The sequence below is a fragment of the Macaca thibetana genome, chromosome 9, assembly GCF_024542745.1.
Source record: "Macaca thibetana thibetana isolate TM-01 chromosome 9, ASM2454274v1, whole genome shotgun sequence".
NCBI lineage: Eukaryota > Metazoa > Chordata > Mammalia > Primates > Cercopithecidae > Macaca > Macaca thibetana.
The window spans coordinates 72,059,903-72,204,081 of record NC_065586.1 but is presented as its reverse complement, the minus strand read 5'-3'; the positions used below and the strand labels follow the sequence as shown (position 1 = coordinate 72,204,081).

The following is a 144,179-nucleotide window of genomic DNA, read 5'->3' as shown; positions in this document are numbered from 1 at the left end:
AAAAATAAATGAAGGGTATAAAGGAACTCTGTACTATTTTTGCAAATATTCCATGCAAATCTAACTATTATAAAATTTAAAGGTTTATTTTTTAAAAGTTGATAGGTAAATATAACATTTTATTTGGTTATTTAATTTTATTTCAAAACAGATTATACATTTAAAAATAGACTTCCGAAATGTCAGATAAAGGAATTATGTGACATTTTAAGAATACTTTTCAAGTACCACGATCAATTATCTTTCTGCTACCTTCCATGAAAATTGTCTGTTCTATGATTGTTGTCATCAATAAAAACCATTATCTCAGTGCTAAAAGGTCCACAGAGCTTATCTAGTCCAATCTTCCCACTTTACCAACTGAGGCCCACAAGAGGCAGGTGACTTTTCCAAAGTCGCAATCAATTTCATTTTTAGCAGCTTTCAGAATGTGAAATAAGAGATATTTTTATTATACCCAAAACACTAGAAAAAAATGAGTGTGTGTGTGTTTGCCAGAAAAGCTTCAAATATGAGTGTGTGCGTGTGTGTGTGTGTATATGTAAAGCTCCAAGGAGTCACCTAACCCAATTATGGGACTGGCCTTAAAGAACCCTTCTTGGAAGAATGACCACTTGTAATTTCTTAAAAAATGAGGGGAGAGTTCACCAAATGGAGGGAAAGGGGGAAAGGGTTCCATGCAAGAGAAGGGATGTCTTGTCCTCCGAGATTGCAGGGCGGAAGGAAGGGTGAGGGTTTAGATAAGGGAATGACTAAAGTGAGACAGGAAAACAATGTAAGTCAGGTCTGATGATCTCAGCCATCATAGTAATAGGATATGAGACCATGTGCTGATAGTGAAGAGTAGGCATTGGGTGGGGAACTGGAGGAGAGTGGTGAGGATTTTAGCTTGTCTTTGAAGATAAAGAGTAAATCTAAGCAAAGGTAAATAAAAAGCTAATGAATAATTCTAAGCTTGTATTAACACCATCATATAGGGATATGCAATTTTCTCTAGCAACCTTCAGATATCCAAGTACAGAGAAAGTGGACTGTGGCATTCATCTAGGATTCAGTTTTCTTGGGCAAGGTTAACAGAGTATGAAGTTCTAAAGGAACCAAGGATGTTGATATCAACCATTCTGAGATCAGCTGTAAAGTCTAGGAGGTGTAGGAAAAAAATAAAATGGAGGAAGTCAACTGACCAGAAGAAAATAGAGGCAGCAAGAAATTGGATGTCTCTAGAATGACCAGGGAAGGTAAAATCTCTTAAAAATAAATTTGGTAGAAAAGGATCTCAATTCATGTGCCAAGTATCTGAGTGAATAAAAGGAGATGACTGGAAGGTTAAGAGAGTCATAGGCTATTAAAGAAGATGGCATCAACTTCAAAAGAGGATGACACTTACAAAATGGTAGAAGCTGAACTGGGTGCCAAGAGAATACATCCTAGGATGGTGGAGGTACAGATGTTGACGTGCAGAATTGCAAAGCAGTAAAGGATAAAAGCATGACAAGGAACAATTCACAGTTGCAAAGATATGGAACCAATCTAGGTGTCCACTGACCAATGAGTGGATAAAGTAAATGTGGTATGTATACACCATGGAATACTATGCAGTTATAAAAAAGAACAAAATGATATCTTTTGCAGCAACTTGGATGGAGTTGGAGGCCATTATTCTAAGTGAAATAACTCAGAAATGGAATATCAAATACTGTATGTTCTCACTTACAAGTGGGAGCTAAGCTGTGGGTATGCAAAGGCATACTGAATGATATAATGGTCTATGGAGACTCAAAGAGGGGAGTGGAGGGGAGTCAAGGGATAAAGAAACTACATATTGGGTATAATGTACTCTACTCAGGTGACAGGTGCACTAAAATCTCAGATTTCACCAGGATACAATCTATCCAAGTAACCAAAAACCACTTATACCCCCAAAGCTATTGAAATAAAAATATTTTTAAAAAAACATTCCAAGGAAAGGAGATACCATGGGAATGCATTTTGTTTGGTGACCAAAAATTGCAAAATGGGAGGAAGGGTTGAAAAAACTCCTCTCTAATATGGCAGGGAGAGTAGCAGCACAAGGTGAGGGCATAGGCCTTAGCATCAGGCTGTCAGTACTATGTCCCTACAGGAAAGAACCTAAACCTTCTATGCATTCCTTTTCTCCTTTGTAACAGCACTACCTAACATACTAGTGTGACACCAAAGAAGGTAATGTGCCTGTACCATAGAGAATGAGTACCTATTAAATGAGAGCCAATGGTTTTCTTCCCCCAGCTTTCACTGTGGCTAAAGGCTCTAGATAGTCTTACAAGTCTGTGCAAGACCTGCACACAGTGGACAGAGGGCTAATGACATCCTGGTGCCAGGTGGACAGAGCATCAGCGAGGGTCAGGTGTGACTACAGTCTTTCATAATGTATCAAGTTTGAAATATTCAGATGTCTAATATTTATGCCTACTTTGAAGGACAAAAATGATGGAGGTTAACATCCCCAATCACGACTGCAGACACTAAAGACAATTCCCTTTTTGGCCCTGATTGCTCCCCAGATAGCTAATCTAATTCCTACAACTAAGGCGGAGACACACACATACCTGGCAGAAAATAAGGAGGGGGAAAGAATTTGAATTGAGTAAGGGACAGGAGCAAAGCGATGAGAAGAGACTGTATACAGTCAAAGTTATCAAGCAAACCCACTTGAATTCCATGCCCCTAGGCTCGGATTGTGTTTATAAAGAAAGGGTCATTCATGAGCTCTACGGAGTCTTTAGTTCTCATTATAGCGAACATGTTGGTTATATTTATAAAATACAATCATAACTACATCTGGAACTTCTACGCAGAAATTAAGGTTGACTTACATGCCAGATTGATTTATATTCCCCGATAAGATGTAAAGCAAAGATTTATTTTACTTTGCACTCTTACAGCATGGATTATTATTCATACTTTATTTCACAAATTGGTGGTAACCTAACTGCAGCCAAATCAAGAGTTCACATGCCAAGTTTTGGTCTGAACAAGTTTTGCATCCAATATACACTTGGCCAGAAAAATAAGGAGATAGAATAATAGAAGAGAAAAGAAAGTATTTTATGCACCCTGGAGGTCAAAAACAGATGTGAGTAGGGTCTTTGCGGAGTGTGGCTAGTTGACATCTGGTAATCCCTAATGGATTTCACTGTCCGTTTGTAAGTTTCCCCCAATGTTTAATATCAACAGCTATTCAGGAACGTAGTGACTCGCACAAAGAATAAAATTTACAGATATCAAAGACAAAGCCAGAAAATTACTCTGTTCTTGGCATCCATCCTTTCTGGGCAAAGACTACATATTTTCTTTCTGTTGATGCTATGTTTAATAAAGCTATGTGATTGGTTAGATTTCGATTGAGCTGAATGTGTTTTGTTTTGTTTCTTTTTATGACTCAGTGACAAAGGGAAATATAAAACCTTCTGCTTACTTAATCAGAGAACTCTGGTTTCTTCTATGTAATTTGAGCAGGAATTGAAAAAACCATCCCCAGAAGGACTAATTATGCCCATACTGGTGGGAGGAAGACAAGAAAGGGATGGTGAGGAAGGTAGATAATCTGGCCCATTTTCTTCTCTTAGTGCGTAGACTGTCTGATTTCTTGTTTCCTTTCTAGTCACTCTTTTTTGCAGTGGCAATTCCCACAAACTGCAGAATTTGTAAGAAAATTTACAAAGAGGGGCAGAAATGCCTGCATTTCTGACCATAAAGGTTTCAAATGCCGAGGGACACCCTGGAAATGTTTTGCAAAGTTGATGCAGAAGAGTTATTGCTTCTTACTGCTAACTGCAACAATTAAGATTAAACATAGTTCTCCACGCCATCCACACACCAATTAAATTAAAGGTAATCCAGACATTCCTTTGACAGAACAGGCTACCCACAGAATTGCTAACTTAGTAACAAATTTAGAGATTTGTTACTAATCAATGAGGCATCAATTTGTGGACCTACTCAAGTCCATTGGTAGTGGTTATAAAATGCTAATATAATACTAGACATTAGAAGATTTTTTAAAAGACACAGGGTCTCTGTCGCCCAGGCTGGAGTGCAGTGGGGCAATCTTTACTCACTGCAGCTTCAAACTCCTGGCCTCAAGTGATCCTCCCAGCTCAGCCTCCCAAACTGCTGGGATCATAGGCATGAGCCACCAGTACCAGTCTAAACCCTTAACATGCTCAGTGGGAAAGAAGTATATCCTTGGTGGATTTCAGATGCCTGTCAGGGAAGTGGGAAGGAAGACTAGCAGCATGTGTGCTACTGAGTTGCCATCTCTGATTTATCCAAAGGAGTGTGTCATCAAAAGATGTTTCCTAAGGTTTAAGAATTTTCCATTCAAGATGAACGTACATAGCAGCAAATGCATGTGTATATTATGCAGTATTAGTGAGAAACTCAATCACATGATGGTGCTTTGTATCTTTACCGGAACTTTTACATGTGCCATGTCATGAGATGCTAAATTGGCTCTTTGAAATAGAAAGAGGATATACTTTTATCCCCGTTTTACAAATGAGGAACTGAATTTTGGAGCAAATAAGTGATTCACCCGAGGTCATGCAGCTAGTATGTTAGAGAATTTAGGAAATATTTCATAGTCACTTGGATATTTTGTAATCACTCAAATTTCTGACTCAAATTAAGAGTCAGAAAACTGTGGGAACTATGGCTGAGATTTTCTGATTCCCACATTTTGCAACAATAAAATATAAACATGACTAACCAGAATACATTTACAATACACATGACTAAGTGACAACATGTGGGAGATAACTGGCCTTTGAAATGCATGTCTGTATTAATCAGAGTTCTCCAGAGAAACAGAATTAATAGGATTTTACAAACCTGCAGAGCCTATATCCCAGTTTGAAACTGAAGGCTGTAAGGCTGCTATAGTACCAGAAAGAGCCAGTATCTCAGAGTTCAAAGGCCATCAGGCAGAGGAAAAAAGAATACACACACACACACACACACACACACACACACACACACACACACAAAGTTGATGTTTCAGTTCAAAGGCTGTCAGGCAAGATAAATCTCTTACTTGGAGGAGGGTCACCCTTTTGCTCTACATAGATCTTTAACTGGTTTGGTAAAACCCACCCACATTACGGAGGGCCATCAGTTTTACTCAGTCTACCAATTCAATTATTAATCCCATTCGAAAACACCTTCACAAAAATATCCAGTTTGACCAAATATCTGGGTATCTCATGGTCCGGTCAAGCTGACACAAAATTAACCATCATAAGCCCACCCTTGTCAACTTGGCACTGTACATGTCTCTGTAAAACACATGTAATGTCCAAATAAGGATAATAACAAGATCATACTTCTACCACATTATACAGCTATCCTGCATACAAGCATAACTGCACTAACCCTTTCCCCAGAAGAGGATGCAAACTCCTTGTATGATGGACTCTTCTCCTTAATGTCTCATAACTTAAGTAAGTATGTGGGAAGAATGTTATGAAGTAAACTGTGTCTCCCCTCCGCCATCTATATATTCAAACCTTATCCCACAACGTGACTGTATTTGGAGACAGGGCTTTCCGTAGGGTAATTAGTTTGAAATGAGGTCATAAGGGTGAAGCCCTAATCCAATCAGACTGTTTTCATAGAAAGAGGAAGAGACACTAGAGGTCTCTCTCTCCCTGCTCACACAGAGGAAAGGCCACGCAGGTCCACAGCAAGAAGGCAGCCCTCCGCAAGCAAGAACGAGAGGCCTTACCAGAAAACTACCCTGCTGGCTCTTGATCTTGAGGCTTCCAGCCTCCAGAACTGTGAGAAAATAAATGTCTATGTTTTAAGCCACCCAGTCTGTGGTACCTTGTTATGGCAGCCCAAGTTGTGTAATATGACGACTAAAGCTCTACCTGGGGTATTTCTCACTGTCACAGAAGAGGGAATTTATTTAAAATGTATCAGTCCAATTATTGTGTGCATGTCCTAAACCTTTCTGTTTATTTTCCAGGCTGGACAGAGGCCTCCAATGGGGCTCTTTTTCAGAAGACATATGTTCTTGGGTATTTTGAGGGCTGGATTATAAATTCCTTTATGTCTTAGGGGAAGATTTCATCATGCTGTTTTAAAAGCTGCATGACGAGCCTGTCAATAGCAGGCAGATGTCTGGAACAAAGAATAAACAATCAACAAATTTTCACTGAGTGTCTACCATATGCTGAACCTCGGAGATACAATGTGGGTAAAGGCATAGGCTGTCCTTCCCTTTAAGTAGTACTCTAGTGAGGGACCTAGGTGGTAAGATAGGGATTGGGTATTGATTCATCTGAACATTTAACGTTGTTATAATAAAGAAATTGACTTTTAGAAGCTCATTTGGAGATTCTAGTAGAAAGCACAGCTACACATATAGCCTTAACCTGGAAGATAATGCTCTCTGACTAGCAAAGGTGTTCCCTTTTTCATTTGTCACCTTTGGCTATAAGCAGGAGTAGCAGATACCATGGCCTGGTTATACTACCATCTCAACATCAGGCTACCAGTTGGGTTATAGAAGACTTGGTTTAGGTCCAGGGGATTTGCAATCAACCAATGAAGAGCTAAACCAGAATTACAAAGACAATGTCTGTGTGTGTGTGTGTGTGTGTGTGTGTGTGTGTGTGTGTGTGTGTGTGTGTGTTTTAATTTATACTACACAACCAAATTTCAGAAGCCTAATTTGTTGCAAGGCCTCTATGTTTGTAACAAGGTGGTTTTCATTCTTTCAGTAACACTAATTTTTATTTTTACAAAGTTGAAGAGGATTCTTGAAATATTTTCAAGTGTAATATAATATTTTCATGTGTGTTAATATAACACCTTTATGCTGTAAGTCCAAAAGAAAAGTCAAACAAAAGGTGGTCTGTAGCAACACTAAGGTGTTTCCATTTTTCACTGCTCTGCATTCACAGACTTTGGAGATGACCTATGAAGCTATAAATAAAAGCAAAACAATTTTTCTCTAAAACAATTTCCAAACTTTTCAAAAGGTGCAATGTTAGATTCATTTAATAGATTGCTACAGGCTTTCCTTGGGGAAACTCAGTTTTTTCCCCCCTTTTCTGAATCAAAAGTTGATAATGCAGAAATATTGCACAAATATCATGACAATATCTTTTCTTTTCTTTTTATTGAACAATAGTTGTGATTTGAAGAGTAACTTTCTTCAGTAAATTGTGGAGACTTCACAGAAATGGTTAAAACTATTTAAAACTTAGCTGTACCTAATGGAACAGCTAAGCTTTATGCCTTTAAATTTTTGTATATATATTTTATATTTTCTTTGAAGTCTCTGGTACAGAATTTTTCAGCTCGTAATATTTTGTATTGAGCATGAAATTGACTATTGTTCTTACTGCTTCGTCTTTTCAAAGCCCCCAATGTAGGGGAAAAAAACGAATTTTTTTACAAGCCCCAAATCCAAGAACTATACCAATGCTGCCTTTGTTTCCCACAGAGCCATTAAAAAATATATATCAACATGGCTTCTACCATATTACTAAATTCTATCAAGTTGGTACCCTTCTAACAACAATAACAACAGATTCCCAAAGTCATAAGGAGTGAGGAATGGTGAATGGAAACAGTAGGGAGGGAGTTACCAGAGTTACCAGACAGTGTCACTTTTTTTTTAGACGGAGTCTCAGTCTGTCTCTCAGACTGGAGCGCAGTGGTGCAAATCTCGGCTCACTGCAACCTTCACCTCCCAGGTTCAAGTGATTCTACAGCCTCAGCCTACCGAGTAGAGTAGCTGGGATGACAGCTACGTGTCACCATGTCCGGCTACTTTTTGTGTTTTTAGTAGAGATGGGGTTTCACCATGTTGGCCAGGCTGGTCGCAAATTCCTGACCTCAGGCAATCTGCCACCTCAGCCTCCCAAACTGCTGGGATTACAGATGTGAGCCACCACGCTCGTCCCAGTGCTACTTTTTAAGACAGGTTCAACGAGCTTTAAAACTGAGTTGACAATTTAGTCACAGGTAAAAATATACTGCATGCAATTAGCTAAAAATTTCTTACAATAAATGAAATCTTGGTATGGCAGACCACGAAAGCCTACCAGGGCACACTGAGGTAGGAGTTGAGGTTTGGACATTCTAGCGTGGACGGCTCCCTTCCCCCACACTTCAAACTCCTCTACCTCCTGCCTCCCAAACACAGACTCCCAATCCCACCCTAAATGGACCTATTGAAACTTGCTCTGTTGCCCTCAAAAAGTAAGAGGCTATTTGTTCTTCCCTAAGCACCCTACTCCTGCACATTCTGAACTAATAGACTCAGCCATGCCCCAGGTTTCTGTAGGTTCCGTAAACCTCAAAGAGCCTGAATTCCACATGCAGCAGGAATTTAGACCAATGAGGGACAAAGGTAAAAGTTCCTTTTGGAGGAACACTGAAGAAGAGAAATCAGTCACTTACTAAAACTGATGAAAATTCTGGCTCTCAGGCGAGGGAAGAGGGGTCCTGTGCACTCTGTGAGGCTGTTTGTAACCCTCCAGAGTCACCTGTGTGCTTTGAGTAAATAGTAAAACTAGTTATCACTAGGAAACCGGGCCACTGCGTCATGGGACATCGGCCTTAAGGGTGGGATGTGGGCCGGGCACAGTGACTCATGCCTGTAATCCCAGCACTTTGGGAAGCCGAGGTGGACAGATTACCTGAGGTCAGGAGTTCGAGACCAGCCTGGCCAAGATGGTGCCACTGAATCGTTGGGATAATTTTTTTAAAGTCAGATTGCCAGTAATAGTGTAAATGAGTATGTGATTTTTCTAAATATTGCCAAATTCCTTTTCCTATAGGTTGTACTATTTATTTTGCATTTCTACCAGCAATATGTAAGAATGGCTGTTTCCCACCCCATCACTAGCGTCATCCACAGAGTATGCACTGACATTGGCATTTTGCCAACCTGATGATGAGAAATGCTATCTCAGTATAGTTTAATTTCACTTTTCCTTTTGTAATTAATTGAGCATTTTTATATTTATATTCCCCTATAGAAAATATAAAATTTAACTCTTAAAAATTCAGCTTACCTGATATCAACATTATCGAAATATATCAAACTACCTGTGTAAACCTAGAGTAAATGGCTATTTTTGTGTCCTAGCTACAGGGAGCAAACTATGGAATCCTTCCCCCACTCTTTGCAGCAATGACCCTTTAAGTCCTAGCTTGTCTCAACTTCATGATATCCATACCACACAAGGGAATGAATTTTTCCCCTACAGATTATATAGATTACATTTTTCCAAATGATATCTTCTTCAGTTCCCTCCTAATGTACTGTGTTTCTTAATTTAATAACACACATTTACTGAGTTTCTACTATGTACCTGCACAACATAGATCCCATAATAACCAATGAGAGTCAGTCTTTTTCTAGGCTGCTGGTACCATCAATGCATTGCAAAATTCCAGAAATTCCTGGTCACTCACAATTCCCAAGCCCCTAGTAAAACTATTTTAATTCTATGTTTTTCCTCTACCCAATACCAACATTTTGCATAATTGGGATGTGGAAAAACTCTCCACTCTGGAGTAGGCTTTGAGTTTAGAAAAGAAAGCAGGGTGGAAGAGAAGTTGTTCTTCAACAACAAGATTAACTAAAAAAACAAGGGTCCTGAGGAGTCCTGGGCTTTGGGGTCAACGTGATTTATCATTCAGGGCTCTGACTAAGACACAAGAGTTGAGCAGCAGGCAACTTTTGAACCTCTACAACTTACTGAATGTTAGTCTCTTCATTAAAGTATAGTCTAAATTTTATTCTCTTCATTCAAGTATAATTCTTTCATTTGCAATGAGTCCAAGAGAAAAGATAGGTTAAAATATTTAAGACTATTAAGTAGATACTAAATATTATAAAGTCTTGACCAAAAAAAGTGCTTATCTTGAATAAACAATAGCAAATGACTCAAATGACAGAGATGATTTGTGAAACTGCTGTTAGACTGTATTTCAGAGCTGACTAAGCTTGTTTTTTCTTATAGCCCCCACATCCATGCCATTAGCAAATTCTACTTTCAAAATATATCTTCAATTCTAAGCATTCTCATTACCCCACTGTTACCCCTCTAATTCAGGCCTCATCTAGTCTATAACCACAGCCTTCTAACTTGTCTCTACTTAATGAGTTTATCCCTACTTTGGCCTTCAGTTATACCTCAGTTACCCATACGGCAGCCAGTGATGATTTAAAATTGTGACACAGCTCCTGCCACTGATCCTTCAAACCCTCTATTGGCTCACAATCACACCCAGTTTAAATCCAAATCCCTTTCATGGCCTGAAAGCTTCCACTTGATCATGATCCAGCCTCTCACCTCCTCTCTGACCTGGCCTCCTCTCACTTTCTGTCTTGCTCATTCTGCATGGCCAGAAGTCTTCTCACACTTCCTCATAAAATCCAAGCATGATCCTGGATCAAGGCCTTAGCACTTCCTCTTCCTCTGCTTGGAACTCTTGGCTCATAACTCCCCGTGACTTCGTTCAAGGTTCTGCTCAAACACCTCATTAGTGAGGACTTCCGTGACTAAAATAGCACTTCGGTCACTATCTGCTTACCATGATTTATTTTTCTTCATAATATTATTTTCAATACCTGGCACAGTTTATACTTATTTGTTCATTGTCTGTCTCCTCCTACAAGAATGTAAACTCCAGCAGAGTAGAGACTTTGTTTTGTTCACAGATGGATCTGCAGGGCTTGGAATTGTGAACGAACAGTTATTACAGTGGTCTGTTCCCAGGAGAGGCATATGAAATAAAATTGTGAAGTGGGATATTGCTTTATTGACAGCTGTTTGGACTGTGAAAACTCCTTGTCACCACCAGGTTACAAAGTCTCTCGTAACAAAGATAGGGAGGTAGGCTGGAGAGAGGTGGGGACAAAAAAAAAGAAGAAGAAGAGTTGGGGTGTTCCTAATATGGCCCAAGGGAGAAAAAATGGTGGTTTGCATAAGGGTCTGGCAGCCCAAATGGAGAGAACCAGCAGGGCTTGGTAATGGTTTGAATGTGGGAAATGAACGAAAAAAAAAAGAAAAGCATAAAAATGGTCCTTGATAATTTTTTCACATGAGCAGTTGAGTGTATACTGGTGCCTTTTCATGAGATGGAGAAGGGTGAAGAAAGAATGAGATGTGTGTGTTTATTTGGAGAATGGGGATTGGTAATAGTACAAGTTGTGCCAATCCCCCACCTCCACAAATAAACAATGTGCATGCACATGCACACACCTATTTCCCACACTTCTCTGCTCTGCTTTATAGCTGGGGTGTGCTCTTTTCATCTGATTTCAAATGGCATAAGGCAATATGAGGTACCAGCAAGAGGCTGAATAAGAAACAAGTAGGAGAATTTATTCCTTTAGACCCCTCCCTGTCTCACTCCAGTTCTGCCAGTCACTGCATTCTAGGATTACTATTTCAATTGGATGGACCTTGTTCTATGACTCCAGGCTTTCTCTGGGTTCCTTTTGCTTGTCCCTACAGGATTAAAGAAGATAACAGCTTCCCAATATTGCAAATCCCTGGATGCCTTAACACCTTGTATTGGCTTCTGTAGTTCTGCCCACACCTTGGTAAACTCTACCTCATTGAACTTTCCTTTTTTCCATTGCCCAGGCTGGAGTACAGTGGCATGATCTCAACTCACTGCAATCTCCATCTCCCAGGTTCAAGCAATTCTCCTGCCGCAGCCTCCCCAGTACCTGAGATTACAGGCACGTGCCACCATGCCCGGTTAATTTTTGTATTTTTAGTACAGAAGGGTTTTTGCCATGTTGGCCAGGCTGGTCTCGAACTCCTAACTTCAAGTGATCTGCCTGCCTCAGCCTCTCAAAGTGCTGGGATTATAGGCATGAGCCACCACTCCTGGCTCTCATTAAACTTTCAGTTAAACCTTTTGAGTATGCCAGCTGTCCCATGCTGAGACCCTGATTGTAACAAGAGCCAAGTTCATGTTGCTCTGACTATTAGACATCCAAGTGAAGATATACATAGGCAAGCAGAAATGAGTTGGGAGAGACCCTAAGGCTGGGGAAGTCTGGGATACAGAAAAGGTAAGTGTCTTCAGCAAATAAAGTTGGAGTGGAGGCGTGTACCTGTAGTCCCAGCTACAAGGGAGGCTGAGGTGGGAAGATCACCTGAGCCCGGGAGTTCAAGGCTGCAGTGAGCTGTGATCATGCCACTGCACTCCAACCTGGGTGACAGACCAAGACCCTGTCTCTAAAACAAAAACAAAAACAAAAACAAAAAACAAAACAAAACAAAAAACAAACAAAAACAAAACCAAAAAAAAGACTTTTTACCATATAAGTGCAAAAGGAAATAGTTATCACCTTTTGCTCTCCAGGAAAGCAACTGTCTACTCTGGTGACCAGGCTACCTTGCTGAATGGTAAGATGGGAATCTTATTAGATTCAAGGAAGGCCTGGACTACTTCATCCTCGTATTCAGGAAGCCTGACATTCAGTACTAAAACCTGAAATAGTTACCCTCCTTCCTTTAAGAGTCTAGCAAGACTAATCTCCCCATGCCTCACATCGCTGTTTACCTTGGTTAATAACAGAGGCCCAAACGTCTCAGGCATCCATTTTCTTCGGGACTCTCATTTTCCTACTGTTGTGTATATCCCTATCATATGATTTGATACTTCCCTCCCTTTCAAACTTTTACTTTCAAGCAATTTTAGTTTCTAAATGATAAATTACTTACTCTATGACCATAACGAACTTCTCAAAAAATGGTTAACAGTTAGCCAAGAAGAGAACAAAATTAATTCACTTCAGCCATTTATTCACAATTACAACAGCCACAATGCACTTCATCACTGAACAAACTCCATGATAGACATTTGGCCACCGGGACAAGGAGCCAGATTAGAGTGATCATTTTTTTACTATTTTGGGTTTGCACTGACATACATGGCCATAAACAGTTAATTGGAGCTATAAATACTTCCAGCTAAGTTTAATTAGTTTTCTGTACAAAATCCCAGGTTATAATAACTGTGGTGATAACTCTGGACAAAATTTTAAAATTCCATAGGAAGTTTGTTTTAAAAATTGACCTAGAATATGCTCTGAGAGAAAAAAGAGAGAGAAAAAAAGAAATTGAATAAAGGAGCAAGAAATCAGAGTATGAAAAGATTAGTTACTCTGTAAAAAGCCAATATGATTGTAGAGGTATTAAAATCTCTGTAGGAGATTTACAGAGAAGTCTGCCCTGGATTAGAATTTGATATCAAATAACTTAACTGAAGTCATACAATTTCTGTGCCATTTGTAGTTGAGTTAATAGCATATGTTCCTGGAGGATTACAGCCAATGATTAAGGAAATTAGGTTTTGTTTGAATTTAATTTAGTTATATAAAACTGCTACTATAATTTACAGCTTTGATATTTAATATTTAATAACCCAGATCTTAGAAGAATACTAGATATAGCTGTGTCATTATGCTTTGAAATATTATTCCCATAAGTCATTTATATTTGCTGGCTGATAAGGATGTTCATCAACTAGATGGACTCAACATGAGTCCACTGATAAAGCCAATGCAGTTTTACAGTTTGCTGAGTCCCTTGTATGTTTCCACTCCATTTCCCACACCCGTAACTTACTGAATCATAAATTATCTGGCCAGTCAATTGTCATAATAAAGAAGCATTACAGCCTTTTCTTCAACAGCCAGCTGTGGGAATGACTCAACTCTGCTTTCCTCTCACATTTTATGTATCTGTGGCATTTAGTCATTAAAAATCATAGTAATTTCTCCGTAAATATTGCTCCATCAATATTTTTTCTTGTTTTCCTTTTGTTGCATTGCTTCTTTTTTCCCTATTCATCTCTTTGACTTTTTATTTCTCTTTTCCCATCATTTTTCTGAGGAAAAATGATAAATAGTAATGACTCCAATTTTTCTTTCCTAAGTATATATAGAGACAGATTTGAGTTTTCTTTTTCTCTGATTTATAAAAATGAATCCTAATTTATGATTCTATAGATTGGCATTTGTTTCCAAACATTCGTATTTTTTCTCTCATATAAGAATATTTAAACTATTTAAACTCCTTTTATCTTTTAGTGTTTCTGACTTTTTATCTCCTTTATTTATATGTCTTACTGCTTTTACAGCTAACAGGAATCCTTCCAGCCTGCTATTCTCTCTAATTTTATTCCTCTCACTTGCTTTTACTTCCTAGTTTAGGCTTCCTTCAAAGACAGGTCAAGTCAGCCCTTACATATCAATTAAAAAATGAGACAGAAAATTTAAGAACAAAAAAATGGTGAGTTCATAAGCTACAATTTATAATCCCAAAGATTTTAGAGTCTATACAGAGGGTTTAGGTGAGAATGCCCATTTTTAAAATTTATTTTTTATACTTACATATATATGTATATAGATGTCAAATATTAAACGTTGACCAGTACTTAAATATGCAAGTTGAATACTCAAAGAATGTTTGAAGAGAATGAAGAAATTCATTAATACATCTTAGAAACAAGTTTCCTTTGTGCTTTACTGCCCACTTTCCAACTTGGATTCCAACTTGGAGAACATTTTGTAATAATAACAATAATAAATGTTAATAAAATGTTAAATGTTAATAACAAAATGTTATTACTAATATTATTTTTTTAAAAGTATAGTGGTGTGCCTAGGTGGCAATCTTGACTTCACCATTTTATAGCTGTGTGACTGAATAATTTACTTAACCTCTCTGTGCCTCAGTTTTCAAATTTGTAAAATGGGGATAACAACAGTACTCTGTGGACAACGTTCTTATGTTAATTTATGTAAAATGCCTAGAATGATGCCTCATCCACAGTAAAATCTCAATAACTGTTCAATATTGTTATTATCTGTATTATTATTTTTGTTACTATGAAATAAAGCACCAATTAAAAGGAAATAGCAGACCAATGTAAACGCTAAGAAGCAAACAAGCACCACGGCAGTAACTGGAAAGTATTTACAAAGTCTATGATTTTTGGCATGTATGTTGCATAATTTTGGAGGTAAAAATTCTTTGGTATTGTTTGGAGTAGCCACAACACATTTTGAAGTGACCAATACAGTATCAACAATCACTAGTTCAAAAGTTACCCATGTGAGTAGTTGAAAGAAAAGTCTACATCAAACATATTTGAGAAGCAAAGTCCATTTGTTATCTGAATATAATGAGCTGCTTCAAATCATGTAAAGCTTGAAGCTCTGGTGGATATTAAAAATTCCATCTCAAAAACTACAGAAATAGTATGGTTGCACTAATCTAAAAAAAAAATCACGCCATAAAGCAGCATCCAGAACTGGATAAAGAGATTTCATATCTAAAAATAGAATCTCCTAATTTATTTGAAGAGAATTCCACTGAGTGCAGGCTGTATAGAAGACACCGATGTCCACCCTGTGAGGAAGTTAAGAACAGAAGACTGTGTAACAGAAGCAATGGTAATCCTTAATATTGAATACAAATGAAAGGAAGGAGAGAATTTGCTATGTTTCAATGAATCATAAAATAAACCAGAAGACACCAAGAAAGAGAAAAAATTCAAAATGTCCAAGAAAAGAAACAAGATCTATTTCCTGTACTATGTTTTCATTTATTCACAAACCAGATACCACATAATGTATACTGGAAAGGGGTAAAAATATACATAATGACTAATACCAAATAAAACATCTTCCACTAAAGGAAATACAAGCAGAATCTGCAGGATATAGACATACTGCAGCAGGGACAATAAGAAATGTGACTTTACGCCAGGCACAGTGACTCATACCTACAATCCTAGCACTTTAGGAGGCCAAATGGGGAGAGTCAGTTGAGCCCAGGAGTTTAAGACCAGCCAGAGCAGCATGGCAAGACCCCAATTCTACAAAAATTTTAAAATTAGCTGGGCATGGTGGCGCACACCTGTAGTCCCAGCCACTCAGGAGGCTAAGGTGGGAGGATCACTTGAGCCTAGAGCTTGGGGCTGCAGTGAGCACTCCAGGATGGGTGACAAAGTGAGATCCTGTCTCAAGAAACAAGGAAGGAAGGGAGGGAGGAAGGAAGGGAGAAAGGGAGGGAGGGAGGGAGGGAGGCTGAAGTGGCTAATGATGAGCATTCCTGGGAACAAGATTGTTTGTGATACAAAGCAATAGAAGCATAGTCAAATTCAGGTCTATTACAAAGTTATTTTCAATTACCTAAAACATTTTAAATACCCAGATAGTTATGACTTAGGAATACCAGTATTTGAGGATCAGAAAATTTGAGTGTGTGTCACATCTTTGCCAATTACTAGCTCCATGATCTTAAGCAATCATTAAACTTGCTGAACTCATTCTTTCCATATGGAAAATAGAGACAATAGTGTTTACATACTATACCTTATAAGGGTTTAATAATAGTTCAATTAAATGATACTTTGAAACATGAAGCACTGCTGGAATGTAAACCATTAATGGAATTCCGCTCTTCTTAATTTTTCCATTGGTGAAGATGTTACTATTTTTTCATATTATTTATGATATATAAACTAATTGTTAAGTCTAAATCTCTGTTCAATATATGAAAAAACATATAACTCTCACACTGGTCCCAGCTATAGCCTCTGGTACATCATATAATTAAATTTATCTACCAACCAATGCTATTTTTTAAATATTTAATGATAGCTACCATAATACCCTTTTTCCATCTGTATATTACAGAAGTTCAAAGGTTGGTTAATGTACTGGTGTAATGACATCAAGCTCTGATTGTGCCTGGTTCCTTTATTTACTCAAAATACAATGCAGTTGCTAAGGCTTGGAAATCCTCGTCCTTTTTCTCTAGATTCTCTCGAGTTTGTTAATATTTTTCTTAAAAGTTGCTGCCTGCACCTGTGACATACTCTTGCTTACCCAGGACATATGCATCACCACCCTATTTATCTCTTCTCTTTGCCAACAGAAGTCTATTGTTTTCAGATATTGGGAAGTATTTTGCTTAAGAAAGTCAGCCCTGTCCCTGGACCCAAGAGGTGAGTGTTGATTAGTTTAAACCAATCACAACAAGTCTATTACTCTGCCATTGTCATGGCCACATGGTGCAGCCTTGACCTCTGAGATACAGAGGGAAGTCTTCTGGCAGGGTTTGTAGAAATGATTTAACTCTTTATAAGACTCCAAACGTGGATTCACTCATTCCTGCCACTGGAATACTTACTTCCGAAATCGTAATGTTTGGAAGGGCTGCAGACAACTTGAGATGATGTTAGGAGGAAACTCAAGATTATTGCAGAACTGCCAATCCAGAGCCCCTTCATCATTAACCCACTGAATTAACAAAATGTTAACTTTTCCTTTTTCCAGACATTTGTATGTGAGATAATAGATTTTAGTTATTGTTTTACTCCCATTTCGATGTGTAGAAGAGTCTGTTGATGCACCGACACGTGCTCTTTGCCTCCCTGAGATGATCTGCTGCTGCAATAGTTTCTAGCACTCTGACAGTTTCCCACCTCAAGCACCTGCACCTCTTCTTCTCATCCTGAGGTTGCAATGCCAAAGTGGAGGAGGGGTTTAAGCCTCTTTCCCCTTATCCCCAATCAATAAAGAAGGAGATTTGGTGGAGTTGGAGGGTTCAGCTTTCCCACACCTGGCGGGACATTTCCGAAGTGAGTTTTCTCAGAGGATTCCAAAGGAGTCCCAGTTGCCTACAGTTGAAACTTCATATTAATATGCCATCTACTGGCTCTTTTACCTTCCTTTTCTTACTTTTATGTTTCCTACAAATGTGCTCTACTTGACTTTGGGATCACCTCCTAAATAAATTACATAAGCTAAAATCTTGTCTCAGGGTCTGCTTTTGAGGAGCCCAACTCAATATGAATTGAGAATTCTGTTACTTGCAGTTGAAAGCATTCTAATGCAAATCCGATAGAGCAGCACTGTTCAGGAGAACTTTCCGTGACAATGGAAATGTTCCATATCTGTAGTGGTCATCATGGGAGGTAGCCATGAGCCCCGTGTGGCTGCTAGAACACATGAAATGTGGCTAGTATGACTGAGGAACTGAATCTTTCCTTTCCTTTTAATTAATTTAAATTTAAATGACCACATGTAGCTAATGGCTACTATATTGGACAGCATGGCTCTAGATGCATTTCAGGGAGTATAGAATGAATGAAGCAATTACATCCTTGCCTTAGACATCAGAATTATATTCCACAACCATATATTTTGCACAATAAAGAATTAGGCTAGGCCAGACTCTGTGAAGAATACAAAGATGAAAAAAATAAACAGCTCCTGCCTTCCAAAACTCAGTATATTCAGGGAGGCATACATACAAGTATATACATACACAGGATACACATTGCAAGAGTGGCATAAACAAAGCACATTTGGAAATAAGAGGATGCACAATTGATTTCTACTGTGGGAATCCAAGAATTCTTCACTGAGGTAGCAATTGAGATTGGTCTTGAAAATGAATAGAATGTCTTTGGGGAGGGACAAATGGAAAATTACATTTATAACAAAGAAAAGAGACACATGGAAGCAATATAAACAAGAGATATGAGAAGGCAAGCAATATGGTAAATCTGGGCTACAGACCAAGACTCTAGGTGAGGTCCAGAATATGCAGAGCTTTGAATTCCATGTGAGCACACTTAGATTTTTTTTTCTATGAGAAGTAGTCATCAAAATATTTGAACTTGGGTGTTGATGATGGTATTGTCAGTGACATAACCGGTTACAGATGGAAACAATTAGAGACATGGAAATCAGGAGTTTACAGCATTACTCCATATAAGAAATAATATTGATGTTACTTTGGCTTATAGCATCAAGAATAAAAATGAGAAGGAGTTTCAAACCCATCCCATAGGTAGGCGTGGCAAGTCCTGACCACAAACTAAAAGTAGGCTATGAGAAAGAGTTGGAGATGGCCCTGAAGAGAACATATGAAACAAGCATGTTTGAGGGGGGAAAATAATGAGCCTATCGAGATGAAAGGGATGCTCAGGAGACATCTGCACATACAAATGTTGGGTTTGATGGTCAGCTATGTCAAAAGATGCAGAGTTTAAGGAGGAAGAAGAATGAGAGGAAGCTCTTGAAGTTCACTCATAGCTCAAGGAGGATGAAAGGGTTTGGAAAAACCAAAGGGAAACAAAGGAATAGATGATGTATCTTTCTAAGAACCACATTATACTTTCACTAACAATGAGTAAAGTATTGTTATTTGTTTCTGCTACAGTGTCTTGTTGATTTGAATGCATGATTCCCATCTACTGAGGCTCTGTTTATCTATTACTCATTGCACAGAAAATTTAATCAATTTTTCTGATTGTTTTCTTTTGTATTTTTAGCCTAAGGAAGTTATTTAAAATATACTGAATAGAAGGGAAAGCTAATCATTTTCCTGGAAAAGCAAGCAAGATTGTAAAAATGGTGACATGGATACTGTGGTGCACTGCCCATATCCCTATTCAAGATCAGGGCACTCATTTCCAGAGACAGAGTATTGGCTACTGACAGCTTGTAGCTGAGTCCTTCTCCAGAAACTGCCCTTGGCCTTGCCCACTACACCTTCTTGGAGGTAGCTTGTGTCCATTAACAGGTTGCTGTAGCTCTTTTGTTTAATTTCAGTCAATTCAGAAGAACAATCCTAGCCTCAGAGCTCCCTATGGAATCAACTGAAGCCTCCGTTGCAACTCCATCACAGTTTACTTCTCCCTTTGCATTCTTTCTTCTCTTACAGGTGTTATTCCCATGAGATTCCCAAATAAACTTCCTGCATGCAAATCTCCATCTCAGCATCTGTTTCCCTGAGGAGGAACCAACCTAAGATGAATTGCAAATTAAAATCTCAGTGGGTACTTTTTAACTTAACAAAACCACTTTAGACATCATTTAAAGCATCAGGATTCTCTTTACATTCGAAAAAGAAGATTAATGAGGATGACTTTTTTAACATTCTATTAATTTAATCAGCATGGCACTAGTACAATAATGAAGAGACAAATGAATAGATGAGAATAGATATCTTAGAAATAGATCCTACAATATACAAGAATGTATTATATTATCAAGGCCATTGACATCACAAAATATGATAAAGATTAATGGCATAACAAATCAAAGAAGAAGGGAAAGATTATTCAATAAATGGTTCTGGGACAACAGGATGAAAAAAATAAATTTAATCCTTATATTGTATACTGAAATCAGTCCCAAATGTATTGAAAATATGATCATAGTTCAATTTTACTAATAATCAAAGAAGCAAATTTGGGCATCAATGAGATACTACCTGTTGCTTGTCATATTGTTGGAAAAGAGTATCTTCACATTTGTTGATGGAATATAAATTGTTATAGTTTCTGAAGCACAATCTGACACTCACTATGCAAATTTGAAATGTGTATGTCTTTGATTACTTGAATATATATAATATTAATAATATATGTATATATAATAAATTTCACAAACCTTAAGAGTTTTTACAAATTTATATACTCATGTACATGTAAAAATAAGTGTCATCATTTCTGTAACCATCAGTCTGTGGGGCTCAGAAAATGACACCCTATAAGTATGGCACTTTGACATGCTGAGTACTTTGAACTGAAGAACACTGGAAGGGCTTCAAAAGCAAGTTCTCTCTGACCTTCTCTTGCCCTCCTGTCTCCAACTCCTTTCTCCCCAGAAGTGAGTCAAAGCAACCAGAATTTCCCTTCCCAAGGCAAGTCATAGAAACCAGAAGCCCTCTCCTCCACAGCAAGTCCTAAAACCTACAAAAGTTACTCTCTCCCTTCTCTTTTGAAGACCCTCATTCCAGAGGGGTCCAGCCCCATATCCAGGAGGAAAGGATGCTACACAGAGAAGCCAAGAAGAATTTACATGGATAGGCCTTACTGGGTTCCTCACCTGAGTCTGTCACCATTAATTAGATGATACCCCTTTGTCCAATCACATTTCTACATGGCTGTCCCCAATCTAAGGACAAAAACAGTTTCCCCTCGAGTCTTTGAGTCTTCATTTTTGAAGGCTTCCATGTCACAAAAAAACTTTGATTAAATAAATTGATGTTTTTCTCTTGTAAACTTGTCTTTTGTTATAGGAGTATCAGCCGTGACCCTTATGACAGGTGAGGAAAGGTATCACACGCTTTCTGTCCCTACAAGTCAAATGAAGATCTAAAACATTTTCAGCACTTCAGATGTTTTCCTGGTGCCCTATCATGGATAGTAACATTCCCTAACCCCTACAAATAAGTGAATAAGACAGAGACCATGTCCTAGCTTTCATGGAACTTATGGTCTACTGAGGAATACAAATTGTTTACTTAAGTAAACAATTACACAAACAATTGTTTATTAATAATTGATATTACTATTACAGTGGAAAACTCAAAGTATGAAAAGAGAAATGTAATTTAGATTGGTGAACCTGAGAAAGTACAAACCTGAAGAAGTAATCTTTAATGTGAAGAATGAGTAGGAATTAGTTAGGTAAAGCGAATAGGGAGGAAAGAGCATCCCAAGGAGAGTAAACAGTATGTGGCTCGAGTAGGAAAAAAGCTTCAAGGAAATAAAAAATAAAAATAGTGTTGGTAAGCAGAAAAGAGGTAATGCAGGAAACTGGAGGAACAGACAGGAGCCAGTCCCTGCAGGGTCTTATAAACTGGTTAAGGATGTGTGTTTTAATCTAATTGTAATGGAAAACTACTCCATGGCTTGAAAGGAAAGTGCTTTTTTAAATGATCATTGTGGACCACTGTGAAGATAATGCGTTGTTAAGAAGACAGAATTGAAGTTGGGAGCCACTTTTAGGCTATTGTAAGAGACGATGATGACTTGGACCATAAAAGTGGCTTTGAAACAAAAATACATGGGAAATTAAAGACGCGGTTTGAAAGGTGCATCCACTGGATTCAATGGCTGATAGGATGAGAAGAGTAAGTGTAAAGAAGATTCCAGATTAATATAAAAGAAAAGCTCTAAAGGATATACATCAAACTGCTAGTAGTTAGCTCTGATTTGGGTTTGGGTGAGGGGGAAAGATGAAGACGACTTTCACATTTTATTCTGTATAGTCCAAATGAAAATGGTGATGATAGTGGTGGTGGTGGCATTAGTAGTAATAGTACTAGTAGCAGCACTAATAATAATGCTAGTAGTAATAGTTTAGAGTTATTAAATGATCTTGCATTATCATCTTTAATTTATTACATTGTTTAATAGAAATAACATAAAAGATCATTTATTTGATTTTATAAACCAAAAAGCATCTGAGGCTCCTCTCAGTTTAGAAGTTTGTTTTGCCAAGTTTAAGGATGGGCCCATGAACAGCCTCAGAAGGTCCTGAGAAGGTTGGGTCACAGCTTGATTTTATACATTTTAGGTGGGCAGAAGTTACAGACAGGTATCAATCAATATATGTTGGGCAGAAGTTACAGACAGGTATCAATCAATATATGTTGGTGTATATTGGTTCAGCCTGGAGGGGCAGGACATCTCAAAGCAGGAATGGGAGGGAAGGGGGTGTTCCAGGTCATAGATGGATTCAAAGATTTCCTGATTGGCAAATCTTTGAAAGAGTTGCTTTGCCTGAAGAATTGAAATCAGCAGAAAGAGATACTTGGGTTAAGATAAGGGGGGTTGTAGAAATCAAGGTTCTTTTTTTTTTTTTTTAATTTATTTATTATTATTATACTTTAAGTTGTAGGGTACATGTGCATAACGTGCAGGTTTGTTACATATGTATACTTGTGCCATGTTGGTGTGCTGCACCCATCAACTCGTCATTTACATCAGGTATAACTCCCAATGCAATCCCTCCCCCCTCTCCCCTCCCCATGATAGGCCCCGGTGTGTGATGTTCCCCTTCCTGAGTCCAAGTGATCTCATTGTTCAGTTCCCACCTATGAGTGAGAACATGCGGTGTTTGGTTTTCTGTTCTTGTGATAGTTTGCTAAGAATGATGGTTTCCAGCTGCATCCATGTCCCTACAAAGGACACAAACTCATCCTTTTTTATGGCTGCATAGTATTCCATGGTGTATATGTGCCACATTTTCTTAATCCAATCTGTCACTGATGGACATTTGGGTTGATTCCAAGTCTTTGCTATTGTGAATAGTGCTGCAATAAACATACGTGTGCATGTGTCTTTATAGCAGCATAATTTATAATCCTTTGGGTATATACCCAGTAATGGGATGGCTGGGTCATATGGTACATCTAGTTCTAGATCCTTGAGGAATCGCCATACTGTTTTCCATAATGGTTGAACTAGTTTACAATCCCACCAACAGTGTAAAAGTGTTCCTATTTCTCCACATCCTCTCCAGCACCTGTTATTTCCTGACTTTTTAATGATCGCCATTCTAACTGGTGTGAGATGGTATCTCATTGTGGTTTTGATTTGCATTTCTCTGATGGCCAGTGATGATGAGCATTTTTTCATGTGTCTGTTGGCTGTATGAATGTCTTCTTTTGAGAAATGTCTGTTCATATCCTTTGCCCACTTTTTGATGGGGTTGTTTGTTTTTTTCTTGTAAATTTCTTTGAGTTCTTTGTAGGTTCTGGATATTAGCCCTTTGTCAGATGTGTAGATTGCAAAAATTTTCTCCCATTCTGTAGGTTGCCTGTTCACTCTGATGGTAGTTTCTTTTGCTGTGCAGAAGCTCTTTAGTTTAATGAGATCCCATTTGTCAATTTTGGCTTTTGCTGCTGTTGCTTTTGGTGTTTTAGACATGAAGTCTTTGCCCATGCCTATGTCCTGAATGGTACTACCTAGGTTTTCCTCTAGGATTTTTATGGTATTAGGTCTAACATTTAAGTCTCTAATCCATCTTGAATTAATTTTCGTATAAGGAGTAAGGAAAGGATCCAGTTTCAGCTTTCTACTTATGGCTAGCCAATTTTCCCAGCACCATTTATTAGAAATCAAGGTTCTTATTATGTAGATGAAACCTCCAGCTATTCGGCTTCAGAGACATAGATGGTAAATTTCTTATTAGTGAACCTTAAAGGGTGCTCCACTCTCCTGATTCTGACAGCTTTGAAGGACCTTTTAAAAATACGTCAAAGAAATATATTTTGGGGTAACATACTTTGATTCTTTTCAGGGCCTGTCATCTGTCATGTGATGTTTTACTAGTCAGGATGGAATTTGGTGTCATTGCTACAAAGAGTCTGTTTCATCAGTCTTAAGATTTCTTTTGTAATGTCAATGCTGGTAGGTCCCGGTGCCTGAATTCCCAAGGGAGGAGAGTATAATGTGGCATGTCTGACCTCCACTTTCCATCATGGCCTAAACTAGTTTTTCAGGTTAACTTTGGAATACCCTTGGCCAAGAAGAGGGGTCCATTCAGTCAGTTGGCAGGGCTTAGAATTTTATTTTTGGTTTATATTCTCATAAAATACTTGTTATTCTATAAATGAAATATAATTCAAATTAAAAGGCAAAAATAAACTGGAAACAATATTCCAATAAGTATCACAATGGATTGAGATCATTTCTATATAAAAAGCTCATACGAATTATTAAGGTTTGTAAGAAGATTTCCATACAAATCAGCGATTCACAAAGGAAGAAATAGTAGTATTCAATAGACATGGCAATCAAGAAAATGGGAGTACAATCCCCTTTCTGTTCCTGTCAAATTAGCAGAGATTAAAGAAGAATCTGCAGGGGGTGGGGTGGGGAGGAGGAACCCATGAGACAGGCCATCTCAAGCATTAATGTTGTGAGTTAAATTGTTGTGGTCTCGTAGTTAGGTGATATAAAAATTGTAACTATGTCATTACCATTTTTATAACCTTTGACTTGAACTTCTACCTTAGGGATTCTATTCTAAAGAAATGAGTATAAATGTGAAGAAACGTGTATACCCAAAGGCATTCCTTACAGCCATTATTCATAACACAATACTGGAAATAATAAAATGCACAATGGTAAATGGTCAGGGTAATTATAGCATATTCTTGACTCTTGTAAAATCATTTAAATGTACATGGAGAAATGTTTAGGCTCTAATTTTAAGTTAAAGCATGTTTTTACATCTTCTTGGCCCAGCATCCCTCTATGCCCTCACCTGTGCCAGCCATACATAACCCTAGTATCAGAAACCAGATTTTATCCCAATCTAGCCAAAATTAGGCCATCTGTGGCAGGCCCATTTACATACCTGCCTATGGGATCCTGTCTTTCACTCAGAGCTCCAGCCACTCCATTTAAAACAGATGCTATTCACTCTGTTGGGGCAACCTGCAAAAGAACTCAGGTATATGGGGATTACTGAAATCAGTGACTCTCTATATGTCATAAGAAACACATTTCAGAAGAAATAAATTATAAACTTGGAGCTGTGAGATAAGCTGAAAATCTATTTAAAATAAAGAGTGACGCTATGTGCTGAATATAGATAGAAGAGAACAACAGCCTGTATGAAGGTTAACAAAAAGGAAAGCTGAGAATCCGTACTTCCCAGTGTAACCAGTACTCCGCCCTGTAGGTAACAGGCACTCAAAATTTATTTGTTATTGATGATGTTTTAAGATAGTTTGTCTTCCCACTAGAAGCCAAAGTATTTGAAGACTAACTTGCTGACTTACTTGCTTGTGTAGACACTTGCATAGCTGGAACAGTGTTTACATCCAAGATGTACTTATTTCATTCCCGAAACAACCAGCCTTGAGAGACGTACACTGAAAAAGTATAGACTGAATAACCTCTGGGGAATGGAACTGGGAAAAGATAACAGAAGAGAGTCCTCTGTTTATTTATTCATATACTTCACTTTTTACATCATAATTTCGTATTATTTTTGACCCTTTTTTACAATTGATGTGTATTTTATTAAAACTAAATATGTAAAAGCATATTACTATGTTTTACCTTATCTTCCATTGTTTTAATTATACAGGTATCAGAGGAATATAGTATATATGTCGTATATCTATATATTACTCATCTTCAAATCCAGGATAAGAAATAGCTACTCAAAGCAAACCCAAGATGAAAGTAATGCTGTTAGTGATGGTGGCAGCAGTTATAATAGCAGTAATAACAGTAGTAGAAGTAGTATTAGTAGCTAGTAATAGTAGTGCCTTATGTATGTTTGGTCAACCCTTGTGGTTTTCATTGACCTTACATTATTTCCTTCGTCCTATCAAACAGCACTGTGAAGCCATTGTGAAATCATTCCCATTTAACTAAAGGGAGAAGTGAGACTCAAAGTATTTGCCTAACAAATGACACACAGATAATGAATGGTAGAACCAAAACAAAATTTTGCAATTTGATTCTTAAACTGGTTTCAGTTTCACTATTTTTCCAGGCACTTGCATACACAATTATCCCAAGTGGATCCACATACAATTTGGCTCTCCAAATATTAGGGCCACTGGTACATTATAATTTTAAGGGTGTTGTGCTTTTTATGAAAAAAAAAAATGTAATCCGAGAATGAGCTTAACAATAAGAGTAATAACACTAGGATCTTCTGATTTTTATTTGTCTCACATTAACGACCATTTTCCTAGTGTAGGTAAAACTAGAAAGGTGTAAAAATAAAATTCAGTGTGTCCCTGGAACATACAATTTTGAAGTTGTTCTGAGTAGGAAATAATGTTCTACAATGGCTGAAAATGAAAATCGCCTTGCAAGGTTATCTGGATTTTGAAAATCTGCATTGTGAATCCTAAGCTTAATGTAAACTTTGTGTGAGTTACCACCTTATAGCAACTTGTGTTAACAAATGCCATCCCTAAATCCTATCATTTGATGACAATTAAGAAGTCTTATAAAAATCCTTTTCCTGAGCAACTCACTTCCTGCCAAAGAAACTGTAAATCTTCACTTTAAACTACAACATCTGCTGAGGCATGAGTGTCAGGTGGCCATTTTTAAATTGTGAATTTTAGCATCCATGCAGTCTGTCGGTTTGTTATTTTCACGTTGCTGTGAGTCACTTCTGAACTGTCATTTCCTCTTTTACATTCCTAAAGCTTTGCCATAGTCAGATACTCACTGGAATATCTAATACTCTGTTGTTACTGTAGTGGCCAAGCCCTCTTTTCCGTGTTATGGTAACTCATCCATATCATCAACACTACCAGTTCTGCCATCATCACCCCCATCTCTGTCATCATCACCCAAGAGACATTTACCCTATATCTCCTCGGGCACACACTCTGTATAAGACCTGATTCCTTTTTTCCAAAGGTACCATCCCTCTTCACTGAATTCCCAAAATTTTATTCTTCTCTGAAGTATTTCAATGGCAGGTATACATTTATTTTGTTGCATCAGTGGGATCTTCTTGCCATTTAGATTCTTATCTTTTTTTCTATCATCCTATCTCAAGATAATAGGAAAAGATGAAACTGATGCTGCTGCTAATTTTGAAGTCTTAACATTTTGTAGTAAGTATTTTCTGGGACTAAACAAGTGTACTATGCATTCAATTTGACAAGAAAGATGAGAAAGTTAAGTATCAATAGAGAATACCTTGAAGAAGAATTCTTAAGCATCCAAGAATAATTTCCATCATAAATCCTTTCAGAAGGGAAAACAGGAGCTGAGAAAAACATCCCCCTCTTTAACTTATCCATATATAGTGGTTTGGGTGTTACATTTTCTTATGAGTCAGCATTTTTGTGGGAATTCACTATGTACCAAGAAGACTTTTAAGCATTTTACATACAATATCTTGTATAAATGTCACAATAACTTTAAAGGTAGCTATTATTATATACATTTTCTAGAGGAGAAAACAAAGGCTTAGAGAACTTGAATGATTTTTCCAAACTAAATAGCTAATAAGAAGCAAGAGCCAAGGCTTAAACAAAGATCTTTCTCTAGATAAAGTCCAAACATTTGGTCAAGTATGGAAAAAGTTTCTACTAGATTTTACTAGGTTCAATAAATCTATATTGTGTTAGAGCCAATAAAAATTATTGTGGGATATATTGCCTAATCTTGGTTTAGTTATTTCATTCATTATACCTGCCTTAAGCACCTATTATGTATTGGACACCATGTAGTATAAGCTCCAACATTCTGGACACAGAATGGAAAAAAAATACAGAAAGGAAAGTATTTAAGATGAATTATAAGGCAGTTAAAGTTACAAATTATGGGACAAAAATAAATAACTGGTTATGCATAAATATAATGGGAATGATATAGGGATTGCAGCAGATTATAAGTTACATATCAGTCAGAAATGCAATGCTGTTTGAAAATAACACAAAGACATAAAATATAACTGCAAATAATGTTCTCTTCATATTTAGCTTTGGCTAAATGGTTATGAGGACAAGTTATTCCAGAGCAACCATGTAATAAGCAAGCTATGGGAAACTTGAAGAATGTCCATAGTTCTACAGTGAAAATAATTAAAAAGTAAGAAGAAAAGAAATCTTTAAACAAATACTTTAGGATTTGTGGTTATTTTGTCTAACGAAAGCAAAAACATGAACAAGGAGAGCCTTAATAACTATTTCAACATACAGAGAACTTTTCAGAGGATGGGAAAAAGTTGTTCCATTTTTCCATCGGAGAGAGAACAAAAGAAATGTATGTTCCTCAGAGGATGATACCATAAACATGTTCAGAAAGCGACATCCTAATTCTCCTCTTGGGACTTGTAAGTAGATGGAAACAAAAACTTTAAGATGATCAGAGGACAAAAGTTTCTCTTCTCACCCTTTCCCTGACACACATGCAACCAGGGTGTGCCTACTCAACAATCGACGACATACACAACTGTGCAACATAAATGGTGTTACCTTTACTGAAAGATGATACAACATATAGGTCTGAAACTCATTTGGTTGTCTACATATTTTATAAAACTGAACTTTTTACCAAAATCAAAAAAAATTCAGATAATAATTTAAATTGCTTCTCTAATTTTTTAAAGATCAAAACATGAGGTGACCTGATCCCCATTCTTAGTGGGTTGAAGGTATGTACTTCATCTCACATTAAATAGTACACATGCCCTCCATTTATCTGAGTCTCCGACATTTCCTATAATATGCATACCTGACCTATTTCATTCATTCAAGTTACCTCGTTAATCTCTTTAGACTTTTGATACTGCGACTACTGGCATGAGTTAAAGAAGGACCATTGGATGACTTCACTAAACCTATTTAGTGTACACAGTTTCTCATATGGAGCCCTCTTCTTAACATTTTATTTAGAACTAGGCAACCAAATTCTGGCTGGTATGGAGTGCCTGAGCAGTAGTGCACAAAGAGTAGACAAAGAAGAATAAACACCCCATGGTCTTCCAAAAGTATTCTATGGAGCTAGGTTTCTCCAGGGGCGATTGGTACAATGTGCCAGGAGCCACTCCAATCTTCAAAAGACTGTGGCAGCTGATCTCTTGGATAATTAGTTTTATTCAATGAGGAGTAACTTAAAACATGATTTTCATATTAAAGCATTATCATATGCAAAATTCAAAAACATAAGATAAAGTATGAAAGTTCAAAAACATTTTGTCATTTGTAACAGAGAACCAAGGTTTGCATACTTTTGCATACTTTTGGTGGGTATGTTGCCGGCAATGTTTGAGGAGCATTACTAGATTTCCACCAACTCTAAATTATTGCTAAGTTATATCTCTTGTGACCTAAACCTCTCCTGAATCTCTTCTTGGAAGCCTTACAAGCACAAGGGTATGTGTCCAATGAACAAGTAAATCCTAATTAAGATTATTCCCACCAAAATTAAGCAACTCTTCATTTGAGATGTTGTTTTTTAAATGATCTCCAACACACTAATTCAGCCTAATGCCTTCGGTTATGGACACATATCTGGAGTCAGATTGCCTGGGCTCTCTATCACTCAATAGTTGTATGACCTTGAATGAGTAACTTAAGTGCCATGGGCTCCAATGTCTTCATAGGTTCTTCATAATATTGTTAAGAGGTTTAAATGTGTCAACATTTGCAAGGCATCTAGAATAATATGTGATAAACAGCAAGTGGTACAAATCTTCCTATAGGGAATGCTAAGTTTTTTTCTAAAGCTTTGTTTTCAGGTGGAAGAAATATGGCTATTCACATAATAAGCTTTTTAAACTTATCCTGAGGTGATAATCTTGGGTAGAATATATCTATCAACCAACCCTCTAGTGATCCAACCTTCAGTTTAGCATTAAAGGGAAAGGAAAGTACTGAAAAATAAGGACCAACTCTCAACAACTATTTAAGTGTGTTTTGACATCTCAAAAAGCAGTAGCAAAACAAAGAGAAAGCAAGAAAGAAAAGAAAGAGAGAGAGAGAGAGAGAGACAGAGGGATGGAGGGAGGGAGGGAGAGAGGGAGGGAGGAGGGAAGGAAGGAAGGATGGAAGGAAGGAAGGAGAAGGGAAGGGAAGGAAGGAGAAGGGAAGGGAAGGAAGGAAGGAAAAGAAAGAAAGGAAAAAGAAGAAAGAAAGAAGGAAAGAAAGAGAAAGAAAGAAAGGAAAGAGAAAGAAAGAAAAGAAGGAAAGGAGAGAGAGAGAGAAAAAGAAAGAAAGAAAGAAAGAAAGAAAGAAAGAAAGAAAGAAAGAAAGAAAGAAAGAAAGAAAGAAAGAAAGAAAGAAAGAAAGAAAGAAAGGAGGGAGAGAGGGAGGGAGGGAGAGGGAGAAAGGGAGAGGGAGGGGGAGAGAGGAAGGAAGGAAGGGAGAGAAAGGAAGGAAGGAAGGAAGGAAGGAAGGAAGGAAGGAAGGAGAAGGGAAGGGAAGGAAGGAAGGAAAAGAAAGAAAGAAGAAAGAAAGAGAAGGAAAGAAAGAAAGAAAAAAGAAAGAAAGAGAAGGAAAGAAAAAGAAAGGAAGAAAGGAAGGAAGAAAGAAAGAAGAAAGAAAGAAAGAAAGAAAGAAAGAAAGAAAGAAAGAAAGAAAGAAAGAAAGAAAGAGAGAGAAAGAGAAGGGAGGGAGGGGGAGAGAGGGAGAGGGAGGGAGGAGGGGGAGAGAGGGAGAGGTAGGGAGGAAGGATGGAAGGGAGGGAGGAAGGAAGGAAGGGAGGGAAAGGAAGGAAGAAGGAAGGAAGAAAGGAAGAAAGGAAGGAAGGAAGGAAGGAAGGAAGGAAGGAAGGAAGGAAGGAAGGAAGGAAGGAAGGAAGGGGCTAGAGAAAGAAAGAAAATTGGGACAAACAGAAGCCCTGTCAAATAGTATTTATTTCAGAAATGTGAAAGACTTGATCTCTAAATTTTATTTTGAAGAATCACATTTTAAGTAAAAGTACAAACATTTAATGCTGTATTATACTCAGTAGCATTTAAAGGAGACTAATTGTATTTATTTGTGAATATTGTCTTTTACTTCTGTTTTTTGTTTTTGTCTGAAATATTTTTAAAGCACAGGGTCTATTCCAAATACCTTATCCAAAAGGTTAACAACACCAAATTAGATGATGGAAGCTTATTCAAGGAGTAAGGACCCATGGTTTTTGTGCTATTATAACATATTCCATAATTAAAAGGCAGTAAAAACCTGGCGATCTCAGGTTTTTCTGATTAGCCTTCCCCAGTAGTTCACAAACATTTTGGTCTCAGGACCACTTTACAGTCTTAAAAACTATTAAGAATCCCAAAGAGCTTTTATTTATGTAGATTAACCCAATAAACATTTACCTAATTAGAAAATTTTTAACAGAGGAAAAATTTTAAATATTTCTACTTTAATGCTATTAAAAATAACATTAAACCAAATGCATGCTAAAATAAATGAAATAGTTTTATGACAAAATAACTATGCTTTCCAAGGCCCAAAAAGAAGTCATTTTTGACAAGAGTGGCATTGTTTCACATTTTTGTTAATTCCCTAATGCCTGATTTCAGAGAAGTTGAGTTCTCATATCAGCTACTGCACTCAATCTGTTGCAATATATGTTTAGGTTGAAGTATGTGAAGACAATCTGGCCCGCACAGATACGTATTTTGGAATGAGAAGAGTACTTTACTCATTTTGTAAGATAATTGTGGATACCCTTCTTTGGAACTAAACTTGGAAAGAGACAGTTGCTTAAAGTTTAGTTGCAATATGGAATCTGGAACCACATCAATGAATTTTTGGTACATATTGTAGAGATGTCTATGTGTCTGTCTTGCACTTCCAATGGATTTTTCACCTATAAATATCTTTGCAACATTGTGCATTGGCCATTTGGAAAATTTGACTCACTGAACGATGTAAATCATCCAAATGATTACACAGCAATTTTAAAATTGCATTTATTAATATACCATCAATCTTAACACCAAAGCTTTTCAGAATTGAGATGCCATCACAATCCTGGGGACATATTTTGCAAAGTTCTAATGTTTGCTGGAAAGTTCTAATGTTATTGTTAAGAATGAAAACTATCATTTTTTGAAGTAGGAGACTCATTCATTTATTTTTAATAAAACATCCAAATACCAAAGTCAGAATGGCCATAATCTGTCAGTCATTCTCTCAAATAATAAATGTGTTCAATGAAAAAGTGGCTACTTGGGCTTGTAACTCAATTTCACAAGTGTTTTTCCTCTTGACAACCATCATCCAGCAGAATGTTTTATACATAATTCCCATTTCACTACACAGGACGTTAAAAATATCTAATAAAATTCAAGATTGGGATTAATGAATTAACAGTGTTTTCTGCTTCATTGGGTACATTTTTTAACAAAACTGACATTTCTTGTTTTCTTCCTTTTTTTAATAAAGTGAGGGCATGTTAGTGATGAAACTATCACTACTGTTCAAGCTGCCAGTAGTTTGACTTATCATTGCTTTTGTACAATCACTACATGTCAGTGTGGGAAAAAGAATAAAATAACATGATAATATTCTTATGAAAACAGTTTTTGCCTCATGGACCCCTTGAAAACCTATCAGGTTAACTGCAGACCACAGTTTGAGGCTTTTAATGTATCCTAGAGGAAATCCTTCTTTGTATTAGTGTGGGGTATACATTGTCGTTGAAATTTGATTGATAACCCCCCTTTGTACCTCTCTTCTGTCATCATCTTGAATCACAACTTGCATTTTTTATTACTATGGTTATCTTTTCACATGCTGGGCTTGGCTACCCCACAGATAATACAGCGCCTTGTTACCCAAAATGTGGTCCATGGACCACTAGCATCGGTGTCACCTAGGAGCTTCTAAACATGCAGAAACTCAGGCCTCCTCCCAGTACTACGGAAACACAAACTGCAATTTTTTTTTTTTGGAGACAGAGTCTGGCTGTGTCGCCCAGGTTGGAGTGCGGTGGCCGGATCTCAGCTCACTGCAAGCTCCGCCTCCCGGGTTCACACCATTCTCCTGCGTCAGCCTCCCGAGAAGCTGGGACTATAGGCGCCCGCCACCACGCCGGGCTAATTTTTTGCATTCTTAGTGGAGACGAGATTTCATCGTGTTAGCCAGGATGGTCTCGATCTCCTGACCTCGTGATCCGCCCACCTCAGCCTCCCAAAGTGCTGGGATCACAGGCGTGAGCTACCGCGCCCGGCCCACAAGCTGCATTTTAATAACACCCTCTGGTGATTTGTACGCTTGTGTGATGGAGATCAGTTATATTTGCCTAACTGTTGTTCTCTGCTTCAGGAAATCTGTCATTTCTCTATTTCAGGAAATGCTCTGACTCCAACACACGAGATTGGCTGCATTTTCCCTGATACAGAAGTGGATGTATAACTAAGTTAAGCTATTTAGAGTATGCTGTCCCTGTAAACAGAGTAATTTGTCCATTGCTGGGCATGTGTAAGCAAGACCAATCAGAGTCCTTTTTTTCAGAATAATATGGGTGGTGGGAGAAAGGAAATGCTCCTTTCTCTGGGATTATTAGCTGTATGGATAATGCAAATCCAAAAATTGCTGCTGGCCATCTTTGCTGCAGCATGAAGGAAAGTTCTCTGAAGTGATTCCAGAAAAGAGGAGGACAGAAGTCAGAGAGAGAGAGAGAGAGATCCTTGATGACATCAAATGAGCCTCTGGATCCAGCTCTGCCTGAAGTCATCTGCCCCATGATTTTCAGTAACGTGAATCAACATATTCTGCTTTTCCAGTTAATGTTAGTTTGAATTGGCTTTCCGTTCCGTGCAACCAAAAGAGTTTTGATAGAAGACGAAAAACTCCATAGGGACATATGCATCATTTATATTCTTTGTAATCTTCAAAATATCTGGCAAGTGCCTTAAATTTAATGATCACCGTTGTTCACCATCTCAGCTCATTTTATCAAGCCCCTTATTTTATACATTTCTAATATGCATATTGGAATATGTCAACCCTGGCTTAAATGCTTCAGCTCTTCCTCACCATGGAGGTGTACAGTGCTGTTTAAAATGTCCTTCACAGTATAGCTATACCCACCTTCACAGGCTTATCTGTCAATTCCTTTCTACTGGTGCCATTCACCTCATTTACTGGATTTCAGAGGAGCCCTAGCATTTCTTGACACCAAGCATTTACATATGCTGTTCCCAATATACCTTGGCTATCTAACTGATGAACTCCTACGTGATCTTAAGGAGCGTTTTCAAAGATCACCTTCTTTGTAAAGGTTTTCTTAATGCCCACTTATTTTCCTCCCTGAGATTATACTCCTTCTGTGTTCTTTATCAAGCCTTTACAAACTATATTAAATTTCTTGGACATTTCTCAGTGTTGCCTGTAAGATTATGAACCTGTTAAATTCAGAGACATCTTTCATCCCTGTATTCTCAGATTTGATATAGAAACCTGACACTTACCATGAGCCCTTTAAATGTTTATTAAAAGCAAAAATAACTAAAAATGACAAAAGGATTTTAGTCTTTACTCCCGGGCTCTGCCATTTATTTACTCTGTGACCTGGGTCAAATAATTCATGCTACTGAAATACTGTATTTCTTCCTCTATAAAATTAGGATAATATTGTCCACCTTGCCTGGTATGATAATTCTATGGAACTACAGGCAGTAAAACAGTCTCCCCTCAAAGATGTCTATGCCTTAATCTCTGGCACCTGCTAATATATTGTGTTACATGACAAAAGGGGTTGCAGACATAATGAAATTTACAGATCTTGATGTGGTGAGATTATTTTGTATTATCAGGCAGGGTTCAGTCTAATCACATGAGCTCTTAAAAAAGATGTTTTTTTCCAGGCAGAGAGCAGAGGAGAGATGAGGCAAAAGGGAATATTAGAAAGATTCAAAGCTTGAAAAGGATTTGATCCACTATGAGGCCATTAATGAAGGAATGCAGGCTGCCTGTAACAGTTGAAAATCACCCCAGCCAATACTCAGCAAGGAAGTGGAGACCATAGTCCTCTAACTGCCTGGAACTGAATTCTGCCAACAATGTGAATGAGATGGGAAGTGAAGACCCTCCCAGAGCCTCCAGAAAGGAAGAGAGCCCTGCATACACCTTGATTTCAGCCTTCTGAAACTTGGAGCAGAGAGCCAGCTGAGCCAACCTGAACCTGGGCTTTTAACCTACAAAACTGTGAAATAATAGATAGTGATTGTTTTAAGCTACTAAATTTATGATAGTTTTGTTAGGGCAGCAATAGAAAACTAATACATATGTAATATAGCATTTTATAAACTAAAATGTCAGGCAAATATGTGCTCTTAAAGTTTGATATTGCTATCTATTAGAGATGTTGGGTTAAAGAATATATTGAACCAATGTTGTATTTATTATAAGAAAGATAAGGGTGGGAGATGGAAAAATGATGTTAAACTCATGAATTTAGCTTGCTTTGCAAATGTTTAACTTTGAGGTTGCTTCTTTCCAGATCCCTGGAGATTTGGCCTTTCGGCATACAGAGAGGTTTTATTAAAGCTCAAGTCCCTTGTAAAAGCTTTTAATAGCTTTCTTAAAAAAATCATCTAAACTCTCTGTTCTGTGCTATTCCTCTAAATGCAAGAAAGCACAAAGATACTAAAGAAACACAGAGACAAAATTAAATCAGGGGCTCTCCTAGCTCCTCCATTATTCAAAGCACTTAGTGGACTATAAATGATTTAGAAGTGATACAACTAGACTTTTCACAGTAAATAGTTTTCATTTTCCTGATTGGTAATCAGGAGAAAGAAGATTCCATATTCCCATCAACAGAGATTTAGAATTATCTTTTGCCAAAAATGAAAGAGCTCTTTCTTCCTGTATAGTCTATTTAAAAAAACACACACACACACACACACACACACACACACACACACACACACAAAGGTGAATCAAAAAGAAATAAAAGAGATTACAACTTTATTACTGCCCTTATTGGACACTTATAGCAGCAGGCTAGCAGGCACTGCACAGAATATAGAAATGAGACACTAAGTACATGATCTATAATGAAAATGAAGCTAATCAGAATCTAATATTACTACAAGGTTGAAATGAAAGCTATGATATTTCTTATAACTGCACTTGGCACTTAGAGAAATTGAGACTCACAACATGCTTCATAAACATTAATTAATTATGCTGGGCTTACATTTAATTCTTCCAGTGGATAGAATGTATGTACAGAAGATGAAAGAGTCAGCCATAACCTGGTGCTCATTGAATTCTGGATTGTAGGATCAGCTAATAATAATCACAATAGTAGTTGACATTTGCAATCTTCAGAACACCCTGTAAGCATTTATTAATCAACCATTGCACCATCTCAAGGGAAAGATAAATATTATTCTTCTCATTTATAACCTATAAAGTTGTGGCTTCAAGTGGAACAGCTTTGCCCAAGATTCCCCCATAAAACCCCAAGTGGAGATTAGAGAATTAGAATCACTGTATATACATACCATAAATGTTCAATACCACATTATGAGAGAAGTCTTAAAACAGTGAAATTTATAGACAACTTTGATTACTACAGAGAAAGTCCTAGGGTACATCTAGCAAAGAGAAAAAAGGTTGACAAATTGGAAAGGAAAGTTGATGCACTCCCAGAGAATATCTACTCAAAGCATTTCCTTTGACTGCAACACATGTTTTTCTGATTCCTCCAGAACATTCAATTCTGGAATGGTCACTAAACAGGTTTAAGATGGGGGCAACAAAAATCCAGCCAAAAGGCCCACATAGGAACTCACAGATATATCTGACTGGTTCATATAGTGTTTTTATTTTTAATGAACATAAATAGGGTGCAGCCACACTTGTCCGTGCACCACTGGATGTGAGACAATGCATTTGTCACTCGTGGTTGTTAGTATATATAGACTATACTATTGAGAGATGCCTTGTACACCCAGAATCACCACCAGCTCAGAGCATATAATGCCTCCTTTCTTTCTACCATTCTCAAAACAAAAACTTGAGTGAGAGTACTAGAGGATCCCCAACCTACTGCCATTGTTGTGGTTTTTCTGTCTGTTCTTTGTCCTACCTCCTATTTTGCTTCCTTTCCAGCCCAAGTCTTTCCACCCTGTATCTGGCCTTTTTACTCCCAATTCAGAGCTTTCATACTGACATCTCCGTCTGCTTGGAAAGTTCTTATCTCTGTATCTCATACCCTTTTGACCTACAGAATTGTGTAGGCCCCAAATCTCTCAAATATGTATCTAATCAAATGCTGTTCCCACCTCCTGTGACCCCTTAACCTGCTTTATGTTTTTTCATAGTAATTATCACTCCTGAAATTACATTATATGTTTGTTTGTTTAGTTTTTCATCATCTGAATCTACCACTAGAACGTAAATTTCTTGAGTGCAGGCCTGTTTTCTTTTCTACGGAAGTACCTAGTCCAGAGCTTGCCACGGAAGAGGCATGTGGCAATATTAGTGAATCAATGAACTAATCATGCACATAATTCCATGTCAATACATATGTATGTCTTCATTATTATCTTAATAGCTGCACATTTCACTAATATCCACATTTATTTAAACAACATATTGTTTTTGGAAACTGAGGTTGTTTGCACTTTTTTCTTTTAAACTAGCATAACATGAGGACTATGACAGGGAGGGGAGAGTAGAAAGGAGGAAGGGATCAGGGTTAAAGACACAAACCTACCCTCTTTCTTGGTAATCAGGGGCTGCTCTGCTTCCTACAACCCAACTGATTTCTAGTGACTAGATCTCTTTTAAACCTGGGTTCCTGCAGCAGTTGGCCCCTGTCAGATGCCTTCTTGCACTTACTTGGTTGCCATGTCTAGCTGTCTAGGCTCCAGTTCCGGCTTAAAGACAATGAGGTACAGAACTAAGTGCATGAAGCATATCCTCTATTACTGTTAAGTCCCTTCCTACTCCTATTGATCAAAAGGGAAGGTGCTAAATGTGTTCTTCGTGTTCCCTTCGGTTTCATTCTGTGTCTTGGTCCTTTGGAGCTAATTGGAGTAGAGTATTACATACTATAATTGAGGATAGTGGGTTTTTGTTTTGTTTTGTTTTGTTTTTGAGAATGAGTCTCACTCTGTCACCCAGACTGGAGGGCAGTGTCTTGATCATTCACTGCAACCTCCGCCTCCCGGGTTCAAGTGATTCTCCTGCCTCAGCCTCCCAAGTAGCTGGGATTACAGGCGTGCACCACCATGCCTGGCTGATTTTTGTATTTTTAGTAGAGACGGGGTTTCACTATATTGGTCAGGCTGGTCTGGAACTCCTGACCTCAGGTGATCCGTCCGCCTTGGCCTCCCAAAGTGCTGGGATGACAGGTGTGAGACCTCGTGCCCGGTCTAGGATAGTGTATTGATGCAAGAGGTTTTGAGTGTCCAAATAATTATCTGCTGAATTTGCTGCTGAATTAGGAAATAATTAGGTATTAGGAAAGAATATCTAGAACTGTGATTTCAAATACACCTCTGGGAGGGGCTGGAGAAGTTAGGAGGCAGAGTGAGGGTGTTCACAAGTCAAATCAGTCAAATTATCTGGAAAATTCAGGGTGCTAAGTTTACAGAGTTACCCAATGCTCTATTCTTCCCCACTTTCTCATTTGCAGTATATAGACTCAGCCATAAGCATATGTAAGGCCTGTCCTAATTTCTACCCTCAGTTTCTTGACTGCAACTCACCATGGGAGTTAACTGACTAAAGGTTAACACTCAGACTGGGTCCATATTTCTCTGAGAATAGATTTTGATCTTCCATTGCTAAGAGACCTCCCCATTCCACAATGTATACTAACCTATAGCTCTGTTCTTCTTATAATTATAAAATGCGAGATGGCGGGGTCTATTTCCTAGAGGCAAACAGTATTAATCTGCATACCTGAAATGCTTTCTCAATATGTATTTTTTGTAAAAGCATCTGTAGGTTTTGTCATAAACACATAGTGTTTAAGGAAGCTAAATTAATTACATGCACTTTAATACTGAAAGTACAAAATAACAAACCTTACCTAGAATGCATATTTTATCTGTCTTGCTGAGAGGAAGGACAGGTGAAAGAAAAATGTGTACTTAAGTATGCATTTAATAGTGTGGATAGTGAGGGGCAAACGTGTGGATGAAAAATGAATGCTAAAGTCAGATATTTTTGAAATAAATGAAGTAGAAACATTTGTAGCTAAAATACAAGGATAATCTCAGCAACTACTGAAACAAATATCATCACTAATAATATATTTCTGGAGGCTCACAAAAAATATAATCAATTTTTCAGTTCATAAAATTTCAAAAAATTGAATTTACATTTGCTAAACCAATTAACAAATTCTAATTTACAGAGTGTTGATGCTTCTAATTGGCAGCCGTGCATTTTTATGAGTCTTCCTGTTAATCTCTTATGGTAATCAAACTCACAAATTTAAAATTCATTGGTGTTCTTGATACATGTAACTAGTTAAAATTCTTAATTAAATTAGGGTGACTAAAAGAAAAGTCGTTTTAAAAGTAAAATCATAAAGTGTTATGACTAATGCTGTACAAATTAGCATAGGGTAGGTTTGGGGAGAATCATTTGAAGACTTTGCAATTAGAAGCACCTGCTATTAGTGCACTTGTTAAACTTTTATCAATTAATCATTACTGTCTCAAATAGCAAGAAAAATTGAATGTTGTGAATATGAAGAGAGTGATTAATTGCAAGTGGTAAATTGCTGACTGGTTCCATTATTACCTGTGCTTTAAGAATTTTTAGAAGTAAATGTCTATTATCAGTTTTATGAATACATAAATTATACTAATGTGTTCAGTATTGGTTGCTTTTCTGTCTTACTTATTCTGTAATAATTGTTTTCTCAAAGTTATAAAGATGACTTGGAGAACATGGATTCTGTAATAGAATATTATTATGGCTTCATCAAAAACATTTAATGATTGAATTATTTAATCTTATTCTCTAAATACACTCTATCCATATTTTTTATTAAAAGGGGCACGGGAAGAGGCAACACTTGTTTTTCTGCGGTGTAGAAATCAATCCCTATTTGAAGTACAATTTAGGATTAAACAACATAGCACTCTGACTTCAAAATGTTAATTAATTCTCAATTTGGCCTGCTGTCTCAAACCTAAGCATTTAGATTGCAAAGGGCACTTTGGTTAAGACTCATTTTATTACAAGTTAAAATTGTGAAAAAAAAATTGATTTAGAAATGTGTTTCTAAATCAATGCAGTAATAGCAGGGTACCTAAAGTCTTTGCTCGAATGTACTTTTCATTATTCTAAGATTCACACAGGGATCTCTAATGGTCCCTGAAAATCCAGAGATTATCAAGAAATGTGACTTTAAGTACCATGAAATTGCTATAGCTATTTATCTTAGCCACTCATAGATAAAGTAATGTAACTATTAAGTGGAAACAGTTTCAAGTATAGGAAAGACTTCAGGTATATTTTATATTTCAGAAAATTATAGGACATAAGTTTAAATTAGGAAGAAGAGTAGGGGTGGTTGTGGGGGGAAGATGACCTATAAACCAAACCTTTACAAATACCAAATTCAACCAAAAAATAATATCAAAGGAGGATGTTCTTCTTACCTTCTGGAAAAAAATACCGCACATAGCATTGACTTCCACAGAAGCTTTGAGATCACAAATGTACCCTCATACTCGACTCTCTTATGTTGGCTTTAGGTCATGCGTTTTCTTGTCTGCCTAAGCCAAAAGAAGGAATTCACTAATTTACAACAGAACTATCCAGGCATCGAAAAAGAGGTGTAGATCAGGGATTCTCCATGGACATTCAGAGCCAGATCATTCTTTGTGGAGGGGGGCAGCTCTTTGTGGGGGAGAATGTTAGGCAGCATCCCTAGCTTCTATGCTAAGCTCCACAGGACTCCTACAGTTGTGATTTCCTCAAATGCCTCCAGACATTGTCAAAAATCCCTTGGTGGCAAAGTCATCCTGCACTGAGAACCACTAATCTCAATTGATCTAAAATTCTAGAAATTATTTATGTGGTATATCAGGTAGATTCAGATCCCAGTAATATCACCTTTCAAGTGTTGGCAACTATAATGCTTAATTCAGTTTCCCATTCTGCTACTCACTAACCCTGTGATTGTGGTTTTCATCACTAAACTTTAGTCTGTTCATTTATAAAATGGAGATAATAAGTTTCAAGTTAATAGGATTATTGTGGTCAATAAATAAGATACTGCATATAAACATATAACATAATGCCTAGCATATTATTAATCTTCAAAAAAGTTGATATTTTGGGTTGTTATTCGTCCAGTATCATTTTATAACAATGAAATCTGTGTCTAGATGTCTTCTCAAGTTGCACTAGAGAAAGTTTCCAACATAAACAATGATGATAACTTACATTTGTATAACACTTTAGAGAATCTAAACACTATTCCAGAGCTTATTTTTTATTTTCCTATCAACGTTTTTTTAGGACGATATGTCCAATAGTCTATTGAACATTGTCAAGAAATTCAAAAGAAATAAAAGTCTACTTTGGGCCTTCAAAGAACTTAAAACCTAGTCAGGTAAAATTATTCTTTACTCATAACGCCATTAAAGAAAAGTAGACAATGCTGTTCTACACGTATTTATTACATTGCAAACTCATTGTGAATTGTAATAGTGTCTTAGACACAAATTTAATTCCCCCACTGCTACTTTGCAAGTAGAAGGCAATCCATAAATATTGGTGGGATGAAGAAATGGAAGGAATGTCAGAATAAAAAACTGGCTTTTCTTCCAGGTTGTTCTCGACTTAATATATGGCCTTGCTGAAGTCACGTCTGGAAGTTGATCTCTCTCAGTAAATGGAGAAGGTAATAACGATGCCTAACACCTGACATTTGTATTGCCCCAAATAGTTTGTAAAGCATTTTCCTTTACATTATCATCTCTCATGATAATATATCATCAGCCCATTCTCCTTTGAGAGCTCAGCAATTTCATAGCTGCAGCTACATCATGGGTCTTGGCCCTGGAGTGTTTCTCAGCCTAGGATGTACCTCAGACCTTAAATGGACTTGACTCTATGAGAATATGCTTTAGTAACAACAGATCGATTTTATTATATGCAAGATGAAGTTATAAACATAAATATAAAACCCCTTAGGATCTTTATCTGATGGGGTAGAGCCCTAAGCATCAGTTTAGTCTTATGCTTTTACAGATATGGAGACGTGGTCCTTTGGTGAAGAGGATTTCCCAAGTTTTCTCTTGGTGGGTCACCAACCACATCAGAATTAGAAGCTGATGACTCTTTCATTGTGTCACAGTATGAATCATTACAAAAGACAGAGGATTTAAATTTAACTCAAATTAGTCAGGCTTCCTTTGGCTCTGTAAAATATTTCACTTGTAAGAGCATGTACATTTTTTAGTCTCTCATCTATAAACCCAATAAACTAATGAGCACGTAGTTTAGTTAGCCAATATGGAAAGAAGTAATGTAATGCAGCTGATGTCTCTTCAACAGCCATTTGCTTAGGAAGGTCCAAATGGAATTTTTTTCTCTTCAATTCCAACTTTAACATCTAATATACACTGAGGTAATTGTCTTAATTTTAGAGAAATCTTGCAACTATCATTAAGTGCAAATGAATTAAATATTTTCAAGCATTAAATGTACCCATCATGGATTTTATTTTCATTTACTCTCACTTAATTTATTTGGAGACCTAATTAATCATGCAACAAGCTCTATATACTACATGTGGACTGTAACTCTTCATGGATATAAACAATGAGGCTCGAACTCCTTTTGGATACAGCCATGTAAGAAATGGCTGACAAATATTGAGAATGTTGGCGGCTGCCTGCTGAGACTTTAAAGAGCCACCAACTATAATTTATGTACTTGGTCTGGTGAGCCATCTTCATACAATTTGAATGCTTGTCGAGTTCTTTATATAGAAAAGCTTTAATAATAAATGTGTAAAATGAGAGATGAGTAAGTCAACCAGCAGTAATTATATTCAAGGCTAGAATTAAGGGTCTTAGTTACGTAATCACTGGTGAACTATAAAGCAGAAATTAAACTTTCTTTGAACACTACCTGAAACTAGGGGCAATTCTAAAAGTTCTGTAAAGTTCTAAAGGACAGAGACCATATTTTATCAATTTCTGTACATATTAGCATGTAATGGTATTCACCAATTTTTTGTTAAACTGGCCCAACATTGTCTCTAGAACGTTAAATCACCTTCTAGTCCATTTCTAAATTTTAGGGATGGCATGGCTTTCAAGAAATCTTCTGTTTGCCCTACATACACAGCTCAGTTTGACCACTTGTGTTATTTATGTGGATGCTAACTGGTTGCTAAATTTACCTGTAAGATTTCTAGAAGCCAGGTTGGCTAATTCTTACGCAACCATTCTGCCTCCTGTTTTTGTTAAGCCAAGAAAAATATCCTATTTAAATACAAATTTCCAAATCTTAAACTGATGCTAACTCCAAATCTTAAACTCTAAATTAAGAGAAACATTCTTAAAAATACATGGACACTAGGGCCAATTGCTGTGAATGCCTCTGCAGCATCCATAAGAATTCATGAAAACCTGGACAGAGTGAAATCTTCATAGAATTTTGTAAATGATATCCGTTGTGGAGGCTCTTTTAATTTGTCAGATCCCATGATGGCCAGGAAAACATGGGCTAAGAAAACTTAAGGAGGAGAGATCTATTTTATCCCAGTTAATAGGTTTACCTTTCATACAAAAAGAACATGGCTGTGACTGGTGTTTTTCAATCCTTCTTCTATATCCCAAGGCTGATTAAGTTCATGACCAATAAATAGATGTCGCTTTCCCTGAAAGGTGATTTAAACAACTTTTGATGCCTTTGCCCTAATAACAATACTCATCATACCTAGAAACCTCTATCATGTCTCCTTGCAAGATTCCACTGAAAAAGAGGCTTGCTTTTTCCTACTAAAGCCCTGATATATTATTGTATAACCTGTGAGCCTGTACTTGCTTCAAGACTGGCACCCTCTGTTAGCCCTCCAGATGGAGACACTGAATATTCTTGCCGTCCCCTCTCAGCTCAACACCACTCCCCTGGGAAAAAGTCCTTCATCATTTTCCAGGTGTGGCTAACTCACCACTGTAAGTAACCAACCCAGAAGCCTGAAGTTTCGAAAATGAAAATTCGTGCTTAGAAATGTTCTCCACTGGTTTGCCAGGAGATTGGTTTGCCAGGTTCAAGATGAGCTCTCCACCAGGAGCAGGGTTCAGCGCTCCCTACATAGGAATACCACAGTTTCAGTGCTTTGCTCCTGACAGACTCATTGGCAGGTATTGCTTGAAATGTAAGGTTTCTTTTATGTCAGGAAGTTGTAAATCCCACAGTTAAGGAACTTGATGGTTAGTAACATAATTCCTGTACAAGAGACTTACATTTTAGAGCATCGATCTCTCTGGATTCATGGTGTTTCTTTATCTTTTGGGGTAAATATTTTTAGAGTATTGTCTACTCTTTCTCCTGGTTTTAGAGAACATTCTGGCAGCCAAATAAGTCACTAGTGAAGATGAGAGGGGAATCTCTTTTTTTTTTTTTCTTTTGAGATGGAATTTCGCTCTGTCACCAGGCTGGAGTGTAGTGGCACAATCTCGGCTCACAGAAACCACTGCCTCCCAGGTTCAAGCGATTCTCCTGCCTCAGCCTCCCAAGTAGCAGGGATTACAGGTGCGCGCCACCATGCCCCGCTAGTTTTTGGATTTTTAGTACAGATGCGGTTTCACCATGTTGGGCAGGATGGTCTCGAACTCTTGACCTCATGATCCACCTGCCTAGGCCTCCCAAAGTCCTGGTATTACAGGCATGAGCCACCATGCTCGACCGAGAGGAGGAATCTTAAAGGGTCCAGCTTTAAGCTGCCTCTCTCATAAAACCAGAACACCTTCTATTCAGTCCGAGTTTTTATCTGGTATGGTAGATGCAATGAATTTCCTTGTCATGGAAAATGGCATCCAGCTATATGAGTTATTTTCAATCTTGGCTGCATATTAGATTTACCTTGAGAGCTTTAAAAAATACCAATGCCCAGGCCCTACCCAAAAAATTCTTATGTAATTGATCTGGAGCAATGAAAACCCATTAGTGTTATTTTTTACTAACTCCCCAGGTGATTCTAATAAGTGCCCAGAATCATGAACTTATGCTTAGATTTATTATCTCTCTCTCTGATAATCTTTTAAACTTATTTAGATTTACAATGTTCTGCAAAGGTAATCTTCCCTGGAGGACTGAAGGCTAAGATTGATGATGAACTCAGTATTTCTCCACCTGAAGTCACTGGGGAATAGATTGGCCACCTCTTCCCACTGGGCCACTATTTTAGATATAGAAAAATTAACCTAAAAGGGATATTTATCATTAAATGTGTTCATGAACTAAACATGGTGGTGCTAAATGGTAGACATAAATCCAGAGGAAATATTGCACATGTCACTGGATCAAATATTCTCACTTATCATTTATCATCAAAAGACATATTAAAAAATTCCACCTTAGTTACTTAGGGAGAATGTTTCTCCCTTCACCATCTTTTAACAGATTGATGATGACTTAAACTTGATCTGCTCTTGATCTGCTAGGGTCTGATCTGACAAGGAGGATCGGACAGCTAAATGAATCTTTGATCAGGTCAGTGTGCAACATGCAAAGTAAAAAATAAAGGCTAATGTGTTCTTTACAAATTTTAAATCTTAATATATGATAGGGAGTTCTGGCTCTGCCAAGGATGGAGTAGTTTCATTTCTCTCCAATGCCCCCCTTCACGATTAAAAAAAAAAATCCCTGGATATAACACAACAAGCAAAGGAATTCTCAGAAATGGGAGAAAGAAGAAAGCTGGATGCAAAGGGACCTTGAGACTTGAGGAACTACATGGTGATGAGTTTACTGTGTCTACTTATTGCCTCCCACATATCCCAGACCATGCCAGGCAAAAGCTTCCAACCCAGAAGTGTCAACAGCCACAAACCAAAATGCTCCAAGAAAAACCTGCTCAGCCCAAGTTAAGAGGACCAGGAAACATGTCTGACATTAGAAAACTTTCTTGGCAACACCGCCAAACTCTAGCCAAACATGAAGGGGAAAAATTATATCTTGTATTCCTCTGGTTTCAGCCATGCAGTGGGAAGTTGATCTTCCACACCAATACCCTGCCCGGGTGAAAATAGGCAGCATTCTGATTCCCCACATCTGATTGATGTCCATGGGGCTAAGCAGGGAGATGGTATTCCATCCCCTGCCTGGTGAAGATGGGCAGTGCTCCAATTTCCCCATGAGAGTTATGGCAGTGGAGCCGGGTTGGGGGCTGAACCTCCACTCCCACCCACAACCAACAAGATTAAATAAAGAGGTGTCAGTTGTGGCTAATCTGTGCTCCTGTTGACCTCCTCCCCAGGTGTCAGCAAGACTCGGTGGGGAACTGAACCTCCACACCCACCTAGCATCAAGGAGATGGAATGAAGTCATAGAAGGCAGGGTAGTTGACAGTGGGATAGTTGTCCCATTGTCCTTCTACCTTTGTGTCAGCAGGACTAGTGAGAAGCTAAACCTCCACCCTGTCAGGCACTGAACAGGCAGAAGAGGTAGTGGGAGGCAGGAATAATTGAAACTCCACTTCTTCTTCTGGTGTCAGGCTCAGTATGGAATCAAGCTTCATCGACACCCTGCAGCAACCATGCAGTGTGAGTCAGTGCCCACTTTTGCCAGGGTATGGTAGACAAGACCCTGCAAGAAGCTGAACACATACAACCACCCAGACCTTGAGGTGCCCCTTAAAAGAGGCATGGCCTGCACAGAAAAGATTATTAAATAGGAAACAGAGTCTCATAATATAATATCCAAAATGCCTAGGACACAACAAAAAATTATTTTTCATATCAAAAACCAGGAAAATCACAAGGATTAGAAAAGCAACCAACAGAAGCCAGCACCAAGACAAATCAGATGTTACAGCAATTTGACAAGGATTTTGAGGCAACTATCATAAAAATGCCTCAATGAACAATCACAAATTCTCTTGAAACAAGTGAACAAACAGGAAAATCTCAGCAAAGAAATAGAAGTCATTCAATAAGAATCAAATGGAAATTATAGAACTAAAAAACACAACGGCCAATTTCTTTTTAAAACTCACTGAATGTGCTCAATAGTAGAATGGGAATGGCAGACGATAGAATCAGTGAACTTGAAGATAGATCAATATAGTTTTCTCAGTCTAAACAGCTGCAAGAAAATAGATTGAAAATAAAAATAAAGTCTCAAGGACCTTTGGGACAAAAACAAAAGAACACACATTAGTATCATTGGAGACTTAGAAGGAGAGGAAAAAGAGTAGAACTGAAAAAGTATTCAAAGAAATAATGGCAGGCCAGGCGTGGTGGCTCACGCCTGTAATCCCAGCACTTTGGGAAGCCGAGGCAGGCGGATCACGAGGTCAGGAGTTCGAGATCAGCCTGGCCAACATGATGAAACCCTGTCTCTACTAAAAATACAAAAAAAAAAAAAAAAAAAAATCTGGGCACAGTGGCACACACCTGTAATCCCAGTTACTCAGGAGGCTGAGGCAAGAGAATCACTTGAACCCAGGAGATGGAGGTTACAGTGAGCCAAGATCACACCTTTGCCCTCCAGCCTGGATGACAGAGCACGACTCCTTCTCGGAAAAGAAAAGAAACAATGACTAAAAACTCTCCACATTTGGTAAAAGACATAAACCTACAAACTCAAGAAGCTGAGCAAACTGCAAATAGAATACCCAAAGAAATCCATGCCAAGATACAAACATCATAAATAAACTTCTGAAAATTAAAGGCAAAAAAATCTTTAAAATGGCCACAAAGAAATAATATACTGCTTATAGGAACATACCAGTTTCATATCTAAAACCAGGGAGTACAGAAAAAAGTGACTTTTTTAAGTATTGGAAGAAAAGAACTCAATATAAATTTTATGTCTGACGAAAATAGCCTTTAAAAATGATGGGAAAATAAAGACAGTCTCGGAAGAAGTAAAACTAAGAAAATTTATTGTCAGCAAATCCACTGTAAAAGAATTACTAAAGGAAGTTCTATAAATGGGAAGGAAATATTAATAGAAGGCTTGAAACTTGGGAAGGAAATAACATCGGAATGGGTAAAAATAGGAATAAATATAATAGACAATCTTCTTGTTAAGTTCTTATATCATGTTTGATGATTAAAATAAAATTTCTAACACCCTCTAATGTGGTACTTAATGTATGCAGAAGAAATACATAAAACAATTATATTTTTAAATGGAGTAATTGAGTAGGGTAAAGGGACCTCGATGGGAGTAAGCTTTCTAAATTTCACTCAAAGTGGTAAAATGTTAATAATGTCAGACTGATATGCATATTGTTAGAACCTGGACCATCCCTACTGAAACTAAAAATCCTATAAATAAAAAACAGGATGACATTTTATAAAATATTGAAATAACCCACAGGAATGTAAGAAAGGGGAAACAGAGGAACATAAAACAGAAAACAAATATTTTATTTTATACTTTTTGCTGTCTTAAAATAGACAGCAAAAAGTATGTGTGTGTGTGTATATATATATATATATATATATATATATCTCAGATATCCATGTAAGAGTATCCTAATTTAACACTCAGATCCAATCATAAAGAAGAATCTAAAACATTATTACCTAAGGTATGAATTCAGAAAGTATACAAATGAACATTTTTCGAGAGGAAGTTTAAAGTAAGCTCTCAAAAATTTGTTTTATGTCTGAAGAATGATAGCCTTCATTTTAGTCAATTTTTAGTTGTTCATATAACTAATATATTGCGGTCCCATCTGGTATAACTAAAATGAGCTATTTCTTATTTTCTAAAAGGCATCTTTTACTCTTCCAACAGTGTAGAATCATTAGTTTACAGAAGAACTATGTATATCAAAATATTTTTAAATGTTTTTATTATAAAGGAAATAAAAATATATTAGTAAACCAAAAGCAAGGCTTTTCAGACTAACGTTCTACTGACAGAAGTATTTAAGGTACATTTATTTTTCTGATGCTGATCGCTTACTATGTTTTTAAATAATCTTGTAAAAAATTATTCAAAACAATAAAGGATTATTGATTTTATTACCATTATTACTTTATTGTATTTTTCTTTTTGCTCATTTGTAATAAGTAAAGTTTTTTCAAGAAGCATGCATTGGTATTATAAGATAAAAATTCCAAGTTCATATTATATAATCATCATCATCAAATTCTAATTTCTCTATATAATTTCCCAAGAACTATACAGATCAAGGATGTGAGCAAATAACAAATAACATCACCATCAAAGAGGATACTAAGAGAAGAAAAATATTCAAATTATTTTTATGATTAGAGCATAATATTGAAACTAGAAAGCTGGAACCCTAAGTAATTAAAACTACAGATAATTTCATTTATGAATATCAATGCAAAAATCTCAAATAAAATATGATCAAGCAAAATCAAACAGCACATTAAAAAATAATATATCCTGACTAAGTGGAATTCATTATAATAATGCAAGAATGTTTCAACAATTTTTAAAAAGCCTTTAATGTAATTCAACACATGAATAAATTTAAGGAAACAAAATCATACATCTTCCTAGGTGCTTAAGAGGCATTTGAAAATTCAACATCATTTTCTAACTTTAGAAAAAAGAATTTGTGAAATAGGATTCAATGCATTAATCCTTAAAATTATTACATATGTGTCTGTGTGTCTGTGTATGTATGTATATCCAGTCCTCAACACAAATGCTAACATTATGTAGAAAACACCACATAAATTTTCCCTAAGGCAGGGATAAGGCAAGGATGCCTATCATTTCCACTAATATATCGTCTTGTTTTGGTGACATTACTGATATGGTTTGGATCCTTCTCTACACCTAAATCTCATGTTGAATTGTAATCCCCAGGGGTGGAGGTGGGGCCTGGTGGGAGGTGATTGGATCATGACGGTGGTGGTTTCTCATGAATGGTTCAGCACCATCCCCCTTGGTGCTATCCTCATGATAGTGAGGGAGTTCTCGTGAGATCCGGTTGTTTAAAAGAGTGTGGCACCTCCCCTTCTCTCTCTCTTGCTCCTACTCCAGCCACATGCTGTTTGTACTCCCCGTTTATCTACCGCCATGATTGTAAGTTTCCTGAGGCCTCCCAAGAAGCTGAGCAGATGCCAGCATCACGTTTCCTATACAGCCTGCAGAACTGTGAGCCAATTAAACCTCTTTTCTTCATAAATTACCTGGTCTCGGGTATTTATTTATAGCAATGTGAGAACGGACTAATACAATTACCCAATGTACTAATAAGCACAATAATTAGGAGTATAATGATTATAAAGGAAAAGATAAAAGTACATCTATAGGTATGAATTACGATAGTATACTTGAAAAGAATCAATGAAAATAGAATTACAAACAAAAATATGGTTCCATGAGAAATCAAGATCTAAAATTAGCATGCAAAAATTATTTCATATATGCAAAAATAATTAGAAAATGTCATAGAAGGAAAGATGCCCCAACAAAAACAAAAACGTGAGCAAAACAAGAAATACAGTGAATAATAAATGTGGTGCAAAATCTATACATGGAAATAATAAAACACTATTAGAAGATGCAAGCAAAATAAACTTGAAAAGAAAGACACTCTATATTCTTGAATTTGGTGATTTGACTTATAAAGGGTTAATATTATTCAAGTTAATATAAAAATTACAATATGCAATTCCAATAAAAACATGAAGTTACTTGCTAAGCTACAGACTTGATTCTCAAAATGCAAATAGACAAGAAAATGTAGGAAAAAAATCAATAAAAACTACCTTAATTATATAATAAGGTCACTATAATTAAACATTGTGGTGTTAGTACAAGAAAAAATAGACAAACAGTGAAAGTGAATAGAAAGTACAAAATTAGAGCAAGTATATATGGATATTTGATATACTGTAAAGGTGGCATCTCAAGTTACTGGGAAAAAGATGCACCTATAAGTAAATGATCGTAGAACAATTGCATAACTAGAAAAAGATACAATTGAATCCAAACCTCTCACTTACTATACACCAATTAAAAAATCCATATGGATCAAGGATATAAATATAAAAAAGAGAATATTACCTATACTGGAAGAAAAATAAGTAAATTATTTTAATACATGAAAACTGGAAAGTCTTTCCGTCATGATTCAAATTCTGAAGCAATAAAAAAACAATAGACCTGAATACAAAAACTCTTGTGTGTGGCAAGACAAAAAGGAAAACAAAGAAAATATAACACCATATACCAGTAAAAATACAACTCTATTCATCAGCTTTTATAAGATATGCTGTGTAATAATCCTCACATCTCCATGAACAGCAACAGCAAATGTTGATTTCTCTCTTGCCTTATTGAAATTTTGTGTTGGCTATTGCTTTGTCTCAGTACTCCAGAATCCTCATTACTCCAGAATCTAGGCTGATAGAATAGCCCATTTCTGTAACACTGCTATTCTCCTGACAGTCATTTAGCACCTCCACAGGTGGTTCATGAGGATTCCAGTTGCTCCACATCTTTGCCAGGACTTGTTTTTAATTGTAGTTATTCTGATGGTTGTGTAATAGTATATTACTGTGGTTCTAATTTGCATTTACATAGTGACCAATGATGTTTAACAACTTTTCCTGGGCTTGCTGGACATTTACAAATAACTTGCCCATTTCGTGTTGGATTGTCTTGTTATTGAGTTGTAAGATTTCATTATATGTTCTGAATCCAAGTCTTTTGTAACATGTATGTTTTGCAAGTATTTTTCCCCATCTGTGGCTTATCTTTTAGTTTTCTTAATTAATGGTGTTTTCTGACAAGCCAAAGCTTATTATATTGGTGCATTTTAACTATAAAATATTTTTCTTTGGTGAGTCATATATTTTGCAAACTGTCTTTGCAAGCTTTGCCTTACCCAAGATCACAAAGATTTTTCTTTTATGTTTTTTTCTAGAAGTTGTGGGGTTTTAGCTCTTATTGGGGTCTGTGATCCATTTTGAATCAAATTTTGTGTATGTTGTGAGAAAAGTGCCTAAGATCTTGTTTTCCACACAGACATCCAGGGGGATCATATCTTTCAGGACCATTTATTTAAAAGACACATTCTTTCCTCATTGAATTATCTTGACAATTTTTAAAAATTGACCATATAATCATACATCTATTTCTGAACTCTCAATTCTGTTTCACGGATCTAGATATCTATGTTTATGCCAATACAAGCATTACACATTGATAGTGCCTTCAACTCAGGGAATAAAAGTTTTCTGGATACATTCTTCTTCAAAATTCTGTATTCTTTGTGGACTTACATAAATTTTAGGATCAGTTTGACAATTTCTGTAAAAACTTCTGCCTGGATTTTAATTGAAATTGTGTTAAATAGATAAATACATTAGGAAATAATCAATATCATAACCATATTCAGTCTGCCAATTCATTAACATTATGCCTCCCAAATTATTTGTTTCCTTTAATTGCATTCAGCAATTTTTTATATTTTTCAATGTATTGTTAAAATTATCTCTATGTTCTTTATGGTTTTTAATGCCATTATATTTGTTCATTGTTAAAATTGAGAAAATCATTGACTTTGGTCTACTGGTTTTGTCTCATTTGATGTTATATTTACATACTGGTTAGAGTAGCTTCAGTTGTAGAGATCTTAGGAATTTCTATGTACAGGATGGCAATATCCAAAAAAAATTTTAAGTTTTATAGCTTCCTTTCATATATATACATGTATATATACACACACAGAAAAAAAAAAAAAACAAATAAAACATCTATCTCTCTATCTAATCTATCCATATGAATGTGCGTGTGTGTGTGTGTCTGGAAGGTGTGTGTATATATTGTTACCTGGATGACAAAATAATATGAGCACCAAAGCCCTGTAACATGCAGTTTACCTGTATAACAAACCCGCACATGTATCCCGATCCTAAAATAAAAGTTCACAAAAATTCAAAAAAAATAAAGAAAAACATATCTCAACAGTGTAATACACATATATCCATACATACACGTATATATGGATAACTATTTAGAAAAGATACAATTGAACCCAAACCTATTTTATTTCTTTTTTCTTGCTTTATTGCACAGGCTAGGACTTCAATGACAATGTAGAATGTAAGTGGGAGTAGGTATTCTTTCCATTTTCCCAATCTTATAGGACAATTATTTGATCCTTCACCATAAGTATGATGCTACCTTAAGTAAGGTTTTCTACTCTTACTCTAATATTTATATGTTGCTCAGAACTTTTACAATGTGTGGATGATGCATTTTGCAAAATGTTTTTAATTACATCTATTGAGATGATATGTTTTTCTTCATCTTTTTTGAATTTTTAAAAAATTTTATTTTAGGTTTGGGGTACATGTGCAGGTTTGTTATACAGGTAAATTGCATGTCACAGGGCTTTGGTATACATATTATTTTGTCACCCAGGTAACAAGGATAGTACCTGATACGTCATTTTTTTGATCCTCACCCTCCTCCCACTCTCCAACCTCAAGAAGGCCCCAGTGTCTCTTGTTCTCTTCTTTGTGTCCATATGTACTAAATGATTAGCTTCCATTTGTAAGTGAGAACATGTGGCATTTCATTTTCTGTTCCTGTGGCAGTTTACTTAAGATAATGCCTGCAGCTCCATCCATGTTGCTGCGAAGGACATGATCTCATTCTTTTTTATAACTGCATAGTATTCTATGGTGTATATGTATCACATTTTTTAAAAAACAGTATACCATTGATGGGCATTTAGGTTGATACCACATCTTTACTATTGTGAAGAGTGCTGCAGTGAACATACATGTTAATGTGTCTTTATGGTAGAATAATTTATATGACTTTGGCTATACATCCAATGATGGGATTGCTGGATCGAATGGTAATTCTGCTTTGAGTTCTTTGAAAAATTGCCAAACTGCTTTTCACAATGGCTAAATTAATTTACATTCCCACCAGAAGTATGTAAGTATTCCCTTTTCTCCACAACCTTGCCAGCATCTGTTATTTTTTGACTTTTTAATAATAGCCATTCCGACTGGAATGAGATGATCTCATTGTAGTTTTGATTTGCATTTCTTTAATGATTAGTGATGTTGAACAGTTTTTATATGCCTGTTGGCCACATGTATGTCTGCTTTTCAAAAATGTCTGTTCATATCCTTTACCCACTTCTTCTAAGGTTGTTTGTTTTTCACTTGTTAATTTGTTTGAGTTCATTATAGATTCTGGATATTAGACCTTTGTCAGATGTGTAGTTTGCAAATATTTTCTACCAGTCTGTAGGTTGTCTGTTTACTCTATTGTTTCTTTTGCTGTGCAGAAGCTCTTTAGTTTAATTAGATCCCATTTGTCAATTTTTGTTTTTGTTGCAATTGCTTTTGGTGTCTTAGTCATGAAACTTTTGCCAGGTCTGTGTCCAAAATAGTATTCCTAGGTTATCTTCCATGGATTTTATAATTTTATGTTTTATATTTAAGTCTTTAATCTATCTTGAATTGATTTTTGTAAATGGTGTAAGCAAAGGATTCAGTTTCAATCTTCTGCACATGGCTGGCCAGTTATCCTGGCACCATTTATTGAATAGGAAGTCCTTTCCCCATTGCTTGTTTTTGTCAGCTTTTTGAAAATCAGATAGTTGCAGGTGTGCAGCCTTATTTCTGGGTTCTCTATTCTGTTTCATTGGTCTGTGGGTCTTCTTTTGTACCAGTACCATACTGTTTTGGTTACTATAGCCTTGTAGAATCATTTGAAGTCTGGTATTGTGATGCCTCCAGGCTTGTTCTTTTTCTTTAGGATTGCCTTAGCTATTTGGCCTCTGTTTTGATTCCATGTAGATTTTAAAATAGTTTTATCTAGTTCTGTGACGAATGTCATTTGTAGTTTGATAGGAATAGCATTAAATCTGTAAATTGCTTTAGTCAGTACAGCCATTTTAACATTCATTAACATGGGATATTTTTCCGTTTGTGTCACCTCTGATTTCTTTGAGCAGTTTTTCATATTTCTCATTGTAGATATCTTTCACCTTCCTCATTAGCTGTATTCCTAGGTATGTTATTCTTTTTGTGGCTATTGTGAATGAGATTCTCTCTCTCTCTTTCTTTCTTTCCTTCTTTCCTTTCTTTTTTTCTTTCTTTCTTTCCTTCCTTCCTTCTTTCTTTCTTCTTTTCTTCTTTCTTTTTTTTTTTTTTTTTTTTTGTCAGAGTCTCGCTCTGTCACCCAGGCTTGGTTCAAGCGATTCTCCTGCTGCAGCCTCTTGAGTAGCTGGGATTACAGGCACTCCACCACACCCAGCTAATTTTTTAGTATTTTTAGTAGAGACGAGGTTTCACCATGTTGGTCAGGCTGGTCTCAAACTCCTGACCTCGTGACCCCACCATGTCAGTCTCCCAAAGTGCTGGGATTGCAGGCATGAGCCACTGTGCCCAACTGGGATTTTATTCTTTATTTGACTCTTAGCTTCGATGTTGTTGGTGTATAGGAATGCTACTAATTTTTTGTACATTGATTTTGTATACTGAAACTTTGCTGAAGTTGTTTATCAGATCAAGGAGCTTTCATGGGGTTTTCTATGTATAGAATCATATAATCTGCAAACAGGGTAACTTGACTTCCTCTCTTCCTATTTGAATGCCTTTTATTTCTTTCTCTTGCTTAATTGTTCTGGCCATCATTTCCAGTACTATATTGAATAGGAGGGGTGACAAAGGGCATCTTTGCCTTGTACTGATTTTCAGGGGAATCCTTCCAGCTATTCCCCATTCTGTATGATGCTGGTTGTAGGTTTTTCACAGATGGCTCTTATTATTTTGAAGTATGTTCCTTCAATACCCAGTTTGTTGAGGGTTTTTAACATGAAATGATGTTGAATTTTATCAAAAGCCCTTTCTGCATCTATTGAGATGGTCAGATGGTTTTGTTTTTAGGTCTGTTTATGTGATGAATCACATTTATTGATTGGCTTATGTTGATTCAGCCTTGAATCCCAGGTATAAAGCCTACTTGATTGTGGTGGATTAGCTTTTTGATGTGCTGCTGGATTTAGTTTGTTAGTATTTTGTTAAGAATTTTTGCATATGCTCATCAAGGACAGTGGCCTGACATTTTCTTTTTATGTTATGTCTCTTCTAGGTTTGGTATCAGCATGATGTTGTTCTCATAGGATGAGTTAAGGAGGGGCCCCTTCTCCTGGATATTTTGGAATACTTTCAGTAGGAATGGTACCAGCAATTCTTTATACTTCTGATAGAATTTGGCTGTGAGTCCATCTAGCCCTGAGCTTTTTCTGGTTGGTAGACTTTTTATTACTAATTCAACTTCAGAACTCATTATTGGTCTGTTCAGGGATTCAATTTCTTCCTGGTTCAATCTTGGGAGATTGTATGTTTCTAGGAATTTATTCATTCCTTCTAAGTTTTCTAGTTTGCATTCATAGAAGTGTTTGTAGTAGTCTCTGAGAGTTTTCTAATTATTATTATTTCTGTGTGGTCAATGGTAACATCTTTGTCATTTCTGATTGTGTTTATTTAGATCTTCTCCTTTTTTTCTGTATTAGTCTAGCTAGCAGTCTCTCTATCTTATTAATCTTCCAAAAATTTACTTCTGGATTTGTTAATCTTTTCTATGGTTTTTCCCATCTTAATTTCCTTCAGTTCAGCTCTGATTTTGGTTCTTTCTTGTCTTCTGCTGGCTTTTGGGTTTGTTTGCTCCTCTTTCTCTGGTTCCCCTGGTTGTGATGTTAGGTTAATTTGAAATCTTTCTAAATTTCTGGTGTGGGTGTTTAGTGCTATGCATTTCCCTCCTAACGTGGCTTTAGTGTGTCCCAGAGATTCTTGTATGTTGTCTCTATGTTTTCATTAGTTTCAAAGAATTTCTTGATGTCTGCCTTAATTTCATTGCTTACCCAAAAGTCATTCAGGAGAAGGTCATTTAATTTCTATATAATTGTATGATTTTGAACAATTTTATTAGTATTAACTTCTATTTTTGTTGTGCTGTGGTCTGAAAGGGTGGTTGGTATGATTTCAGTTATTGTGAATTTGTTAAGGATTGTTTTATGTCTGATTGTGTGTTTGATTTTAAAGTACATACCATATGCTGATGAGAAGAATGTATATTCTCTTGTTTTCGGGTGGAGAGTTACATAGATATCTATTAGGTTCATTTGGTCAAGTGTTGAGTGCAGGTCCTGTATACCTTTGTTAGTCTTCTGCCATGATAATGTGTCTAATACTTTCAGTGGGATCATGAAGCCTCTCAATATTTTTGTGTGGTTATCCAAGTCTCTTTGTAGGTCACTAGGTACTTGTTTTACAAATCTGGGTGCTCCTGTATTGGGTGTTTATATATTTAGGATACTTAGATCTTTTAATTGAATTGAGTCCTTTACCTTTACCATTATATAATGCTCTTGTCTTTTGTATCTTTCTTGGTTTAAAGTCTGTTTTGTCTGAAATTAGAATAACAACCTGGGCTGGGCACAGTGGCTCACACTTGTAATCCCAGCACTTTGGGAGACCGAGGCAGGTGTGTCACTTGAGGTCAGGAGTTCAAGACTATCTTAACCAACATGATGAAAACCCATATCTACTAAAAAACACAAAAAAATTTAGCCGGGCATGGTGGCAGGCACCTGTAATCCCAGCTACTCAGGAGGCTGAGGCAGGAGAATCACTTGAACCCAGGAGGCAGAGATTGCAGTGAGCATAGATCATGCCATTGCACTCCAGCCTGGGTGACAGAGTAACTCAATCTCAAAAGAAATAAAAATAAAAATAAAAATAAAAAATAACAACCCTTGCTGTTTTCTGTTTGCTTGGTAGATTTTTTTCAACCCCTTTACTTTAAGCCTGTGAGTGTTACTGCATGCGAGATGGGTCTCCTGGAGACTGCATATTGTTGGGTCTTGCTTTTTTATTCAACTTGCCATTCTGTGCCTTTCAGTTGGGGGCATTTAGACTATTTACATTTAAGGTTAATATTGAAATGTGCAAATTTGATCCTGTCATTTTGTTGTCAGCTGGTTATTATGCAGACTTATTTTTCTGGTTGCTTTGTAGTCTCACTGGTCTATGTACTTAACTGTGTTTTTGTAGTGGCTAGTAATGGTCTTTCTTTCCATATTTAGCACTCCCTTTAGGACCCCTTTTAAGGCAGTCTAATGGTAACAAATTCCCTTAGCATTTGCTTGTCTGAAAAGCATCTTGTTTCAACTTTGCTTATAAAGCTTAGTTTGGATGGATATGAAATTTTCGGTTGGAAATTCTTTTCTTTAAGAATGTTGAATATAGGCTCCTAACCTCTTATGGCCTGTAGGGTTTCTTCTGAAAGGTCTGCTGTTAGCCTGATGGAGTTCCCTTTGTAGGTAAACTGCCATTTCTCTCTAGCTTCCTTTAACATTCTTTCTTTCATGTCATTCATGGAGAATCTGATGACTGTGTGTCTTGGGAATGGTCTTTTTCTGTATTACTGTGCAGGAGTTCTCTGTATTTTCTGAATTTGAATATGGTCATCTCTAATAACGTTGGGAAAATTTTCATGAACAATGTCCTGAAGTATATTTTGAAGCTGTTAGTGTTTTCTCCCTCTCTTTCAGTGATGCAATGAATTGTAGATTCGGTCTCTTTACATAATCCCATATTTCTCAGCAGATTTGTTCATTCTTCTATACTGTTTTTTTCTTTAGTTTTGTCTGACTGAGTTATTTTGGAGAACCAGTCTTTGAGCTCTGAAATTCTTTCCTCAGCTTGGTTAATTCTTGTGATTGTGCTGTCAATACTTGTGATTGTGTTCTGAAATTCTTGAAGTGGGTCATTCAGTTTTGTCAGAATAGTTTGGTTCTTTCTTAAAATGGCCATTTTCTCTCATCTCCTCCATGCTTGTATCATATTCTCTAGAATTCTTGGATTGGTTTTTGACCTTCTGAATCTCAACTATCTTCGTTCACATTCATATTCAGAATTCTATTTATGTTATTTCAGCCATTTCAGCCTGGTCACGAACCATTGCTGGGGAACTACTGTGGTCATTTGGAGGCAAGACTCTCTGGCTTTTTGAGTTGGCAGAGTTCCAGGGCTGGTTATTTCTCATCTTTATGGGCTGATGTTCCTTCAATCCTTGAAGTTGCTGTCTTTTTATCATTTTGTTGTTGTTGTTGTGTTGGCTTTTGTCCTCTTTGATGTCCTTGGGGGTATACTTATGGTATAAGGTAGCTTCAGCTGACGGACTTCATTTCTGGAAGATTTTAGGAGGCCAGAGCTCAACTCAGCACTCCTGGGCTGAGTGCTCTAAATCATAGGGGCTGATAGCAGGCCCTGGCCCCTTAAGGTTAGGAACCTGCTGCACTGGAGGAGTTGAGGTATTCCTGGACTGCTGGCCACAACACTATGATGGGTTGTGCCAGTCAAAGCTGTTCATTGGGAGGTGACAGCAGAATCTGTGGATCTGTGCTTTTTCATACCTGTCAGTAGCAGCAACACCTGCATGACGGCTAGTGAGGCATGCTGGCCTGTACAGGACTGACTTTCTCCATGCAGGTGTTTGCAGTGGCAGCATATGGGGGACAGGTGTTGGAGCTACTGGTGTCTGTGGATACAGTGGTGTCTGTATAGGGGAAGGGTGCTGGTAGATGTGGGACTGGCAATTTCTGTGTATGTGTTCATGCCAGAGCAGCCATATCGGTACAGGACAGGAGATGGCACTTTTGGCCTCCATGCATGTGCTTGTGCTGGCAATGCTAGCATGACAGGGCATTCAGGGGCAGAGTGCACTCAGGACAGCAGCAATTGCACAGTTATCTTCATTATTTTCTACATGGGGAATTACATTAATTGAATTAAAAATGATAATCCAACCGAGTGTGGTGGCTCACGCCTGTAATCTCCACATTTTGGGAGGCTGAGGCAGGCAGATCACGAGGTCAGGAGATGGAGGCAATCATGGCTAACGTGGTGAAACCCCATCGCTACTAAAAATGCAAAAATTAGCTGTGCGTGGTGGTGTGTACCTGCAGTCCTAGCTACTCAGGAGGGTGATGCAGGAGAATGCAAGACTCCATCTTAAAATAATAATAATAATAATAATAATAATAATAATAATAAACCAGCCTTACAATCCTGGGATAATACCATTTGGTCATCATGTATTATCTGTTTTGTTGTTGTTGTTGTTTTGTTTTGTTTTTAGAGATGGACTCTCACTCTGTCACTCAGGCTGTAGTGCAGTGGTGTGATCTCAGCTCACTACAACCTCCGCCTCCCAGTTCAAATAACTCTCCTGCCTCAGCCTCCCAAGTAGCTGGGATTACTGGCTATCTGTTTTTTATATAGCTTGGTGTAATTTTTAAATATTTGGCTCAGGATTCTTACATCCTGTTTTATAAGGGATATTGCTCTTTAGCTTTGTTTGCTTTTGAAGTCTTTATTTGGAGATGGTGTTCAACTAATGCTAGACTCATAACATGCTCTGAAAAATGTCGTCTCCTTTTACTTTCTTACAGAGTTTGTTAGGATTGGTATTGTATTTTCCTACATATGCAATACAATTCTTTTATGAAGTTGTCTGTGCCTATAGTTTCTTTTGGGAAAGTCTTCAAGTAATAAATTTAATTTATTTGATAGATACAGAATTATCGAGGTGTCTATTTCTCAATAAGTCAGTTTTTTAATTAAGACCTTTCAAACAATTTGCCCAATTCATTTAAGTTCTCAATTTTTATTGGAATAAAGTTGCTCATAATATTCTTTTATAATCTTTTCAATGACTGTTGGATCAGTAGAGACATCACTTATTTCACTTCTGATGGTGATAATTTTTGCCTTCTCTCTTTTTTCTTAATTCATCTACTAGACATTCAATCATTTTTATATCTTTCCAAAGGACAAACTTTGAATTTTATTCATCTCTGTTTTGGGAGTCTGTTTTCTCTTTTACTATGTTGGCTCTCATCTTTATTTACTTGCTTTCACTTACTTAGGTTTTATTAACTCTCCTTTTTTAGCTTCCTATACTGAAGCTTAGCTCATTGATTGTATGCCCTTTCACTTTACTAATATAAGCATTAAAAGATATAAATGTCTGTATTGGCTGGGTGCGGTGGCCCATGCCTGTCATCCCAGCAATCTGGGAGGCCGAGGCAGGCAGATCACCTGAGGTCAGGAGTTCAAGGCCAGCCTGGCCAACATGGTGAAACCCATCTCTACTAAAAATACAAAATTAGCTAAACTTGGTGGTGGGTTCCTGTAATCCCAGCTACTCAGGAGGCTGAGGCAGGAGAATCACTTGAACCCAGCAGGCGGAGGCTGTAATGAGCCAAGATCACCATCACACTTCAGCCTGGGCAGCAGGGCAAGACTCTGTCTCAAAAATAAATAAATAAATAAATGTCTCTGTCTACACTTTAATTGTATCCCACAAATTTTGAAATACAGCTGCTTTCTTTACATTTGATTTCAAATATTTTCTAATTTCCTTTCTGATTTCTTTTTTGATCTAAGGGTAATCTGGAAGTGTGTTGGTTGCTTTCTAAATTGCTGTTATCGCTCAATGACTTTTTTGCTTAATTATCTTGTTACAAGGGAACTTACTCTACACAACTACAGTCCCCTTAAATTTATTGGTAAATTCATCTATGTCTTCTGTAACTCTCTGTGGTAGAAAAAAAAAAGCCCCCCAAGATATCCATATCCTAATCCACAGAACCTAAAAATATATTACCTTACATGACAAAAGGGATTTTTCGAATGTTATTAAATTAATGATTTGGGGATGGAAATATTTTGTATTATCTGTGTCAAAGACTAAAACAATGTACAAATTTTGCTAGATATTGTCTATTCCTTTCCATAAATACCATTTTTCCTTGTCACCAGCAATATGTCATTGTCTCTACACCTGAAGCCTGGCCAAGAGAATATGTTGTAAGACTTTTGGATTTTTGTCAGTGTGATAGGTCAAAATTTGTACATTAACAGAGTTTTACATGTAACTTATTGTGATCAAATTAAGCCTTTTTGCATATGTTAAAAGTCATTTGTATTTCTTTTTTCAATGAACTATTTTTATCTTTGATACATTTTTGTTCCATTATATATATTCTATTTCTTTTAGCTCTTTTATGTTTAGAATATTAATCTTTTGCCTGTGATAAAAAACTGGAAGCTATTATTTTTTTTTAGTTTATTGTGTCTCTTTATTTTGCTTGTGGTATTTTTGCCAGGCAAATGTTTAAATGACTTTTAGCCTAGTATTCTGACTGCACATCCTTAATAGAACATATTCTAAAGGGAAAAAAATCTGAAACACAATTTTAAACCTTGTTGAGAGTTAGTAAGCATATTGGAATTTTTATGTTGTAGTCATTCTATACATGTCCTAGAATAAAGAATAAAGTACCATCCTGGCTAACACGGTGAAACCACGTCTCTACTAAAAATACAAAAAAAAAAAAATTAGCCAGGTGTGGTGGGCGCCTGTAGTCCTAGCTACTCGGGAGGCTGAGGCAGGAGAATGGCGTGAACCTGGGAGGCAGAGCTTGCAGTGAGCCGAGATGGCGCCACTGCACTCCTGGGCAACAGAGCGAGACTCCGTCTCAAAAAAAAAAAAAAAAAGAATAAAATAAGTGTGTTAATTAGTAACCAGGGTTTTCGATATAAAACACAGGTTTTCAATACAAAATCAAAAAATCAGAAAAGCACTGTAATGTTAAATTTGAATTGGAAATAAACAACATATACTCAATCTTTAAGTTTACTTATATTTACATATATCCTAGCTTTATCCATTGAAACCACACCACTCCAATGTAAATGAATACTCCTGATACTCACATTTTAGTTTCTAACTATCAGTTTCCCCCCAGAAAATCAGATATATTTTTTAGTTTAATTAAGTCCCATTTTGTTTTTGTTATTTGTGCTTTTGAGGTCATTAATTATTTGCCTAGACAATGTCCAGAGGAATTTCCCCTATGTTTTCTTCTAGTATTTTTACAGTTTCAGGTTTATTTTTAAGTCTTTAATCCATCTTGAGTTGACTTTTTAACATAGTGAAAGACAGGGGTCTAATTTCATTCTTTGGCATTATGAGAACCCAATTTTCCCAGCACCATTTATTAAAGGGGTGGCCTTTCCCCAGTGTGTTTTTGTCAACTGTCAATGATCAGTTGGCTGTCAGTGTATGGCTTTATTCCTGAGTTTTCTATTCTGTTCCCATTGATCTTTATGTCTGTTATACGAGAATCACACTGTTATGGTCACTATACCTTTGTACTATGATTAAAGTTAGATAATGTGGGCTGGACATTATGGTCATTTTAATGGCATTAGTTCTTCCAGTCAATTAGTATAGGATGATTTTCCCACGTGTTTGTGTCATCTACAATTTATTTCATCAGTGTTTTGTAGTTTTCCTTGTAAACACCTTTCACTGCATTGGTTAAAAGTTTTCCTAGGTGGGTTTTTTTTGTTTTGTTTTGTTGTATTGTGTTGTGTTCTGTTTGTGACTGTTGTAAATGGAATCACCTTCTTAACTTGGTTTTCTGCTAGATCACTAATGTATACACATGGTACTTTTTTTTTACATTAATTTTGTATCTTGAAACTTTACCGAGTTTATTCATCACTCAAAGATTTTTTGTGGAGTCTTTAGGGTTTTGTACATGTATGATCATCTCACTAATGAACAGGGATAATTTAACTTTATCTTTTCCAATTTGGATGTCTTTTATTTTGTTATCTTGCCTGATTGCTCTAGCTAAGACTTCCAGTGCTATGCTGAATAGGAGTGGTGAAAGTGAGCATCCTTGTTTGGGTATCTACCCAAAAGAAAAGAAGATATTATATCAAAAAAGATACCTGCACTCTCATGTTTATCCTAACACTACTCATATTAGTAATGATACGGAAGCAACCTAATTGTCTATCATGAGATGACTGGATAAAGAAAATGTGACATAAATACACAATAGAATAGTATCAGCCATAAAACAGAATGAAATCATGTCTTTTGCAGCAACATGGATAGAAGTGAGATGCAGAAAGACAAATACCACATCTCCTCACTTATAAGTGGGATCTAAATAATGTGTACACATGGACACAGAGTGTGGAATTAGAGACACTGGAGACTCAGGAGGGTACAGGTTGGGGGTTGGATGGTGAGAAATTACTCAGTGGGTGCAATGTAACATTATTCAGGTGGTAGATATACTAAAATCCCAGTTACATATCCATGTAACAAAATTGCACTGTACACCTTAAATTTATACAAATAAATGTTTAAAAAATGAATTCAGAGATCTTTGAAGAAATGTTCGAATTCTGATCTGGAGCATAGGAAATACAAGATAAGACCAACCTGGACAACATAGTGCGACCCTGTCTCTACAAAAAATAAAAAATTAGTCAGATATGGTGGCACATACCTATAGTCTTAGCTACTCTGGTGGCTGAGGTCAGAGCATCACTTGAGCCCAGGTGTTTAAGATTAAAGTGACCAATGATTGCACCACTGCATTGCAGCCCAGGTGACAGTGTGAGACCCTGTCTCAAAAAAAAAAAAAAAAAAAAGAAAAAAGAAAGAAAAGAAAAAGAAAGAAAACACAGGGTAATACTGTAATATCTTAATAGTTCATAAAACAAAAATTTAGTCAAAGACCACTGAAGCAAAAATTTGTGTCAAAAACACACAAAGGCATTTTTGACTTTATTTTGTAAATTTGTGGTACATGTGCAAGATATGCAGGCTCGTTACATAGGTAAACGTGTGCCATGATAGTTTCCTTCACCTATCAACCCATCACTTAAGTATTAAGCCCAGCATGCATTAGCTATTTTTTCTGATGCTCTTTCCACATATCCCACCCCGTGACAGGCCCCAGTGGGTGTTGTTCCCCCCACTGTGTTCATGTGTTCTCATTGTTCACCTCCCACTTATGAGAGAACATGCGGTGTTTGGTTTTCTGTTCCTGCATTAATTTGCTGAGGATAATGGCTTCCAGCTCCATCCATATCTCTGCAAAGGACATGATCTCATTCCCACAAAAGCATTTTTAAGGGATTTACATTAGCCAATTTTGAGATCTGAGTATTTGAGTATTGAAATGTGAGCACCAATAGGGATAATTATTTTAATTGTTCAAGTATAAAAGATTTGCCTATGAAAAGGCAAAATTAATTATGAAACATTGAATAAATAAACACTTAGGAGTCTGTAGTGATTCTGCAAGTGAAAGCCAGGTGGAGAGAGAAATTGGAGGTGACTGATACATAGAATAATGTTATAACTTATTGTCAATTTGTTAAATTTTTATTGTGAATGGAAACACAACAACATTCTGCGGAAAGAGACATAACCAGGACTGTCCTGGATAAACTGGAATCGCTAATCATCTTATTACTGTATCAGTTTCTTACTTTGACAGCTGGTAATTAAAAGAAAGGAGCTGAGCAAATTTTTGGAGGAGAAACACTTTTTCCACAAAAGAGTGATAGTTAATAAACATAGAAAGCATAATAATATTTTAAAATCATGTTTTTCTGACACCCCACATGGAAATAAGTAATCAGGAAAAAATTATTTGTAAAGATTAAAACAATTCGGTAAAATGTTGCTGGAGTATAAGATATACACCGTTGCCAAAGGAAAACATACTTTTAAATGGAGAGGTTTGCTCGTCATCACATTAACAGAGTGATCAAACTTAGAAATTGCAGATGACTCACTAACATTGGGATATACCAACATGTGTACCTCTTGATATGATGTAAAATGAAATACAAAGCATTACTTATTAAATATTGTCTAAAATGTTTACTGTATATCTAGTCAAGTCTTTAGATCAACCTTCAGTTTTCCAGAAATAGAGGATAAAGAAAAAAGATAAACGTTAAGAGGAAACTATCAGATACATTCAGGATGTGGGACAATCAATGAGAAAATGGATTTGGTCTTTTCAAAAAGTCAATATAAAAATTATAATAATGGAGAACAGATTAGTGGTTGCCAGGGGCATTGAAGAGAGTGGAAACAGGAGGAAGCAGTTGTGGCTATAAAAGGGGAATACAAGGGATCCTTGTGGTAATGGAACTCTTCTGTATTTTGACTGTATCAATGTCAATATCCTAATTGTGATATTTTTATACTATCATTTTGCAAAATGCTATCATTGGGGGGAAATGGGTAAAAGATACATAGGATCTATCTGCATTATTTTTTACAACTGCATGTAAATCCATAATTCTCTCAAAATAAGTTTAATTTTAAAATAATTATAAAAATATGTTAAATGAATTAAAAGCTGGGAAGACTACTCTAGATTTTATCTAGAGATAAAATGAGCAAATGCAAATATGGTCAATTCCTATTGCTGAATATTGATGGTAGATATTTATTTTATTCAAGTATTCTGCATGCTTGAAATTTTTCATAACAAAATCAGAAAAAAAATCAATCTCATTGTTAGACAATTGATTAGAAATTGATCATTTCAGGCAAATGATTAAAATATCATACCAACCTTAGCTATTGAATTTTATTCTCTTTGTGGTCATCTCATTAGTTAATAGAACATGGAATTTTTAGTGACTTGCTTCATTAATTTACCCTTCTACTTGCTGAAGACACACCAACGGTCATATCTGGAAAAAAATAATATTCATTAAATAAACAGAAATTTCTGCTTGATTTATTATGTAGAGATTATGGCAGGGTTTTGATTTGGGGCAACATTAGAAGAAAGAGAAAGCCAGATAAGTAAGATTCTCAAGTTTTTTATTCAGTTTTAAGTTTATCACCCACAGTGCAAGTCAGCTACAATGTTGAACTCAGAGCCAAAAAAAAAAAAAAAAGAGAGATCACATTAGGCATCAGGTCTGTTTGCTTTTGCAAACTCATATTTCATCTCTTTATATAAGCTTGGCTTATGACTATTAAGAAAAGAATACCTGAAAATATTCATTCCTTTTACTCCCTATGAATTAAATAGGACGCCTTTTAATGCAAATTTTCTGACACAAATTTCTGATAAGCAAATTTCATTACAATTCTTTCTTATGCACTTCTCATTAAAATTTTCAGGGTAAGTATATTTCAAAATATCTAGATTAACAGAAATTCTTAGAACTGATAAATGCAGTAAAGTTGCAGGCTAAGAAATCAACATACAAAAATCAGTAGCATTTCTAGATGCCAACAGTAAACAATCTGAAAAAGAAATCAAGAAAGTAATGTCATTTACAATAGCTACAAATAAAATTGAACCCCCGGGAATTAACCAAAGAAGTGAAAGATGCCTACAATGAAAACTATAAAACATTGATGAAAGAAATTGAAGAGAACACAAACAAATGGAAAATTATTCCATGTTTATGGATTTGAAGAATGAATATTGTTAAAATGTCCATACCACCCAAAGCAATCTACAGATTCAATGTAATGCCTATCAAACTACCAATGACATTCTTCACAGAAATAGAAAAACAATTCTAAAATTTACGTGGAACCAAATTTCATTACCAGTGATTTAAACATTTATTTCATTTAGACTATAACATGAAACTCTATGTCGGTGTTATGTGAGCTACCATAAAGCAGGAATAAATAGAAATAGGACTGGTGTTTGGCGAAGCCTCATAAAACAGAGATGCTTAGTAGTAAGTTTTATACTATGATAATCATTTGATAATGGGATCAATTATATGATGAATGTAAGCCTCAATGGTCTAATGGGACTAGGACATCTGTTCGCTGTATTTTTAGTGGGCCCTTCATTAAGCATGTGATTTGCAAGGTGAAGCAAAACACTGACTACAGAAAAAAGGATACCCAAAATATCTGACTTATTATCAATAGTTTCAGCAACTGATCTCTTCATAAACCTGAGGCTGGCAATTTTATTCTTCCTGAAAAAGACCAGATACTAAAAAATTTAGGCTTTGTGGGCCAGACTGTCTCTGTTACAACTACTCAACTCTGCCATTTAAGTGCAAAATCAGCCATAGATGATACTAAATGAATGGGTATAGCTGTGCTCCAATAATACTTTATTTATAAAAATAAGAAGCAGGCCAGACTGGGCTTGCAGGTGGTAGTTCGCTAATCCCTTTCATAGATGATCAAACGATTCAATTAGCGAATGGCACTCAATGTGGAATTTGATTTCTGAAAATGCAAAATTGAGGATGTTAAAACAAATTATTTTCAGAGAATATGAACTTACTTTATGATTTTCCATTTTGTCTTCTTTATCCATTAATTCTTATTTGCCATTAGTGTGAAGGTACAAAAGATGAAAAATTGGAAGGCTGTGTGGGACAAATAAGTAGACTAAATATAAATAACAGATTTGTATATTTTCATTATTTTCATCCCATGTAACTCTGCAAAATTATATTTTTCTCCTCTCAAAAGAGGAAAGTAATGCATTCTTGAGGTTTTGGCACAAGCACTGTTTAATGAAGGTCACAAACTGAGCAACAGAAGTTACTTATGTGTTAAGACCCTTTGTAGAAATATGGAAAAATATACAAAATGAATAGAATACTATTTTCTAATATGTCTATAATTAAAAATAGTGCATTGTGGAAAATTTTCTCAAGTCCAGCGGTGGTCTTCCTGCATAATGGCTAGATTCTGACATACACATTCCATGCATATTGAGAATACAGATGAAAAATTCCAGCTCAGATCCTGGCCCATAGCTCTTCAAAAAATAGTTGTCAAGGACCTATTCTGAGGACAGTGTGTTCTTCCCCCCTCCCCCAAATAAAAGGTATACATGTACAGAACGTGCAGGTTTGTTGCATAGGTATATGTGTGCCGTGGTGGTTTGCTGCACCTATTGACCCGTCCTCTAAGTTCCCTCTCCTCACCCCCCTCCCCCCAACACACCCTGGTGTATGTTGTTCCCCTCTCTGTAGGACAGTGTGTTCTAATGGTTAAGAGTGTGAATTCTGGGGTCAGACTGTCTGCCTGGCTATGAATTCCAGTTGTGTGATATTGGGCAAATCACTTTTCTTCTCTGTACGTTAACTTCCCTATCTATAAAATAGGGGTAATAATATTGACCTCTTAAGTTTGTCTTGTGGAATACATGAACAAGTATGTATAAAGCACTTCAAAGCTGTAGTTCATGATTGGGAAAATATAAGTGTTGAATCAGTTTATGTCAACTATTTTTCAGCCTGTACTCTAGAGCTAAGTTGTTTTAGGGTTCATGAGTAAAGAAAAGGAGAGAACCATGTGTTTAGTAGCTATTTTAAGTGTCTGTGGTAGATGTTACTGCTGCTCACAGAAGGCTTGTATGTACTTCTCTACGGTATTAGTCAGGGTTCTCTAGAGGGACAGAACAAATAGGATAGATGTATATATAAAGAGCACTTTATTAAAGAGTATTGATTCACATGATCGCAAGGAGGTCCCACAATAGGCTGTCTACAAGCTGAGGAGCAAGGAAGCCAGTCTGAGTCCCAAAACCTCAAAAGCAGGGAAGCCAACAGTGTAGCCTTTAGTCTGTGGTTGAAGGTCCAAGAGACCCAAAGCTGAAGAACTTGGAGTCCTACCTTCAAGGGCAGGAAGCACCCAGCATGGGAGAAAGATGGAGGCCAGAAGACTCAGTGAGTCTAGTCTTTCCACATTCCTCTGCCTGCTTTTATCCTAGCCATGCTGGCAGCTGATTAGATGGTGCCCAATCAGATTGAGGGTGGGTCTGCCTCTCCCGGTCCACTGACTCAAATATTAAGCTCCTTTGGCAACACTCTTACAGACACACCCAGGAACAATACTTTGCATCCTTCAATCCAAACAAGTTGATACTCAATGTTAACCATCACATCTACTCACTTAAAGTTAACCATAGACATGATTTTTTAGCCAAAAATATGTCAGCAGAAGTGAAAAGTGTGAGGGTGTGTCTTTCCAAACTCAGATATTTCTTTATTAATATTCAGGGCAATGATAGGTATTCAGCAAATTCTAGGAAAATCATGACGATCACTAACCTTTGATGTGTTATAATGGAAATGTGTTTTACACCCATTAATAGTCTTAAGAGATGATTTATTTATCTAAGATACAATATTCCTAAGAGATTGAAATTATGTGATTCCCCTTGGGTGGTCACTCAGATACAAGGAGAAAATTCAGAATTCCTGATCTTGAATTACCAGTTTTTACTCTATTTTATTGAACATGGTGGTCCAAAGGTTGTTTCGTATGTCCCATCTTGTCTTTATTTTTTTCTCCTTTTAATATGCACTAGCTCACAGCTTGGTCTTTTGAAAAAAAAAATTAACTAAATCTTCAGTTGAAGAAACAAGGTATAGATTTTAAGCAAAAATTGTAAGCCAAAAAAGGTATCTATAGACTTTTTTCTGTCTCCAATAGCCATAACATGATTTGTAAAGGTTTATAAGTTCTACAGACATTTACAGGGTGTGTGTTCTAGGTGCATCTAAAATGGACTGTGCCTGGTGCTAACCATGTTATTTATGTATCTTCTACCATATGCTCAGTAGTAACTTTATTCTCAGAGCATATTTACAAAATGACACTGAGACTGATAAAAATGGCATCTGTTGAACTTCTAATATATGGTATACATTCTTACAGGTGTTTTACATGTTATTTCATTTAATTCTATAAACCTATTAGAAGTAGTGATAACCACATTTTCATGAGGAGATTAAAGTTCAGAGAAGTATTTACCTCAAATTCCACATCTAGAGACTGGAATTTGACCCATTCTGTTCCACATCTCTGCTCTTTCTACATTATTACACTCCTCTGCATTTTAAAGTGATTTTTACTTTTAGTCATTTTCTTATATTTCTTCCCCTTCCCCATCAGGCAAGAACCTTTGGGTTAATATATTATTCATCAATAGATAACTAATGCAAATGCTTACCAAATTACATGCTGGACAACTGGAACTTTCCCATTTCTGTCTCTGGCAATTGATTTAACCAATATTTTTGAAGCTTTATATATGCAGCATTAGATATTGTCCTTACTATCAAACGGCTTCTTATCTAATGGAGGAGGGGTGGTAAAAAATTTTAATTGGACTTTTTCAAAATTAAACTCAAAGTAAACCAAAGCGCAGAAATAAGTAAGGTAATAGCAGAGATATGTGAAATTTAAAATAATAAACAATAATTGAAAGTTGATTCTGCACAAAAGTTGATTCTGCAAAAAGATTAATAGAATTGATTGGCTTTTAAAATGCTCAGGGGACAAAAAGAGAAAGTGAGAACAAAAATTAGCAATATCAGAAATGGAAAAGGGACATCACTACATATCCCAGAGATAAAAATAAGATAATAGAAAATGTTCTGAACAATAGCATTAAAATGCTTAATCATAAATTTAACAATATATCAATGGTTGTGCAAGACTTCCACAGTAAAAACTATATAACATTGTTAATAAAAATTAAAGTAGACTTAAATAAATGGTAATATATTCCATGTTCATGGATTAGAAGACTTAATTACCATTAAGATGTTAATTCTCCTGAAGTGGATATAGAGTTTCAACACAATCCCATATAAAATCCTAGCAAACTTTTTTAGATATTGTCAAGCAAGTGCTAAAATGTATATGAGATTTATAAAAACCTAGGATAGCAAAAAACAATTCTGTAAAAGAACATCCAAGTTGAAGAAATTACATATACTTGATTGTAACACTTATGTTACAGTAATCAAGTTAATGTGATATTGACTTAAAGGATAGAAAAAAATAGATCAAAACAACATCAACAATCTGGAATCCAGAAGTTGACTCACTTATATAGACAACCAATTAAATTTTTACAAAAATACAGCAGCAATTTAATAGGGAAAGAAAAGTCTTCTCAGTAAATGGTTCCAAGAAACCTGGGTATCCATAAGGAAAAAAATAAACTACCATTCCTACAACACATCACACACAGAAAATAAAAGATCATAAACTTAAACTCAAAAGCTAGAATTATAATGTTTTTTAAAGAAAACATAGAATAATATCTCCATGAATTGTAGCCAACAAAGATTTCTTAAGCCATAGAAAACATTAACCATAAAAATTTTTTTAAATGAGAAATTACTTCATTGAAATTAAAAACTTCTGTTCCTTAAATATCACCATTAGGAAAATGAATAGGCAAATCACACACTTGGGGAAAGTAGTCATAATAGATATACCTGAAAAATACATATATCCACCATATGTAAAGAACATCTACAGTTCAACAACAAAAATGCAGCAAATTTTAAATATTGGGCAAAGGACTAAAACAGACACTTCCAAAAGAAAGACAAATGAATGGCTAATAAAGATATGATGAAGTGCTCAACATCACTAGTCATCAGGAAACTTCAAATTAAAACTTCCATGACATTATCATTTCACACCAACTAAAATGGCTGAAATGAAAATGACTGGCATAGCAAAAGTTGATAAGGATGTGGCAAAATAAGAACTTTCATACATGACTGAGTATAAAATGGTTAATCTCTTTGGAAAAAGATTAGGTAGTTTCTTATGGAGTTAAATACACACTTACCCTCTGATGCAGCAATTCTACTCCTCAGTAATCATCACATAGAAATGAAACATATATTCCCTTAACTCCCACAATGAAATGCATCATCAAAAACTGTTTGTATTAGTGGAAACTAGCCTTTGCTATGTCTGGCATTGAAACATGTTTTAAAACACTGCTTTTTAAAATAAACTTTAACTTGAAATAAAAACTGTAAACAATTAATTTCCTGTCCATTGGAAGATTATTTCTGACTGAAAGAGTCATCAAAGCAAAGTCTGAAAAGATTGAATTCTCCCGAGTAATATTCTGTGAGAAATATGTAACATTTTGTTTAACATTCTTTAATGTCTTCAATATACAGTTTATTATATCAGAATTCAAATGATTTTTTTAAAATTAGCTTTCACTACCAACCGTAACATAATTGGGCAGATGAACACATAACTATCTAAGGTGGACAATGATAAATGCTACAATGAAGCTAGAACAAACTTGCCATGAGAATATAGCTATAGGGACAGATTTTTCCTTAGACAATATAATATTTAAACTAAGCTTTAAGAGGCAGATATCATGACAAAAATAAAAAGCAAGTACTCAAACTTACTCCAAAGTTGTCTTAATTTCTTAAAGCTTTGATCTCATTGTGTTAGCAAATGTTGAATGAATTCACATTTTTTATTATTTTATCATTCACATTGATATTAAATTAGCAAAACTTACTAAGTACCTAGTATGTCAGTTGTCAGAACTGACATAGTATTTATCTAGTAAATTTTTGTATTTCATACACTTCTTCTCATTACCAGTATGACATTCCCCAGTCAAAGATACTAATGACCTCCTGCCTTGACTGAATGACTTCCTAAGTGGCTTCACTTTCTTTATGTTTAGTCTCCTTGGTGCATTTTCTTAAGTGCAGATGATCTTTTAAAAGCCTACTAGAAACATGTTATAAGGCCTTTTAGTTAGATAGTACTTGTTCTTTGAATATTCTTTCCCTGTATGTATATGGTTGTATCTTTCTAATACTTCAAATTTTACTTAAAGTTCACTGCTTTTGTGAGTTGTTATTCTGACAACTCTATCTAAATAGGTCTTCCCAACCCCAAACACATCTTTATTTTAGCACCATTTCTTTTTTAATTTGTACTTAAGTATTGGTCTGTTTCTGTATTTTAGGTCTCCCCAACAAGGCTATCAGGTACTCAAGGGCAGGAATTTTACTTGTTCAGGTATGCAGTGTATATCTACCACCTAGAATGGAGGCAATGCATAGTAGACACTGAATAAATATATATTTACTGTTGTATTGTGAGCAAAACAAAAATGATCCCTGCTTTTACCTAGTGAGGAAGGTAGATATTCACCTAATAATCACAGAAATAAATGGAGAATTAGAAACTGATAAGTGCTTGAAACAGAGAGCATGATTTTATTAGAATGTGTAATAAAAGGAAAAGATCTTCCTGGAAGAGTTAGGACAGACTTTCCCAAGGATGGTATAATTGAACTGAGAACTGAAGAGTCAGTAAGAGTTACCCAGGAGTTGAGTGGTGAGACGTGTCTTTCCGTTAAGGAAAAAAGCTGTGTTGTGAGATCAAACCTGATGGGTTAAAGAAAGGCTTCTTACGCAGGGACATCTGGCAAAATCTGGAAGTATTTTTAGTTGTCATGATGGAAGAGGGTGTGCTATTGACATTTAGTGGGTAGAGGTTGGGGACACTGCTCAACATCCTACACAGAACAGGACAGCCCCTAGACAACAAAGGGTGATCCAACAAAAATGTCAATAGTACCAAGGTTGAGAAACCCTGGGTTAAAGTATTGCTTCTCAAACATTTTCCTTACAATACAAAATATATTTTTACAACATAATCCGGTAAAGTAACACAAAACATAACAAGCATTTACATGAAATAATATTTACCCTTTTGTTTGCGATGTAACCTATTTTCCCTTCCCTTCCTTTCCCTTCCCTTCCCTTCCCTTCCTTCCCTTCTATTATTTTAATGCTGGTCTTGATTCACAGAATTTATTTCATGACTCATTATTAAGTCTCAGTCTGTAGTTAGAAAAAATCACTGTGCTGAAGTATCTAAAAAGAGATGACTGACTGGAGCTCAGAAATCAAGAGGGAAGGTTGAAAAGTAGTGGAAATAGTGAGGCAGGTGGGAGATCTTTCACAGACCTAGAGGCCAAGCTAAAGATTTTGGTCTTTAAAGAGTAACAGAAAGACTTTGAAAGAATATGAGCAAGGATTGGCATAATTAGATTTTTTTACAGTACACAGCAGTACTGTCCAACAAAAATATAATGCAAGCTACATATCCAATAATAAATGTTCTGGCAACCATAGTTTTTAAAAAGGTAAAAAGAAACAGATGAAATTAATTTTAATATGTTCTACTTAATTCGATGGATCACTTCAACATGGAATCAATATGGAATCAATATAAAAATTATAAATGAGGCCAGGTGCAGCGGCTCACGTCTGTAATCCCAGCACTTTGGGAGGTCTAGGAGGGTGGATGAGGTCAGGAGTTCAGGACCAGCCTGGTCAACATGGTGAAATGCTGTCTCTACTAAAAATACAAAAAATAGCTGGGCATGGTGGCAGGCGCCTGTAGTCCCAGCTACTCAGGAGGCTAAGACAGGAGAATTGCTTGAACCCAGGAGGTGGACGTTGCAATGAGCCAAGATTGTGCCACTGCACTCCAGCCTGGGCAACAAGAGTGAAACTCCGTCTCAAAAAAATAAAAATAAAAAATTATAAACAAGATGTTTTACATCCTTTTTTCACACTAAGTGTTTGAAATATGGTGTGTGTTTTATAGCTACAACTCATTTCAATGTAGACTAGCTGTGCATTGCTCAATAGCCCCTGCAGCTAGTGGTAGAAAGGCACACCTTACAGTACATGTGTAGAGAATGAGTTGGAGCAGAATAAAGGTGAATGTGGTGAGACCCGTTAGGAAGAGATTGTCATGGCCCAAGCAAGACATGATGGTTACTTGTGGTGCATGGTGGTAATATACATGGAGAGACATGGGCGATGTTAAAGAAATATTTAAAAGTAAAATGAACAGGTTCTAGTTATGATTTTTGATATTGAGTGGGGTGAGGGTGGATGAATAAAATGGAAATTATCTGGGAACCTGAGTATGTCTCCTTTTTCGCCCTTGCAAAATAAGTGGAGTCCACTCCTCTGTGTTAAAAACCCCTAAGGTCAGAGTTCGGTTAACTGTAAGAGGGTTAATATCAGAGCTTTTTAAAAATGGTGTACACAGTCTGTGATTCCATAACTAGTGAATGTGTATGACTAAGCCCAATTTTTTAAAAAATTTATCCATTACTTGATCTACAAAAATTTAACTTCTCAACTGAAAGCTACATAAGGGTAGAGATTTGTTTAGTTACTGCAGTAGTCTCACAGGCTAAAATGATTCTTGGCAAATAACATGTGCTTAATAAATATTTGTTGAATGAATGAATCTGCTTATTTAAGCCCTGGTATTCTTTTGGAACATTTTCAAATATTAAATATTTTACAGATATCTGATCATAACAAATAACTGTACCACAGGACTTGATGTACCATTGAGTTTAAATCCCTTATTTATCTGTTCTTGGTATTTATCAGGATGAATGCATTAGTAGTCTTTCCTCATCAAACTGCCCAAGCTTGTATATTTAGGTCTGTGTTTATGTGTATGTATATATATGTGTGTGTATATCTTGGAGGTAAATATCTATCTGTGTTCATCCCCAAAATCCAAAAGTATTACATTTCTTTAATTTATGACATGTTAAAATCAGATACTGAAACTGTGCCCCAGTGGTAAATAATTTGTTAACTAGCAAAATTTCTTGAGCTTCTTTTGCAGGACAGTGGAAAAAAAAAACCAGTTTTTACAATCCCTTCTGTCTGCAACAAAGAAAGAAAAGAATGCTTCTCTTTTTGCCACCACAATCCTTGGGCAGATATCCAAACTCACTTAAATACCCTCCTTACTTCAGGAGAACATAGAATTTTCCTTTCAAAGAGCCTGTACCAAGGCTGATAAGACGTATGAAGAAGCCCCTAATAACTTGGTAAGGGCTGCCCTGACTTGACCATCCCAACACCAACCCTTGATGAAATCCTAGCGACATGGAAGATAGAAATAAGTTTGAACGTTATAGAGATTGCATACTTAAGGGGCTAAAGAAAGGAGTTTTGACACAAAAAGTTTAAATTACACCCAGGAGGTCAAACAAAAGCCTAAAGAAGACCCCTCAGAATACTTACAATTTGGGGGCTTACTGACGGTATGCAGAGATAGATATGGAAGCTCTGAAAAATCTAAAAATGAGAAATATGACCTTTACAGGACAAGCTGCCCCCAACATTCAGAATAAATTGCAAATAGTGGAAGAGGCTTTAGGAATGCCCATGTCTCAGTGGTTTGAGATTGCTTTCAAAATTTTCAATGGCTGAGATGAGGTCCCAGAAAATAATGAACAGAGCAAAATGAAACACCAGGCCACCTTGCTGGCTGAAGCCCTGAGCGAGAAACTATTGGGAGGAAGCATATCAGCTACTTCATCTGGTGCTCCACTTGGTACTTATAGATGGAGTTTGGCAGGTCCCATTCTCAGGGTAAACAGAACTTACAGGGGCTTGTGTCCCAGCCACCAGGTGGGCTGTTTCTTCAGGAATAACCTCCTGTGTTTCTAGTTCATATATACCTATCTGCAATTGTTCAACCCAAATGCATCCACCCAAACATGGTCTTCCACTCTGCAGCATTTAAAACCAAAGATACTGCCCCTAAATTAGTTTATCTCATAATCCACTTCAGTGAAGGTTCCTCAAGAAGCTGATAATGTTGATCTTCAAAATGAGATAGTTCTGTCACACACAATACCCTCCGGTTTCAAGTTACTTGGTTTTGCCCTTCCCCAACATTTAACTACCTTCTTGGTAATCACAGGTCTCAGAGGCACTTTCTGCTATCCCCAAGGAACAGAACTTTCCCCTTTGTGGATGACTTTGTGGTTAGTGGCCTGAACCCGGACACATCCACATCTGAGCTTGGTCCAGCTCAAGGCCCAACCTAGTAAGTATTCTCTTTTATTCCCATCTTAGCTATTATAGATAACAATAACGAAGGGATTGAGTATTTCCCTTTCTTTGTTATTAGTTTGCATTTCCTTAGGCAGCCAGTAAACCAACTCCCCAGGAGTTTAGTTTGACCCATTTCTAAATTTCACTGATAACTTTTGCCTTTAGTAACTGTAACTTTTGCCTTTAGTAACTGCGTGCAGCACAGCTGTAGCTCCATGCCATGGGTGACTATGTGGTCACTCAGGGAATGAAAGGTTCCTTATTCCCCACATTTCCATCCTTTCTCTTCCCAAACCACATATTTCTGTGAGTTAGGGCCTCTCTAGGAAACCGTATTTATCTGACACCAATTGCTATTAAACCCTCAAGCCATGTTTTTCCTCTGTTCTAATACCAACAACAGCAATCAACTAAAAAGACTTCTTTGACCCCTAAATAATGTGGGACTTTCTCCCCACCAGCAAGCAAGCAATCCATTCTGTAGCAGATACCAGCTGGGTTTCCTCCAATTCAATTCCAACACTATCTTTCTGGAGGTAGCATTAGCTCCCACACATTGAGATCTCAATCCCACAAGACTGCTCCCTCAACTCCCTCCTGCAACTCCCTCAGACACCAGTTGCAATTCTGGACCTCTGGAAATTCTGACCTACCAGCCTCAAGATGGGGCTCCCAAGATCCCCTCTCTGGGGTCAATCAATTTGCAGGAGCTGCTCAAGCTGCTCACAGAGCTCAGGGAAACACTAACTTATGTTTACAAGTTTATTATAAGGGATATTAGAAAGGAAGGATAAATACAGATGAAGAGGTGTGTAGGGTGGGGTATGGGGGAAGGGGTGTGGAGCTTCCATGCTTTCCCTGGGCATGCCACCCTCCAGGAACCTCCACATGTCCAGCTATCCAGAAACTCCCTGAACCCTGTTCTCTTCGGTTTTTATGGAAGCTTCAGGATGTCAGTATTCCTTCCCCCAGGGTATGGAATGAGACCCTCTCTGGAATGAAGGTCTTATGACCCACAATCAGAAAGACAGGGGAAGATCAGAGTCCTGCCTTGGAGCAGGTGAGAGGTGGGCATGAGAAGGTCGGAGTGATTCTGTTTCCTGAGACCTGACACATTCAACATTATAACAAAAGACTATAACTAAGGCTATGGGAGTGGTGAGCATGGAACTGTGGCTGAAAACCAATAGATGGATGGATGGATGGATGGATAGATAGATAGATAGATAGATAGATAGATAGATACATAGATACATAGATACATAGATACATAGATACATAGATAGGTAACTACTCCACTAGGGTTTTTTGGGAATGGTAGGATTTTTCTGAATTTCGATTCCAAACTTTGGGTTCATGGCTAAGCCCCTTTAGGAAGCCATGAAAGATGAGGATGAGAAACCCCTAAAATGGACTGGAGAATGTCACAAAGTTTTCCAGGACGTAAAAGAAAAATTGGTGATTGCTCCTTCCCTAGGCCCTCCAGATCTAAGAAAATCTTCTAACCTTTTTGTCATGAAAGATAGCAAGTAAGCCTTGGGGTGTTAACTCAGAATTTAGGGCCCATAAGAAACCTGTGGCTTATTTTTCAGACCTGGATGTTGTCACACAAAGATGGCCAGTTTGACTTCAGGCAGTAGCAATCATTTGTGACTTGCTCTTTTTAGAGGCTGACAAGTTTACCATAGGGCAGCCTACTACAATGCAAACCCCACATTACATGTTACCTCTTTTAGAACAAAAAGGAGGACATTGACTTATACCTGAGAGGCTAGAAAAATACAAAACATTATTGCTGGGCAACTCAAATGTGAAACTAAAAGTAGTCTCCATCTTGAATCTTACCACCTTACTCCTGAGTAGCATGGAAGAAACTATTCATTGTTGCATTCATATTGTATAAACTTTGTGACATTCCCCAGTCCATTTTAGGGGTTCCTTGTCCTCATCTTTCATGGCTTTCTAAAGGGGCTTAGCCATGAGCCCAAAGTTGGGAATCCAAATTCATTATTAATTCATACTCGATCAAGTTTATTCTAGTCAGCTCAACTCAGTAAATCAACTCCTAAAAGATCCAAATCTGATTCACTGATGGAAGTAGTTTCATGGATCAAGGGATATGGAGGGCTGAAAATGCTGTAGTGACACTCATCAGGACATGTCCAGCTCAAACTAAATACACACTCATCAAAAAGTAAGCCCTTCTACTCCCCTGAGGGCTTGGAAAGATTCAGTCAATGGGGATTTAATTGGGGACCAATGTGTTCTCAGGACACCACATACAAGTATACTAAAGAAACAGGGATATGTGATAGACAAGAAAAGGTCCTGATTCCTCAGGACTTAATGGAAGAAGTAATTAGTCATGTCCACAAGAGCACTCACTATGGTAGGGATGCTACACTACAATGGATACAAAAATATATCATTGGACCCAACATGTGGAGAACAATCCAAAAGGTAATACATCAATGTGTGATCTGTACAAAGAATAAACCAAATGTAACTGAACATCAGGTTAGTTGCTCACCACGTGCAGAGTCCAAGTAACAAGAGTGAGGTCTGATATAAAGAAAGTGGTTTATTCCAAAGCTAATTTGGGGAAGTGGCACATGTGTCCTGCCATACTGCTTCACTTTTGGGACAGAAAGCAGGCACTTTTAAAAGGCAAGGAGGAAATAATCAAAGTGAGGGGTCCATGCAAGCTCTGGTGCCTTATCCAGTAGGCAGTCAAGCTGGTAACTGCTGGTACATTCATGGACAGGCTGTTATCTCTTGAGGCCACCTCCTGATGGAGGGAGTTCCTTAGTGGGGATCCTTTGGTCTGTAAATTGATTATTAACTCTCCAGGAAATAGATGACTTTGCCCTGTAGGGAGTGTCTGATGAAGGAGAGGGTAAAAGGCTATATTTCCTTTTCTAAAGGTCTAGGTAGGAAGTAGGGAACCAGGGAAACAAATTAAATCATCCCTTAGAAAAAAAGGGTTACTCCATAACAGAAAGACTGGTCCATCTCAGTCATAAAAGGAGTTCAAGCCAGGAGATTAAGACCAGGTGAGGGGTCAGGGGCTGAGGCTCAGGCCTATAATCCCAGCAATGTGGGTGGCCAAGGCAGGAGGATCTTTTGATCCCAGGAGTTCAATACCAGCCTGGGCAACATAGCAAGACCCTATCTCTAAAAATCAGGAAGCAGAAGCAGATGAAGAAGAGTAAGAAGAGTAAGGGGAGGAAGAGGAGGAGGAGGAAGAAGGAGGAGGAGGAGGAAGGAGGAGGAGGAGGAGGAGGAGGAGGAGGAGAAGAAGAAGAAGAGAAGAAGAAGAAGAAGAAGAAGAAGAAGAAGAAAGAGGAGGAGGAGGAGGAGAAGGAGGAGGAGGAGAAGGAGGAGGAGGAAGATGAGGAAGGAGAGAAAGAGGAGGTAGAAGGAAAAGAAGCGAGAAAAGTTAAAAAAAAAAAAAAAAAACCACCAGTGAGGACTGGCAAACGGATTTCACCATGATGCTGAAGGTTGCCAGAAACTTGAGGTATCTGCTACTATTGTGCATACTTTTGCAAGATAGGTAGAAGTCCTTCCTAATAGGACAGAAAAGTCTTCTGAAGTAGGCAAAACCTTATTAATATCAACCATTTCTAGGTTTGGACTGCCTTCCTCAATGCAAAGTGACAGTGGAGCAGCCTTCATTGCTAGAATGACACAGGAAGTCTCTGGAGCTCTGGGAGTACAATGGAAACTCCATTCTTCAAGGAGACTCCACTCAACAAGAATGACAGAAAAGATGAACTACGCTCTAAAAAAAGCTCTGGCTAAAATTTGTCAAGAAACTAATTTGACCTGGGATAAGGTGCTGCTGGTTGCACTGCTTAGAGTGAGGGTGGCCCCCACAAAGTAGCTCCAATTGAGCCCTTACAAAAAACTTTATGAGATACCCTTCCTTCAAAATGAGCTTGACCTAGGGCCTTGGAGACATGGAGGGTAAGAGAACCAGATGTCATCAGATATGTCCAATCCCCAGGTGCCACTTTAACTGCTATTCATAAGTTTGCCTCCAGCAGGTTAAGGTCTGTTACAGATATGCCTCTTCATCATTTGACTCTAGGAGACTGGATGGTGCTTAAATCTTGGAAGAACAAACATTCGGAAGATAAGCTGCATCCCGGGTATGTGGGGGCCTTATGAAGTATGCCTGGTAACTCATTCCTCTGTTAAATTATAGGAAGTCACGCCTTGGATTCACCACTCTCGTGTCAAGGTGGTTCCGGTTCAGCAGATTGACCCTATCCCCACAGCCCTGCCAATAGAATGGGAACTGTGCTGAGGATTTCCATAAGGGCTAAGGCCACCCCAACATCTATTGGAAGCATACCTCTGACACAGACTTCTCTCAGCCTCCTGTTTTTGTGAGCCTTTGGCTGCTCTTAGCTGCTTTTCAAAAGAAAGCCACAAGAGAAGACATGTATGCCTCTTAAATTCTTGATCTACTTGTTGCTTGCTTTGTCCTAAATTTCTATTAATTTGTAATTTGTGTGTGTGTTACTACTTGAAAAAATTAAATCATTTCTTGATGATCATTAAGGCTCTTCATTCCCTCTGTTAAAATTATCCACCCCTCCTTCTTCTTAACAATATCCTTTCACTTGCTTTAACCATAGCATGGGAATTTTTCCTTAATACAAATTTCCCAATCTCTTGCCACTTTGGGGATTTTACTTAGTGTTGCATATGTGATCCAAGAACCTCCTCTGTACTTAACCTTGCTGATCTCCTAATTATCCCTGTGACCCATTTCTCTAGCATGCCAAATTTCATGATGACCTATGATAAAAACAAAAACAAAAATAAAAACAAAACCATAGGTATAACCTATCGAGTCAGATTGGCTGATGGAGAATTGTCAGTTCCCTGTTTTCCAGTAACAGTTCCCACAAAGACACACCTATGCTAACAGCTGAAAAACAATGCAAGCACAAAGAGGCCTATGCCCACATACACCAGATATTGGCTAATGGAAGGACTGAAATCATCTATTTACATAAAAACATTTACTTTCTGCTTCCTGTTTCCTATCCTGCAGTCCAGAAGAGATGAATTAATGCATCCTCAAAGTACAGGTCTACACCATTATTTCAAGAATGTATACACCATTATATTAAAGTACAGGTCTACATCATTATGTCAAGAAAGTCTAAACCATTATGTCAAAGTACAGGTCTACACCATTATGCCAAGAAAGTCTAAACCATTATGTCAAAGTACAGGTCTACACCATTATGTCAAGAAGGAATTGAGTATACCTTCAAGGACCACCCACTTCCCTACCAGTTTGTACAATAGATGACTCCTCCTGGACACCACCATAAACTGACCCCTGGCTTGACCAAGTCCTAAATGAAATTCCCAAAAACTTGAATTTTAACAACATGTTTAGTATTCTGTGTGCCCTCTTCAGGATATATCTTTACTTGCAGAACAAATGGCCAGTCTTGGACCTATGAATACCTTGACAGCTGTCATATAGGAGAGTTCTGTTTACTCGGGTACCTACTCATTTCTTTCTTTATCAATAATGTTAGTGATGCCAAGTATTGGACTAGTATCATAAAACTATATGCAAGGGCCAAGATTTATGTTAGCTACCCTGCCCAGTAAATATTTGTCAGGCAGCTTATCACATGGGGCATGATATTTCTTCAGGTGAACTCTGTTAACTAGGTGGGGTGTGCAGTTCATGAACACAGGATTAGAAATCTTTCCAACACCCTGGCAAGGCTTGCCAATGAGACCATCTTACCCGTAGTGGCAAAACAGAGGTGCTAGATTCTTTGGTTAAAATAGTATAGATCATGGAGTGACTCTTGATTGTATACTGGCCGAGCAAGGAGTTGTTTGTATAGTAGCTAACACATCATGTTGCATTTACATTAATACCACTGCAGAAGTTGAGACACATTTGGAGAAAATCAGACAAGAAGCCACCTGCCTTAACCAAGTATCTACCAAAGAACCAGAGTTCTTCTACTTTATAATCTTTTCAGTTGGCTTCCCCAGGATTTTGGATCATTTTTCTCACCTGTATTGCAACTTTTCCTGATTATTCATTTCCTCCTGTGTGTTATGAGAAAAATGTTCAATTTCTTAACTCTCTGATGCTGAAAATGTCTCTTTCCCAGAACCGGGTTGAAACAATTTCTGAAATGTAAGCCTGATACCAGGGAACTCCCACAGCAAAGTGCTAAACAATTTCATTTCTCTAACTAAGGTTGATGCTCCTGGTCAGCAGAAAGTACCTAGAATGGTCATCATCACAAGATTGAGGAGTGATTAAAAGACAGGGGGCACTGAAGCATGCCCCAGGGTTAGAGAATTTGTTAACTAGCAAAATTTCTCCAGCTTGCTTTGCAACACAGTGAAGATAACAAGTAGAGAAGAAAATAGATTGTTAAAATTCCCAGGATTTGCAACAAAGTTGGCTGGCAGGCTGACACTAGTTGGAACCAACATGGCTGACTACAGTCTGCACAGAGTAGATTTACGGAGTAGATTTACTCACCCCATAAGGGACCTTTTGACACAGAGGGCTGAAAACTCCACCTCCAAATCACGCTAATGCTGCCACTTTTTGAACATGCAAGGCATAAAGAAGCATGCAGGGTCAACAGCACATGCCCAAGGGACTTCTCAAATGCCATTTCTTTCCAGACCCAAAGCCCCACCCTCAAAACGTCTCCCTAAAATTTATGTTGACAAGGACAGTAAGGGGAGACCAACTTGAGCATTTCCTCCAGTCTCCTTGTCAATCCACTCACAAAAACCTTTCTCACTGCAAAACCCGGAGCTTTGGTGTTTAGTTTTCTGTTGCTTATGGGCAAATGGATTCAGTTTAGCTTGATAACAATATGAGTATACATCATGCAGGTTCCTGTCCATTCTGGGCTTTCCCTCTGGAGTTCATCAGTACTCTGGCTCAACAAGAAAGAACATTGTTGTTTATAGTAGTTCTATTTTTAGATTTTTGAGGAATGTCTATATGGTTCTGCATAGTGGAATGATGATATGATCCAGCATCCCCTTGCTGGGTAAGTAACCAAAAGAAAGAAAATCAGTATATCAAAGAGATGTCTGCACCCCCATGTTTTTTTGCAGCACTATTAACAAAAGGCAAAATATGCTATTATCCTGAGTGTCCATCAGTGGATGAATGGATAAAGAAAATGTGGCATATATACATAATGGAATATTATTCTGCCATAAGAAAGAATGATATCCTGGTATTTGCAACAACAGGGATGGAACTTGAGGATCATATGTTAAGTGAAATAAGCCAGGCACAGAAAGAAAAATGTCACATGTTCCTACTCATAATGTGGGTGCAGTAGATTTGGAATATTCCCACCACAAAGAAATGATAAATATTTGAGGTCATGGATATCCCAGTTGCTATGGATATCCCAGATGTGATCATTACACCGTGTATGTTTGTGTGAAAATATCACATATAGCCCGTATATATGTACAACTACAATTAGCTCGTAAAAATTAAAAATCAAAAAAATTAAGAAAAAGAACAAGCATTACAATATTTTGAATGATCTTTCCTATAGTTACATTTTACAACATAGGTTCTTATCGAATCTTTTCAAATATAAATAGGAAATAAGACATCTTTTTTAAATGTATCACAAAATTACAGGTTTCTCATATAAAATGCTGATAGACTATATATAAATAAATATGGAATAACAATATAAATATCTTTGAACCTTTCTTTTCCTACTTAACAACAGCTATAACGTGTTTCTCTGTTAATAAAGCACCTCTTTAACATCTGTGTATATCTACCAAGGGTTTAAACAAATTCTTTCATCCTTGGATTTCAGGTTGCTTACAGTATTTTGCTATTATAAATAACACTGCAATAAACATTTATGCTAAATGTTTCCACACTCATTCTGTTTTTTCTTTTCAAGAAAAAATTTCTAGAGAAAAAAAATTCCATGTTAAAGGTTATGTAAATGTTATGAGTCTTAATACTGCCAAATTGCCTTGAGAGAGACTTGTGTTGATTGCTACTTCTCCCAGCAGTGCAGTACTTGAGTCCCTAATATCACACACCCGCCCAATCAGGCGCCTTGTCTTTGTCACTTTGGTAGATGAGAAATTGTCATCTTCATATTAATTTGCATTTATTTTATTACTAGCAAGCATATATAAACATTTTTTCACATGTGTATCAGTGATTTCTATTTATTTCTGCATTATTTATTCATGCCCTTAGTCCATTTTTTCTTAGAGATTATCTTTTTCTTTTTTCTTAGACATTATCTTTTTCTCATCCACTCAGAAGTGAAACGGCTTTAATATATTAATATTAACCCTCAATTACATATGTTTTAAACATTTACCAGTGGGTCACTAACTGGGAGAAGAGGAGTACTTTGTGATATTTTGGTTAAGGTTTTTGTGTGCTCAAGTCTACTCATCTTTTCATGTAGCATCTGCCTTGATAACACAAGAGAATGTTACTCTTCAACATAGGTTATATAAACATTTATCAAGAATTCATATTATGTTACTTTTATTATTTCATTTTCAATATTTAAATATTTAATCCATTATAAAGTTAATTTTGGTAAAAGTATCAAATAAGGATATGATGTGAATCTTTCCCCATATGTTTAGCCAATTACAACAACATGCTAAAGGTATAATCAGTTTTTGGTTCACTGACATGATTTTCCAACTTTACTATATAAAACTTGTTCTACTCAATGGAGTAATAGAAGATTGAGTAAAAGGGGAGTATACCTTAATAAAAAGCTAACAATAGGAGAAATATCTCTAAATATGATACATAATTTAGTTTTTCTAAAACTTTGAGTGTTTGGCAATGTATATACAATTACTAAAAGCCTACATTAGAATGAAATTAAATCATAAAATAAATTTTCAAAGGTATTTGTTATCACTCAGTTCTAGTTTCTAGTTCTCTCAGTTTACTTGAAATGACTTTTATGAAGCAGAGGAAACTGATTGGGAAGAAAATTTGCCAGTGTTAAGCTTGAACAGCTAATTGAGTTTCAGACTTAAATTATATCTTATAAGCATCCTTGAAATATTAATAAGAAAAGTCGAACATCAAAAATCTTCTCTTGATAAAAGAGTTTTCATTGTTGCTATTAGTAACAATGCAAATTTGAATTAATGGAAATATTTTTAACTATTCTTGCAGAAAATTTTAGACACAAACAGAAGTAGAGAAACTAAAATAATAAGCTGATATACTCACCACCCATCTTCAACAATTTTTAAACTCCTGGATAGGATTTGGTGCTTACCCTAAAACACAAAACCATCCTCACCTAAAAATTTTCTTAAATCCTTAAAATATTCATCAGTGTTCACAGATCCCCAATTATCTTCTTTCCACTCTTTTTAAAATATTGCCTATTTGACTTGTGATTCAAGTAAGTACATATATTGTGGTTCACTGTTACATTTTGTCTCTTTGTAGGTTCTCCTTCAATATGCTGGGTTTTAATCTTTGCATTTTTTGTTGTTGATGTTGTTGAAGAAATTGGCTCTATTGCCATATGGAGTTTCTCCACAGTCTGAATTTTGTTGATTGCCTCTCCTTGATGAACTATAATACATTGATAAGATTCAGATTCTTTTGTGTGTGTGTGTGTGTGTGTGTGTGTGTGTTTCTGAAGGGTGGGTAGCTCCACATTTCCTAAACCAGATCCAGAATTCATTCATCTCTCTAAAACCCCCAGTTTCTTTTAGTGGAAAATATTTCAGTACCCCAATCTGGGTGTCAGTGGGGCTCAGCTGAGTTGATCACTGTTTCTTGGTTTTTACAGAGTGAACCAACCAAAGAAATATCTATTTTATTCAAAGATATTTTGATATGTCAAACTGATGTTCCAGTTCAAATTCAGGACTACAGGTTTACATCTGTATCTCTTTTCCCTCATGTTGAAAAGCTTGGTTTTCCAAATGCTGAGGGATTTCATCACCACCAGGCCTGCCTCACAAGAGCTCCTGAAGGAAGCACTAAATATGGAAAGGAAAAGCCGGTACCAGCCACTGCATAAACACACCAAAATATAAAGACAAATGTCACTCTGAAGAAACTGCATCAACTAGTATGCAAAATAACCAGATAGCATCATCATGACAGGATTACATTCACACATAGCAATACTAACCTTAAACGTAAATGGACTAAGTGCCCTAATTAAAATACACAGGCTGGCAAATTGGATAAAGAGTCAAGACCCATTGATGTGCTGTATTCAGGAGACCCATCTCATGTGCTAAGACATACATAGGCTCAAAATAAAGGGGTGGAGGAAAATTTATCAAGCAAGCAGAAAGGAAAAAAAGCAGGAGTTGCAATCCTAGTCTCTGACAAAACAGACTTTAGACCAACAAAGATCAAAACAGACAAAGAAGGCATTGGCATTACATAATGATAAAGGGATCAATGCAGCAAGAAATGCTAGCTATCCTAAATCTATATGCACCCAATACGGGAGCACCCAGTATTCTCAGAGACCTACAAAGAGACTTAGACTCCCACACAACAATAGTGAGAGACTTTAACACCCCACTGTCAATATTAGATCAATGAGACAGAAAATTAACAAGGATATTCAGGACTTGAACTCAGTTCTGGATCAAGTTGACCTGATAGATGAACTATCCACCCCAAATCAACAGAATATACATTCTTCTCAGTGCCACATGGCACTTATTCTAAAATCAACCACATAATTGGAAGTAAAACCCTCTCAGCAAATGCAAAAGATCTGAAATCATAACAAACAGTCTCTCAGACCACAGTGCAATCAAATTAGAACTCAGGATTAAGAAACTCACTCAAAACTGCACAATTTACATGGAAATTGAACAACCTGCTCCTGAATGACCCCTGGGTAAATAATGAAGTTAAGGCAGGAATCAAGAAGTACTTTGAAACCAATGAGAACAAAGAGACAGAATACCAGAATCTCTGGGACACAGCTAAAGCAGTGTTAAGAGGGAAATTTATTGCACTACATTTCCACGTCAGAAAGCTAGAGAGATCTCAAATTGACACTCTAACATCATAATTACAAAAGCTAGAGAAGCAAGAGCAAACTAATTCAAAAGCTAGCAGAAGATAAGAAATAACTAATATCAGAGCAGAATTGAAGGAGATAGAGGCACAAAAAACCCTCCAAAACATCAATGAATCCAGGAGCTGTTTTTTTGTTTTTTTTAAAAAAAATAACAAAATAGACCACTAGCTAGACTAATAAAGAAGAAAAGAAAAGAATCCAATAGACACAACAAAAAATGATAAAGGGGATATCATCACTGACCCCACAGAAATACAAACTACCATCAGAGAATACTATACACACCTCTATGCAAATAAACTAGAAAATCTAGAAGAAATGGATAAATTCCTGGACACAAACACCCTCCTAAGACTAAATCAGGAAGAAGTCGAATCCCTGAGTATACCAATAACAAGTTCTGAAATTTAGGTAGTAATTAATAGCCTACCAACCAAAACAAGCCCAGGACCAGATGGATTCACAGCTGAATTCTACCAGAGGTACAAAGAGGAGCTGGTACCATTCCTTCTGAAACTATTTCAAACAATTGAAAAGGAGGGGCACCTCCCTAACTCATTTTATGAAGCCAGCATCATCCTGATACCAAAACCTGGCAGAGACACAACAAAAAAGAAAACTTCAGGCCAATATCCTGATGAACAATGATGCAGAAATCCTCAATAAAATACTGGCAAACCAAATCTAGCAGCACATCAAAAAACTTATCTACCATGATCAAGTCAGCTTTATCTTTGGCATGCAAGCCTGGTTCAACATATGCAAATCAATAAATGTAATCCATCACATAAACAGGTGAGGGGTGAGAGGAAGGAATTTAGAGGATGGGTCAATAGGTGCAGTAAACCATAGGACACACGTATAGCTATGTAACAAACCTGCCCGTTCTGCACATGTATCCCAGAACTTACAGTAAAATAAAAAAATTAAAGAAGAAAAAGCTTGGTTTTCAATGATACCAACCTAATCACTCGTTTGCTTTATCCTACACCACACGTAAAGCCCTCTCAGAGTAGTTACAGCACCACCAACATGTGTGATTGTGATTGTTAAAAATAGTTTACATTTTTTACAGCTCTTTTCTTTGAGTATGTCTTAGTAGTAACACATAATCAAATTACTGAGTTTTAAAGTAATTTAAAAGAGTTCTTGCTATGACATTAGGTCAACTGGATATAGGGTTAGGTTTATTTGTTTTCAGTTTTAAAATATTGCTTTGTACTTAATTTTATTTTATAATGATGTTAAAAAACAAAAACAAACAAAAAAAACCTTAAGGTCTCAAAGTCAAATCTTCAAAACACAGTATATTTGAAAACATATAGCTGTCTGTATCACACTATCCCTCTCTTCTTCTATAGGTAAGCTTTCTAACTTTTTTTTTTTTTTTTGCTTTTATTTTATGGTAGCCTTTCATTGTTTTGTTAGTAAATATTCATATCCATATCCCATGTTCCCACTTGTTTAGATGAACTTTGCCTTCTTTTTACTACCTTGTTTTTTCCCTTATCAATATATCCTAGAGATTGTTCCATAAGAGTATACAGAGAGATTTCTTATACTGTTTTATAGTACTCCATTGTGTAGATGTGCAATAGTTTATTCAACATGCTCCATTCAACTTGTCACCTATTGATGGATATTTGGATTGTTTCTAGTCTTTTCTATTATCTGTAATAATAGTCTTGTGCATTTTTCCAAATGTTTGCCAGTGTTTCTTCATGATATATTTCTACAAATATAATTGCTGGATCCAAAGGTAAATACCTATGCAATTTTGCTAGATTTTGGAAAAATCCCTCTCTGTAAAGGTTGTATTTCTTAATTATCACCAGCAGTATATAAAAGTGTCTACTTACCCATAGTCTTTCCAAAGAAGTATGCTGTGAGGCTTTAGAGTTTTGCCCATTTGATGGGGAGAAATGTTTCCTACAGACCTTTATTTTTCTTCTTTCTTCTTTTTGTGTTTTTTTGAAACGGAGTCTTGCTCTGTCGCACAGGCTGGAGTGCAGTGCTGCCATCCTGGCTCACTGCAATCTCCGCCTTCCAGGTTCAAGTGATTCTCCTGCCTCAGCCTCCCGAGTAGCTGGGACTACAGGTGCCCGCCACCATGCCTGGCTCATTTTTGTATTTTTAGTAGAGACAGGGGTTCACCATGTTGGCCAGGCTGGTCTCGAACTCTTGACCTCAGGTGATCCTGCCGCCTCGGCCTCCCAAAGTGCTGGAATTATAGGCATGAGTCACTGCACCAGGCCATCCTACAGTACTTTTAATTTGCATTACTTTTGTGGCAAATGAGGTTAAGCATCTTTTCATTTGGTTTAGGGCCATTTGAATTTCTACTTCTGTCAACTGTCTTTTCATACCATTAGCATATTTTCCTATAGGGAATTTTTGTCCTTTTTCATATTTTAGGCATTATTAACTCTAGTCTATGATAAAGTGCAAGTATTTTCCCACGGTTTTTTGTTTTGTTTTGTTTTTACTGTGTTTAATTAGCCATGTAAGCTTTTTAAGTTTTGTTGAATCAAATTTGTTGTGCTTTTCTTTTATCACTTTCAGATATTGAGTCAAATTTAGGAACATTTTCCCAAATTTCATATAGAGAAATTCACTTGTGTTTTCTCCTAGTACTTACAGTTTTGTGTAGTTCTCTTTCTTTTACTTGTTCCCCACATTTATCCACTTGTATCTGTGATCCATTTGGAAATTAATGTGATATAAAATTAAAGTCTTGGCTTAATAAGCCATATGAAAAAGATGAAGTGAAAACATTTTTCATACCCATCTATAATTTTAAAGACATATTTGTTTTCTCTATTTCTCCACTATACCCTTCTTCTGTAGAGAAGGAAGAAAACAACATGTTATATAATATGATTCAATGATGTAGTGTATTACCTTTAATTTTATTACATTAACTCAACAACTGAACAGACAGTTGACATTCATAAGCCCAATAAACATGCTATAGAATATAAAGATGCAAGTGGAACAAAATAGTGAGCCCAAAACCAAATTCAAACATATACTGTATTAGTCCATTCTCACGCTGCTATGAAGAAATACCCGAGACTGTATTTAGGAATACAGGAAATAAAGGAATATTTATTAGGAATGTATATAAAGGAAAGAGTTTTAATTGACTCACAGTTCTGCATGGCTAGGGAGGCCTCAGGAAACATACAATCATGGCAGAAGGCAAAGGAGAAACAGGCACCTTCTTCACAAGGCAGCAGAAAGAAGAAGTGCTGAGGAAAGGGGGAAAAGCCCTTTATGAAATCAGATCTCAGGAGAACTCACTCACTATTATGAGAACCGTATGGGAGAAACTGCCCCCATGATTCAATTACCTCCATCTGGTCTCCCCCTTGACACGTGGAGATTATAGAGATTATGGGGATTACAATTCAAGATGAGATTTGGGTGGGGACTCAAGGCCTAACCACATCATATAGGGTCAACTGATTTTCAACAAGGGCACCAAAAAGACACAATGGGGAAAGGATAGTCTCTTCAATAAATGGTGCTGGGAAAACTGGATTTCCACATGCAAAATAATGAAATTTGACTCTTATCTTAACATTATGCACAAAAATCAGCTTAAAATGGATAAAGACCTAAATATAAAACCTGAAACCATAAAAATTCTAGAAGAAAACAGGGGAAAATCCCCTTGACATTGGTCTTAGCAATGATTTCTTGACTATCACACCAAAAGCTCTGTTTAAAAAAGCAGGAATAAATAAATAGGAATACATCAAACTAAAAAGCTTATACACAGAAAACAATCAACAAAATCAAAAGGCAACCTACCAATAGGAAAAAAGTAGGGTAAGCCATATGTCAGACAAGTGGTTAATATCCAAGATTTATGAAGAACTTATCAAACTCAACAGCAAGAAAACATATAACCTGATTTTAAAACAGGCAAAATACTTGAATAGACATTTCTCCAAAGATGACATAAAAATGGCCAGCAGATATGTGAAAAGGTATTCAACATCACTAATCATCAGGGAATTGTAAATGGAAACCACTATGACATACCACCTCACACCTGTTAGGATGGCTGTTATCTAAAAGACAAGAGAGAACAAGTATTAGCATGCGTGTAGGAAAAAGAGATGCCTTGTACAATGTTTATGGGAATGTAGATGGTACAGCCGTTATACAAAAATGGTGGTTTTCCTGAAGAAATTAAAAATATGAGTACCATACGACTCAGAAATTCATCTTCTGGGTATATACCTAAAGGGAAAGAAATCACCGCCTCATAAAAATATCTACACTCCCGTGTTCATTAAAGCATTATTGCATTATTCACAATAGCCAAGATATAGAAACAATCTAGGTGTTCATCAATGGACGAGTGGATAAAGAAAGTCTGTGTGTGTGTGTGTGTGTGTGTGTGTGTGTGTGTGTGTGTGTGTGTGTGTATACACACATGATGGAGTATTATTCAGTCTTTAAAAAAGAGGAGATCCTGCCATTTGTCACAACATTGATGGACCTGGCGGACATTATGCTAAGTGGAATAAGCCAATCACAGAAAGAAAAATATTGCATGATCTTACTTATAGGTGGAAACTTATTTTTTAAAAGATCATAGAGAGAGAGAGAGAGAGAATAAATCAGTGGTTACCAAGGTTGAGGTGGGGACAGAAAATGGGGAGATACAGGTCAAATAATACAAAGTAGCATATATGGAGGATAAGTCAAAAAATCTAATGTATGACATGAAGATTACAGTTAATAATGGTGTATTGGATTCCTGATTTTTGCTAAATGAGTAGAGTATAGCTGCTCTTGGTAGGAGGGATAGTGGGTAACTATGTAAGATGACAGGTATGCTCATTTGTTCCACTACAGTAGTCATTTATATATATATATCCTATAACGTCATGTTGCCTACCTTAAATATACACAACAAAATTTATTTTAAAAAGGAAAACACATGCAACACTTTTAGCTTATCTGATAACTCCCATTTATACTTCAAATGTATTATTACTAATATCAGGACTTCCATTTTTCTATTTTAACCTCATTGTATAAAAAACATGGTGGTTTTTCCTATGTCTCATTCATCATTCATTTACTAAAGGAATGTTTACTGAATATCTACAGTGTTCCAGAAATGTCCTCATTCTGAGGTTTCAGATATGTCCCCCTATATCTCCCCCTACACACTCTGGCATGCGATGCAATTAGGAGATCAACTGCCTTCGTTGCAGATACTAAAGAAGGGCATTGTATTTCTTGTGTATGTTTTAGTGGGTGAAAAACATTGGCAAACTGCTTTAAAGGCAATTGGGTGACATTGAAGAATTTTAGCAAAGTACTGACATGGTCAAAACATTTGGCTGAGAATGGATTAGAGGAGGACAAGACTGAAGATATGGAGACTAGTCAAGAAGCTGTGAGAGACAGCCGGTGAGAAATGCCTAGGATGGTGGCAGCAGGGATAAACAGAAATGTCTGGATTCTAGAGAAACTTAGAAGTTAAAACTAACAGTAGATTGTGGGGTAGCAAGAGTGAGGAAAGAGCTGAGGATCACTATGTGCAACTGCATGGATGGCAGTGGCAGACACAGATCTGAAGAACATAAGAGGAGAAAGAGGTGAAGGAAGATGGTGAGGTCAGATGGAGAAGAGATTACCTGCTTAACTGGAATGGAGGGTGATCACTAATCAAGACGTGTACTAAAATGCATACTGAAGGTCTTTTCTCAGCGAGACTTAGAAACAGTTCTGTGGTCCTTATTGTTTAACTCAAAGGAATTAGGAATAACAGAAATTGCAAAATAGGATAGATGATTTAAGGCCAACCTGAAGAAAAGGTCAGAGTAGGATGGAGGTGATTTTTAGGGGAGAGGTGTTTTTTGGAGTTCTTCATATCATATGATAGAGTTAGAGGCATATCCCTTTGCTTGTTGGATAACCCCCGTGTATACTTATTACCACATATGCAGTGACCTGAATTACATTAAATGAGCCACAAAATTCAGACAAATGCAAAGGCTGTTTTCCCTGAGCTCTTTAGATTCACTGCATTCCCAGTGCATTTGTGACTGAAGTCCCCTGTGTAGTTTTGATTACGCAGATACTGCCAAAATGCATCACTTAAACACAGCCTGGAAATTGTTAGAATGAATGCTACGTAGGCAATAGAAGAAAATAAAATGCAAAGGTAGTCTTAAAGAAAAAATAAGTAAACCTGTATGTTCTTTCTATCAACCTGATTTCTACTCTGAGATAGATTCATCTCAGATTGATCACTGAGTCCTTCCTTGACCACGAAAAAGCATGATTTTGAGCCTGCAAATTTTAAGAGCTCCTAAAAGACTTAACATAGGTCTTTTCCTAAACACAATCCACTGGATTTTCCCAAACAAGATGCCCTCTGGAAAAATTGTGGAAGGAAAAGGAGCATTGATCTGAAGAAATAACAAAAGCTGTAAGGAACTCTGGAGAGATGAAAGGCCATGTGAATTGGTCTGGGAGTGACAGGGTGTTCCTCTAGGGTCAAGAGCAGCCAAGCAGCAGCAGTAAATATAGACCTGGGCAAATATTTTTAAATTATGCTCTTATCTCAGCCCATATTGCCTTGGAATAATCATTGCTTGTTCCTTGGCCTCAGAATCAGCAGTAACTGATTTCTATGGCTGTGGGTATTCTTACAGCAGCCTTTGGGGATGAGGAGCTGGCATAGGTGTAAGCTGACCAGTGTCCCATGAATAGTCATCCATCCAACCCTTCTCCAAAAAATTACAAAGGTGGTAATTTATTACCTAAAGAGATTGCCATCTCATAGTCTGCTCCTCTCTAAGAATTTAGATATGAATGCCTAAACAGAGTTATTGCCTAATGAAATAAAGGAAACTAGATTCATCTGAGGGATTATGTGATGCCTAGGGCTCTAGGGCACAACACTTTAACCCCTCCTTCTTAACTATGCCTGACCTTTAGCCCTTCCCTAACGTAAATTCTCATAGAGTTTTCAAACTGTAGGTATTTACCCATTAACGAATGATTAAATCACTTTAGTACGGAGCACTGGTATTTTTCAATAAAATCAAACTGACTAAGAAATAATAGAGTGCATTGCTTAACATGATGATAAGTATTTTGTAATATATATCAAATATATTTTAAAATACTTTTTATCAATATATATTGAGTCGAGATAAAATGTATTTCTGACTGTAGAAAAGTCAATAAAGTCTGAAATCCCTTGTTATCCCTTGCGAAATATGACTTTACAGACAGCTGAGGGCTACAACTCTAAAAATAATAAAATCAACAACAATAACCTTATGAAGAAGAACTGTTGGCATAAGTAATCCAAATAAGCATAATAAATATTCTCAAGCAGGGAACGGAAGACATTAGTATTGTTAGTAGTACTAAGAAGACAGAAAAAAGAACAAGGTCAAATGTGAGATGTGAAAAGCATGATAGGTGAATAAAGAACACCAGTTTGTAAAACAAATTAGTGAGCTAGAATATAAGACTAAGGAACTTTCCCAAAATGAAGCAAGAAAAGATAATGATCAGACATATAAAAGAAAATAAGACTTGTGGAGATCAGAAATCAAAGTGAAAATGTATAGAGAATAGAAGAATAGATGGAGATTTTTTAAAAGACTAATGAAGAAATATTTGATAAAATAAGGAAAATAAAATTGCCCAATTTAAAGAAAGCTGAAAGGGGCCCATACAGAGCACAAAACAATAGACAAAAAACCTTACCCTTAGACATATTGTAGTAAAATGTGATAACATAAAAAACAAGATAAAATTCTGAAAGCTTCCAAAATAAAAAACTAGACATATTGGAGAAAAAAACAAGAATTACATTTAAAAGAAGCAAGAAGTCAATACAGTATTATTTTTAATCTGCAGAAGGAACATATCTCTGATTGTAGAATTTTATATTTGCCAGTATGTCATTTAAATTGATGGGAAAAAAATATTCTCAGACTTCTAAGAACTCACGAAGTTTGCCAAGATCCCACCTTCAAATTCCTCCTTAGACAAGATATTAAAACAAAAATAAGGTTAATTTCAGGAGGATAATTGAAGAGATCTGGACAATAAATGCCATCAAATCCATTTTTAAAATGTATTGTTGTCTAACAAACAAAGAACAGCATAAATAAAAACACATCGAAAACAAACTGGAACTAAAATTCCAGAAAAATTAACAGTAGAGAAAACAATGCATGAGAAGGAAGATACAGATCAGTGATGCCCAATCTTTTTGGCACCAGGAACCAGTTTTGTGGAAGACAATTTCTCCAGACTTAGTGATACCGGATGGTTTCAAGATGAAAGTCTTTCACCTCAGATCATCAGGCATTAGATTCTCATAAGGAGTGTGCAACCTAGATTCCTCACGTACATAGTTCACGATAGGGTTCGTGCTCCTATGAGAATCTAATGTTCTCACTGATCTGACAGAAGGCTGAACTCAGGTGGTAATGTTCACTAGCCCACCACCGACCTCCTACTGTGTGGCCCGGTTCCTAACAGACCACGAAGCAACCTGTACTGGTCCACAGCCCTGGGGGTTGGGGACCCCTGAAATAGATGATTAACAAATCAATATAAAAGGAATAGTTTCTTTTTAGAAGACTACACCTTACCAAAAATAACTCCAGTGGAAACAGTCTAAACAGATCATTTTCCACAAAAGAAAGAAAAATAGTAGTTAAAGAGATCCCCACTCAAGAGCACTAGGCCCAGATTTCATAGGAGAATTCTGCTAACTCTAATTTTATGAAACAATTATTACATGATTACAAAACCTGACAAAGATTGTCCCATAAAAAAAGTACAGATTAATCTCACTTATAAATAATACTATAGAATTTTTATATAAGTTATGTTAGGAAACAGAATCCAACAACACATTAAGCATGAGTCTTGTGACTAAATGGGGTTAACTCTAAGAATATATGTGTGCTTCAACATTGGGACACTTATAATTCATCTCAATGAAGTTAAAGAGAAAAGTAATACTGTTATCTCCATGGACACAGGAAAGGCATTTGACAAAATTTACTACCCATTCATTTATAAAAGCATTCAGTAAAATAGGAATTGATGGAGATGTTAACATGATTTTATGTATCTATCTATTCTACCTGTCTATCCTTTAATCCAAAAGCTGGTCTCCCTTAACAGGGAAACATTGGAGACTATCCTGCAACAATCAAGAAGAGAAAAGCCTATCTGCTGACTCCCTTGCTATTAAATATTGTTTTGAAGTTACTGACCAAGGCAACTAGATGCAAGTAAAATATGTATAGTATGCTACCTTTTATTTATTACAGTGAGTGGGTACATAATTTTTTAAGTGATCAACTGCACGGAATGGAAGGCATAGGATGGAGGGATAGTGATAAAAGCTAGATCCACACAAATATAGCCAAGTGACCTTCGACAAAGGAGCAAAGGCAATTTAATGGAGGAAAGATAGTCTTTTCAAGAACTGATGCTGGGAAGATTGGACATTCATATGCAAAAAGATGAATCTGGACATACTCCTTACACATTTCACATAAGTTACCCAAACATGGGCTTACCATAAAATCTGGCAATTCCACTTCTAGGTACTTACCCAATTAAGTGGAGAACCTCTGTCCACACAAAAACCACACATGAATGTCTATGGCAGCAGCTTAATTCATTGCAAAACACTGAACAACCAAGACATCCTTCACCAGGTTACTAGATAAATAAACTGTGCTATATCCACACAATGGAAAGGAATGTTATTCACTGACAAACAGAAATTATTAAACTATGAAGCCATAAAAAGACATGGAGGAATCCAAAATGGATATTGTTGAATGAAAGAACTCAGTCTGAGAACGCTACTTACTGTGTGATTCCAACAATATGACATTTTGGAAAAGGCAAAACTATATAGACAGTTAAAATAATTAAAAGATCAGTGGTTGCCAAGTTTCAGGGGAGGGGTAGGGGAAGAAAGCATAAGTGAAGCACAGAGGACTTTTAGGTGAGAAAACTAGTCAGTGTGAAATAGTCATGGTGAATACCTGTCATTACACATTTGTCAAAGCGCATAGAATGTACAACACAAAGAATGAATCTTAATATAAATGATGGACTATAGTTGATGATAATGTATTAATGGTTGTTAATTTTAACAAATGTACCACATGAATGCAAGATGTTAATAATAGAGGATGCTGAGGAGGGAGAGGTGGTTAGGTGATTATATGAAACTCTATACCATCTGCTAAATGATTCCATAAATCTAAGACTGTACTAAAAATAAAATATACTCACTTTTTTAATAAATTAAATTAATGTATGAGTATCCAGCTAGAAGCATTACCAGTCTTACAGAAACTACTCCAAATGACTTTAAAATATGGCAATTTGACTGCATATTCCCAGTGAATACAAATCATAAAGGTAAAGAAATTACAAATAATTTTTAAGCTGTCTTAATAATCATATTGTCGGTAGTAGTGTGGGTATTGTTCTTCTGATACACTTGTTGTGTAATGTGGGATCCAGTGAGTGAGTCATTATTTGAAAGACTAATTTTACCAGTGTTATTGGTAACTGGGATTTACCTAGTGGGAAAGAAGATATAAAGATGTAATATAAAAGAGGTTTCATTAAAAAAAACTTTGTGGTCCTGAATTAAAATGGTAATAAATTAATTACACATTGCTAGTTTTATCTATAGAGAAGGCCTAAAAATAATGATCAATCTGGTGGTAAATGATGTACGCCTGTAGCACCCAGGTTGTGGCCTGGAAATAGCATTTTACTCTAAAAAGAAGCTGGTCTCCTCAGAGAAATGACTGATTCAAATTTAGGGCAAGAAGTATACAAGATAAGCATGAAATATACCAAAATGAGGGAAGCTATTAAAACTACTACAATTGTGTCAAAATGATTTAGAAGCCAAATTGAAGAGTCCATGGATGAAACAATTTGAGCACTAATAATGATGATGATTTCAGTGAGTGGAAATACATCAAATATGTTTAAATTCTTGAGTTCATAATGACTTTTTTAAAAAATTAAAAAGTGGGGCAAAAAAGGGAACAACTTATGTTTGTGGATGCCAGGGGTTATTTTGAAAACTTGCAAAAATAATTTCTAATTATTTTGAAAACTTGCAAAAAAAAAAAAAAAAAAAAAACAAAGGAAGGAAAGAATCAAATATTATCCTGCCTGTCTCCCTATGTGAATGATATCATTGTATAGTCGAACAGGACATGAGACATTTCACTTTATGGAAGAATTCCAGTTAAAAATGAAGACCATAACAATAGAATTAAATTATCATCATTTTGCAACCCCTAATGAATTAATGGATCTAAGAATTGATCATCACAAAGACAAAGAAATAAAGAAAGAAAAAGAGAAGGGGGAGGAGGGAGAGGGAGAGAAAGAGAGAGAACCATGCAGTATGTACCTTTTGATGGAAAAACAAAACACCATTTTGAAGAAATCTTACAAGATCCTAGATCAAAATACCAATTTAGAGGGAATACATTGAAAAATATCTCAACCTATATCACAGGAATACAATCTGTAAAATGTCAACTGTGCAAAATCTACAGGAAAATTAATATGGTTTTATCAACAATAGCAATAAAATAAAATTAATTGTAAGAAACAATTTATTCTTCCCTATACAAAAGGAACCTCCAGATTAAAGAGAAAATATTTGTAAAGAAAAATTTGCTGTAAGTGAACCTTATTTGTATTCTATTTCAAAAAGGATAATTATAAAAATGGATTATGACATGCAAGCTTAAAGTTTTTATTTGATGCTATTAAAGAATCACTGATGTAATAATTTTACTTATTTTTGAGATTCCTTGTCATTTAGAAATATTTAATAAAACATTTATAGATAAAATGATGTAGTATTTGGGCTTTTACTTCAAAATAGTGCAAGAAGAGGAAAAATGTGTGAGAGTTACAGGTGAAAAAACAGGAGCCATTAGTTAATTGATTGCAAGGTTGATGGTGAGTCCAGGGTGCTTCAAACAGTTTTTCTGTCTTCTTTTAATATACTTAAAATTTTCCATGACCTTAGGTTTTTATTTATATTGCTAATGCATAGTGAAGAACAAGTGTTCTCTGAGAAGTTCTTTAAAATACATCAATAACATTTGTCCAGTAATTTTTTTAAAAAACATGTGCTTATAAAGGGAGAAGGAGATAGCAGAAAAGACAGAAAAAGAAGCCAAACTTCTTGATTTGTAGATTTAATGTTGGAATCATAAAAATATTTTACATGGTTCTAAGAGAAAATTCAATCAAAAAGCAATCATTAAAATCTAAAAATGAAACAAATGAAGCTAACTCAATCTCCAGTTGGTGGCATAATCACACAGAGAAGATCTATTACAAATGAATTTAAGACACAGTAATTTGATTTTACACTCTCAGTGGGAAATAATCTAAAATTAAACCATTTTTGGTAATCAGATTTTTGGTGGTAATAGTGGTATTATCATTCTAAAACTGATGTATTAGTCAGGGTTCTCTAGAGGAGCAGAACAAAATAGGAGATATATATATATATATATATATATTCTCTCTCATATATATACTCTCATATATATACTCTCTCTCATATATATATATATCTTACATTAACTTACATGATCACAGGTCCCACAATAGGCTATCTGCAAGGTTGAGAAGCAAGGAGAGCCAGTCCGAGTCTCAAAACTGAAGAACTTGGAGTCTGATGTTTGAGGGCAGGAAGCATGCAGCATGGGAGAAAGATGTAGGCTGGGAGGCTAGGCCAGTCTCACCTTTCACTTTTTTCTGCCTGCTTTATATTTGCTGGCAGCTAATCAGTTTGTGCCCAACAGATTAAGTGTGGATCTGCCTTCCTCAGCCCACTGACTCAAATGTTAATCTTCTTTGGCAACACCCTCACAGACACACCTAGGATTAATATTTTGTATCCTGCAATCCACTTGAGTTGACACTCAGTATTAACCATCACAAACCCACCCCTTGTCAGCTTGAACCCATACACATCTCCTGAGATCATACATAATCCTCAAATAAAGCAATAATAAGGTTACAATTACACCTAACACAATACAACTTCCTTTGTACAACCAAAAACGCACCAACCCCCAATCCAAATACTATTACATAAAGTTAACAATACTTAAATGTCGATATGAAGTCAATAAAACTTACGTCACATGATAAAGGAAAAGGAAATAAAATGAAGATATTTTCTTAGTACAAGTGTATACATGAACAAAAATGTTTTTAACAAAAGAAGGAGGAAATACTCATGACAACTACAGTCCTCGTTTCTGCAGCTGGTCACGTAGTCATACCTGGTATTGATGACTACCTTCTTCTACTGCTCATTCTGTATTCCCTTTCCCTTCAGCAAGCACCTTAGCAGGTCATGGTTTTTTCCTGGTGGAGTGACCCAAACCTTCATTCCTGAGGGGTCTGGACCATTTGCAGTCCCACTTGGATTGCGCTGCTGTAGTTTCCCATTGACCTTAATCACATGGCATAGTAATATTAAGAGACGCCCTAATGGAGTTCCTGTATTCCATGCATACTCTTCCTTACCTCCATTATGGAATAGTAGACTGATTTCATCTTGATAGTCCACGTCAGTCACCCCAGCCAACACTGTAAATCCCTTCTTAGCCTGTTGACTTTAGGATAGGAGCAGCCTGAAGTGTCTAGGTGGCAATCTTAACTTCCAGTTTAATGGAACTGTTTTTGTGTCTCCTAGTGGCAGCATTCCTCCCTTTGGAACTAAGACCTCTAGGCCAGCAGAACGTAATGTCATGGAAACAGGAAGCAAACATTTGCAAGTGGATCACTAGGGGTGATGGTGAGTGGTGTCACTTCCATTTCCAACCGTTCCTGGACCCGTGAATCCTAGCTACGGGAGAAACAGTACAATATATTGGACTCTGATTCGGAGCATACATGGCCTTCTAGAGAACTTTGCCCCAGCCCTGCAAAGTATTGTCATCTAGTTTGTGTTGTAATTGTGACTTCAAAAGGCCATTCCACTTTTCTATCAATCCAACTGCTTCAGGATGACGGGGAACATGGTAAGATCAGTGAATTACATGAGCATGAGCCTACTGCCACACTTCTTTGGCCATAAAGTGAGTGCCTTGGTCAGAGGCAATGCTGTGTGGAATACTATGATGGTGGATAAGGCATTCTGTGAGTCCACGGATGGTAGTCTTGGCAGAAGCATTGTTTGCCGGATAGGCAAACCCATATCCGGAGTAAGTGTCTATTCCAGTAAGGACAAACCTCTGCCTTTTCCATGATGGAAGAGGTCCAATATAATCAACCTGCCACCAGGTAGCTGGCTGATCATCCTGAGAAATGATGCCATATCAAGGGCTCAGTGTCAGTCTCTGCTGCTGGCAAATTGGGTACTTAGCAATGGCAATAGCCAAGTCAGCCTTGGTGAGTGGAAGTTTATGCTGCTAAGCCCTGGCATAACCTCCATCCCTGCCACCATGGCCACTTTGTTCATAGGCCCATTGGGTGATGACACGGGTGCCTGGGGAAAGAGACTGAGTGTTGTCCAGAGAACGGGTCATTTTACCCACTTGATTATTAAAATCCTCCTCTGTTGAGGCCACCCATTGGTAAGCACTCACATGTGATACAAATATCTTCAGTTTTTGACCACTCAGAAGTGTCCATTCATATACCTCTTCCCCAAATTTCTTTGTCACCAATTTTCCAATCATGCTTCTTCCAAGTCCCTGACCATCTTGGCTACAGCCCATGAATCATTATGTAATTGCACATCTGGCCATTTCCCCTTCTGTGCAAAGTGCACAGCCAGGTGCACTGCTCAAAGTTCTACTCACTGGGAAGATTTCCCTTCACAACTGTCTTTCGAGGATTTCCTAGAAAGGGGCTGTAGTGCTGCAGCTGTCCACTTTCAGGTGGTCCCTGCATATCATGCAGAACCATCTGTGAACCAGGCCCTAGTCTTCTCTTCCTCTGTCAACTGATCATAGGGAACTCCCCATGAGGCCATCTGTGCAGGCTGCGGGAGAGAAGGCAAGGTGGCAGAAATGGAAACAATGGGCACTTGAGCCACTTCCTCATGTAACTTACTTGTGCCTTCAGGACTTGCTCAAGTCTGATAATGTATATATCACTTCCATTGATGATGGAATGCTGCTGTGCATGACCCAGTTTATGGCTAGATGGGTTAGAATGCACCCAGTTCATGATAGGCAGTTCAGGTCACATGGTGACTTCCTGACCCATAGTCAAATGTTCAGTTTCCACCAAAGCCCAGTAACATGCCAAGAGCTGTCTCTCAAAAGGAGAATAGTTATCTGCAGAAGATGGCAGGGCCTTGCTCCAAAATCCTAGGGGCCTCCACTGTGATTCAACTATAGGGACTGCCAAAGGCTCCAAACAGCATCCCTATCTGCAACTGACACCTGAAGCACCATTGGATCTGCTGGGTCATATGACCCAAGTGGCAGAGCAGCTTGCACAGCAGCCTGAACCTGTTGCAGAGCTTTCTCCTGTTCTGGACCCCATCCAAAACTGGCAACCTTTTGGGTCATTTAATTAATGGGCCAAAGTAACACACCCAAATGTGGAATGTGTTGCCTCCAAAATCCAAATGGGCCCAATAGGCACATTTCTTGGTTGTAGGAGGCGCCAAATGCAGCAACTTATCCTTCACCTTGGAAGAAATATCTCGACAGGTCCCACACCACTGGACCCCTAGAAATTTTACTGAGATATAAGTTCCCTGAGTATACTCAGATTAATTTCCCATTGACTGGCATGTAAATGTCTCAACAATAAGTCCAGTGTGTTTGCTACTTCTTGCTCACTGGATCTAATCGGCATAATGTCATCAATGTAATGGACCTGTGTGATATATCTTTTTTTTTTGAAATGGATTTTCACTCTTTTTGCCCAGGCTGGAGTGCAATGGCACGATCTCGGCTCACTGCAACCTCCGCCTCCCGAGTTCAGCCGATTCTCCTGCCTCAGCCTCCCAAGTAGCTGGGATTACAGGTGCCTCCCACCACAACTGGCTAATTTTTTGTATTTTTAGTAGAGACGGGGTTTCATCATGTTGGCCAGGATGGTCTTTATCTCTTGACCTTTTGCAGAGGAGAAAAGTGATCAAGGTCTCTCCAAATAAGATTACGACACAAAGCCTGAGAGTTGATATACCCCTGAGGTAGGACAGTAAAGGTATATTGTTGGCCTTGCCAGCTGAAGGGAAATTGTTTCTAGTAGGCCTTATGGACAGGAATGGAGAAAAAGGCATTTGCCAAGTAAATGGCTGCACACCAGGTACCAGGAGATGTATTAATTTGCTCAAGCAATGAAACCACATCTGGCACAGCAGCTGCAATTGGAGTCACCACGTAGTTAAGTTTATGATATTCCACTATAATTCTCTGAGATCCATCTGTCTTCCCTACAGGCCAAATGGGAGAGTTGAATGGGGATGTGGTAGGAGTCACCACCCCTGCACCTTTCAAGTCCTGGATGGTGGCATTAATGTCTGCAATCCCTCCAGGGATGCAATATTGTTTTTGATATACTATTTTTCTAGGTAGAGACAGCTCTAATGGCTTCCATTTGGCCTTTCCCACCACAGTAACTCTCACCCTAACAGGGAACCAATGTAGGGGTTCTACCAGCTGCTAAGTATGTCTATGCCAATTACAAATTCTGGCACTGGGGAAATGGCCACAGGATGAGTCCGGAGACCCACTGGACCCACTGTAAGTCAGACCTGAGCTACAGCTTCATTATTACCTGATCTCCATAAGCCCCTACTTTAACTGGAGGACCACAGTGATGTTTTGGGTTCCCTGGAATCAACATCAGCTGAGAGCCAGTGTCCAGTAGTCCTCGAAATATCTGATAATTTCCCTTTCCCCAGTGCACAGTTACCCTGGTAAAAGGCCAGAGGTCTCCTTGGGGAAGGATAAGAGAGAGATTCACTGCATAAATTATCAGTAATATAGTGGGATCCTTCCTTAAAAGAACCTGGCCTTCCCTTCATTCAAAGGGTTCTGGGCCTGTAAACTGGCTCAAGTCTGGAAATTGATTCAGGGGCCATGATTCTCTATTTTAATAATTCAAATTAGTCTTTTGTCTATTTGACCTAGAAGTTTTCTCCTTATACAAAGTAAGTAGGAATGCAGTAGGCTTCCTATCAATTTCACCTCTAGGAACACCACGGTTAATTAGTCAATGCCAGAGGTTTACATGAGTCAGACTACTCTGATTGCTGCTTTGTCTCTGCTGTCCATTATGGTAGCTCACCTTGCCTTTGACAGTTGAGTGCTGCCACTTGGCCTCTGCCCCTTTGGGATCCATTCCCATTGTATTTAATTTTTGTAGTTGAGTCACTCTGTTTCCCACTGTTAGATCTAATATACAGAGAAGAGCAATTACAAGGTTCTTCAAAGATGCAGGTGCTGCCCTCACAAATCTATTTTGCAAGGCATTGGTCAAGGGTATATCTTCTGGACCCTCCAAGCTGGGATGAGTAGGTCTGACATGACTAATGCACCATCCCAATCTCCCTAAGCCTTTGCACGCCTTCCTCTACATTAAGCCAAAGGAGATCAGGCATTTCCAGCTCACTCACAGTGGGCCCTCTTTTAATCCACATTTCAGCTAACCAAGCAAATAAACTATTGGAATCTTTTATAACTCCTTGAGATGCAACATTAAAAGCAGAGTCCCTACTTAGTGGGCCCAAATCAATAAATTCAGCCTGATACAACTCTGTGTTCCTCCCACCATTAGCCCATACCCTTAATACCCATTCCCATGCCTGTTCTCCAGATTTCTGTTTGTATAAATTACAGAACTCAAAACAGTTCTTTTTAAGTGTAGCATACCTCTTTATGGGCCACACTCTCAACCTCACCTCTAGGGACCTACCAGGACTTTAGTTGTAGGTCTAGAAGCAAACAGGGGTGTTGGGTGTGGCTCCTGAGGATAATCAACATTATTTTGCCTGACATCTGCCTCAGGGGAGGCCATCACTGTTGCCTCAGGCAATGCAGAGTTTATCTCCTCAGACAAAGGTGGAAAGGCTGATGGCAACGTGGGTCAGGGAGGGGATGTTGCCACTACTGGGGATGGGGAAGTTGTTCCTTCTGGCAAAAAAGATTCATCCGAGTTTACAAACTCAGTGTCCCCAGCTTCATCAGGGTCCTCCCACACATCCCCATTCCAAGTTGCAGGGTCCTATTCTTTTCCAATCAATGCCCTCACTTTAACAGTAAACACCTGGTGAGGCTGGGCATGCATCTTTTGTTGCAGGTTAGCCACTCACATGATACGAGCTTGTGTCTGTTTTTCCACAACTTCAACTCTTTCACTACAGGAGATAAGACTCTCATTCAGGGCAATCTTAGCAGATTTGAGGCTCAGTATCTGTTTTTGAAGCTGGGAGACATAATCCTTGAGTTGATAATTTTCTTTTATCACTTTGTCCACTGAACTTAGGAGCAACCAACCAGCTTCATTATGTTCCTTGGTTCTCCACATATGGTCAAAGGTATTATGTATAAAGCCACTAAACTCCTTGCCTCTCATGAGAGGTGAATCGGGAGTGTCAAATGCATTTATTTTGCATAACTCTCTAAGAAGTTTATGCCAAGGACTATCAGTGTTCTCCATACTACTAGAATTAGAGTCCTTAGCGTTTTTGGGTCTAATCATATTAAGCATCCAACTCCAGAAACCCTAAAACCAAAGAAATAACTCCATCTTTAACATTTTGTTCCTCCAGAACCACTTCTGGTACCAAAATCTGTATTAGTCAAGGTTCTATAGAGGGACAGAACTAATAGGATATATATGCTATTGGCCCACGCTCAATCTGGATGGGTGCCATCTAATTAGCTGCCAGCACAGCTAGAATAAAGCAGGCAGAAGAACATGGAAGGACTTGACTGCCTGGGTCTTCTGGCCTCCATCTTTCTCCCATGCTGGATGCTTCCTGCCCTCGGAGATAATTCTTCAGCCCTTGGGCTCTTGGACCTACACCAGTGATTTTCTGGGGGCTCTCAGGCCTTTGGCCACAGACTGAAGGCTGCACTGTCTGTTTCCTATTTTTGAGGTTTTGAGACTTGGACTAGCTTACTTGCTCCTCAGTTTGCAGAAGGCCTATTGTGGGACTTCATCTTGTGATCATGTGAGTCAATACACCTTAATAAACTCCCTTTCATATATATCTATCCTATCAGCCCTGTTGATAGGAGAACCTTGACTAATGAGCCTTGACTAATGAACCTTGACTAACGAACCATATAAGATAATATATGTGAAGGTTCCAAGGATCACTATTCAGCCTATCATAACCCTCTAGCTCCTAATGAGTAACATTCTTTTCACATACGAAATACATTCATCCCCATCCCAAGGTCACCAAAAGTCTCAACCCAAGTCCAAAATTGTATGACTTAAGCATCAGCTCAAGTCCAAAATTTCATGTCTCATCAGCTCAAGAGTAAAATATCTCACTACATCATCTAAATTAGGTACGAATGAGACTCTGATATGATCCATTCTGTAGTAAAATTTCTATCTGTGAACCTTTGAAATTCAAGAAAACAGTAATTCTCTTCTAAAACAAAATGATAATACAAGCATTAGCTAACAGTCATGTATTTCTCATTCAAAAAGGGAGGAATAAAGGGCAGAAAAGGAGTTACTGGTCTCAAGCAATTTTGAAATCCAGCTAAGCAAACTCCATTAATTTTCAAGTCCTAGGAATAATCCTCTAAGGCCCATAGCTGTACCCTCCAGGTTCACAGCTCTGCTCTCATAATTCACTACATTGGACAACAATAATAGAATCAATGAGCCTTTCCAATAATCAGGTTATGTTCTTGAAAACCATGTCACACCAAATGGAACCACATTCCTCATAGAAATTACTAATGGTTCAAGATAGGGAGAATAAAAAATTAATATAACAGAAAGTTTATCATATCAAAAAGCAGAAAAGTTATAAAGGACTCTTAAATGTAAGCCAAAAGGGCTGAGAAGTCATCCTTGTCTAAGATGGAAAACTCTGAGCATCAATAAGGATAAAAGCAGAAACGAGTTGAAATATATGAAATGTATTTTTATCCATGAGTATATAATGATGCCAAAATGAATGAATAAGTAGGTGAATGAATAACATAAAAGCAAAGAAACCAACATAATAGTTTTAATTGGTCATTTTCGGAGGGTGCCAATGAGCCATTTCATTATTTTGAAAATTGGTAAATAAAGTAAAAGAATCAAGAGTTTATCCTATTTTTTCCCATGTGATCTGTTAAGTCTTTAAGTGTAACAAAGACTTAAGAAGCATCACAGAAGCAGAGACAAATGAACATTGTATATCTCCTAATGGAAGTACATACCATCTGTTTATGGAATCCTTTCAAAAAAATTTGCACCTGAATATAATTCAAACTCCAGATCTACCAATTTGCAGACAATAGAAGGTTTAGAAAAACATATTAAGAATACTACAGGGAACAATCAGCAAAATTCAGACTAATAAAATCTATGAAACAGACAACCCAGTGTTTGCTCAATTAAAAAATAATGAAAAGGCCGGGCACGGTGGTTCAACCCTGTAATCCCAGCACTTTGGGAGGCCGAGACGAGCAGATCACGAGGTCAGGAGATCGAGACCATCCTGGCTAACACCGTGAAACCCCATCTCTATTAAAAAATACAAAAAACTAGCTGGGCGAGGTGGTGGATGCCTGTAGTTCCAGCTACTCCGAAGGCTGAGGCAGGAGAATGGCCTAAACCCAGGAGGCGGAGCTTGCAATGAGCTGAGATCTGGCCACTGCACTCCAGACTGGGCGACACAGCGAGACTCCGTCTCAAAAAAAAATAATAATGATAATGAAAAAAGAGACGGGGGATGAAAAAGGAGGAATTAATAATACAGTGTTCCACATATATTAATATGTATTTCTAACAACTGTAAATCTTAATAAAATGCAGATTCAGACTCAGTACTCATGTGGAGCATTACCTAACCTCTAGTGTAGCATACCTCTAGTTAGCATACCTAACCTCTAGTGTATTGAACCTCCTACAACTCAGAAAATGGCAAAAAAAATAAGATATTTAAGAGACTTATCAACCAGTTAAATATAAGCATATAATTTAGATTGTGATTCAAACAAACATTGATTAAGAAAAATTTGGTAGACAACAAAATGAAAATACTAAATATTAGATTACATACAACAGTTTTCTTTAGCTTTTGGTAATTGTATTGTGGAAATGTTTTTTGAGTCTTTATCTTTTGGAAATTCAGTATAAAATATTTATAGCGAAATGATATGAAATCTTGGATTTGCTTCAAAATAATCTTGGGAATGGTGGAGTGGCAGACAGTGAAGAAGTTAGAAATAAAACAATATTGGTAATGTGTTGCTAAGAGTTTAAGTAGGATGGTTGATACATTGGTTTTATTATACTGTTTTCCCTGTTTCTAAATTGACAGAAAATTTACAAAATCAAAAACTATTTACAAAGATCATCAGAGATTAATAAACATAAGTCTGATTTTTAGGTTAAAGGCAAGCAGCATAGAAACAAATAAACACATAAATTTTTAAGTGCATAGCTTAAAATACAAACTAGCCAAAGACAACCTGTAGGAAAAGAAGAAAAATGAAAGTTAAAATAGAAATTATTCAATAAAATAACAGAAAGCAATTCAAATATAAATAGGATTATAATAAACAGACTAAACTCACCTATATTCTTGGATATCGGTATTCCAATAATCTCAGATTTGGAAAAATCAATAACATATTCTCTATAATAGGTTCATTTAAAGCAAAAGGAATCAAAAAGAGTCAGAATTTAAATAATTGAAAAGTTACACAGGAAAAAAATATAGACAAAAAGAGGGCGTGATAGCAGTCTTAAATTTTGTAAAAATAAAATTTAAGGCAGAAATTACCATAATGCACGATGGTATCTTTTGACATTGGTTATAAAAAAAGAATAGTAGAGAATATACTCCTAAAATACAGCCTCAAATTATATAAAGTGACAACTGATAGAAATTAGAGATTTTTAAACACCTCTTTCAGAACTTCACAGATGAAGCAGATAATAAAGACACAAATCTCTTGATATTTCTTTTGATCTCTTTGATTGAATAATATACATGCTTGAGTTAGTTATACAAAAAAATCTATACTTGAGAAAGCAACTATTATATATGAGGGCATAGGGAACATTTACATTTACATTTCTCCCACAAAGTAAGCCTAAATAAATTGTAAAGAATCAATATCTTACAGACTATTTTCTCTGACCATAATGCAATAAAATTAGAAAATATTAACAAAAAATTGCTAAAAATCAAATTTTAGAAGATAAAATATTAATTCATAATCCTCTAGTTAATTAGAAATGACAAGGAATATTGTAAAGCAAAAATTAAATAGTTCATGTCAGCATTTGTGGGATGAAGCTAATACAATACTTAGAGGGGAAAATATACCTTAAATGCATATATCAGAAATCAAGAAAGTTTGAGAACAAATGAGCTAAGCATTTATTTTGGTCAGTTTCAGGGTAAGCATTAGAGCTCAACAGCAAAAATGCAAATAATAAAATAATAATGATGAGGACAGACTCATATCTCAATAAAGAACAAAGAGACAAGGTGAAAGAGAAAGTGAGAAAGGAGTTACCAAAAAGTACAAAGTGTAAAAAATGAAAATTTAAACAATATTATTTTTAAAACACATGCATACATTTGAAAATCTATATAAAACTGATAAATTTTCAGATACCCTAAAATGAAAAATTGGTGCAAGAAAAAATAGGAAACAAAGAGATAGCTATGCACAAAATAAATTGAAATTGTAATCAAAGATCTCTCTTTCTAAAATGCCCTGGACCTACGTAGTTAAAGAGATGCCTTCTACTAAGCTTCCAGCAATCAGGTTGTGATGGTTAATTTTAGGTGTCAACTTGACTGGATTAAGGGATACCCAAGTAGCTGGGTACCCAAAATTAAATAGTTCATGTCAGCATTTGTGGGATGAAGCTAATACAGAGGGGAAAACGTATCTTTAAATGCATGTATCAGAAAGCAAGAAAAGTTGAGAACAAATGAGCTAAGTATTTATTTCAGTAAGTTGAAGGGTAAACAATAGAGCTGAATCACAAAAATAAAAATAATAAAATAATAATGATGGGGAATGACTCATACTGGTAAGGCATTCTGGGTATGTCTGTGAGGGTATTTCCAGAAGAGATTGGTGTTGGAACCAATGGACTGAGCAAGGAAGACCCACTCTCAACCAATGTGGCAGACGCTGTTTAATTGGATGAGGGCCTGGATAGAACAAAAGGGCAGAAGGACAAAGTTTCTCTTTCTCTCCTGGAGGTGTGACACCCTTCTTCCTCTGCCCTTGGACATCAGAATCCCAAGTTCTTTGTCCTTCAGATACTGGGACTATCACCAGGAGCCCCCTGGATCCTCAAGCGTTCAATTGCCAACTGAGAGTTACACCATCAGTTTCCCTAGTTCTGAGGCTTTGAGCCAAGCTACCAACTTACCTGGCTCTCTGGCTAGTGTAACCTTGACTCCAAAACAAGAAAAGGAAAAAAGAGAAAAGGGAAGCAAATGGAAGGGAAGAGAAAAGAAGAGAACATTTTAGGTGCATGCTACATAAAACATAGCTGCAAATATCCTCCATAAAATATTAGTTGTATAAATTAAATATTGTACTAAAAGAAAACTTCATGATCCCAGGAAAGCAAGTATCAATTTTTATTAGAAAATGTATCAATATATTTCTCCAAACAAAAAGGAGAAATCATATTATCTTAAAAGTTTCAGAAAAAACAATTTAGGAACTTTAATACCCATTTGAAATTTAAACAAAAATGCTATTGGCAAACAAAGAACAGTCAACAACTTTATTTGCCAAGGATTATATACCAAAAACATACAGAAATGTAATACTTAATAGAGAAATACATTATTATGAAAAGAATTTTAGGTATTATTCCTTACATATTCGGGCAACCACACAGATACTCACTTTTACCACTGTTTTCTAACAAACTCTTAGAGAACCTGGTAAATGTTTTAAGGAAAGAAAAATAAATACAACTGTAAGGATTAAAGTGAGAGTTAAAACTCTAAATGTTTTCAAACTATATGGTCATCTATACAATTAACAGATTCAACAAATTTTAAACTAATAAGATAATTCAATAAGGTTTATGAGGTTTTAAACATCAACTAATGAAAATCTAAAGCATGTGTCATGACTACTAATGTCCAGTACAAAATATCTCTAAGAATGTTCATAGCAACTTGTCAATGACCTTAAGTCAAACAATCCAAATGTTTATCAATCGGAGAATGGGAGAACGAATTGTCGTGTATTCACACACTGAAATACTGCTCAAGAATGAAAAAGGAATAAACCATCATAAATAAATCTCACAAACATCATGTGTTGAACAAAAGAATGCAGACACGAAAAATACATAATATATGGTTCTAGTTATACAAAGTTCATATAAATGGTAGAAGACATGAAGGAGACTTTGGAATTTTTGAAAGCTACTACACGTTGGTTTGAGCAATATTTATATGGCTGTATACAAAAATAAAAATTCATTAAGCTGTACTCTTCAGGTTTATGCAATTTATTATATGTCATTTATACCCCAAAAGTAAACTAAATAATCAGTAACATTTCTTTATATGAGCAATAACATAATAGAAAATATAATAAATGAAAAAGGCTATTCATAATGGTACCAAAGGTACTGTAAATAATCCAGAACTTAAAAGACTCTTAAGGATAACATTTTTAAATCATAAAAGAACATAAAAAATATTTTAATATGTGGGGAGACATTCCTTACTCTTGGTTGTAACGACTTACTAATATAAAAATATTAATATTCTCTGAATTTTTTGAAGATAATAAATTTATTTTTACAATTAATATGGAGAAACAAATATAAACAAATTGCTAAATAAAATATGAAAATGAGAAGCAAAGGAGTGGACTTACATTACCAGGTACTGACATACTACAAATGCATTATAATAAATTTTTTTTTACTCACACAGGAATAGACAAATATAACAGAATAATTAGCCCAGAGACAGATCACTTTTATATGTAAAAGTTGCACTACAAATCAGTGGAGGAAGAAACAGGTGTTTAGTAGATCTTGTGGAGGGAAACTTGCTCATTATATGGAAAAATAAAACTAATCTTCCACTTATAAACACAGAGAGCAATGGGATGGATTAAACACACAAATGTGTAAGGTAAAACTACAAAATTAAAACAACTGTAAGATCTGAGGGACAAAACGACTCAGATAGAATAAATTCTCAGTAGAGAATGAATAAACCAGAAAACACCAGAGCGGAAAAGGAAACAGCATGTAGTGAGCTTTTTTTAATTTTTAAATTAATTGTTTTAAGTATGAGAGCAAACCACAGTGAGGACTATGTGAGTCGGTTAAAACTTTGACATAAAATACACAGATTATCTTGCTAGAAAAACCAGAGGACAAGGTTCAGTGCAACGACCATAGTAGGAAAATTAGGGGGGAAATTTCAGAAAGTCAAACTCTGAAGAAAGGAAGCCCCAAGTTTTTGGTATACTGATACTCTACACAAATCTGTAGCTGATACTTGAACATATACACAAAGTAGACTTAGTAGACTAATTAATGATAAAAGAACTCTGGCCAGGTGCAGTGGCTCACGACTGTAACCTGCGCTTTGGGAGGCCCAGGAGGGCTGATTGCTGGAGCCCATGAGTTTGAGACCCACCTGGGCAACATGATGAAATCTCATTTCAAAAAAAAAAAATACAAAAATTCAACGGGTATGGTGGCACACACCTGTAGTCCCAGCTACTCAGGAGGCTGTGGTAGGAGGATCATTTGAGCCTGGGAGGCAGAGGTTGCAGTGAGCCGAGATTATGTCACTCCACTTTAGCCTGGGAAATAGAGTGAGACTCCATCTCAAAAAATAAAAATAAAAAATTAACTTCTACAACGTATCATTCTCAATGTCCAGGGTAAAATTCAAAATTACTTAAAATACGAAGTAACAATATAATGCTGGCCATTCTTAATTGAAAAGATAATCAATGGAAACCAAACCTCTGATGACTCATATGTTGAATTACTAGAGTATTTTAAATTATTTATTATAGATACATTCAATTATGTAAAGAAAAATATGCTCACAGTGAATGAAAAGACAAAGAAACAAAACCTATAGAAAGAAATTGATGGAAATTCTAGAACTAAAAACACAGTATCTGAAATAAAAATTTCACCACCTAGCTTAACATGAGAATGGAAATGACAGAGAAAAGGTAAGTAGAAATTATTCTATGAGAAGATGAGAAAAAAAATAGGGGGAAAGGGAATAGGGCTTTCAGAATCTGTAGGATGATAGCAAATGGTCTCATAGATGTATGTTTGAAGTCCCAGAGGAGATAATAGAAAGAACGAAGCAGAAATAAAACACTTAAAGAAAAAGTTTATGCATAACATCGGAAGGTATCTTTGTATCTTAAACTAAACCCCTAAAACACAAACCATAGGTGAAAATTGCATAAAAACACTGCCTTGAAAATATCACATGCAGAAGCATTTGCGTTAAATACATTCATGGAAATCTGAAATTTTTACTTCAGATACTGTGTTTTTAGTTCTAGAATTTCCATCAATTTCTTTCTATAGGTTTTGTTTCTTTGTCTTTTCATTCACTGTGAGAATATATATTTTTCCCAATCAACTTGCTCTCATTCTACACATTTATGAGGAATGAGAACAAGTTGATTGGGGAAAATATATTCTAATTTTGCTATTTTTTTCACTTATACATAAATACTAATTAAGTCAACTATAAGACATTTATACAGAGTGGCTTACCTGAATTGCTTTATATATATACCATCCCTCTGCATCATCACCTTTGGAAAGTGGGGATAACTCTTCAGAACTTTCATTCAACTCAAATGAGTAGGAAAGGAAATAATTAGAGGGTCCAGCAGAGATTGGGATAAATTTAAGAAAGAGGCGTTCCTGCCCTTCCTTGTTTCTGAGTCATCCTTGGGATAGATAGCTGAGCCAAGCAGGGATTCAGATACTAGTCATCATGTAGCTGGGCTCCAGAATATTCCCAAATGGACTTCCAAACCAAAGATGTTCTGAAAGCCAAGCTCCGGCTGGGATCTACATTGGAAAGTTCTGGCTGTTTTTCTTCCTTTCTGGAGTACTCTGTTGGTCTCACAAGCAATTGCCTGGGCAAAACAAGCTCTTAAAGGGTCTTAAATGTTAATGAGGCCTCTCACCAAAAGAATCAAACACAGTAGCAGATCGGTGAGCCTAGGGAATGCCTAACGTAAAAGCAGGTACTGGTCTTATTTCATCACCTACTTTCTCTCTGTCCACAATACTTCCCTCCCTTTGGCCTATGTATTTCCTTCTACCAGACAGCCAGTGCTCTAAGACTGTTCCCAAATGTTCAGTCCTTCTAACTGAGTTAGCCTTTTCATATTCTCTCTGGCATCGCCCACGGTTTTATTTTTTCCTTAATTTTCTAAATTAGAGATCACTTTCCTCTACCTCAGCCACTTAGGGCTCTGCTCATTACTAGCTAACAGAAGAGAATGAAAGTAGGAACAGCTAAATAAGAAATGGCAGAGTGTGAAAACCTTCCCAGGTGTTTACATTGTAGCTCAGGGCTTCAGAATCTCAATCCAAATGAATGAATCACTAGAACACTTATCATAATCTAGAATGATTCTTAGAGGAGCTGGTTTTAGAGAGAGCCTTGGGCAGGAGACAGTTCAGTGGTCAGAGCTCTGAGGCTCTTACTAGCACTTTAGAAGCAGCTGCTCTGCTTTTTCTTTCTTTCATGTTGGGTTTCTGAATAAAACTGAAGAAAGAAAAAATGTTCTTCTATTTTAAGTTTTAAAAAGAACAAAAACAAAGAAAAATCAGAGAAGTGGAGGGCTATGGGTAGGAACTTCATGACCATTCCTGGTGAATCTCTGAAGCCATGAGCCCTACTGATGCCTCATTCTACATCAGAAAGCCTGCATTTGTAGGCTGTCCCAGGCCAGTGAGGGTAAAGAGATGCATCGTGAGGGCAGAGGGAAGCATTACTTTACACTGCATCAATCGCAATATTTTTATTTTTGAAAGTCACTCTGCACAGTCATTAAATAGCCTTGCAAATGTAAATCTTCCATACACACCCCACATACACACACAACCTAAATCATCATCTCTGCTGCCAGTGTTGATCACTAACATGGTTCCTCAGAGGTATTGTAGAATTGTCATTATGACAGAATGGGTTCTTCTTTCTTTTTACTTTAAAACCTCTCTATCTGCTTACTTGCTAGAACCCCCTGCAGTGAACAAAGAAAACCTTGCAAAGGTTTATAGACACAGGTTGGATTCCCTAAGCAAAGAACACTGCAGGATGCTTTTACATGTAATGAGAACTTCCCAAATCCATAGTCTTAGAGGAATCCAGGTATCTAAATTACTGATGCATTAAATTCACTTAGGTAATATAATAGTAAATAAAATAGCCTTTAACACAAGCATTATTGGCCAGTTCCTAGGAGGCTTCCCAAGTTGAAATGTGTATTCATAACCAAACTCCTTTGGTTTTCCTTTGTATCATTTCAACCTTGTATGCATAAATTAAGACTTAAAACTTGTTTAATAAACATTTAATACAGGACATTTGTCATCAGAAGAAATGTTTGTTATTATACAAAGGTTTCTGTATCAAGACAGAACAGTAGCCAGAAATATGGTTTTAATTTCTTCAAGTGTTTTAATCCAAGCAGTCTATGGGCAGAAGTAATACTGAGTCTAGCTCAGCTGAAAGATAGAAAGAAAACAAGGAGGAAAGAAGGAAGAAAGGAAAGGAGGAAGGGAAGGAGAAAGGGAATAAAGGAAAAAGATAGGGAGAGATAAAGGGAGGCAAGGAAAACAAGGAGGCTATCCATATTAGATTCCAGTTCTAAACCAGCACTTTAGTTTACAGTATTTTCAAATTCCCCACTGAAGAGTTCAGTAGAGGATAATTGCAATATTTGAATCACTAAATCAATTTAAGTTCAATTAATGATCTGTAAACTTTGAAAGCATTGGTTTTAGTGATTCTGTAGCATTCGTGATTTCAAATGAATACATTTGAGATTATGAGAACTACTGTCTTGAAATGGAGGCAAAGGGAGACGGAGAACATGGTCACACTACATTATTATCCAATTGTGCTTAATGGAGAGTTCATAGTGAATGGGAATGATAAGAATTCTTGTTTCAACCTATACCAATGTTTTGCTTTGCTTAAAAAGTTACTAACACATTGACTAAATACTCACTTTAGTATCAGAGTTATGGAAAATAATTATGATCTACTGAAGTCAGTGAAAAGAAACAAAGTTTAAACAATCACGTAACAGGGTTTTAAATTTCTTATCCTTAGAGATTACTTTTTCGGTAATAAAGTATGTTTAAATCAAATTAATAAATAAATAATAAACTAGATAGTCATATCTTCTGCCCCTCATATCTCTTCCTTGTCACCATTTCTTTTTCCAATTAGGGGCATGACCAGCGATAAACATATAATTAGTCACTGGTAACATTGACTACTCACAGTTTGGGAGGCAGTAAATTGGTTTAGGGCCGACACTGACAAGTTACGCAGCCCTGGACTCCCATCCAGTGTCCATCACTTACTAGCTTTGATGTCTTCAGAAAGTAACAGTGCTAAATTCAAAGTACTCTTACTTGTAAGATGGAAATTGTAATGTTTACTCCCACATGTTTGATAGGATAATCAAATTAAATAATATACTTAAGACCTTAGTAAAGTAACTGGCACATGGTAAGTATTCAACATAAAGAGATAGTTGAGGTTATTGTTAATTTTTTTATTGCGTATAGGCATGATCTATCAATGGACATAATCTAAAATATAAGCACATTTTTATACCTTAGAAATTACATATTCTAAGAGCCCTTATTCTGGAGATACAGGATAAATCTAAAGTAGATTTCCAGAGAAGGAAGTAATTTCTCCAATATCAAATGCTAGCTGTTGGCAGCATGGGTGGTAGAACGCAGTTCAGTTGTTTCTCTGCCCCAGGCTTCTTCTATAACACTGTGTTTACCTCATATACATCCATCAAACATTTTGTGTGTAATGCAGTACACACCAAAAATTACACACCAAAAATCCCTGCATGAGTAAGATATGGCACCTGCCTGGGGAAGCTGACAGTTTAGAATCTCCGCTAAGTACTAATTCCTATTTCTACCAGTAGCTTCATTAAAGCAGAAGAATAGCAGCTCTTAATTCTTCATACGTCTCTTCTGAAAGGAGATTTCTCATGTCCAGCAAACAACGAAGTCTATAACGAATCTCTGGGTTCTGGTAAAACAGTCGCTGAGTTCTGTAACATGGAAAGCCTAGCGTAATGCTAGCCAAGTCTGGTGTGACTTTCCAGGTGTGACTTGACCTTTATCGGCTTCTTTCATTCTCAGCCATCCAAAGTGATACTTAGAAAGAGCAAGAGTTATTCTCTTAATTTGCCAATTTTTATGACCATGGGTAAAAAAGCTAAAGTCATTTAGATGCTGTCAAATTGTAAAAGTACATTTTTGTTTAAAGCATAGAAATAAATCATGTGTTCAGATACAGCTGAGGAAGAGGAAGTTTTATAACAAGATGCTCTAGAATGACAGCCACATAGAATGGGTGATGGCCCCAAATATGACTCAATTTTTAAGATGGACCCAGAGATAGAGATAGTTTCAGCTCTCTCCTATATCTCCCTGTTTTCTCTTCCACTCAAGGAAAAGCATTACATGTGAGTGAAAGCAATGATATTTACAGAGCTGTAAGAGGGTCTGCTTTAGCTTATAATAAAAGAGAAGTCCTATCTACTTTGGTACAATAGATATGTTCCAGCAGATTTTTTGGGACATACTTTATAGGATGCACAAGCATGTGGTAACGCCAAGATGTGGAGCTTAGAAAAATATTCACTCTTTCTTCTAATCATGCTGCCAGACATACAGCCTGGTCATCAATGGCTTCAGGCTGTGTTCAACTTATAGTGAGCACTATGTATATGTATATGTATATGCGTATCTATACCTATATCTATATGTATAATAAGCATTATGGGTGCAGCATGCAGAGGGCCATTGGGAGAATGCACCAATGGCAATGGAGTCAGCACCATGCTAGCCGCATATGTCTCTTATTGGATGGGTGTTAATAAACAACTATTCTTTCCCCTCTTCTTGAATGATCTAGTCTTGGTTTAAGCTGTGTTTCCTCTTAGTTGTTCCCTTCTATTAAATTCACAATTTTGGCTGTATCTGTTTGTCCACCTACAAAGAGTAAGTAAATACTTAAATATTTGGTAGTTTTCTTTAACCTGGTTCACAATGTCTTACATATTTTATCCAAAGAAATAATGCCAGTGAATTTGAGGTTTCATTTGTCTTCTAAGTCTTTTCTAGTTCATACTAAAATATTACTAAAAATCTAAAATGTCAGAAGCCTTAATCAGAACAATCAAGCAAAAGAAACTAATAAAAGCATCAAAATTAGAAAAGAGAAAGTCAAATTATGTCTGTTTGCTGATAACATGATCATACACCTAGAAAACCTTAAAGACTCTTCCAAAAGACTCATAGACTTGATTAATGACTTCAGTGAATTTTCAGGTAGTAAAATCAATGTATGAAAATTAGCAGCATTTCCATACACCAATAACATTCAAGCTGAGAACCAAATCAAGAACTCAATCCCACTTACGCTACACACACACACACACACACACACACACAGACAAATTACCTAGGAAAACATTTAACCAAGGATGTGAAAGCTCTCTCCAAGGAGAACTACAAAACACTGATGAAAGATATCATAGACAACACAAGCAAATGGAAAAATATCCCAAGCTCATGGATTGGAAGAATTAATCTTGTTAAAATGATCATACTGCCTAAAGCAATATACACATCCAATGCAATTCCTAACAAATTACCAAGGTCGTTTTTCACAGAATTAGGAAAAAACCTATTCTAAAATTCATATGGAACTGAAAAAGAGCCAGAATAGCCAAAGCAATCCTAGGCAGAAAGAACAAGGCTGGAGGCACCATGTTCCCTAACTTCAAATTATACTACAAGGCTATAGTAACCAAAAGAACATGGTATTAGTTAAAAATAAAAATAAAAAAAAAGACACATAGGCCAATGGAACAGAATAGAGAACCAATAAATGAAGCTACATAGCTACCACAAACTGATCTTCAACAAAATTGACAAAAATATACACTGGGGAAAAGATACCTTTCAATACATGGTGCTGGGAAAATTGGATAGCCACATGCAGAGGAATGAAACTGGACCGTATCCTTTACTATATACAAAAATTAACTCAAGATGGATTAGAGACTTAAATGTAAAACATGAAACTATAAAAATCTTAGAAGAAAACCTAGGGAGAATTCTTCAGGACATTGACCTAGGCAATGAATTTATGACTAAGATTTAAAAACAAATGCAACAAAAACAAAAATAGACGGTACTTTAAAAAAAGCTTTCACGCAGCAAAAGAAATAAACAGACAACCTAAAGAATGGGGAAAATACTTGCAAACTATGCATCCAACAAAAGACTAATATCCAGAATTTACAATGAACTCAAACGACTCAACAAGAAAGGAAACCAACTAACCCCATTTAAAAGTGACAGATATTTTTCGAAAAAAGATACACAAGTGGCAACAAAGATATGAAATAATGGTCAACATTACTAATCATCAGAAAAATGTAAATTGAAATCACAACGAGATACCATCTTGTACTAGTCAAAATTGCTATTATTAAAAAGACAAAAAACAACAGATGTTGAGGATGCAGAGAAACTGGAACACTTACTTGCTGTTGGTGGGAATATAAATTAGTACAACTTCTATGGAAAGCGGCGTGGAGATTTCTCAGAAAGCTAAAACTAGAATTACCATTTGACACAGCAACCCCGCTATTGGGTATCTACCCAAAGGACAAGAAATTATATCAAAAAGACATCTGCATGCATTTTTTCTTGCATCACTATTTGCAATAGTGAAATCATGGAATCAACCTAAGTATCCATCAGTGGATGATTGGATAAAGAAAATACGATGCTCTCTCTCTCTCTTTCTCTCTCTCTTTCTCCCTCTCTCTCTCTATATATATATATAGAGAGAGATTATATATTATAGATAATCTATATATTATAGATATATAGAGATACATAGTATAGATATATAGATATATAGAGATAATCTATAATATATAATCTATAATATATATTATATATTATATACAATAGAGATTATATATATTATATATATAAAATACCATGAAATATTACACAGTCATAAAGAGAATGAAATCATGTTTTTTGCAGCAGCATGGATGAAGCTGGAGGCCATTATCCTAAGTGAAATAACTCAGGAACAGAAAACCAAATATCACATGTTCTCGTTTGTAAGTTGGGAGCTAAACAATGGGCACACATGGACATACAGAGAGAAATAACAGAGACTGAGGGTCTCCAAAAGGGGGAAAGGTGAGTTGAGAGATGTAAGTTGAAAACTTAACCATTGGGTATGATGTTCATTATTCAGGTGATGGGTACACTAGAAGCTTAAACTCCAACACTATGCAATATATCTACGTAACAAATCTGCACATGTACCCCCTGCCTGAATCTATAAAATAAATGTTTTCATTTAAAAATGTCCATTGGTGCATCTCCCTAAAACATCTCATCCACCTTACCCCAGAAATGTGGTTTAGTGCCATAAGGGATATGTGCCAGTTGGGAAAACAGCATTATGAATTTTTTAAGCCACATTTTAAAAATGCAAGTGTAACTGATTTTAGCACATGGAAAAACAATCTGTAAAGCACTGAGCTAGCTCAGTTTGCATGTCCCAAAAGATTACAAAAAGATAGCATTGTCAGATACTTTGCTGAAACAATAATGTTAGGCTAATTTTGCCCAAAATAATCGATCTCAGGAATTTGAAATTTATTCACAACAGTGGACAGTTAATAACTTGTGATATCTGTCTCAGAAACCCCAATCATCTTTTATAATCCATTAATGACATAATTAGAGAATATTTTCCAATACATTCTTCAGGGCCTCCTTCCTCTCAAGAAAAGGGAATCTCCTTGTTATCCAAGTCCATCAAGCCCACAATGGAGATGTGGCAAATAGTAAAAATTACATGCCCCTCATCATGAGTGTGGTGATGAAGAGACCTCCTGGAAGATGAGTCTCTTGTCTCTCAAGCTGCCTACGGTCTAGCTGATAAGACTGAAGCTAACATATGTGAGGTGAGAGAGAGAGAGAAAGAAGTAGAAGATAGTACATAACCAAGGGCTCAATCAGGAGCCAGTGTCATTCAGCATCCAAGGAAAGTGAGAACAAGGAGGCCAGAATCCTTAAGAAAGACTTTATGGAACAAGCAGATGTCAAGCTGACCCTGTGATTGGTCACAGTTAAGAGAACCAAAAAAGAAAAGCATGTCAGAAAAGAAAAAAATTAATGAGGATATGGATGCCAGTGGGAGTGAGCTGGTGCTGCCCATCCCCTTGCGGGACCAGGCAGAGGCTGGACTAATTGTTGCTGGGACTGCCAGCCCTGCGTTTGTGAAAATACATCATTGCTGAGATAAAAGCAAAGAGATTTAGCTTTCACAAAATAAAAACTTCCAGAAAAACTGAATGCATTCCCTTAGGGTAGAGCAAAGCATGGAGAATTTCAGCTCCAAAAGCAGAATCTTTGAGTTGGAGATAATAGGGGGAACAGAATTGGAAGCCAGGACGTAGCCCTAGGAGGGAGCTTGCCACTATGCACAGCAACTACACATTTTCCCCTTTTCTTTGTGTTAACATTACATCTGCGCTCACATTTATTTCCTTGGGGATGGGTATCTGTTTCTCATTAGAACCCCTATTTTATCTTACTTTTTGGTATCCTTTCTCAACTGTTAAATTTTATGCCAATTAATCTTATTAATAAAAGATCCCAAATTCAAGTAACACTTTTTTCTTGAGTTTGGAGAGCTCAAGCTGACTAGGACTACAGTCAGATCAATCACTTCTTTGGGCATTCATGAAGAAATCATGAAAGGATATTGTCTGGGAACCCAGTTCATGGTACAGAGACCCTGATACTGTGATCTTCCAAAGATTCTTTTCAAGTGGGCCTTTGTGCTTCAACCTGCAATGCATTTAACACATAATTTTTAGCCTCACACACTGTCCTGTTCACAGGGTGCCAAATATCTGCTTGAAAGAAGAAAAATATCAACCCTAAATTGACATTTCCAAATACTCACATGTTTAGATATGTGAAAAGAAAACATTTGGGTTTTGGGGACTGTATTTATCCAAATGATTTGACAATTCATATTGTTCCATCTGAATGCTCTCAGGAAAATGTGGATTCTTATTATGTGTCCATAACTTATTGTTATTTTAGTATTACCACTACATTGAAAAATAGCAATTTGGTCTTGAAAATTAACATTAAATTTGTACAACAATCCAAGTTTTAAAAAGCTTTTTTTTTAAACAAACAAAGTACCTAATTTGCCTTCTCCCCCACTGAGTGGTAGAACTACTTTAATATCATTCATATATAAATAGTTTCTCATTTTGGGGGGAATAGTCAATTAGCAAGCTTAAATACCCAAGCACATACATAAAGGACACTATATTCATGCTTTTAATTCTGATAACCTTGACAGAGACCATGACGTCAACCTGGGACACACCTCCTTTCTCCATTAAAAATAAATATACTACTTTGATTTCAAAAGAAAAATGCAGCATCTCTCAATAAGCTTATGTAAGTAATTTAGTTTGGAAGGGTGGGAAGCTGTATTTATAAAGATTTTAACTAAATTGAGAATAGGCCCTGGGTTCAAATAGAAGAGTAAGGAAAAGAAAATAGGAAAAACAGGACCATTTATTATCATTACCTTTTAGAAAACACCCAACACTCTTGCAGCAAGACACAACAACACATTTGATGAGTGATCTCGTTTCTGCGTCATGATGTTTGCAAGGAGAAGAGTGTCCAGCATACAGATATCACTCTCAGAGAGTCTGGGGAATTGGTTTTCCTCTTTGGGAAACCATAAATCTTGTGGCTGTTTATCATGACCTAACAGGACCTCTGTCTGAAGGAATGGCAGGCGCATTCTGACTCTAATCTCTGACATCAGCCTGGGCTGGCTGGTAACGTGTGTTTACACAGAACTGTCTGAAAGCTCTGGCATGTGACAAGTGTCACAGCCCTGCCTTCTTTGGGCAGCCTAATTAACTATTGCTACCTGATACAGTAGGGACGGGGCCCCATGCCAGGCCAGGGAAACCTAGATAGGGAAGGGAAGCAAGTGCTTCTGAGGCCAAGTCTGAAATCAAAGGAAGGCACATATGATTAAACAGATCTTCCAATGCTTATAATCAAAAACTCAATAAAATCACAAAGTCTTATAGATTCTATTCCAGAAGGATGTTTAAAAACTAAAATGACAGCAGGAGGTAGCTAAAATGGATAGATTGAAATAAAAACTGCACATGGCCTAGGACTCAGGCTGCAAGAGAAACCAGGAGGAATCAGAGCAGAAGAGCATCCTCCTCGGATGAAGAGCACCCAGGAGACAGGAAGAGAGGTGGGGCCAGGAGATGGAGGGGAGTTTCCGGAACAAACTGTAAAAGTGCATGGAGGGGCCTGCCAATGGTGGCATTAAGGAAAGTGGCTGGAAAATCAATATGGAAAGGAAAAAATTTTTAAAGAAGTCTAGTGAAAAATGAAAAACAGCCTCATTAAAACATTTGGAAGTGATTATAAAAACCACCTTGAAATAATCAGTGTTAAACACAGCTTCAGAAAAATGTACTGAGATTTAACTTAGTTAACTCTTTCAGTCTTGCACTGATGTCAGCTCTCACAGGCACAACTTTATGCTAAATATACACTTCTTCTCACTGTACCGGTTTTAAATAGGAATCATTGATGCAAAGAGGAAGTGACTCAAACAAAATTCAAAGAGATATGAATTAAAGAAACCATGCAAATTACCTCTGATTTTTTTTCTTTAAATCATACAAACCAAAAAAGAACCCAAAACAACTCCATCATGATTGTACATAAAAGAAGCAGCTTAAAATAAAATGTTTGTAATCAACCAATGAAGAAACTATGATGTTAAATCAGGCTTTTATTTATGTATTTGTTAAATGACTCCATTTCCTTGACCAGAAAAGAGGTCACAATGAAAATAAAGCTTGAGAAAAACAGCAACCAAGAACCAAGGCACGTGGCCATCCTGGCCCTTCCGCTACACCATGGTCCCCTGTCCAGGAGTCACCAGCTGCCCTAGGTCAGAACTTCAAGGAGCCTATGAACATTAGGAATCCTGGGCAGATTCTGTGTGTGTTTGCTTATGCTTTTTCTTTTCCTGGGCAAAAGGTTTGTTAACCTTCTTGCAGCTTTCCAAAAGGTGTTTATGACTCAAAGAAAGCTTAAAGGTTTGAAGTCACCTATTTGAATAAGTGACTACTTTCACAACGTGATGGTGGTAGGGGCCAGTAGCCCCAAGGACCACCCCCTAAGTATTCTATCACCTGTTCCTTTAATGCTAAAAAATGCCACAATTAGAACTGCATTGTTGTTAGCTCACAACTAAATCCTGTTAAAATGAAAATCCTCTACATATATATGTATATATGTATATACATATATGTGTGTGTATATATATGTATATGTGTACATAGACATCCTCCAATAAAAGAAATAGCAATTTATATCATCCTCCAATAAAAGAAATCAGGGCTTCTTGAATAGATGGCTGATTCTCTGGCTGGGACATAATGAGCCTGGGGGCATCTTGTAGTACCAGAAAATAAAGAATTGCTAAAGTAAATAACTAAATAAAATGACCCTGGGAGGTTAGGGGTGTGTCAAAGGGATATAAAAGTTATTTGAAATAGCTCCCAATGTTCTAAGCTGGAGCAATTTGAGCAAAAATAAATAAAGTAGAATTGGACCTAAATTATAAAATAAATAACCATGAATCCATACTGACATAAATAAATGGTTGGATAAATAAATGGGAGAGAAGTGATAAATCCCTCATGCAGAAGCATTCCAAATGCTATATCCTAGATGTAGAAGATATTCTTCCCTCAAATGGGGGGCAGAGGAGCTTCATTCCCTACTGCTTAAGTGTGAGCCAGGCTTACTGATTTCCTTCCAAAGAGTACAGCATGCAAAGAGGAGGATAAAAGAGTAACTTTACAATGGAGAAATCTGGCAAACACTACCTCAGCCAGGTGATTAAGGTGAGTATCAACAGTCATAAATCATGTCGATAAAATGGACCCTTGGTATGACATTATAAAAATGGCACTTTACTTCTGTGGTCTTCCTCCACCAAAATTTTCCATAACCCTAGTCGTGATAAAGACATCAGACAAATCCAAGTAGCGAGGCATCCTATAAAATGCCTAACCAGAATTATGAAAGCCATCAAAAACGAGCAAAGTATGAGAATCTGTCACCACAGGAGGACTCAAAGGAGACATGACTACTAAACTCCTAAATATCATGTGACATCCCTGTATGGAATCCTGCCACTGAAAAAGGACATTAGGTAAGAACAAAGGAAATAAGAATAAAGTATGGACTCTAGCTAATTGGGAAAAAAATGATCTAGAAGGATACCGACCAGAATTATGATACAAGTTGGGGAGAGCCGTGTTGGCCATAGACTTGAAGAAAGTGGACAGTGAGGCTGTGGGGTGGTTCAAAGGAATTCTAGCAGAATCCAAAATTCCTTATATTTTTTAAACAACACTGGTACCTTACGTGATGAGGGTGAATCTGGGTTACAGGCATATTATTATTATACTATATCTTAATTTTTCCATAAGTTTTAAATTTATCAAGAAAAATAGGCAAATGTGTTTGTTAAAAGCAGGAAGCAGATAACCCTTTGAGCTGCAAGCTGTCATCCCTGTACAATGGTTTTCCAGCTGAGTTCTGTAGTCCCATATTTCTTATCACTGCCTCAAGGACCAGAGCAAAGGTATAGAAGGCTGAGTGGGCAGGACTTTAGAAACTACTGTTGCTTCAACCAGGGCAATCTGCTCCCAACTGTTTTATAAACTGGGGTGACTATGTAATAAGGAAGGATTCTCCCTCTTAAAATGGATACTGCTGGTCGTGATTTTTTTTTTTTCCCTTAAGAACAGCATCCTCCAATTTTAGCAGGACATGTGGGCACTCAGAATACAATTCACATTGCCCATGCTTCCTTGCAGGTAAGTGTGGTCACCTGACCACCTAAGTTATAGAAAGTAGGATGTAAAGTATCCTTAAAGGAGGTGTCATTCTCTCTCCTGCCCTTTCCTGCTACCTTCTGACTGAAATATTGGATGCGATGCCTATAGCTTTCAGGTTTTGAGAGTACCTGGAACTATGAGTTGACCTTTGGAAAGTAAGGAACACATGGTGGAGCACCAAGATACAATATGAGAAAGAAATCAACCTGTGTCTTATTCATTTGGTGATTTAATTTTTTTCTGTTCCTTGCAGTCTAATCTAGTTGTAGCATGTCTAAAGAAATATCACTCATTTGGATGCATTAATTGGGACAGACCATGGGCCCAAAAAAGGATTTTCTCTAATATCATGGGTTAGGGTGTTGATGTATAAGGGAGGCTGGTTTGGGATATGAACTGTTTCTGAGACAGGAAAACCCTCATGCCTTAGCTTCCCAGACAGACACTATGGGTGAGAATGCTTTGGACAAATGGCTATAGATTGTGTTTTGAAAGGGCAGTTACCTAAATGGTAGAGCCATATGAGCAGGAGCACGGATGACCATAGCTCTGCCTAACACAGAGCAAAAGAAATTCCCATTCACCCCTCACATCTGCAGTCTACCACCAGCCAAAAATGGCAGTGTGTGCAGATAGGTCTCTGCTGTGGTCTTCCATGGACACACAGTGCCGTGGCTTTGGTACTACAGTCTCCACCAGTGACACCATGTGGCGGCAACAGCAACAACAGCAGTGGAGGTCTTGGCTCCCAGGAAGTGCATTAGACTATTTTGGACTTTTTCTTCATATGGTATCTTATATGTCATGAACTGAATATACACTTTTAGCATTGTTGGGCTTGTTATGGGAAGGAAAGGTCCAAGGAGAAAAGAGAGACATTTTCATGACACCACGATGGGACTTAGCATCATTTAATTTGAATATGAAAAGAGAGATGACCTTGTTTTGAACTCCTACGTGGTGAAGTGGGACATATTGGTTACATGTGTAAGATTTCATTTAACATAAGGTTTTGCTGCTAAAGTAAATTTGAAAAACCACTGCCTTATTGTGAATGAAGCTTGAGGACTTTACAGTAAATGTGTTAAAACTCCAGACTTCAAATCAGACACACAGGGTTTGAATCCCAGCTCCCCTGCCCCTTTTTATGTTCATGGACAACTAATGTAATCTTTCTGAAGCTCCATTGCGTCTTCCAGACAAAGGGGATAACTACATCTAGATTTCCTATTTGGGGAAGTAAGGAAGGCATTGTGTATAACGGATATCTGTGTGTGAAAGTAGTTAAGGTGAGTTAGCAATCAAATGACCAAAAGTGATGAACTATGAGTGGTACATAGAATAATGTCTCCCCAAAGATGTCTAGGTCTCAATCCCAGGAACCTGTGAATATGTCATCTCTCACGGCAAAAGGAACTCAGTTACCATAATGCAGGAACTGGATCTGCCTGAAAAGGGCTTGGGTCTTTCAGAACCACCAAGCAGTGAAGAGGTCCTGAGCCACTATACAGTTAGTATTTGTGGTTGGAATAATTATGCCACCATATGTGTGACATGACTGTGGCCCTTGAAAACGACAGACATGCACACCATAAACTAACACCAACATTATATTCCAAGAAAGGGACTCAGGAGCAATGACAGTTATTTGAGTCACAAGCACTCCTAAGAGAAGGCAGGAAGACATCATGGCATGAAGGGAAAGGAAATACTTTTGTAACTCAGTACCAGTGTGATCCTTGGCATAACACACTATCCTGGAGCCTTAGTCTCAATGTATTTGAGGTGAAATTGAATAATATATGTGGCTATGAAGTTCCTACCCGACCTAACTTTTAAAGCCTCTAAGTGGTAAGAACTCCATTTGACTGTCAAAGAGCTCACTTTATTAACATTTCTTTCTTTATGGGTAAACATGTAAAAAGGTTTATAACCAAGTTACTTTCCTCTTGATGGGCTTTTTTGTATGTTTTCTTACTTTCTAAGAAAAGTGCTGTATTTTACCAAATTTTACTATTATAATTTCAAACATAAGCTATGATTCTCTAGACCCATTAGACCTGTTAAACTATTCCCTAAAATATCACAAAAAATATTTGTTCCCTTTTCTTATCTGCAGTTTCTTCCAACATTTTTTTCAATCTCCTCCAGCATTTTATTTGCCACCGCCAAGCTGATTCACAAGCCCTCTAAATTGTGAGGCACTGAGGTTTCTGACCAACAGACCAAAAACATAGGACTTTGGGTTATGTTGGAATGAAAAGGGGATAATTCCCCAGCCCTATTAAAACTACTAAGACAATATAGCCACCACAGAAACCAAATATTTAAATTCTAAAATATTGGGGGATAATAGAATCATTATTATTAAAGTGAAATCATTCAAGCCTCCTTTTGTTGGATATGTTGATTCATTCTTTCTAGTCCTGTGAATCAGACCTCCTAGAACAACCTGATTGGGGCAAGTTCAACACATTTCAGTTCAATTTTCTCCAATTCAAACACAACTTCCACAATGAGGTGAGCTTCTAACAATTCAAAGGAACAAACCATTAAATTAAAATTCCTAACTTGATTGTTTGAATCACACTGGGCTAAATTTACATCCTCCATAACACTGTGGGAATTCACTCTGTGGGAGATTTTTCTAGCTACATTTTTTTAAGCAAACATTTTCTTTTCTCTTCTTCTTTTTAAGGGTGAATTAGTTGTTGCTGTACCTTTAATGATAAGAGGAAAGAAATAAAACTGGGCTCCAGGAAAAAACAATGAGGCAATAATTTTGAAATTAAAATACAGCACATGATATATCAATATAATTGTCCTGCGTATGTGGAGATAACTCTGCTTTGATGGTGTTATTTCCTGAGCATGCAAAACCTAATAAAATCTGGAGGGCTGAATTGATGAGAAATTCAGGGTTAGAGATTATGAAAAACACACACTCAAATAGCCAAACAAAATTACTGAAAAACAATTGTAGTGTAGAATTATTTATCTAAGTAATGCAGGAGGATTTATAAAGATCTCTCAACATTAAAATAAATTACTTAAAACACTTTACTTCTTTGGCAAAGGAAAATGTGATTATGTAACTAGCTGTTTGACCTTGACCAAGTCAGTTGATGCTTCTGTGCCTCAGATTCCTTAATGTTTTCTTAATCATCCTTAAGAAAACTTTTAATTCTAAAATTTCTATGATTGTATGCTTATAGTGACAGGTTTTTTCCCCCTTATCTTATATCTATCTAATTTCTTCAAAATGAAATCATTATTAATGAAATAGAAAAGATTCAGCAGTGGCCAGCTCACCAATTGATAATATGAATGTCAAATTGCGACAGAATCAGCCATGAAAGCATCCAATGGTGATTGTAAGCATCCAAGCAACCATGAAGTATCCGAGGGAAAAAATCATCAGGATGCTAACCTTCCCTACATAAATGTAGTTTAACCACTTATTTGCTTGATGTGACGTTGAGTGTGTCATTGAACTGTTCTGAGTCTGTTTTCTTTTTCTGAAACATAAAATGGAGGTAATAACAGTATTTGCTGCACAGGATTGCTGGAGACTTAAATGAAACCCCAATGCCTGCCATACAATAAAAGCTCCATAAATATTTCCCATTACTACCATCATCATCATAAATATTACAGATAAACTCTCAGCTGTGATCACCATTTGGGGAATAAATTTGAAGGAAGTGGACATTCCACTTTTAATGTGAACATTACAATTTAATGAAAGATAGGAAAAAATTTGGTAGGAGAAATTCTTCCATCCTTTCCTTATAAATAATAGAACATTCGCTCAAACAAATAAGAACTAATTGTCTTACAACAAAGCAGTACACTTTGACTGCATAGTCATAAAAAAGACATTTGTGAGCTATGTGATTCTGCTATGAAGAGAAAAGGTGGAGGAGAAAAAGGAAGAACAATTTTCTGTCTATGCCTTGGCATCTGTTCCCAGGCTTTGAATTATTTTCCCTACTAATTAACCCCTTCTACTTATAAACTCAGAAATCATACTTTATGAAAACTCCAAAGTTTTTTAAAAATTGTCTTGCATTTTTGGTAACCCCTACTTCTTTCTACCCCACTAATCCCTCTTCCTCATACACACCTGCTGGATTTCTCACAGCTCACTTAAGAGTCATGAAGGTACAGTCTTCTAGCTTCTTCTGTCAGAATTTGATATATTATGCCAAGGAATTTCTCTAGCCTCAAACTGCACTGGCAATTCCTAACCCCAAATTATTTGAGTGAGGCTAATTTGTTTATATGACATTAAATAACAGAGTTCATAACGTGGCTGTAAGTATTAAATAAAAAAGTAAAGTTTTAGTAAACAACTCAGGAGAGGAAGGTGCCCAGAGTGGAGTAAAGAGAAGAAGCCTAACAAGGTGGAGGGATGGAAGCCTTAGCAACAGAAGGGACAATGGTCAATAACTGAGAAATTGTCCCTGGACCATGAATGCTGTATGTTCTCACTGAAGATATTGATCATGCAGTAACACAATGTGAACTGCTGTATGTACCTGGTTCGATTCCACACCCATACCCAACTTTTGTACAAATCTCTTATAAATTTCACTTTGTATCACTGGTCCTTTGAAGGATAAGGTACCAAAGTGAATCTGGTGTTGGGAAGGCAAATTAGTGACAACAAGCCCAGAGACAGATACTGAAATTAAAAAAAAAAAAAGAAAAAAGAAAAAAGAAAAAAAACTAATTCTGTAGAAGAAAACAATTAGAGCCAGAAAAACCTAAGCCCTCAACCCAAGAATCTGGGGGGCCATTAGAAGGGATTCTTGAGTTTTACATCTATATATAGAATGAGAACTCAGGTGAATTTTATGTGAATGCCAAAGGACAGGGTACCCTAGTCAGCTGCTAGGTTGCAAAGGTGAAGTACTTGGTAAGTACTTGTATGCTTAAGTGCTCAATAAATATCAGCTATACTATTAGTGAAGATTTTGATTTTGGGTGATATTCTGGTTATTTAATATTTGTACCCAATATTTTCCCTCATAGTGCTTACCAACATTTGTAGCCACATATTTATTTTCATAGCCTAATTGATTATCCTTCTTTAATCTCGATGTAGCTTTTTAGAACATATACACTAGATCTCTTATACTGCTGCATACACATTGACAAACTTGTACTATTTAATTTTTCATTTTACCAAGCACAAAAACACACCATTTACCTATAATTGAATCAATCTGTAGCTTTCTTTACTTTGTCATTTCTTCCTGACTACACTCTGGTCATCCCTAGTAGATTCAGGAAATGTTCTAGTCTTAGAAAAAACAATCACAGGTTTCTACTCAAAAAAGAAAACTTCTACAAATATTGATAAAGTGGTATAAGATGGACTATATTAGATGGAAGGAGAAAGAAAAAGGAAAGAGATTTCATAATCAGAAACTTGCATCAACCTCTAAGTAACCCAGTTATTTATTGGTTAGGTTTCTTTACTGTAAGCAACAAAAACCAAATCTGGCTAACTTAGCCAAACACTAAAAATAAAAAGGGATAGAAAAATTGTAATCTGTTCGCACCTATAACTGAAAAATTCAGTAGGAATATCTTTGTCATCATTCTATCTAGAGGCTTATATGTTATCATTAGTGTTTGGTTTCTCCCCATCTTTTTGTTCTGTCTTCTTCCATGATGCTGTCATTATCTGGATCCATATAGTGATAAGAAAGTTGCCAGAAACTCTAGAACTGTATCAACTAAGGTTCAATTCTATTAGAAAAGAGAGAATGCATCTTCCTGGACACTCAAGCAAAAGCCCTAGAAAGGACTTTGATTGAACTTGATTGACCGGCTTTTGTCCTAACTCAACAAAGCACCATGGCTGAGAAAAATGAACCATGCTAATTAGCTTAAGCTTAAGTTACAGGCCAAATAATGGACTGAGAAAACGAGGAGGTTATTTCTTGAAAGAAAATTAAGAATCTGATGTCTGGAAAGTAGTAAATAACAATAATATTAACATTTTGTTGGTCTTGTAGGTCAGGAAGTTATTCTATACACTTTATTTATACTAACTCATTTAATCTTCACATGCAGATACATATGATTATTATCTCATTTGGCAGATGAGGAAATCAAGGCTCAAAGTAGTTAAAAATAACATGACCAGAATTACTCACATAGTTCCTGACAGAGTTGAGATCTGAACCCAGGCAGTCTGGAGCCAGAATGTCTTTATAACCACTCTAATTCACTAAGTATACTATGTATAGGAAGCAAAAAAATTAGTCAGTTAAAATTGTGTATTTTCACAGACTCTAGCTGTGTACTTATGATCACTGATTTACCGTTCAGGCCCTACAAGTAGTATTTGGCATATAAGAAACATTTATTGAATGAATGGGTTAATAAATGAGTGAAAGAATAAGTGATTGCAGTATGAAATCTACTGCAATATATCTCAGCTAACTTTAAACTTCAACTAAATTTTTAAACTCCTCGGGACAGTCATACCTTGTGAGCTTTCTGTATTCTATCCAAAGATGAACACAGTGTTAAGTACACAAAAGGTTCTTAAAAATGACTTCCCATTATTGAAGGCCTACCCTGCACAGTAAATCCTGCAGATTATCATAATTTAGGCTTTATAAAAGATGTCCTGTTTTACAGATAACAATAACTGATGCTGAGAAAGGTTAAGACATTCTCAAGGTCATATAACTAGTAATGAGAATGCTGGGATTAGAACTCTTGTCTATTTTACCATCATAGAAGCTTTTTCTGACTTCATTCTCCATGGTGCTTCTTCCCTCACCAAGAGCTCACACTATAAGAGGTATCTATAGTGACCAAGCGTTCCTATACATACGAGCTCTCATGAAGATACAGTTGTATGTATGAAAGTCCAAAAAAAGCTATATTAATATTTAAATTTAAAAAGCAAATTTTTGGAAACATGCACTAATGGGAGAAAGGTGTGTTTTCTTTTATCACAGTGATAGAAAAAGGAAAGAAAGAGGAATTTTTAGAGAATTAATTGTCAAAGAAACCAATTTGATACCACATTGGGAAGCTAAGCAGAAGGCTGTATCAAGTGACAAGTTCCAAAGACAAGTACCCTTTATTGCAAGTTATTTGACCTGCCTTAAGTCTCTTCAATTCAAATCTGGAATCTGTCAAGGGTGCTCAAATGTGTTCAGCCAGTCAACTGTAATAAAGACAATGAATGGGCTCCAGAACTTTCCGTTACTTAATTCATTGTGAAAAATCTTAAGGTTTTGTTTCTGTATTAGATTACTTGTCAGCTGAATCGAATGTTCAGAACTAATAATAAGGAATAAATCAGGAGAGAATGAATGCCTTTCTCCTCAAAGACCCCAATAATATAAAATTACTAAAGCTAGCTAAGTTGGAATATACTGAATAACTGAATATATTTATACATTGCAGATGGTGTGGAATGCTGCCAGTGATACCTTGGGGATAACTTTAAGTCTGGTTTTCCTAGGGGCAGAGAGATAAAATAGCCAAAATAGAATCCCTTCAAACTTGAATCAAAAAGACGGAATGAAAATGTAAACTCATTTAAAAACTCGAAGGACTTATCTACCCTAATAAAAACCAAGGGAATAACTCAATACATTTGAAAAAAAAAAAAAATACTGTTTCTTATCAAATCATCAGAGTAAAAAGGTCTTTGCAAAAATAAATAGACCTACAATGCCACCATACAGACTAAATAGCTGAGACTGTGTGTTCAAAGGCAAAGTGGAGTGGAGAAGAGATGAATCAATTTTTTTGTATAATTCACATAAACTCTTATCCTTTTAAAGGGACTGGAGGCTCAGAATTAACCAGACTGGCAATGTTGATTTAGCTCACAGAGCAATTTAGAATTTTATTTTTATTGGAACCAAAAGGACATTTAAAAAAATCTAGTCCTACTTACTCACAGTATAGCTCAGACAATCTAAGTTCAAAGAGATTAAGCTACCTGCCCAAGGTCACACCACTAGTTTAGCTGTAGAAGAAGAATACATATCTAGGATGCCTAACTCCTACTCACCTGTTTTTTTACAACACACTATACTTGATTTGATATTTGTGTCTAATATATTTTCTCTGGGACAGCTTCATTCATCTAAACATAAACAAGAAACAGAATGTTAGGGACTGAATTTAGTCACGAAAGAAAACAAAACATCTGAACTTCCCCAAAATTGATCAAGGCATATTTAATCATCATTTCATCAAGATCTTCATTATACAACTGTGAAATGCACAGCATAGCTAAACTAAATATTTTACCTGATTTCATTTAGGAGTAATTTGGAACTACTGTTTCCCTAACATTAATCTTACTTGTCTGTATGATAATACAATAATTCTATTAATTTAGTAGGGCAAAACATTTTCTGAAGTATATGTGTGTGTGTGACACATATATATATTCTAAACATGTGTTTAGATGTATATATCATACACATATTTTAAATATATATATCTAAACATGTGTTAGATATATATATATATTCTAAACATGTGTTTATATAGTCATATATCCCCTTTGATGAGATAATATTTTGTGTCTGTTCTGATGATGACCTCATTGTTATTACAGGGCTTCTTGACATTTTTGGAGTATAATCATTAAACATGTTTAATTTCACAAAGATTATGCTCCAGTAAGAAAGGTATTTTATTCCTCCTTTCGTTAGTATAAAGCTTAAATATTTTTTTCATAAGTCTGACTCCCTGTCATCAGATAATCTATTTTAAATGAATTTTCCTTCTCTTGGTTCCAAAATGCAGATTGAGGCAGGAGCTCAAGAAAGATTGGTCCTTGGTTTTTAGACTGTCTTTTTCAAATAAGATGTAGATCTATCTTGCCACTCATAAGGGCCTTTAAGAACCAGGTCACTTGTCCTGTTCAGACTGAATGCTAGCACTATAGCTAATGAAAACTACCCTATGGTTTGAATTAGACCTAACAGTCCTCACTTCATGCCTTAATTTGCAGTTACAGCTTTTTTCAGGATAGTGTTGTATATAGTAAGACCTCTGCAACTGTGTAAACAGGTTTTATCTGAAAGCTGGACACCCTAGGCACAATTGTTATTGATAAGAGGTAAAGGGATTATGGTTCAGATGCATTTTCAGTGTGAATGTGAAAAGTCTCATCAATCCCCTGAGATAGCCAGTGTTAATCTCTTGATATCATCTAGATTTTGCCATCTTTAACGATATTACATTTTGTTTTGGGGGGAGAGAAATTTACTTCTCCCTGATGAGTGAAGGGTCCAGAGTCAATAAAACACAGAATTACACAAACAGCCACATTCTCAAAGAAATTGCCAACTCCAGAGTTTGACTGTAATCTGAGTTTAAATAATAGCTTATTAGGAGGCAAAATACTTTGCATATGCAAAGGTTCATCTCTCTAAGAAGGTTAACGGAAAGAGGAAAAGTGAATCCAGACTGCACCCAGCATATTAAACACATCTTTTTATTTGAATTTTAATAATTCCAGCATATTCCTTGGATACAGAAACAGAGCCACTGAATTGTATCCTTAAACTCGACTGTAAAATCTACCACTTAGCGCTTCTATATTAGTAATGGTCTAAAAGGACATGGGAACTCTGGAGTGTTGAGTTCCACGTGAAACATACGGATTTCTTTACACCAAGACCTCCTATTGCACACTTAAGGTGTTACTGGGGTTTTCAGTGGAGCAATCAATAAATGACCGCTGTTTGATCTGACCGAAATTTGAAAGACTTGAGTAAAGTAAAAGCAGCAAGTTTTTGTTCACTTATTCATTCATTTATTCAACAAATATTGATCTGTACCGGGCCTTTTAAAGTTTCTAATCAGACAAGAAACTATGAGAAAATAATATTTAAAGAAATTCACTGGCTCGTCTTGTCAAACTCTCAAACGACTGGTTTGAAACCTTATGGAGGAGAAGGGACACAGAATCTGTAGAGAAATTGTTGAAAGTTGTAAACCTTCAAAAACAACATCACCAACAACAAAAAGACACCTGAATCCAGACAAACGCACAAATGTTTACATACCACTTCAAGGGTTTTCAAGTGTTTCTAAAATTTACCCAAGGACACATGCTTAAGAATCACTGCTCTAGATTAAAGACCTAAATAATTAACGAAAGGCTAATCAGTTAGCTGCCAATGGTATACACCAAGGCAGTGTCATACTTTTTCCATCTTCAGCATTCACTTTAACACTTTATTCATCAGTGTTACCGAATTGAATGTTGAGAACACTGAATTGAGAGATGAGAACACTGATTTGGGTCTCTCCTGTCTCTCTCTCTCTCTCTCTCTCTCTCTCTCTCTCGCTCTCTCTCTCTCTCTCTCTCACACACACACACACCATTTGCAAAGTTCATTGCCATTCATCACTTTATTGTGGGGAAAAAATGCACTTTCTCAAAAATTATAAATATTCAGCAGAAAAAGCAGAAGAGTGGTTCTCTTTTTTTGTATAGGCTAGATAAACACAAACTATTGCAATTCAAAAAGAATTTTAGAAGCCTTTAAAAATATTTTAAAGGCTAAGTTAAATAACAAATAGTACAATGTGTCTCCAGGGAGAGAAGAAAGAAAAAAAATTAACATAATTATACATTGATAAAATCACTGAGTCCCAGACATTTTGTCTGAAAGAGCAGATTATATTTCACCTGGAACCTTCACTTTCATTAATTTTCCCCAGCTCATTTCTGGTACTGCTTTCACCTTTATGGCTCTGGTCTTGGTCTAGACTCCAACCAATGACCTGGACGTGAAGGGATTCCTGGCTGCCAGATCATTGTTTCTGCAGCAGATCAATATCACAATGCTACAGTTCATGGAGCATTGGCCCAGCTGGTCTGTTCCAGATCTCAGAATGACAGCTTTGCTGATCTCTCTGAGCTCTAGCCTCATGTACTTTCTAAAACTAGGGAATGGCATTTGGGGAACCCAGGAGTGACAGGTACATTCTGCATGTGATAACTCTCACCAGGAATAGTTTTCATGTTTAGCAGTTCCAAGGAAAGAAGAATTTTCCTCTAGTATATCAAATGATTCTGTATATAAATGAATTGGCATTGACAATTTTGATATTCATTAGGTAAATCAAATATATGAAGACAAACATCTTGAACATTAACATGTCGATGAAACATATAACTGATAATGTTATCAAATTATTATTTATTTTTAGGTGTAATAATGGTCACGTAATTTTTTTACTTAATTTTTTTCATTTTTAATTTGTATACATTCATAGTAGGTATATATACTTACAGGGTACATGAGATCTTTTGATACAGGAATAAAATGCATAATAATCACATCATGATAAATGGGGTACCCATTACCTCAAGCATTTATCATTTATTTATGTTACAAATATTACAATTACACTCTTTTACTCGTTTTTAAATATACAATAAATTATTGTTGACCCTACTCACCTTGTTGTGCTATCAAATACTGGATCTTATTCATTCTCCCTAACTACATTTTTGTGCCCATTAACCATCCAAACACCTCCACCTCCTCTACCCTTCCCAGCCTCTGATAACCATCATTCCACTCTCTATCTCCATCAGTTCAATTGTTTTAATTTTTAACTCCCACAAATAAGTGAGAACAAGTGATATGGTTTGGCTGTGTCCCCACCCAAATCTGCTCTTGAATTGTAGCTCCCATAATTCCCATGTGTTGTGGGAGAAACCAGGTGGGAGATAATTGAATCATGGGGGCAGTTTCCCCCATACTGTTCTCATGGTAGTGAATAAGTCTCACAAGATCCCATGGTTTTATAAGGGAAAACCCCTTTTTCTTGGCTCTCATTTCTCTCTTGTCTGCCACCATGTAAGACGTACCTTTCTCCCTGTGCCATGATTGAGACCTCCCCAGCCACGTGGAACTGTGAGTCTGTTAAACCTCTTTTTCTTTATAAATTACCCAGTCTCATGTATGTCTTTATCAGCAGCATGAAAACAGACTAATACAACAAGTGAACTCTGTCTTTCTGTGCCTGGCTTATTTCACTTAACATAATGTACTCCAGTTCCATCCATGTTGTTGCAGATGACAAGATCTCATTCTTTATGGCTGAAAATGTACTATTTTCTTTATCCATTCATCTGTTGATGGGCACTTAGGTTGCTTCCAAATTGTGGTTGTTGTGAATAGTGCTGTGATAAACATGAGAGTGCAGATATCTCTTTGACACACTGATTTCATTTTCTTTGGATAAATACTCAATAGTGGAATTCCTGGATCATATGGTAGTCCATTTTTAGTTTTTTTGAGGAACCTCTAACCTGTTCTCCATACTGGCTGTACTAATTTACATTCCCACAACAGTGTACAGGGGTTTCCCTTTATCCATATCCTTGCCAACATTCATTATTGCCTGTTTTTTGGATAAAGGCTAGTTTTACTGGAGTGAGATATCTCATTGTAGCTTTGATTTGCTTTTTTTAAATCAGTGATGTTGAGCGCCTTTTCATATATTTGTTTGCCCTTTGTATGTCTGCTTTTGAGAAATGTCCATTCAGAACTGTCACTTATTTTTTAATCAAATTAGATTTTTTTCCTATTGAATTGTTTGAGCTCCTTATTTATTCTGGTTATTAACCCCTTGTCAGATGGACAGTTTGCAAATATTTTCTCCCATTGTGTAGGTTGACTCTTAATTTTGCTAATTGTTTCTTTGCTATGCAGAAGCTTTTTAACTTAATGTGATCTCGTTTGCCCATTTTTGCTTTGGTTGCCTATGCTTGTGGGATATTACTCAAGATATCTTTGCCCAGTCCAATGTTCTGGAGAGCTTTCTCAAAGTTTTCTTTCAATAGACTCATAGTTTGAGGTATTAGGTTTAAGTATTTAATCGATTTTGATTTGATTTTTGTATCTGCTGAGAGATAGCGGTCTAGTTTTATACTTCTCCATATGGATATCCAGTTTTCCCAGCACAATTTCTTATTAAAGAAATTGTCCTATCCCCATTATATGTTCTTGGCACATTTTTTGAAAATGAGTTCACTATAGATGTATGGATTTGTTTCTGGATTGTTCATTCTGTTCCATTAATCTATGAATCCATTTTTATGCTAGCAGCATGCTGCTTTAGTTACTATAGCTCTATAGTATAATTTAAAGTCAGGAAATGTGATTCCTAAAGTTTTGCTCCTTTTGCTCAAGATGGCTTTGGCTATTCTGGATCTTTCGTGGTTTCATATAAATTTTAAAATTATTTTTTCTATTTCCATGAAGAATGTAATTGGTATTTATTTTGATAGGGTGCATTGAATCTGTAGATTGCTTTAAGTAGTATAGACATTTTAACAATATTGATTCTTCCATTCCATGAGCAAGGATATTTTTCTATATCTTTGTGTCCTCTTCAATTTGTTTCATCAATGTTTCATAGTTTTCATTGTAGAAAACTTTTACTTTTTTGATTAGGTTTATTTCTTGGTATCTTATTTTATTTTGCAGCTATTATAAATGAGATTATTTTCTTGATTTCTTTCTTGGATTGTTCAACGTTGGCATAGAACTGCTACTGATTTTTATGTGATGATTTTGTAACCTGCAACTTTACTAAATTTGTTTCTCAGTTTTAATAGTTTTTTAGTGGAGTCTTTAGGTGTTTCTAAATATACGATCATATCATCTGTAAACAAAGATAATTTTATGTCTTCCTTTTCAATTTGAATGCCCTTCATTTCTTTCTCTGGTCTGATTGCTCTAGTTAAGATGTATAGCACTGTTTTGAATAACAGTAGTAAAAGTCAGCATACTTGTGTGATCATGGCTCACTGCAGCCTCAACTTCCCTGGACTCAGGTGAGCCTCCCACTTCAGCCTCCTGAAGCGAGAACTACATGCTTGTCACCAGGCCTGGCTAATTTTTTGTTTATTATTATACTTTAAGTTCTAGGGTACAAGTTTGTGCAACTTTGTTACATATGTATACATGTGCCATGTTGGTGTGCTGCACCCATTAACTCATCATTTACATTAGGTATATCTCCTAATGCTATCCTTCCCCCCTCCTCCCTCCCCACAATAGGCCCCAGTGTGTGATGTTCCCCTTCCTGTGTCCAAGTGATCTCATTGTTCAATTCCCACCTATGAGTGAGAACATGCGATGTTTGGTTTTCTGTTCTTGTGATAGTTTGCTGAGAATGATGGTTTCCAGCTGCATCCATGTCCCTACAAAGGACACAAACTCATCCTTTTTTATGGCTGCATAGTATCCCATGGTGTACATGTGCCACATTTTCTTAATCCAGTCTGTCATTGATGGGCATTTGGGTTGATTCCAAGTCTTTGCTATTGTGAATAGTGCCACAATAAACATATATGTGCATGTGTCTTTATAGCAGCATGATTTATAATCCTTTGGGTATATCCCCAGTAATGGGATGACTGGGTCAAATGGTATTTCTAGTTCTAGATCCTTGAGGAATTGCCACACTGTTTTCCACAATGGTTGAACTAGTTTACAGTCCCACCAACAGTGTAAAAGTGTTCCTATTTCTCCACATCCTCTCCAGCACCTGTTGTTTCCTGACTTTTTAATGATTGCCATTCTAACTGGTGTGAGATGGTATCTCATTGTGGTTTTGATTTGCATTTCTCTGATGGTGAGTGATGATGAGCATTATTTCATGTGTCTGTTGGCTGTATAAATATTTACTTTTGAGAAGTGTCTGTTCATATTCTTTGCCCACTTTTTGATGGGAATGTTTGTTTTTTTCTTGTAAATTGTTTGAGTTCTTTGTAGGTTCTGGATATTAGCCCTTTGTCAGATGAACATATTGCAAAAATTTTTTCCCATTCTGTAGGTTGCCTGTTCACTGATGGTATTTTCTTTTGCTGTGCAGAAGCTCTTTAGTTTAATTAGATCCCATTTGTCAATTTTGGCTTTTGTTGCCATTGCGTTTGGTGTTTTAGACATGAAGTCCTTGCCCTTGCCTATGTCCTGAATGGTATTACCTAGGTTTCTTCTATGGTTTATATGGTTTTAGGTCTACCATTTAAGTCTCTAATCCATCTTGAATTAATTTTCATATAAGGAGTAAGGAAAGGATCCAATTTCAGCTTTCTACTTATGGCTAGCCAGTTTTCCCAGCACCATTTATTAAATAGGGAATCCTTTCTCCCATTTATTGTTTTTATCAGGTTTATCAAAGATCAGATGGCTGTAGATGTGTGGTATTATTTCTGAGGGCTCTGTTCTGTTCCATTGGATTGTATCTCTGTTTTTGTACCAGTACCATGCTGTTTTGGTTACTGTAGCCTTGTAGTATAGTCTGAAGTCAGGTAGTGTGATGCCTCCAGCTTTGTTCTTTAGGTTTAGGATTGTCTTGGCAATGCAGGCTCTTTTTTTGGTTCCATATGAACTTTAAAGC

General features: G+C 36.7%; 2 long non-coding RNA genes across 2 annotated transcripts; both read right to left on the bottom strand.

Moving 5' to 3' along the window:
- Positions 1 to 25,214: 25,214 nt before the first annotated feature.
- LOC126962181 (uncharacterized) lies at positions 25,215 to 44,157 on the bottom strand. The gene is made up of 4 exons (XR_007728612.1): positions 44,065 to 44,157; positions 40,928 to 41,044; positions 25,638 to 25,769; positions 25,215 to 25,290 (listed from the first exon to the last, which is right to left on the bottom strand). It is a non-coding gene; the product is annotated as an uncharacterized LOC126962181 (long non-coding RNA).
- Positions 44,158 to 66,969: 22,812 nt separating this feature from the next.
- Positions 66,970 to 135,419, bottom strand: LOC126962182 (uncharacterized). The gene is made up of 5 exons (XR_007728613.1): positions 135,249 to 135,419; positions 134,915 to 134,997; positions 71,347 to 71,470; positions 68,662 to 68,746; positions 66,970 to 67,081 (listed from the first exon to the last, which is right to left on the bottom strand). It is a non-coding gene; the product is annotated as an uncharacterized LOC126962182 (long non-coding RNA).
- Positions 135,420 to 144,179: the final 8,760 nt, after the last annotated feature.